A 143,105-nucleotide genomic window follows, 5' to 3' on the forward strand; every position below is an offset into this window, starting at 1 on the left:
CACCCGGAGGAAACCCACACAGTTTTGGGGAGAATGTGCAGACTCCGCACAGACAGTGACCCAAGCCGGGAATTGAACCCAGGTCCCTGGAGCTGTGAAGCAACAGTGCTAACCACTGTGCCTCCATGCCGCTGTGTCAGTTATGGGGAACAAGGAAATGGCAGAGGAGTTAAACAGATATTTTGAATATCCCATTAATACTAAAAGAATACGGAAGGAGCAATTAAATACCATCACTGGAGAAGTTGTATTGGACAAACTAATGGGGATAAGATAAGTCCCCTGGATGGCTACATCCTAGGATCCTAAAAGAAATGGCTACAGAGATAGTGGATGCATTGATTGTAATTTTCCAAAAATTCTTGGATTCTGGAGAAGTACCAGAGGATTGGAAAACTGCCAATGTGACAACCCCCGATTCAAAATGGGAGGGAGGCAAAAAATGAGACACTATAGGACAATTAGACTAACATTTATTGTTGAAAAAAATGTTGGAATCAATTATTAGGAAGTAATAGGAGCACATTGAGAAAATCATAATCTAAACAAGCAGAGTCAGCATGGCTTTGTGAAAGGGAAACCGTGTCTGACTAATTTATCAGAGTGTTTCGAGGAAGTTTCAACCAGAGTGGATAGAGGGGGACCAGTAGATGTGTTGTATTTAAACTTCCAGAAGACCTTTGACAAGGTACCTCACAAAATGTTAAGGCATGAGATAAGAACCCATGGAGTTGGAGGTAGTATATTGACATGGATAGAGAATTGGCTAATGAGCAGGAAACAGCGAGTGGGGATAAGGGGTTCTTTTTCAGATTGGTGGCCTGTAACCAGTGGGGTTCCACGGGGCAGTGTTGGGACCACAACTGTGTACAATTTGTATTAATGACTTGGAGGAAGGAAGCGAACGTACTGCGCCCAAATTTGCAGACAACACAAAAATAGGTGGAAAGGCAAGTTGCGAGGGGGATACAAACGGTTTGCAAAGAGATATTGAGAGGTTAAGCAAGTGGACAAAAAGTTGCCACATGGAGCATAATGTGGGAAAATGTGAAGTTCATTTTAGAAGGGAGAACAAAAGAACAGTATTATTTAACTGGAGAAAAACTGCAGAAAGTTGCAACACAAAGGGACTTGGGGAACTTGTGCATGAAACACAGAAAGCTAGCAGACAGGTGCAGCAGGTAATCAGGAAGGCTAATGGAATGTTGGCCCTGATTCCAAGGGGGTTGGAGTATAAGAGTCGGGAAGTCTTGCTGCAGCTGTACAAGGTGCTGGTGAGACCACATCTGGAGAACTGAGAGCAGTTTTGATCCCCTTATTTAAGGAAATATATTATTTCATTGGAGGCTCTTAAGAAAAGGTTCACGAGGATGATCCCAGTTATGGAGGGATTGTCTTCGGGGCAAAGGTTAAACAGGTTGGGACTCATTGGAATTTAGAAGAATGAGAGGTGATCTCATTGAAACATACAGGATTCTGAAGGAGCTTCACAGGGTAAATGCTGAGAGGATGGTCTACACCTGGACCAGAGGGGTACCAATATCCTAGGGGGGTAACTTTGCTAATGCTCTTTGGGAGGGTTTAAACTAGTTCAGCAGGGGCTTGGGAACCTGAATTGTAGCTCCAGTATACAGGAGGTTGGGAGTAGTGAGGTCATGAGTAAAGTTTCAAAGTTGCAGGAGTGTACCAGCAGGTAGGAAGGTGGTTTAACGTGTGTCTTCTTCAATGCCAGGAGCATCCGGAATAAGGTGGGTAAACTTGCGGCATGGGTTGGTACCTGGGACTTCGATGTTGTGGCCATTTTGGAGACATGGATAGAGCAGGGCCAGGAATGGTTGTTGCAGGTGCCGGGGTTTAGATATTTCAGTAAGCTCAGGGAAGGTGGTAAAAGAGGGGGGGGGGGGGGGGGGGGGCTGTCTTTGTTAGTCAAGGACAGTATTACCGTGGCAGAAAGGACGTTTGATGAGGACTCGTCTACTGAGGTAATATGGGCTGAGGGGAGAAACCGGAAAGGAGAGGTCACCCTGTTAGGGGTTTTCTATAGGCCTCCGAAAAGTTCCAGAGATGTGGAGGAAAGGATTGCAAAGATGATTCTGGATAGGAGCGAAAGCAACAGGGTAGTTGTTATGGGGGATTTTAACTTTCCAAATATTGACTGGAAACGCTATAGTTCAAGTACTTTAGAGGGGTTTGTTTTTGTCCAATGTGTGCAGGAGGGTTTCCTGACACAGTATATACTGTAGCCACTTAAAATGGCTAACTCCCGATTAGAATGGCCAAACCCCGATTTAAAATGGCGAACGGAAGAGACTGATAGGAAAATCAGCCAACAGGACTCAAACAGACAGCTGCAGGTAAAACAGTGTATTCGCCTCTGGGGAAGCCAGGCCGAATCGATACCTGCAGCCATCAACATCACAACACCCCAGCCATCTGCATATTAATCAGCCATCCCCGGGAACAATTGCTACAAATTAGCAACACAAAGCTGACCCAGACCTTTCGGCGCCAGCAGGATCTGACACAAAGAGAGGTAAACGACCACCCCTCGATCAAGGAATCGCTCCAGTATTGGAGACATTGAACCAAGTGATTGGGACCAAGTCCAATCACTTGGAACCAGGTACAAGATCCGCCCCGAGAGGTGGGAAGCCCCTGGGGACTATAAGAATAGGGGCCAAGTTCAACTTGACCCTTCTCCTCCTGTCAGCACCCTTCGAAACCCTTCTGCAAGATAACGTAAGTTTTACTCCAGCGATCGCTACCAGATAGACACTCCTGACTATCGACCTGTACCAGCTTTTGAATCCCGCAGGCTCAGAACCCATTCGAACGACCATTCGTTTCCCCGACCTGGTGGGCCATTTCCAAAGTTACGTATTGGCCTGTTAGTTGTAGGAAGTAGTTTAGCAGTAGATTTAATGTATAAGTATTAATTGCTGTATATAATAAATGAGCATTGATTTAACTCTTACTAAGCGGTGTGTTGGATTATTAATCATTACTCTGACTTGAACCACGTGGCGGTATCAGAAAGATACCTGGCGACTCATGAGCAAAGGTGACAGAATAAGAATAAGTAAACTAAGGCTAAAATTAGCAACATTTTTGGCGACATCCTGATGGGACCGATCTAGAAGTGGAAAACCACTCCGGGAGAACCCAAGAAATTTGAATTAGAAACCAATTGGAAACAGAAAACCACAAGTGTTCAAGCGGTTCTGATTAATAGTCATAATTCGGAAGTGTGTGTATGCATGCGTAACTAACAGGGCTATAAGGTAAAACTGATCGATTTTTGTTGCGTCAAAACTGTTGGAAGTCTGTATTTTCGGAAATTAGCGAAAGCCGTACCCGCATCCACAACACCGCCTTAGCCCCCTGTTCCAAATTTAAACGAAGCAGTCGGATAGGAAAGATGACCATGCAGGCAATGCAGCGCCTCATGAACCCTGAGGAATTTGCGACCAGCAGCAGTAGAGTGGGACAGTGTCCCATTTGGGAGGAGGAAATCCGGAAATATCTCAAAGGCAAAGGATGGCCCCTGTGGAATGATTTCTGCGATAATGAGGAATCAGGTCCCGGACGTATAGGGCATACTTGGTGGGAGAACCTGAGCGAGGTACACAAAAAGACCTTGGGAAAAGGTCGCAAGCCGATGGCAATCGTGTCTTGTTTTGCACGATTGCGAGGCATATAGGAGGTTGTCAAGACGCTCCGCAAAGAAGTTGAGGGCATACATCGGATGAGTAAAGTCGATGTATGCGAAGTTGAAAAAGAGAATTTAGAATTAAGGAGGGAATTGGCAGCAAAGGATGAAGAGGTGGCTGAAGCCAAATGGGGTCACCAGTCTTGTCTGGCGCATTTAAGCAGTTTCCAGTCACAATATGAAAAGGCCTATCAGGACACGCAATGCGCAGTCCTGGTAAGAGAAGAGACAGAAAAACAGGTAGAGATGCTACAGAAACAGTGTAGTGATCTCACGGCAGCATTAAGAGCACTCCACGCTGCCACCACAGAACAAAGACAGAGCACCGTAGATCACGCAAAATGCCGGAAGCAGATTGCAGAGCTGCAATCACTGCTTTCTGTGCAAAAAGGTTTTCAGGACACCTTTGATGGAAAAGTTAGACCAGGAAGACGGCCCTGATTGGGAAGAGTTACATGAAACAGCGCAGAGATATGTTCAGGGAACATGTGCGCAGGGAAAGCCCCAGAGGAGAAAAGCACCCCGACAATCCACACAGAAGATAGTTCCGGCTCCAATGAACCCTGTAACCACCCACCGCACAGCCACATCGGACGATGCGGAATATTTATATTCCACCCCACTTAACAGTGACCCAATTACGGGACGCGTGAGAGAAAATCACACCGTTCCTCCCCAGCTCAGACTCCCACCATTTCTTTGCCACAGTTAGACGCCAGGCCCACATGTACGTCCTGGATGAGAGAGAGCATGTAAAGCTCATGGTTCTAAGTTTAGATCCGTCGGTAGCAGCAACAGCCCTTCCCGACCCACAGAATGTAGGAGGAGGCACCCTTGCAGAAATTCATACCACGATCCTGGATGCGATCGGCTATAACCGGGGTGACCCTGTAGATGGCCTCAATAAATGCAGGCAGAAGAAATCTGAGCACCCCACAGCGTTCGCTGGACGCCTGTGGATTCACTTCGCAGCCGTTTTTGGAGACTTAGATCGTGCCCATTTGTCCCCAGACAACATGGCCAAATGGACCCGCACCCTTATCTCCCATGCCACAGATGCAGGACAGAAATCCTGTACTAGTTATGATCCCTCGGAGGAGGCCCATAATGAGAAATGGGTGGTGAAAAAATTGTTCCGTGTTTGGGAGCAATCTGTTCAGAGCAAACCCACCATTAAAAACACCGAGGAAAAGCAAGCCGCCGCAGAGATACAGGCAGTGAAAATAACACACCAGAACCCCGCATGGGTAAATGAGGGAAAGAACAGCCCCCCACCCAAGTCACAAGAGTGTTACAATTGCGGACAGTTGGGACATTTCGTGAAAGAGTGCAATGCCCCTAAAAAGCCAGAGAGCCCAACAGACAGGCACTCTGATTAAGAAAAAGACAGAGCCCATCCATAGCGTTAGCACCCGTTCGGATCAGAAGGACTTGACCGGAACGGACTGACGGTGTACGGGCTCCCTCAGTTGGGTCTGCGACACCCTTTGGGATAGGTCAGGACGACCCGTAGTTGCAACAAAGATTCGGGGACAGCCTATTGAATTTCTTTGGGACACAGGAGGGTCCCGCACCACCATAAATTCCTCCACCCTATTTCAAAAAGACACATGGCCCACTACAGCCACTATCGCCCTCAGCGGCTTTACAGGCCGGGTACAGGGACACATCACAGCCCCTGTACCCATTCAAATCGGAACCATCACCACCAAACACCCCGTGGTTTTAGTTGACCTGCCCCACACAGCAGAACACATTCTGGGAATTGATTTAATCAATTCCCACAACTTATCATTCGATCCAGTCAACCAGTGTGTCTGGAAGATGGAGAAATCCGCAAGAGCCCCCGCAACGCTCAACATAGGAGAGTATATGAACAAAATTAGTGCCTTCGGCAAATTTTGGTTCAACCCGACCACGCTTAGCACGGACAAGCAGGTTAGGGCAGTTCTGCAAAAGAACAGGGCAGCATTCGCGACCCACAAGCATGACTGTGGACGGATGACTGGCTCCGTACAAGTAACAGGACCTGACCCTCGACCCCAGAAACAGTACGGATTTCCCCAAGAGGCAGAGGGAGAAATCTCAAAAGTAATAGAGAGCTTATTAGAGCAGGGCGTACTTAGATCAGTAGCCTCCACTAATAATGCCCCGATTTGGCCAGTGAGAAAGCCCGATGGATCATGGCGACTGACCATCGATTATCGGGAACTCAACAAAGTCGCCCCACCGTAGCAACAAGTCCTGAGACCATGCTTAAGCAGGGACTCAATTCCTGATAGTTTACGGTTTTGGACGTCAGTGATGGATTCTGGTCCATTCCATTGGCAAAGGCGTGCCAGTACAAATTTGCCTTCACCTTTAAAGCACAGCAGTACACGTGGACATGCCTGCCACAAGGATTCCACAACTCCCCCTCCATTTTCCACCGACAGCTGGCAAATGGTTTAGCCAAATTCTCTCGCCCCGAATGTCTGGTACAGTATGTAGACGACCTACTACTGCAGACAGACACCAAGGAAGAGCACATTGAGCTTCTGTCCGAACTGCTGGAACTATGACATTCAATTGGTTGTAAAGTCAACCCCAAAAAGGCCCAGATTTTGGAAGAAAAAGTGATATATTTGGGAACAATTATCACGCACGGTAAATGCGAGATCGAGCATAAAAGGATTGACTCGATTGCTAAATTGCCCCTTCCCCATATCGTTTCAGCCCTCCAGCCGTTTTCAGGACTGGTTGGCTACTGCCGAAACCACATTGACGGTGTCGCCAGAAAGGCAACACCCCTCTCAGACCTAAAGAAAGGAGACCCCTGGGAATGGCTTCCACAGCATACAGATGCTGTGGACTCTTTAAAACAGGCACTCATAGCAGCCCCCGCACTACAAGTTCCAGACCCACTTTTCCCTTACGCTATAGAGGTAGCGACCACAGACCGCACCCTTTCGGCCGTGCTCCTCCAGGAACGGCACGACCAGTTAAGGCCCGTAGCTTACGCCTCACGACTTTTAGATGCTGTGGAGCAGGGATTTTCAGCCTGTGAGAGGCACCTGCTCGCAGTTTTCTGGGCAGTCCAGTATTTTTCATACATTACCGGACTGAACCCCATCACAATTCTCACCGAACACACCCCCACCCAACTTTTACTGGACGGACAACTCAAGGACGGTACCGTCAGTCAAATAAGAGCAGCTAGATGGACCCTTCTCTTGCAGGGATGGGACATCACTGTGAAAAGGACAAAGACACACACCTATTTAGCCGACAATTTACAATACCCCGGAACCTCCCATGACTGTGAGATTATCTCTCGACACCACAACACAGGCCCCTTTATCGCTAAAACACCCCCCAGAAAGATAGATAATTCAACTCCGAGCCCCCCGCACACGGACACGTGTGAGCCCTTAAAGATTTATGTGGATGGATCTTCCAAGGTCTTGGATGGGAAACGCATAACAGGTTGCGGTATCTATGTCGAGGACGTGCAGGAACGCGCCCTCGAGGAAATATCGTTAAAACTACCTGGACACTTAGGCGCGCAGGCAGCAGAGCTCACGGCCATCGTATATATATAGTTGAACACCCAGATTCCTTCCCCAGCCCAGCAGACATATACTCGGACAGCCTCTATGTCTGTAACAGCCTTACGGAATTTCTGCCCCTGTGGGAAGCAAGAGGATTTGTTTCCGCAGACGGAAAACCCCTCCCCTCAGCCCCATTGCTCCGTCATATTTCAGAAAAAGCCCAGAACAGGACTTTTAGAATCATCAAAGTCCGCAGCCACCATCGTTCCTCCCCCCCGGAAATGTAAAAGCCGACGCACTGGCTAACGCAGGTTCCAGACATGGGTATTTTTGGAAACCCCCTGAAAGCGCGCAGTGAGTGCAGCTCAGGTCTCACAGACAAAGATCGAGGATCTAGTGGAGGCCCAGAAGCAGGACACCAATCTCAAGGAGATTGTAAAGGGTAACTATCCAGCTCCCTATGAGAGATTTAGAAATACACTGACCACACATGACGGTGTGGTGTGAAAGGACACCCTTTATGTGGTTCCTGAACAGGACAGGAACCAATTGATTTGCTTGTTCCATGACGGTCATGGACATCAGGGAATCGATCCCACTACAGCCCATCTCAAGCAGCTTTGTTGGTGGCCGAATATGAAGGAAGATGTAAACCATTACAGAGAAAATTGTCTTATCTGCGCCCAGAATAATCCGGACAGATATGCCAAAAAGGCCCAACTCAGCCACACCCGACCCGTTAATGGTCCCTGGACTAACCTCCATATTGATTTTATAGGACCATTGCCCCCTTGCAGGAATGGTTATAAATATGTACATGTGGTCATAGACACATTTACAAAATGGGTGGAAGCATTCCCAGCCCGCACAAACACTGCAGAAACCACAGCCAAGATTTTGACCCACCACATGTTTACAAGATGGGGACTCACCCGCACATTGAATCAGACCAAGGTTCCCATTTTAACAAAGAACAAATAACAAAGAAATGTACAGCACAGGAACAGGCCCTTCGGCCCTCCAAGCCCGTGCCGACCATGCTGCCCGACTAAACTACAATCTTCTACACTTCCTGGGTCCGTATCCTTCTATTCCCATCCTATTCATATATTTGTCAAGATGCCCCTTAAATGTCCCTATCGTCCCTGCTTCCACTACCTCCTCCGGTAGCGAGTTCCAGGCACCCACTACCCTCTGCGTAAAAAACTTGCCTCGTACATCTACTCTAAACCTTGCCCCTCTCACCTTAAACCTATGCCCCCTAGTAATTGACCCCTCTACCCTGGGGAAAAGCCTCTGACTATCCACTCTGTCTATGCCCCTCATAATTTTGTATACCTCTATCAGGTCTCCCTTCAACCTCCTTCGTTCCAGTGAGAACAAACTGAGTTTATTCAATCGCTCCTCATAGCTAATGCCCTCCATACCAGGCAACATTCTGGTAAATCTCTTCTGCACCCTCTCTAAAGCCTCCACATCCTTCTGGTAGTGTGGCGACCAGAATTGAACACTATACTCCAAGTGTGGCCTAACTAAGGTTCTATACAGCTGCAACATGACTTGCCAATTCTTATACTCAATGCCCCGGCCAATGAAGGCAAGCATGCCGTATGCCTTCTTGACTACCTTCTCCACCTGTGTTGCCCCTTTCAATGACCTGTGGACCTGTACTCCTAGATCTCTTTGACTTTCAATACTCTTGAGGGTTCTACCATTCACTGTATATTCCCTACCTGCATTAGACCTTCCAAAATGCATTACCTCACATTTGTCCGGATTAAACTCCATCTGCCATCTCTCCGCCCAAGTCTCCAGACAATCTAAATCCTGCTGTATCCTCAGACAGTCCTCATCGCTATCCGCAATTCCACCAACCTTTGTGTCATCTGCAAACTTACTAATCAGCCCAGTTACATTTTCCTCCAAATCATTTATATATACTACAAAGAGCAAAGGTCCCAGCACTGATCCCTGTGGAACACCACTGGTCACAGCCCTCCAATTAGAAAAGCATCCCTCCATTGCTACCCTCTGCCTTCTATGGCCTAGCCAGTTCTGTATCCACCTTACGGGACGTGTCATGCAGAACGTCCTCACGATATTTGGCATCACCCAAAAATTCCACATAGCATACCACCCACAGTCGAGTGGTATCGTGGAGTGCATGAATCGGACCCTAAAAACCACCCTCAGAAAAATGGTCCAGCAGAACAACACCACTTGGGACTCAGTCCTCCCTTTTGCGCCGATGTTTTGCGTAACACTATTTCTACCTCCACAGGTTACACACCACACACCCTCATGACCGGACGCCCCATGCAAGGCACAGAATATTTGTTAGGTTTGGACCTGACCAGCCCCGAAGTGACGGCCCTCACACACGAGAAAGCCGTGGAGCAATTGTTGCAAATGTTAAAACGGCTCAGCTAGCAGCCGCAGTAAAATTGGGCACCAAGAAGAAACAGAGCAATGCTTATTTTGACAAGACAGTGCATGCGACTGAGTACAGTATCGGACAGCAAGTGATGCTTTCTGTATATTACCCCAGCACGTTCCTGTCACCAAAATACTCGGGTCCGTATTCCATTGCGGATAAAGTAAGCCCTTCCGTTTACAAAATAAAGTACCCCAATGGTAAGACTGCGTGGTTTCATATAAACCAGCTGAAGGCTTATGGAACACAGTCGAACCACGCACACCACGTCATGCTTGACGCAGCACACCACACCCCGCCCACAGCCAACATAACCCTACCAACCCCCACCACATCCAGCCCAGCCACGGACTCGACCTCGACTCCATCCCCGAAATATACACTCCGCCCCGGAACGCCCACAGACTGCAGCAGCAGAGACAGCGACTGTGACTCGGACGATAGCCACAGCACGCCTCCCTACTATCCTCATACACCAGGACCCACACCTAGCGACTCCTACTTCGATCCAAGTGATCCCTTCCTGATCACTTTCCTGAACAAGCCCCACCACCAACCACCGAACCACACTGACGACCCCGATTTTGTCCCCAAACAACTAGACACCAATTACTGGCACCGAGACAACTCGTACCGACTCGTCCGCAACGACGAGAGTGACCCCCACCTCACACCATGCAGCCCTTTCAGCCCTAATCCACGCCAGAGTTTGGCACCCGGGAGAAGGTGACGACCTCGGGTCTGACTCCCAAACCGCCAACCCCTTTGCGACCCTGTTCGCAACCGAGAACTGAGGTGTCCTGATGATGTTTTAAAGGAACCGCTTGGGAGAAGTGTTGTCCTTTCTGATGGCACCTGCAGAATTTTTTATGGTGTTTGCAAGTTTGTTAAATGTTGTATGTCCGACAGGAGAATTTTTCTCACACGCCTAATCGGCCGAAACTTCTGAGAACTTGCCTTCAGAGACTAACCACTGCCAGACGCCAATTCACCTGAAACCTCTGAGGACTTGCCCACAGAGACCCACTGTTGCCAGACACTTGTTCAGAGGAACTAGCTTGTCTGCAGACACTTGTTCGGGTACCAGACGCCCGATCGTAACTGCCCTTCTGGTTCGAAGGATAGAACCACTACGGCAGCCCCACCACGATGACTACATTTTTGCCCGTACTTGTCGGTTGCTCAGGCAGTGGAGAAACAGTTTGAGACCCGCCCTGCCTGGAAACCCCCCACTGGTCAACTACGCTCGGGTAGTAGAGCCACGGCATTGGTAGCCGTCCTACCCGGGGACTCCATCCAAATCGTACCCGTCGCGGCCCATACGCACCTCATTTTGGCATTTTTCAGTTCAAAAGGTTTTGTTTGTTTAGGTAGCCTTTAGGTTGCCAGCCATCTGCTATTTACATCCTGGAACATTTGGATGCTAAATCAGCACTGGTTCATCATTGGGAAGTGTGTCTTCTCCTAAAATTTGTTTTTTTTTTAAATGAGGGAGTCACACATAGTGACCAACTATAAAGGGAATAATTGGCACAAAAGGACAGACACACTAGCATACCAGATATTAAACAAAGATAGTTACAGACACTATGCTTGTTTCTACAGAACTCCAGAAGCTCCAGGATCGGAGAAAACAAAGAAAGAAAAGGAAAGAGAACAGCCATGAGGACTTCCTTCATATGGATCAACATAATGTTATTGGACATTTGGTTGCGCGTGACCGCGAACCCCATGACTTCAACCCCCCCCCCCAGCCGTTAATGTTTCATTGCCCCGCAGTACCCAGAGCCCAGTCACCAGCGACACTACATCTTCTTGGTGTGCCAGGTTCATAACCTGGTACTCCCTGTCCTATGTGATCGAAACACTATTAGCGTTGGTGATACTCTGCTGTGTAGTGCAGACTATGCGTCTACGAAAATAAAGCAGGATAACCTACCGCGCTCGAACCCCGGTATATAGGATCAGATCCCTTATGTTCGGTTATGACCAGACCCCCGACCCCCGCGATCTATTATAAAATAATAAAGTGCATTCACTTGCGTTTATTGTTGTTGTAAATAAAGAGATGTGAAAAACTTTTTCATGAGCAAAAATTGTATGATCCTGAGCTTGACTGCCAAGCCAGGAAAGACTGTCTGAAATGCTATGATTTTGTTGTATGATTGAGGAAGGTAGGATAATGGAATGTTTAAGCGAGTGTAATATATTAAGGATAAGTTAGAGGTTCCAAGTTTGTTGTTTTGTAATGCATGTCCCTGTCTGACATAGCGCCCTTAGAATTGTTAGTTAAAAAATTTTGTGCATAGATATGGTCAGTGCAGAGGCCATGAAGGAAGTGCCCCCCCCCCCCCCCCCCCCGGGTCAGGGAATGGAAAGTAACATAATGATGTGATCCTTCAATCTTCGCGTTAGGATCACAAGGAGGAAATGTAGCCAGTTAAAATGGCTAACTCCCGATTAGAATGGCCAAACCCCGATTTAAAATGGCAAACGGAAGAGGCTGATGGGAAAATCAGCCAACAGGACTAAAACAAACAGCTGCAGGTAAAACTGTGTATTCGCCTCTGGGTAGGCCAGACAGAATCGATACCTGCAGCCATCAGCAGAACAACACACCGGCCATCTGAATATTAATTAGCAATCCCCGGGAACAATGTGCAACAAATTAGACACAAAGCCAACCCAGACTTTTCGGTGCCAGCAGGAGCCTACACAAAGAGAGGTGAACGACCACCCCAAAACCGCCCACTGATCAAGGAATCGCTCCAGCATTGGAGAATATCGAACCAAGTGATTGGGACAAAGTCCAATCACTTGGAACCAGGTACAAGGTCCGCCCCGAAAGGCGGGAAGCCTCTGGGGACTATAAGAATAGAGTCCAAGTTCAAATCGATCTCTCTGCACCCTTCTTCTCCTCTCTCCATCCCTCGAGACCCTTCTGCTGACCTTCTGCAACAGCTGCTAAAATGGTAAGTCTTACTTCAACACTCGCTACGAGATAGGCGCTCCTGGCTATCGACCTGTACCAGCTTTGAATCCCGCAGGCTCAGAACCCATACGAAAGGCCATTCGTTTCCCTGACCTGGTGGGCCATTCCCAAAGTTAAGTATTGGCCTGTTAGTTGTAGGAAGTAGCTTAGAAGTAGAATTAACGTATAAGTATTTACTGTATATAATAAATGTGCGTTGATTTAACTCTTACTAAGCGGTGTGTTGGATTATTGATCATTACTCAGACTTGAACCACGTGGCGGTATGAGAAAAATACCTGGTGACTCAAGAGCAAAGGTGATAGAACAAGAGCAATTAAACTAAGGCTAAAACGAGCAACATTTGTCCTCTGCTCGCTTTTAAAGGCTTCCCAATCCTCTGGCTTCCCACTAATCCTCGCCACTTTGTAAACGTTTTCTTTAGTTTTTATGCTGTCCTTGACATCCTTCATCAGCCATGGATGCCTTGTCCTCCCCTTAGCATATATTCTGCTCCTTGGGATGAATTTCTGTTGTGCCTGCCTAATAACCCCCCAAAGCCCCTGCCATTGCTGTTCCACTATCTTCCCTGCTAGGTTCCTTTTCCAATCAACTCCGGCTAGCTCCTCTCTCATGTCTTTGTAGTTACCTTTATTTCATTGTAATAAAATACGGTGAATGGCCTCCTGCACTGGAGGGATGTGAGAATCCCAAAATTATTGCACAGTACTTGGAAAACAGTGGCAGGATTGGGCAGAGTCAGCATGGATTTATGAAAGGGAAAATCATGCTTGACAAATCGACTGGAATTCAGCAAAATGAGGGAGATGTTGACGCGGATCTGGGTTCGATTCCCGGGCAGAGCATGATGCTTTATTGTTGTCCAGCAAACCGTTCAACGAAGCTGAATCGCAGTTTCACAGAAAAGAGCTGTGCCAGAATCAGTTAAGTGAGATTTGTTGTTTCACATCAGAGCTTAAAAAGTCCAAGTGCAGCAGGTCGAGAACAAGTACAGATGCTGGAAGAGACGGAGAGATGCTGACGTCAACCAAAATTTGGGTGGTAATGGGCCAGATGTTATTGCTCACCAGATTCAAGTATCTCCCAGATCTGGGTGCAAATCTCGGGCGTGGCATCAGGAAAATTTCTCACTCAAATTATTGACTAAGTTTTAATGCAGTCCCCGCGTTCTGCTGGCACAGATTTCTGTGAAACTGTGATTCAGCTTAATTGAACATTTCGCTGGACAACAATAATTCATCATTCCCTGACCGGGAATCAAACCCGGGCCGCGGCGGTGAAAGCGCCGAATCCTGACCACTAGACCACCAGGGAAACTAACAACAAAAGTTGTAACCCGGGTTGACAGTATATCACTCACCTTTTATTTTGATTTCCGAGTTTTCATTAGAAGTATACAAAATTACATGTTTAAAATGAACACAAGTGATATCTTCAGCCAATCACAACACCGATTGTTGTTCGCTGTAACATGAAATCGACAGTGAGGTGAAATAGTCCCAAAAGCTGCTCATGTGTAACTTCCAATTTCCTAAACCCACCAACCTTATCACTGTGGCTTCTGTGAAACTGACAACACGTCATCCGGCGTACATTCATTCGTCATTTCAAATAACTCATTTTAATTTTTGAAAACATCCTTTTCGCAATTAAGTTTTGAACAAAATTAGAATAGTTTCCAATTTTTGTTGATCTTTTTCTGAACTGAAACTATCACACGTTTGCGGAACAAACACAAACTCTCCTGTTTCAGACTGGGCAGGAATATTAAAAAGTACTCATCTGTAACTATGAGGCAAAGCTTCCTGGTTCCGATTTGTTGTTAAACATTAACACAACACGTCATCCCACAGCCTTGTGACATTTACACTTTCACAAGTTTGGAATGTGTTTCTTTGTTCCCCGGCTCCACAGTGGGTGAGAGAGGGACAAGCAGCAGGATTTTACCCTAATTCTCCATTCACACGCTGCCAGCAGAACGCGGGGACTGCAGCTTCAATCAGCGGCTAACTGCCCATCCCGGGGACACTGTAACCAGGAGCAAAGCTCCCAATACACTGAGCACAGGCTCAGAAACATGCAGGTAGATTATACCCCGCTCACTTAACCTCCGAGCAGCATTTACACAATCCCTCAGTGAGTATAATTTCCTTTGAGCTTCTTCTGTTGTATTCAGCTCCTGTGACCTCAATGGACTGAATAATTTGAGTTCGAAGTTTTCTTGTCATCATGCCAGAGATTCGGACCCTGACCGGGAGAGAGGGGGGAGGGGCGGGGCGATTATTGTGTCTGTGTGAGCATCAAAATCTGGCCCAATACCACTCAAATTTTCGCTTGTTTCATAATCTCTCTCACTTTGCAGCCAATCACTGACCGTTTCTTCCTGCCTCTGTACTTGTTCTCCACCTGCTGCACTTGTGACTTTTTCAGCTCTGATGTGAAACAACAAATGTCACTGAACTGATTCTGGCACAGCTCTTTTCTGTGAAACTGCGATTCAGCTTCGTTGAACATTTCGCTGGACAACAATAATTCATCATTCCCTGACCGGGAATCAAACCCGGTCCGCGGCGGTGAAAGCGCCGAATCCTAACCACTAGACCACCAGGGAAACCGACAAACAAAAAACTTCAAATTTTGATCAAAACTTAATTGCGACAAAAACTGTTTTTAACAATTGAAATGAGTTATTTCTATTTACTGATGAATGTCCGCCGGATGTTGCGTTGTAAGTTTCACAGGAGCCACAGTGATCAAGTTGGTGGGTTTTGGAAATTGGAAGTTACACATGAGCAGCTTGTTGGGCTATTTCACCTCACTGTCGATTTCATGTTTCAGCGACAGCAATTGGTGTTGTGATTAGCTTAAGATGTCACTTCTGTTCATTCTAAACATGTAATTTTGTATATTTCTAATTAAAACTGGGAAATAAGAATGAAAGGCGAATGCTATACTGTCAGACGGGTTAAAACCCTGTTTATCAGTTTCCCTGGTGGTCTAGTGGTTAGGATTCGGCGCTCTCACCCGGGTTCAATTCCCAGTCAGGGAATGATGATTTATTGTTGTCCACCAAACCGTTCAACGAAGCTGAATCGCAGTTTCACAGAAAAGAGTCAGAATCAGTTCAGTGATATTTGTCGTTTCACATCAGCGCTGAAAAAGTCACAAGTGCATCAGGTCGAGAACAAACACAGAAGCAGGAAGAAACGGTCAGTGATTGGCAATGCAAGTGAGAGAGATGTTGACGCAAGCGCAAATCTGCGTGGTATTGGGCCAGATGTTATTGCTCTCACAGACAGAACTATCTCCCCGATCTCGGTGCAAATCTCCAACGTGATGACAAGAAACCTTTTAACTGAAATTATTCAGTCCATTGAGGTCACAGGATCTGAATACACCTAAAGAAGCTCAAAGGATGTTCCACTGACTGAGGGATTGTGTAAATGCTGCTCGGGGGTTCAGTGAGAGGGGTATAATCTACCTGCATGTTTCTGAGCCTGTGCTCGGTGTATTGGGAGCTTTGCTCCTGGTTGGAGTGTCCCCGGGATGGGCAGTAACCCGCTGATTGAAGCTGCAGTCCCCGAGTTCGGGTAAAATCCTGCTGCTTGTCCCTCTCTCACCCACTGTGGAGCCAGGCAAGAAATAATCTCATTCAAAACTTGTGCAAGTGTAAATGGCACAAGGCTGTGAGATGACGTGTTGTGTTAATGTTTAACAACATATCGGAACCAGGAAGCTTTCCTCATAATTACAGATGAGTAAGTTTTAATATTCCTGCCCAGTGTGAAACAGGAGAGTTTGTGTTTGTTCCGCAAACATGTGATAGTTTCAGTTCAGAATAAGAACATCAAAAATTGGAAGTTGTATTGTTTATGCCCAGTCTGAAACAGGGGAGTTTGTTTATGTTCAGCAAACGTGATAGTTTCACTTCAGAAAAAGATCAACATAAACTGGAAACTTCAAATTTTGATCAAAACTTAATTGCGACAAAAAATGTTTTTAACAATTGAAATGAGTTATTTCTATTTACTGATGAATGTCTGCGGGATGTTGTGTTGTAAGTTTCACAGGAGCCACAGTGATCAAGTTGGTGGGATTTGGAAATTGGAAGTTACACATGAGCAACTTGTTGTGCTATTTCACCTCACTGTCGATTTCATGTTACAGCGAACAACAATCGGTGTTGTGATTGGCTGAAGATGTCACTTGTGTTCATTTTAAACATGTAATTTTGTATACTTCTAATGAAAACTCGGAAATCAAAATAAAAGGTGAGTGATATACTGTCAACCCGGGTTACAACTTTTATCGTTAGTTTCCCTGGTGGTCTAGTGGTTAGGATTCGGCGCTTTCACCGCCGCGGCCCGGGTTCGATTCCCGGTCAGGGAATGATGAATTATTGTTGCCCAGCAAAACTCTCGCAGTTTCACAGAAAAGAGCTGTGCCAGAATCAGTTCAGTGACATTTGTTGTTTCACATCAGAGCTGAAAAAGTCACAAGTGCAGCAGGTGGAGAACAAAGACAGGGGCAGGAAGAAACGGACAGTGATTGGCTGCAAAGTGAGAGAGATTATGAAGCAAGCGAAAATTTGAGTGGTATTGGGCCAGATTTTGATACAGACACAGTAATCGCCCCCCCCCCCCCTTCCCCAACCCCAATCAGGGTCCGATTCTCGGGCGTGATGACAAGAAAACTTCGAACTCAAATTATTCAGTCCATTGAGGTCACAGGAGCTGAATACAACAGAAGAAGCTCAAAGGAAATGATACTCACTGAGGGATTGTGTAAATGCTGCTCGGAGGTTAAGTGAGCGGGATATAATCTACCTGCATGTTTCTGAGCCTGTGCTCGGTGTATTGGGAGCTTTGCTCCTGGTTGGAGTGTCCCCGGGATGGGCAGTAACCCGCTGATTGAAGCTGCAGTCCCCGCGTTCGGGTAAAATCCTGCTGCTTGTCCCTCTCTCACCCACTGTGGAGCCAGGCAAGAAATAATCTCATTCAAAACATGTGGAAGTGTAAATGTCACATGGCTGTGAGATGACGTGTTGTGTTAATGTTTAACAACATATCGGAACCAGGAAACTTTCCTCATAGTTACAGATGAGTACTTTTTAATATTCCTGCCCAGTGTGAAACAGGAGAGTTTGTGTTTGTTCCGCAAACGTGTGATAGTTTCAGTTCAGAATAAGAACATCAAAAATTGGAAACTATTCTAATTTTGATCAAAACTTAATTGCGAAAAGGATTAACTATGTTTTCAAAAAGTAAAATGAGTTATTTGAAATGACGAATGAATGTCCGCCGGATGACGTGTTGTCAGTTTCACAGGAGCCACAGTGATAAGGTTGGTGGGTTTAGGAAATTGGAAGTTACACATGAGCAGCGTTTGGGACTATTTCACCTCACTGTCGATTTCATGTTACAGCGAACAACAATTAGTGTTGTGATTGCCTGAAGATGTCACTTGTGTTCATTTTAAACATGTAATTTTGTATACTTCTAATGAAAACTCAGAAATCAAAATAAAAGGTGAGTGATATACTGTCAACCCGGGTTACAACTTTTATCGTTAGTTTCCCTGGTGGTCTAGTGGTTAGGATTCGGCGCTTTCACCGCCGCGGCCCAGGTTCGATTCCCGGTCAGGGAATGATGAATTATTGTTGCCCAGTAAAACTCTCGCAGTTTCACAGAAAAGAGCTGTGCCAGAATCAGTTCAGTGACATTTGTTGTTTCACATCAGAGCTGAAAAAGTCACAAGTGCAGCAGGTCGAGAACAAAGACAGGGGCAGGAAGAAACGGACAGTGATTGGCTGCAAAATGAGAGAGATTATGAAGCAAGCAAAAATTTGAGTGGTATTGGGCCAGATTTTGATGCTCACACAGACACAGTAATCGATCCCCCCCCCCCCCCCCCACGCCCGATCAGGGTCCGAATCTCGGGCGTGATGACAAGAGAACTTCGAACTCAAATTATTCAGTCCATTGAAGTCACAGGAGCTGAATACAACAGAAGAAGCTCAAAGGAAATGATACTCACTGAGGGATTGTGTAAATGCTGCTCGGAGGTTAAGTGAGCGGGGTATAATCTGCCTGCATGTTTCTGAGCCTGTGCTCGGTGTATTGGGAGCTTTGCTCCTGGTTGGAGTGTCCCCGGGATGGGCAGTTAGCCGCTGATTGAAGCTGCAGTCCCCGCGTTCTGCTGGCTGCGGGTGAATGGAGAATTAGGATAAAATCCTGCTGCTTGTCCCTCTCTCACCCACTGTGGAGCCGGGGAAGAGAGAAACACATTCCAAACTTGTGAAAGTGTAAATGTCACAAGACTGTGAGATGTTGTGTTAATGTTTAACAGCAGATCGGAACGAGGAAGCTTTGCCTCATAATTACAGATGAGTAAGTTGTATTGTTTATGCCCAGTCTGAAACAGAGGAGTTAGTTTATGTTCAGCAAACGTGATAGTTTCACTTCAGAAAAAGATCAACATAAGCTGGAAACTTCAAATTTTGATCAAAACTTAATTGCGACAAAAAATGTTTTTAACAATTGAAATGAGTTATTTCTATTTACTGATGAATGTCTGCCGGATGTTGTGTTGTAAGTTTCACAGGAGCCAGAGTGATCAAGTTGGTGGGTTTAGGAAATTGGAAGTTACACATGAGCAGCTTGTTGGGCTATTTCACCTCACTGTCGATTTCATGTTCCAGCGAACAACAATCGGTGTTGTGATTAGCTTAAGATGTCACTTCTGTTCATTCTAAACATGTAATTTTCTAATTAAAACTGGGAAATAAGAATAAAAGGCGAATGATATACTGTCAGACGGGTTAAAACCCTGTTTGTCAGTTTCCCTGGTGGTCTAGTGGTTAGGATTCGGTGCTCTCACCGCCGCGACCCGGGTTCAATTCCCGGTCAGGGAATGATGCTTTATTGTTGTCCACCAAACCGTTCAACGAAGCTGAATCGCAGTTTCACAGAAAAGAGCTGTGCCAGGATCAGTTCAGTGACATTTGTCGTTTCACATCAGAGCTGAAAAAGTCACAAGTGCATCAGGTCGAGAACAAATACAGAGGCAGGAAGAAACGGTCAGTGATTGGCTGCAATGCAAGTGAGAGAGACGTTGACGCAAGCGCAAATCTGCGTGGTATTGGGCCAGATGTTATTGCTCTCACAGACAGAAATATCTCCCCGATCTCGGTGCAAATCTCCAACGTGATGACAAGAAAACTTCTAACTGAAATTATCCAGTCCATTGAGGTCACAGGATCTGAATACACCAAAAGAAGCTCAAAGGATGTTCCACTGACTGAGGAATTGTGTAACTGCTGCTCGGAGGTTCAGTGAGCGGGGTATAATCTACCTGCATGCTTCTGAGCCTGTGCTCGGTGTATTGGGAGCTTTGCTCCTGGTTGGAGTGTCCCCGGGATGGGCAGTAACCCGCTGATTGAAGCTGCAGTCCCTGCGTTCGGGTAAAATCCTGCTGCTTGTCCCTCTCTCACCCACTGTGGAGCCAGGCAAGAAGTAATCTCATTCAAAACTTGTGGAAGTGTAAATGTCACATGGCTGTGAGATGACGTGTTGTGTTAATGTTTAACAACATATCGGAACCAGGAAACTTTCCTCATAGTTACAGATGAGTACTTTTTAATATTCCTGCCCAGTGTGAAACAGGAGAGTTTGTGTTTGTTCCGCAAACGTGTGATAGTTTCAGTTCAGAATAAGAACATCAAAAATTGGAAACTATTCTAATTTTGATCAAAACTTAATTGCGAAAAGGATTAACTATGTTTTCAAAAAGTAAAATGAGTTATTTGAAATGACGAATGAATGTCCGCCGGATGACGTGTTGTCAGTTTCACAGGAGCCACAGTGATAAGGTTGGTGGGTTTAGGAAATTGGAAGTTACACATGAGCAGCTTTTGGGACTATTTCACCTCACTGTCGATTTCATGTTACAGCGAACAACAATCGGTGTTGTGATTGGCTGAAGATGTCACTTGTGTTCATTTTAAACATGTAATTTTGTATACTTCTAATGAAAACTCAGAAATCAAAATAAAAGGTGAGTGATATACTGTCAACCCGGGTTACAACTTTTATCGTTCGTTTCCCTGGTGGTCTAGTGGTTAGGATTCGGCGCTTTCACCGTCGCGGCCCAGGTTCGATTCCCGGTCAGGGAATTATGAATTCTTGTTGCCCAGCTGAATCGCAGTTTCACAGAAAAGAGCTGTGCCAGGATCAGTTAAGTGATATTTGTCGTTTCACATCAGAGCTGAAAAAGTCACAAGTGCATCAGGTCGAGAACAAATACAGAGGCAGGAAGAAACGGTCAGTGATTGGCTGCAATGCAAGTGAGAGAGACGTTGACGCAAGCGCAAATCTGCGTGGTATTGGGCCAGATGTTATTGCTCTCACAGACAGAAATATCTCCCCGATCTCGGTGCAAATCTCCAACGTGATGACAAGAAAACATCTAACTGAAATTATTCAGTCCATTGAGGTCACAGGATCTGAATACACTTAAAGAAGCTCAAAGGAAATGGGGGGAGCAGATACGTGGAGATTTAGCCGGCCAGCAGCGAGGGAGTTCTCGTACTCCTCCCACGTCCACAAGGTGTACTCACGAATTGACTACTTGTCAACTACTCGACAGACTTGTGAGTCTGGACCTGCTGGCCGGAATGGTGGGGGCAGAATATTCGGCAATTGCCAGATCGGACCATGCTCCGCACTGGGTAGACCAGCAGTTTTGTAAGGACAGCTTTCAGCACCCACCATGGAGGCTGGAAGTTGGACTATTTGCGGACGAGGCGGTGTATGAGAAGCATACACCGCCTATATGTGGAACATAGAGTCTTGTTATATGCAGATGATCTGCTGTTATATGTATCCGACCCAATGGTGGGAATAGACGGTATTATGGCAACTCTGAGAGAATTTAGCCGGTTCTTCGAATACAAATTGAACATGGCTAAGAGCGAGTTGTTTGTAATTCAGGCGAGGGGGCAGGAGAGTAGGCTGAAGGGGTTGCCGTTCAGGCTGGTGGGGGAGAGTTTCCAATATTTGGGGATTCAGATGGCACGGGACTGGGGCAAGTTGCACAAGCTCAACCTGTCCCAACTGATGGAACGAGTGAGGGAGGAGGTCCGGAGGTGGGATGCGCTCCCACTGTCATTGGCGGGGAGGGTGCAGACTGTTAAGATGACGATTCTCCCGCGGTTCTTGGCTGATCTTTTGTGGACTCAGCTCCACTTTCCGGCCCGAACACCATAACCCTTAATCCCTTTATTCTTCAAAAAACTATCTATCTTTATCTTAAAAACATTTACTGAAGGAGCCTCTACTGCTTCACTGGGCAAGGAATTCCATAGATTTACAACCCTTTGGGTGAAGAAGTTCCTCCTAAACCCAGTCCTAAATCTACTTCCCCTTATTTTGAGGCTATGCCCCCTAGTTCTGCTTTCACCCGCCAGTGGAAACAACCTGCCTGCATCTATCCTATCTATTCCCTTCATAATTTTATATGTTTCTATAAGATTCCCCCCTCATCCTTCTAAATTCCAACGAGTACAGTCCCAATCTACTCAACCTCTCCTCGTAATCCAACCCCTTCAGCTCTGAGATTAATCGAGTGAATCTCCTCTGCACACCCTCCAGTGCCAGTACGTCCTTTCTCAAGTAAGGAGACCAAAACTGAACACAGGATACTACCGACCATGCGTAGAGGTAGGTACTAGAAAGGGTTAATGAGCTACAATTCTCTGGAGCTCGGTGCACAACACAACATGAAGAAAGAGGATAGACTTCAGTCAACAGAACAAGAGACAGCTCCACAGTCACCTGGAAGCTGAGAGCTGGTGATCCAGAGTGAACGGACTGATCCACTGCCTGTTAATTATTGTGATTTTGTACTTATTACAATTAACTTAATAAATTCTACGACAACATTCTTGTACCCGGAATGGTCTGTAACTAGTCAGGAGCTGCAGGTAACTTTCACAACACATTCTAACGTGTGATTGATTTGAATATTACAATTCAGATTGAAGCCAAACCCGGATCTTACAATAGGGTCAAATTTCACATTCTGTTTGGGTATCCTGCACCAACAGTGATGGCTTTTGTAAACTCCTTTTACAGGTTATTAGAAGGGGAGGAGTTACAGAATGAAATTTCACTCCAAACACCACATCAAGATGTGACAGAGTCACTCGATTCATGGGAGCTGAATATCACGACCTTTGAATTTAGAATGAGAAATGTTCGTCTGTTCTTCTGCTGAAAGAGATTTTTAAACATCACTCAGTGTACAGACACTGAGCCAGGCTCATCCGAGTGAGGCATCACTAAAAAAATCCATTTTATATCTTGCAGCTCACCCAAAGATGGAAATTTCAGCGCACATTTCTCCATCTTGTATTTTTTAATGTTTTGTTTGCCCGTTAAATATCCTCGACCTCTGGATGTTTCATTACAGAACTCAGCTCGAAGACATCAAGACTTGTATCCGGCCTTGTCTGTGTGCCCCATTCGTCAATTCAACTTTGCAGCAGCTCAGTCCCAGCTTTGGAAACATCTTCATCTTTCTGTGAGGCCCCGGCCCCATTGACTGTGACAGGGGGATCCCACTGTCTCCGTGAGATTGTTGATGTAAAGTCACGTCAGACCCACACTGCCCGATTTCCAATCCAATTTATTTAAAGGTCCCAGAAGTCTGACTCCAACCTTAAATGTTGTTCTGATCCTGTCAGTAACATTGTTTTGGAACTCACTAGTACCACCACATAGGCAGTCATCAACATGCATCATAAAGATGCCCGAGAGTTTCCTGCCATGATACCAATAAAGCACGGCAGCTTCTGCCTTCAGGTAGAGACAACCAGACTTGAACAAAACTGATCTAACTGAGAAGTGCCATACACTCTGAAACATTGAACAAAACATCGTTCAAAACATAAGACAAACTTATTGAACTTCCAAAGTCTTCCATCTACATCTGGCACCGTAGGAGGTTGTAGAAACACTGCCCTCTGGAGGTGATCCCCCAGCGCAAATGCAGCTTTTATGTTTCTTGACTGAAAGTTCCGGGAAAATGTCACGAAAAGGGCCAAAGAAATTTCAGAATGACCTTTCCCACTGTGGGTGAGTCCACTCTGACCTCTTTATCTCCCAAAGCTTCTTCAAATCCCTGAGCCATTAACCGCACCTTGGGCCTTATAAACGCCATCCGGTTGGACCTTTTCTGTGCAGATCCATTGATGTGATGATGCTGGCTGACCCCGATCTGGGACCTCTGAACACACGCCAAATCTTGCTGTTTAGCCTCCCGTACGCCTTTATCCCCTCATTTTTCGGCAGCTACAAAACCCTCTCGGTCACGGGGACTTCAGTATCGCCCCCAAACACATCCTTGGTGTAAAACCGACAATTCCCTGCCTGAAATGTTCCAGTTATTGAAATTACATTGAATGGATGTCAAAGAAACAGACCAGAAACAGCTCCCTGAGGTTCTGAGGTGTCCCCAGTGGTCAGTCTGACTGAACTAAACACGGGTGGTATAAAACAAACAATACTCACCCCGGTCTGCTGTCCACGGGGACTTTCCTTTAATCAGAGCCGTCAGTGGATCCTGTTCCTGACACCAGGTTGTTTTGGGACAAATGTCACTCGGAGTCTAGAGTTGGGTAAAGTTTAGGAATCTTTATTACAAACATGCAGGGAATGCTTCCGCGAACCGAAGCATCTCAAGGAGTAGTTACAATAACACACGTTTATACACAGTACAGGTGCTGCTGTTTTGTCTGTAAGTTAGTGGGAAAGTACAGGACGTAAAAGAAACAACTCGAAAACAGCTCACGTATTGGCTATAGTGACTTCATCTCTCACAAAACACATCTTGGAAAACAATAGCCAGACGAGTAATCCAGAGACCCAGGATAATGCAATAGGGATCCAGGTTGCACAGATAGTGGAATTTAAATTAATTAAAAATCTGGAATTAAAAGTCATTGATGACCATGAAAGCATTGTCGATAGTTGTAAATACCCAGTTGGTTTCTTTTACATCCACCTGTAGCGGGGGAATAACACTATTTACTCTCCAGGATAAAATAAATGTACTTCAGTCTTTGTGGATCATTCCAGTGGAAACGTGCTCTCTCAGGCTCAAAGAGCATCAGCCCACTAGAAGCAAAGTTGTGAGACCGGCCAAGCCAGCAGAAAGAAACCCTCCGACCCTCCCACTTCACCAAGTGTCAGAATGAAGAAAGTTTGATCTGATTAAATTTATTCATGTGCACCGAGGTACAGTGAAACGTATTGTTCTGCGTACAATATAGACAGATAATTTTATACATGAAAAAACATAGGACATATGATAAATACACAATATAAACACATAGACATCGGGTGAAGCATACGGAGTGTAGTGCTACTCAGTAGAGAAAAGGTTTGGAGCGTTCAGTTTAGTCCAAAAAAAGGGTCATTCAGGAGTCTGGTAACAGTGGGGAAGAAGCTGTTTAGAATCTGTTATTGCGAGATCTCAGACTTTGTAACCCCTGCCCAATGGAAGAGATTGGAAAAGAGAATAACCTTGGTGGGGGGGTCTTTGATTATGCTGCCCACTTTCCCAAAGCAGCGGGAGGTGTAGACAGAGTCAATGGATGGGAGGCGGGTTTGTGTGAGGGACTGGGCTGTGTTCACAACTCTCTGTAGTTTCTTAGTCTTGGGCTGGGCAGTTGCCATACCAAGTTTCATGGGAGTGTCCCTTTAAGAAATGTTTTTGTCTTATCACATGGCTTCAGTGATGTCATTGTGTGGGTGGAGCTGGGCTGTGGCTCTGGGAGTTGGATTTACTTTCACTTTGGTTTGGGGCTGTTTTGTGGCTCTGAGATTTTTGCTTTCGCTTTCACATTTTTGGCTGCTGTACGCAGAAACAGGAGTATTTTGGCCTGTCTCGCGATCTTCATTTTAAAAGCTGTTTCCAGACTTGATAACTTGAAAAGAAATAATTGCTTTCTGGAAGGAATTCCAACCTGCTGTTTTGGAAAGGAAACAAGAGTGAGTGCTGTGTGCTGGGACATACCTTTGAAAAGGAGGAACTGGTTTATGGGATCTTGTTATTAAATTGGAACAGTTAAAGGGGGGAATTTATTAAGGGTTATGCATAGATTACTGTAGCTGTGTGGGGTATTTATGTTTGTAAGTTATAAAAATGCTTACTGTGTGTGTTTATAAAAATGTTAACTAAATTCGTAGAATAAAGCTTGTTTTGATTAAAAGTGCTTAAGGCCTCTGTTGAATAACAGCTGAAAGGCAGGCCCTGTGCTCATCGGAACCAAAATCAATAAACAATTGTAGGTCAGGTGAACTCTATGATACACTTTGGAGTTTTCTGAACCCTGGCCCATAACACAAGCTGTGATGCAGCCAGATAAGATGTTTTCTATGGTGCACCTGTAAAAGTTGGTGCACCTGTAATAATTGGTAAAAGTCAATGATAATCTTCATAATTGTCACAAGTAGGTTTACATTAACGCTGCAATGAAGTTACTGTGAAAATCCCCTAGTCGTCACACTCTCGCGCCTGTTTGGGTTCGCTGAGGGAGAATTCAGAATGTCCAATTCACCAAACAAGCACGTCCTTCGGGACTTGTGGGAGGAAACCGGAGCACCCGGAGGAAACCCACGCAGACACGGGGAGAACATGCATACTCTGCACAGACAATGACCCAAGCGGGAATCAAACCTGGGACGCTGGCGCTGTGAAGCAACAATGCTAACCACAGTGTTACCGTGCCGCCCATGTGGCAATCGGTGTGGACATGCTGAATTTCCTTAGTTTCCTAAGTATATGTTTCTTGGTCATAGCGTCGATGTGGGTGGACCAGGACAGAATGCTGGTGATGTGCACACCTCGGAATTTGAAGCTGCTAACCATCTCCACCTCAGCCCCATTAATGCAGACAGGGGTGTGTACGATACTTCGCTTCCTGAAGTCAATGACCAGCTCCTTAGTTTTGCTGACATTGAGGAAGAGATTGTTGTCATTACACCATGCCACTAGGTTCTCTATCTCCCTCCTGGACTCTGTCTCATCGTTGTTTGATATCCGACCCATGACGTCGTGCCATCAGCAAACTTGTAGATGGAGCGGGAGCAGATTTTGCCACACAGTCGTGTGTATAACGAGTGTAGTAGGGGGCCAAGTACGCAGCCTTGTGGGGCCCCGGTATAGAGGACTATCGTGGAGATGTTCGTGATCCGAACCACTACAGTCGTGTCATCAGCAAACATGTGGATGGATTTGGAGCCAAACTTTGCCATGCAGTCGTGTGTGTGTATAGGCAGTGCAGCCTTGCGGGGCTCCTGAATTGAGAACCGTTGTGGAGGAGGTGTTGTTTATCTTTACTGATTGTGGTCTATGGGTCAGAAAGTCGAGGATCCAGTTGCAGAGGGAGGAGCCTAGTCCGAAGTTTTGGAGTTCTTATATGAGCTTGGCTGGGATTATGGTTTTTCATAGAATTTACAGTGCAGAAGGAGGCGATTCGGCCCATCGAGTCTGCACCGGCTCTTGGAATGAGCACCCTACCCAAGGTCAACACCGCCACCCCATTCCCATAACCCAGTAACCACACCCAACACCAAGGGCAATTTTGGACACTAAGGGCAATTTATCATGGCCAATCCACCTAACCTGCACATCTTTGGACTGTGGGAGGAAACCGGAGCACCCGGAGGAAACCCACGCACACACGGGGAGGATGTGCAGACTCCGCACAGACAGTGACCCAATCCGGGAATCGAACCTGGGACCCTGGAGCTGTGAAGCAATTGTGCTATCCACAATGCTACCATGTTGCCCAACTTAATTAATGTATAGAAATGAAGGCTATTGTTTGTCTTTATAAAAAGCAATTGTGCTATCCACAAGGCTACCGTGCTGCCCCTGTTGAAGGCAGAGCTGTAGTCAATGAATAGGAGTCTGACGTAGGAGTCTGACGTAGGAGTCCTTGTTGTCGAGATGCTTCGGGGGTGAGTATAGGGCCAGGGAGATGGCATCTGCTGTGGACCGGTTGTGGCGGTATGCGAATTGCAGTGGATCAAGGAATGCTGCGAGTATGGAGTTGATGTGTCCAACATCTCGAAGCAATTCATAATGATCAATGTCAAGGCCACCGGATGATAGCCATTGAGGCACGTTGCCTGGTTCTTCTTCGGAACTGGTATGATGGCGGTCTTCTTGAAGCAGATGGGAACCTTGGAAAGGAGGAGGGAGAGATTGAGGATGTTCGTAAACACACCTGCCAGTGGGTCAGCGCAGGATCTGGGTGCACGACCTGGGACAACCAATGAGAGTCCCAGTCGTTAGTCTGCGACTCTAGATTAGTTTGGTATTGTCACTTGGGAGTCCCTGTTGGCTTTGCGGAGGTCATATATAGATTTCTTGAATAGGTCAGGGTTGCCTGCCTTGAACACCTTCAGTCGGGAGTGAATCTCCCAATTAAACCATGGATTCTGGTTGGGTAATGTACAGACTACCTTCTTTTGCACGCAATCTTCTACACATTTACTGATGAAGTCTGTGACGGTGCTGGCATACTCGTCTAGGTTGGCTGCGGAGTTAACATAGAACATACAGTGCAGAAGGAGGCCATTCGGCCCATCGAGTCTACATCGACCCACTTGAGCCCTCACTTCCACCCTATCCCTGTCACCCAATAACCCCTCCTAACCTTTTTTGGTCACAAAGGCAATTTATCATGGCCAATCCACCCAACCTGCAAGTCTTTAGACTGTGCGAGGAAACCGAAGCACCCGAGGAAACCCACGCAGAAACAGGGAGAACGTGCAGACTCTGCACAGACAGCGACCCAGCAGGGAACCAAACCTAGGACCCTGGCGCTGTGAAGTCATAGTGCTATCCACTTCTGCTACCGTGCTTCCCTTGTTCTTGAATATGGTCCAGTTCACTGACTCCAAGCAGTCGCGTAGGAGCTCTTCCGTTGCACCAACCTTCTTAAAAGGATTCTCCCGCTTAAATTTCTGCTTGTATGCCGGGAGAAGGAGCACCGTATTGTGGTCCGATTTTCCGAAGTGCAGTCAGGGGATGGATCATCAGACGCCCTCGATGTTTGTGTAGCAGTGGTCAAGGATGTTGGGGTCCCTGTCAGGACAGGAGGTGTGTTGGTGGAATTTTGGCAGTACACTTGAGGTTGACCTGCTTAAAGTACCGTCCACGATGAACATGGCCGCCAGGTATTCTGCTTTATTGTTATTTATAGCGGTTACAATTCATCAAGCGCCTTCTTCACTTCTGCCTGGGGTGGGATGTAGACCGCCGTGATGATGGCCGAAGTGAACTCCGTGGAAGGTAGTATGGACGGTACTTCACAGTCGGGTATTCCAGGTCCGGGCAGCAGTAGTTCACCAGGGTCGCCACATCCGAGCACCAGGAGGAGTTGACGAGGAGGCAAATCCCTACACCCATTCCAGGTTCAGTCCTGGATGTGATTAACAGCAGGAATAACAGCAGAATCTAACCTGTTATCATTTGTGAACCCTTTGGTGTCTCAGCCTGTTGAACGACTGAGTGAATCCCTCCTCACAGTGAGAGCAGGTGAATGGCTTCTTTCCAGTGTGAACTTGCTGGTGTCTCCGCAATGTGGATGATGTTTGAAATCTCTTTGTGCAGTGAGAGCAGCTGAACGGTCCCTCCTCAGTGTGAATGCGCTGGTGTTCCATCAGTACCTGAGAGCTTTTAAACCCACTCCCACAGTCGGAGCATTTAAAGGGTCTTTCATTGGTGTGAGTGACATTGTGGCTCAGCAAGTGATGACTGAGTGAAGCTTTTCCCAGTCGGAGAGGTGAACGGGCTCTCCCCAGTGTGACCTCGCTCGTGTTTCATCAGGTTGGATGAGGTTCTAAACCTCTTTGAGCAGTGAGAGCAGCTGAACGGTCTCTCCTCAGAGTGAACGCGCTGGTGGGACATCAGCAGCTGAGAGCTCTTGAAACCCCTCCTGCAGTCAGAGCATTTAAAGGGCCTGCTCTTGGTGTGAGTGACATTGTGTTTCCGCAGGGTGGATAATTGAGTGAATCCCATATCACACACAGAGCAGATGAACGGCTTCTCCCCTGTGTGAATTCGCTGGTGGTTCTGCAGGTGGGGTAACCGAGTGAATCCCATATCACACACAGTGCAGATGAATGGCCTCTCCCCGGTGTGAACTCTCTGGTGTCTCTGCAGGCTGGGTAACTGAGTGAATCCCTTCTCACACACAGTGCAGGTGAACGGCCTCTCCCTGGTGTGAACTCGATGGTGTGTCTCCAGGTGGGATAACCGAATGAATCCCTTTCCACAGTCAGAGCAGGTGAATGGCCTCTCCCCAGTGTGAACTCGTTCGTGTTTCCGCAGGTTGCCAATGTCAGTGAATCCCTTTTCACACTGAGTGCAGGTGAATGGTCTCTCCCCAGTGTGAACTCGTTTGTGTCTCCGCAGGTTGCCAATGTCAGTGAATCCCTTTTCACACTGAGTGCAGGTGAATGGTCTCTCCCCAGTGTGAACTCGTTTGTGTCTCCGCAGGTTGCCAATGTCAGTGAATCCCTTTTCACACTGAGAGCAGGTGAACGGTCTCTCTCCAGTGTGACCTCGCTCGTGTTTCATCAGGTTGGATGAGGTTCTAAACCTCTTTGAGCAGTGAGAGCAGCTGAACGGTCTCTTCTCAGAGTGAACGCGCTGGTGGGACATCAGTAGCTGAGAGCTCTTGAAACCCCTCCTGCAGTCAGAGCATTTAAAGGGCCTGCTCTTGGTGTGAGTGACATTGTGTTTCCGCAGGGTGGATAATTGAGTGAATCCCATATCACACACAGAGCAGATGAACGGCTTCTCCCCTGTGTGAATTCGCTGGTGGTTCTGCAGGTGGGGTAACCGAGTGAATCCCTTATCACACACAGTGCAGATGAATGGCCTCTCCCCGGTGTGAACTCTCTGGTGTCTCTGCAGGCTGGGTAACTGAGTGAATCCCTTCTCACACACAGTGCAGGTGAATGGCCTCTCCCTGGTGTGAACTCGATGGTGTGTCTCCAGGTGGGATAACCGAATGAATCCCTTTCCACAGTCAGAGCAGGTGAAAGGCCTCTCCCCAGTGTGAACTCGTTCGTGTTTCCGCAGGTTGCCAATGTCAGTGAATCCCTTTTCACACTGAGTGCAGGTGAATGGTCTCTCCCCAGTGTGAACTCGTTTGTGTCTCCGCAGGTTGCCAATGTCAGTGAATCCCTTTTCACACTGAGAGCAGGTGAACGGTCTCTCTCCAGTGTGAACTCGTTCGTGTTTCCGCAGGTTGCTAATGTCAGTGAATCCCTTTTCACATTGAGAGCAGGTGAATGGTCTCTGCCCAGTGTGAACTCGTTCGTGTTTCCACAGGCTGCCAATGTCAGTGAATCCCTTTTCACACCGAGAGCAGGTGAACGGCCACTCTCCAGTGTGACTGCGTTGATGCCTTTCCAGCCCGTATGGGCCTTTGAATCCCTTCCCACAATCCTCACATTTCCATGGTTTCTCCATGGTCCGGGTGATCTTGCGCCTCACCGCGTTGGATGATCAGTTGAAGCCTCATCCACACACAGAACACCGATACAGTCTCTCCCTGTTGTGAATGGTGTATTATTTTTTCAGGCTGGGTCACTGGTTAAAGCTCTTTCCACAGTCAGTGCTCTGTAACAGTCTCACACGGGTGTGTGTCTCAGTGCTTTTCCAGACACACTGATGATTAAAATCTCTTGAAGCAGACAGAATAGACAAACATTTCTCCTTCTAGAGTCAGAGGCTGATGATCCCACGAATTGAGTGACTCAGTCAGTTCTTGACGTGATATTTCGTTTGGGATATTGCCCTCGAACTCCTCTTGTTCGAACTTCCTGTAAACAGATTTTACAATAGTAATCATTGTCAGTACAGGATAGAAATTCAGAACAGACAATTCTAGTTTCTAGCGAACATTCTTTCCTCTCTCTTTCCCTGAAATGCTCTAATTCTCCATCCCACACACTCTCCCTCCATTCTCACTCTGCTGTATCTAATATTGCCCCTCCCAATTCTCCTGAAGGTGATCAACAACTCTAAACTCACTAAAACCTGTACAAGAGTAGAGAATCTCCATATAAGTACATTTACTGATTAGAGATAGGGAAATTCTGAGGAAGAATTGTATTTAGTCATGGAGTGGTCATGACAGGGAACTCACTGCCCACAAGAGTTGTGGAAGTCCAGATGATCAATAATTTAAAATAAAATAGGATAGTCACTTGAAGAAAATAAACTTGCAGGGGAACAGGGATATCGAGGGGGAATGGGACTCACTGGATTGCTGTACAGAGAGTCAGCATTGACTTGAGTTACCAAATGGATTCTGTCAGTGCTGCAATGACTGTATGACTGGAAATATATAATGTAGGTACAGTACTATATTACAAAACTAGAACTAATAATACATGTATTTTATTACAGCACCATCAATAATATCTATAATACATACTATATAACAACACTGGACATATCTCTGTCCGATATTAAATATTTTAAAATTAATTTATGGGATGTGGACAATGCTGGTCAGGCCAGCATTTATTGCCTATCCCCAGTTGCTCTTCCGAAGTAGTGGTGAGTTGCCTTCTTGAACTGCTGCAGTCCTTGAGGTGTAGGTACATCCCCTGTGCTGTTTAAAAAAAAAAAATGTTTTTTATAAATTTAAAGGACCCAATTCATTTTTTTCCAATTAAGGGGCAATTTAGCATGGCCAATCCACCTACCATGCACATCTTTGGGTTGTGGGGGTGAAACCCACGCAAACACAGCGAGAGTGTGCAAACTACACATGGACAGTGACCCAGAGCCGGGATTGAGCCTGGGACCTCGGCGCCGTGAGGCAGCAGCGCTAACCACTGCTCCACCATGCTGTCCTACATCCCCTGTGCTGTTAGGGAGGAAATTCCAGGATGTTGGGCCCCAGGGACAGTGAAGGAATGGCAATATATTGCCAAGTCAGGGTGGTGTGCAACTTGGAAGCGAACCTCCAGGTGGTGGGGTTCCCAGGTATCTGCTGCTCTTGTCCTTCTAGATGGTAGTGGTTGTAGGTTTGGAAGGTGCTGTCTGAGGAACCTTTATGAGTTACTCCAGTTTAGCTAGGGCTCCTTGATGCCATACTCAGTCAAATGCTGCCTTGATGTCAAGGGCAGTCACTCTCACCTCACTTCTGGCATTCAGCTATTTCGTCCAAGTTTCAACTAAGGCTGTAATGAGGTCAGGAGCTGAGTGACCCTGGCGGAACCCAAACTGAGCATCCAGGAGCATGTTATTGCAGAATAAGTGCCACTTAATAGGATCTTTGATGACTCCTTCCATCACTTTGCTGATGATGGAGAGTATTCCGACAGGGAAGTAATTGGCTGAGTTGGATTTGGCCTGTTTACTGACCCCTTAAATGTCAGCCATCTCCTGGAGAAACCAGTCCTTTAATTATGAAAATTAGGAAAGAGACCATCCTTTTAGCCAAATAAATGTGTCAAGCTGAGGGAACAAAGGATGTCAATGTCTTTAAGAGAGAGAGAGAGAGACCTGGGCCAAGCTTTGCAGAGTCTGCACCCTCCCTGTATTTACTTCCTTTCCCTCCAGTTGCTGCAAGTGACCAATTAAAGATCAGAATGAGATAAGAAATGGAAAGGGGAAGAAAAGAAAGTGTTTTACTCACAGATGTTGCAGACAGGAGGAAGGTACAGTCTGTGTGAAGCTCAAGCTCACTCAGGGTTGGAGGAACAACAGCTTTGCTCGGCAGAAACTTCCATGTCCAACTTCCGGATTGAGACAATGGGGGAGCTCTGATTGGCGGAGGGGCAGAGTCTTTCCGGTCCTCCAAGTCTTACCATTGGTCAACTCCTGAGAGGTAAGGACAGCGGAAGTTAGCTCACTACGCATGCGTAGCTTCCCCTCTCCCTGAGAAATGCGCAGTCCCGGGTCTGGGGGTGGGGAGATCACCGACGGCCGGAACTGTCAGCCGGTTGCCTGGAAACCGTCTCGAGGAAGTGTTGGGGGAGAGGAAACAGAGGGTGGGGGCGAATGTGCTCTAAAGCAGTGACGTCACCGCGGAGCGGATGGATTCCTATTGGCTGATTTAGAGGATGAGTTCCTTTGTGATGTCACAATGTGGAGGTTGAACAATGGGTTTCAGACGAAAACTTTCTCCTCTGGGCAACATCTGGGGGCAAATCAATGTCTCCCCCTTTCAGAAGTTAATGAGATATAGGAGCAGAATTAGGCCATTTGGCCCATCGAGTTTGCTCTGCCATTCCATCATGGCTGATCTCATCCTGGCCTTATCTCCACCGTCCTGAAAATTCTTCAGAACCCTTCAACCCGATTAAAAATCTGTCTAACTCCTCCCTAAATTTACTCACTGTCCCAGCTCCACCACACTCTGGGGTAGTGAATTCCACATATTCACAGCCCTTGGGAGAAGCAGTTTTTCCTCAACTCTGTTTTGAATAGGGCAGCATTGTGGCCCAGTGGTTAGCACTGCTGTCTACGGCACTGAGAACCTGGGTTCGATTCTGGCCCGGGTCACTGTGTGGAATTTGCACTTTCTCCCCGTGTCTGCGTAGGTTTCACCCCCACAACCCAAAGATGTACAGAGCAGGTGGATTGGTCACACTAAATTGCCCCTTAATTGGAATTTAAAAAAATTGTTTTAAATTGCAACTGTTTTGAATTTGCTACCGCTTTTCGTAAGACGATTGCCTCTCGTTCTGGAATGCCCCACAAGAGGCAGCAGCCGCTCCAAGCCTACTTTATCTTTACATTTCTTTTCTCATTCTGAGGGGTCATTGGTAACTTGCAGCAACTGAAGAGAAAGGAAGTGAATCTGGTCAGTATGTTCCACACATTTTGAGTTCAGTAATATAGACATATTTATATCTGGCAGTCTGCATGGAGAATTTCAGGCCTCTCCAAGATGGGAAGCAGTGAGCAGGGATCTGTCAGTCAGCCTGAATCAGCACCTTCAGAGAATTAAGACCATAAGACATAGAAGCGGAAGTAAGGCCATTCGGCCCATCGAGTCCACTCCACCATTCAATCATGGCTGATTTCAACTCCATTTACCCGCTCTCTCTCCATAGCCCTTAATTCCTCGAGAAATCAAGAATTTATCATCTTCTGTCTTAAAGACACTCAACGTCCCGGCCTCCACCGCCCTCTGTGGCAATGAATTCCACAGACCCACCACTCTCTGGCTGAAGAAATTTCTCCTCATCTCTGTTCTAAAGTGACTCCCTTTTATTCTAAGGCTGTGCCCCCGGGTCCTAGTCTCCCCTGCTAATGGAAACAACTTCCCTACATCCACCCTATCTAAGCCATTCATTATCTTGTAAGTTTCTATTAGATCTCCCCTCAACCTCCTAAACTCCAATGAATATAATCCCAGGATCCTCAGACGTTCATCGTATGTTAGGCCTACCATTCCTGGGATCATCCGTGTGAATCTCCGCTGGACCCGCTCCAGTGCCAGTATGTCCTTCCTGAGGTGTGGGGCCCAAAATTGCTCACAGTATTCTAAATGGGGCCTAACTAATGCTTTATAAAGCTTCAGAAGTACATCCCTGCTATTATATTCCAAGCCTCTTGAGATGAATGACAACATTGCATTTGCTTTCTTAATTACGGACTCAACCTGCAAGTTTACCTTTAGAGAATCCTGGACTAGGACTCCCAAGTCCCTTTGCACTTCAGCATTATGAATTTTGTCACCGTTTAGAAAATAGTCCATGCCTCTATTCTTTTTTCCAAAGTGCAAGACCTCGCACTTGCCCACGTTGAATTTCATCAGCCATTTCTTGGACCACTCTCCTAAACTGTCTAAATCTTTCTGCAGCCTCCCCACCTCCTCCATACTACCTGCCCCCCCACCTATCTTTGTATCATCGGCAAACTTAGCCAGAATGCCCCCAGTCCCGTCATCTAGATCGTTAATATATAAAGAGAACAGCTGTGGCCCCAACACTGAACCCTGCGGGACACCACTCGTCACCGGTTGCCACTCCGAAAAAGAACCTTTTATCCCAACTCTCTGCCTTCTGCCTGACAGCCAATCGTCAATCCATGTTAGTACCTTGCCTCGAATACCATGGGCCCTTATTTTACTCAGCAGTCTCCCGTGAGGCACCTTATCAAAGGCCTTTTGGAAGTCAAGATAGATAACATCCATTGGCTCGCCTTGGTCTAACCTGTTTGTTATCTCTTCAAAGAACTCGAACAGGTTTGTCAGGCACGACCTCCCCTTACTAAATCCATGCTGACTTGTCCTAATCTGACCCTGCACTTCCAAGAATTTAGAAATCTCATCCTTAACAATGGATTCTAGAATCTTGCCAACAACCGAGGTTAGGCTAATTGGCCTATAATTTTCCATCTTTTTCCTTGTTCCCTTCTTGAACAAGGGGGTTACAACAGCGATTTTCCAATCCTCTGGGACTTTCCCTGACTCCAGTGACTTTTGAAAGATCATAACTAACGCCTCCACTATTTCTTCAGCTATCTCCTTTAGAACTCTAGGATGTAGTCCATCTGGGCTCGGAGATTTATCAATTTTTAGACCTCTTAGTTTCTCTAGCACTTTCTACCATATGGCTACCATATTCAACTCTACCCCCTGACTCTCCGGAATTGTTGGGATATTACTCATGTCTTCTACTGTGAAGACTGACGCAAAGTACTTATTTAGTTCCTCAGCTATTTCCTTGTCTCCCATCACAAAATTACCAGCGTCATTTTGGAGCGGCCCAATGTCAACTTTTGCCTCCCGTTTGTTTTTAACGTATTTAAAGAAACTTTTACTATCATTCCTAATGTTACTGGCTAGCCTACCTTCATATTTGATCCTCTCTTTCCTTATTTCTCTCTTTGTTATCCTCTGTTTGTTTTTGTAGCCTTCCCAATCTTCTGACTTCCCACTACTCTTTGCCACATTATAGGCTTTCTCTTTTGCTTTGATGCATTGCCTAACTTCATTTGTCAGCCATGGCTGCCTAATCCTCCCTCTGATAACCTTTCTTTTCTTTGGGATGAACCTCTGTACTGTGTCATCAATTACTCCCAGAAACTCCTGCCATTGCTGTTCTACTGTCTTTCCCACTAGGCTCTGCTCCCAGTCGATTTTCGTCAGTTCCTCCCTCATGCCCTGTAGTTACCTTTATTTAACTGTAACACCTTTACATCTGATTCTACCTTCTTTCTTTTAAATTGGAGATTGAATTCTACCATATTATGATCACTGCCTCCTAAGTGCTCCCTTACTTTAAGATCTTTAATCAAGTCTGGCTCATTACATAACACTAAGTCCAGAATGGCCTGTTCCCTCGTGGGCTCCATCACAAGCTGTTCCAAAAAGCCCTCCTGTAAACATTCAATGAATTCCCTTTCCTTGGGTCCACTGGCAGCATTATTTACCCAGTCCACCTGCATATTGAAGTCCCCCATGATCACTGTGACCTTGCCTTTCTGACATGCACTTTCTATTTCGTGATGCATTTTGTGCCCCCGGTCCTGGCCACTGTTAGGAGGCCTGTACATAACTCCCATTATGTTTTTTTTGCCTTTGTGGTTCCTCAAATCTACCCACACAGACTCCACATCATCTGACCCTATGTCGTTTAGTGCTATTGATTAATTTCATTCCTAATTAACAAGGCAACCCCGCCCCCTCTGCCCACCTCCCTGTCTTTTCGATAGGTTGTGAATCCCTGGATGTTTAAATGCCAGTCCTGAACCCCCTGCAACCACGTCTCTGTGATGCCTACCACATCATACCTGCCAGTCACAATCTGGGCCACAAGCTCATCTACCTTGTTCCGTACACTGCGCGCATTTAAATATAGCACCTTTAATTCTCTATTGACCGTCCCTTTTTGTTTTCTTAGTGTGGTGGACCTTGGTTTACTGAGCCTTTCCATACACTGTGTCATATTTTGTGGGATGGGGACTATCGTAACCTCTCCTGAGTTTTGTCTTTTTGTGCTTTTTTGTATTCCTAAGCAGCTACGCTTCCCACTGATTACTTCACCTCTTGGTTCCCTGACTTTCCCTTTCCCCCCCAATCTTTAGTTTAAAGTCCTATTAAGAGGATGAATATTACAGAGTGAGAATGGAGGGAGAGTGTGTTGGATGGAAACTAGAATTGCCTGTTCTCAATTTCCATTTGTAAATTCCTTTTACAGGATATTAGATGAAGACTTGCAGAAAAAAACCGAACGACACTTCAGGATTTGGAAGAGTCACTTGGCTTATCGGGACCTGAATATCATCAGGAGAACCATCACTGCAAAAGACACTTCTGGGGTGAAGGTTTGCCTGTCAGGCAAAGGAACAGAATGGAAGTAAACACAGGAACGAAGAATCACATTGGGCTGGTTCCAGGAGAATTGAGTGACAACTTCAGCGATGTAACCATGGAGTGTGATTTTTGATTGTGTTAAAAGTAAAAGGGCATCATTCTGTTTATAGTTTAAGGGATACGTTCCCTATAAAAATAGTGTTTAGGCATTGTTGTTTCTAGTTTGTTGCAGTAAAAGTCATAAAACCTGAAGTTTTTGTCTTATGACTCATTAATTTGTTCACTGGGGTTAGAATTTATCTTTTAAAATTCCTGATCTTTTCAGAGATCTTACACAATTGGTTTTGAGTCACAAGTTTCAACTTCCCATTTAAGCCTCAGACAACTTGCTGTCTCTCTGTTGCTCATGTCAATGACAGCCTAGTAACAGAGCTGAGGGCTGGAGATGCTGTGACCCCTTGTCGGAACTGGAATCAGTAGAAAGAAGAACCGTCGTTTCTGGTTGAGCTTTGTGTTAACTGTCTGACCATGATGACCATATATAAATAGCTAACCAGGTAATCTATTGTGATGAGGGTTTAGAAACAGACCCTGGGTCGACGAGTTCACTGAAGCTGTGGGTTGTCAGCTGTACAGTGAAACCAGGCATCCAACAGCCACAGAGACCTCTAATATTGGACACTGGGTTTAACCCTGTTCTGTATTAAACAGGCCTATCTGATACTGGGGTGATATAGTTAATCTGACCCTTAATTCATTCAATTCCAAAAGTGAATAACATTGATTCAAGTACAGTGACTACCTTGGCAATCTGTCAATAAAGTGGTGTCAGTACATGCAGATCCGTGTCTGAACTCAATTCCATTACTTATTTTTGTTACTTACTGGACTATTTCTCTCTTTTCTCTCCTCTCGCTCCAGCCTCTCTCTGCCTCTGGTGTTCCTCTCTCTCTCTGGTGCCTCTCATTCCCTCTGCTACCTCCTCTCCCTCTGTCACTCTCACCTGCCTCTCACTCTCTGTTATTAGTGCTTAGGAAGGCAGGTGGGACAGTTTCCTTTGATAGCCGAGGGCCAAGAATATAAGAACAGGGAGAGTGTGCTGGAACTGCATTAAACACCAGTTAGACCACAGCCGGAGCACTGCAGACAGTTCTGGTCACCACATTACAGGAAGGATGCGATTACACTAGAGGCACAGTAAAGGAGATTTATTTATTTATTTTTATTAATTTGGAGTGCCCAATTAATTTTTTCCAATTAAGGTTTTTTTTTAATAAACATTTTATTGAGATATTTCTTTGTCATTGTAACAGCAACAAAATCAACAATGTACATAACAAGGAAAATATTAACATAGTACAAATACTGCCTCCCACACCCACAGGTCCTACAATTACTTACCTCCCTAATCTACGCAAGCCTAACTCCCCTTCTGCTGACGATTAATTCTCTGCGAGGAAGTCGACGAATGGTTGCCACCTCCGGGCGAACCCTAACAGAGACCCTCTCATGGCGACCTTAATTTTCTCCAGGCAGAGAAAGCCAGCCATGTCCGAAAGCCAGGTCTCCAATTTTGGGGGCTTTGAGTCCCTTCATGCTAGTAATAGGCACCTCCGGGCTACCAGGGAAGCAAAGACCAGAACGTCCGCCTCTTTCTCCTCCTGGATTCCCGGATTCTGCGACACCCCAAGAATCGCCACCTCTGGACTCATTGCCACCCTCGTATTTAATACCGTGGATATGGCATCGGCAAACCCCTGCCAAAACCCCCTCAGTTTTGGGTATGCCCAGAACATATGGATATGGTTCGCTGCCCCCCACCCCCGCGCACTTCGCACACCTGTCGCTCCCCCCAGCTCCTCCTCCCACTTTTGCTTCGACTCCTCAGTCTGGTTCTCCTCCAATCCCATAAGCTCTTTATATATGTCTGAGACGCTCCCCTCCCCTATCCATCCTCTAGAAACCACCCTATCCTGAATTCCCCTTAACGGCAGGAGTGGGAAGGTTGGTACCTGCTTCCGCAAAAAGTCCCGTACCTGTAAATATCGAAATTCATTTCCCCCAGCCAATGCAAACTTCTCCAGCGCCCTCATACTCGGGAAGCTTCCTTCAATACACAAGTCCTCCATCCTCTCAATCCCTGCTCTCCGCCAAATTCGGAACCCCCCGTCCATCCTCCCTGGGGCAAACCGATGGTTATCGCAGATTGGGGACCATACCGATGCCCCCTCTGCTTCCACATGTCTCCTCCACTCCCCCCAGACTCTCAGGCCGCCACCACCACTGGACTGGTGGAGTACCACGCCGGCGGGAACGGCAGAGGCGCTGTTACCAATGCCCACCCCTGACTTGTTCCCTTACAAGAAGCCGCCTCCAGGCGCACCCACGCCGGCTCCCCCCCCCCCCCCCCCCCACCACCACCAGCCACCTCCTAACCATGGCAATGTTAGCCGCCCTGCAGTAATTGCTGAAATTTGGCACCACCAGCCCTCCATCCCCCCCCCCGACTCCGCTCGAGCATTGCCCTCTTCACCCGTGGGGGCTTGCCCCCCCACACAAAGCCCACAATAATCTTATTGATCCGCTTAAAAAAGGACCGTGGGATGAATATGGGGAGGCATTGGAAAACAAATAGGAATCTCGTGAGGACCATCATTTTTACCAACTGCACCCTACCCGCCGGAGACAACGGGAGCGCATCCCATCTCCGGAAATCCTCCTTCATCTGTTCCACCAACCGGGCCTTGTTCAATTTATGAAGCCTGCCTCAATCCCTCACCACCTGAATACCCAAGTACCTAAAACTGCCCCCTACCACTCTAAACGGCAGTTCCCCCAGTCGCCTCACTTGACCCCTCGCCTGGACCACAAACATCTCGCTCTTCCCCATATTAAGCTTGTACCCCGAAAACCGGCCGAATTCCCCTAAAATTCCCATAATTTCTTCCATCCCCTCCTCTGGGTCTGAGACATACAACAGTCGAGCGTGGTGGCTACCACATAGGTCGTCCGCATACAGCGAGACTCGGTCCCCAACCCCTCCGGATCAACCTCTTCCAGCCCCTTGAGGCCCTCCGAGCAATTGCCTGCCGCTCTATCCCCAGCACAAACAGCAGTGGGGAGAGGAGACATCCCTGTCTCGTCCCCCGGTGCAGTGTGAAATAGTCCTAAGTCGTCCTGTTTGTCCGTACACTTGCAACCAGAGCCCGGTACACCATCCTAACCCAGTCAACAAAGCCCCTTCCAACCCTGAACCACTCCAGCACCTCCCATAAGTAATCCCACTCGACTCGGTCAAAGGCTTTTTCCATCGCGACCACCACTTCAACTTCCCTACCTTCCGGGGGCACCATGATCACGTTTAGCAGCCTTCTTACATTGGCCCCTAGCTGCCTGCCCTTAACGAACCCAGTCTGATCCTCCACTATAACGTCCGGTACACAGACCTCAATCCTGGAGGACAAAATTCTGGCCAGAAGTTTGGCATCTACGTTCAGCAAGGAAATCGGCTTGTAAGACCCACATAGCCCCGGGTCCTTGTCCCTTTTCAGAATGAGCGAGATCATGGCCTGTGACATTGTCCAGGGCAGAGCCCTTCTTTCCTTGGCCTCGTTAAAGACCTTCATCAGCACCGGCCCCAATATTCCAGACAATTTTTTATAGAACTCGGCTTGGTGCCCGTCTGGTCCCGAGGCCTTGCCCGACTGCATGGCCTTCAAACCCTCCAGCCCGAGTGGGGCCCCCAGCCCTTCTACCAGCTCCCCATAATTAAGGGGCAATTTATTGTGGCCAATCTACCTACCCTGAACATCTTTGTGTTGTGGGGGGGCGAAACCCACGCAAACACGGGGCAAATGCGCAAACTCCACACGGACAGTGACCCAGAGCCGGGATCGAACCTGGGACCTCGGCGCCATGAGGCAATGTAACCACTGTGCCATGGTGCTGCCCGCTGCAGAGGAGATTTATGATGATGCTACCAGGGATGGAGAATTTTAACTATGAGGAAAGATTGGATCTCCCCAGTGTGAATTCGCTGGTGTACAGTGAGTTGCTCCGATCGCTTGAATCTAGTCCCATAGTGAGAGCACCTGAACGGTCTCTCATCAGTGTGAACAAGCTGATGGGACATCAGTTCACTGGACGTTTTATAGCATTTCCCACAGTTTAGACATTTGAAAGGTCTGTCTTTCATAATAATAATCTCTTGTCACAAGTAAGCTCACATTAACATTACAATGAAGTGAAAAGCCCCAAGTCGCCACATTCTGCTGCCTGATCGGGACACGGAGGGAGTGCGGTTGATGAGGTGAGACAGTAGCGCGCAGGTGCAATGCTATTGTTCGTCTGGAGGAGAGTCCTTTGTCCCGCGGAAGCAAAGTTAGCATCAGGCGGTGGGAGGGAGGATCCGTAAACCCTTCACAATCATTGTCAGCTCCCTGATTTGCAGCTGCGGGGCTTCTCCCTCCTAGGAACAGGCCCAGGTTAAAGGTCACCATCCTGCTTCAGCGACTGGAGGATGGTTCACATCAGAGGATGGGGAGGGGGACAATAAATAAGAGCTGACACTTTGCACTCAAATCAATGAGGACTCTGATCTCTGGAAAGGAAGGGAGCCCTGGGAGGTGGGTGGGGAGGATTCACAAACACCCGCTGGAGGCCCCAAACCGCCAAGAAGAGCCCACAGATCCTGATTTTGCAGCTCCCGGGGCTTGTTTGCTTCAGCTGCGGCCATCTTGGTGAAACAACAGAGTGGGCGGGGCATCAGGATTCCAGTGACCAGGAGAGAAAATTACCGATTTATTCTCACTCTACACAGAGGGACTTGAGAACTGAACCCAGCCAGAGTGGAAGGAGCGGGTAAACTGTAAGGAAAGGAATTTTGAAGGTGGTTTGAAAGGTTTGGCAGACTGACAAACTCTCATGGTGAAAATTAAAGGTAAGCCTACACGGGTCTGCGTGAAGAGGTGGGCGGTGTTGGGTGGGCTGCTGACAGAAATGTGAGGCCAGGGAGGGGGTGGTTGGCTGCCAGAACGGTTGGAACAGAGTTCTACATAGGTCCAGTTGATGAGTCAGACACCCAAGCAGCAAATCTCAGTGGATTCAAATATGGCCCATAAAATGTGGGCTGGTTTGTCACCCTGGGGTTTGGATTCCAGCATAGGGAGGAGGGAGAACGTATGTGATGAGGATTTACTGTTTCGCAGAAACAAGTGCAGAAAACCTGTTCCATACAAACTAGAATTGTCTCGCCTTCATTTTTATTCGGTATTGACAGTGATGCTGTTTATAAACTCTTTTTATGGGAAATTTGAAATCTACAGGTGGGAAATCGTCCAACCTGGAGAGACACAAGGACATCCACACCATAGACAAACCATGGAAATGCGGGGCCTGTGGGAAGGCATTCATATCTCCATCCCAACTGGAAACTCATCTGCGTAGTCACTCAGGGGAGAGACCTTTCACCTGCTCCATGTGTGGGAAACAATTTCATCGATTGTTCAACCTTCGCACACACCAGCGAATTCACACTGGAGAGCGGCCATTCATCTGCTCTGTGTGTATGAAGGGATTCAGCAGTTCATCACAAACGTGGTCACACTGGGGAAAGTCCGTTCATCTGCTTCAAGTGTGGGAAGAGATTTACTAATTCACCTGACCTTCTAACCCACCAGCGAGTTCACACCGGGGAGAGGCCTTTCAACTGCTCCATGTGTGGGAAGAGATTCACGCTGTCACAAAACCTAATGAGACACAGGCGAGTTCACAAATAACTTTTGGAAGTAGATTCAGCTGAACGGATGATCTCAGTGTCAGTGACAAAGAAATCAATGAGCTCCTTGCACTTGTTCGAAGTCAGGAGAGAGATTTAAGAAGATGATCATGAAGAACAGAATCTGGGTTGTCCTTGCTTCCAGGAACAATCCAGAACCAGGGGCTGGTTCAACACACTGGGCTAAATCGCTGGCTTTTAAAGCAGACCAAGGCAGGCCAGCAGCACGGTTCAATTCCCATATCAGCCTCCCCGAACAGGTGCCGGAATGTGGCGACTAGGGGCTTTTCACAGTAACTTCATTGAAGCCTATTCGTGACAATAAGCGATTTTCATTTTCAAATAGTGATCAGTTTAGGCAGAGGAGAGCAGGGCCAGGTAGAGCTGGATGTGTTGCTGCTGCCTCTGGTAATCAACAGTTCAACCAGTTGATAAGACTACGCCAAGTGAAAAGGGAATTGGCAAGAATGAGAAAATGGGCAGCAAATGATCTCAAGTTTACAGATGATAAAAGTTGGGATGCTGGTCAGGAGTGTGTTGGAATCATCAAGTTTAAAGATAACAGTTGGTTTCAGAGCAGACACACTGAGGTGAGGGCTCGGTCAGGTAATATTATTGAGCTGGATATAAACAGTCTTAGTGATGGTGCAAATATGTAGTCAAAAGCTCATCTTCAGGTCAAATATGACATTGAAATCTGCATTAGTCGCACACAGTGCGCGTATCACCTACAAGATGCACTGCAGCAACTCATCAAGGCTCTTTAGACAGTACTTTTCAACCCGTGACCACCTCATACGACAAGAACAGCAGACACATGAGAACATCATCACCTGCAAGTTCCCCTCCAAGCCACACAACATCCTGACTTGGAACTATGTCACTGTTCCTTCACTGTTGTTGGGTGAAAATCCTGGAACTTCCACCCTGGCTACGCTGTGGCTCAACCTACACATCATGTATTACAGCGGTTTGAGAAGACAACTCACCACCATCTTCTCGAGGGCAATTAGGAGTGGGCAATGATTTCTCCCAGCAGTATCCACTCCCTGTGAAAGGATAAAATAAACACAGTTGCCAGGGAGGCGGATGGTGACTAGAGAATGGAGTTTGTAGCAGGGCCATAAGACAATGGCTTCACTATTTCTTTTTTAAAATAAATTTAGAGTACCCAATTATTATTTTCCAATTTAGCGTGGCCAATCCACCCACGCTGCACATCTTTGGGTTGTGGGGATGAAACCCACCAAGACACTCGGAGCCATGAGGTCATGTTGCAGCTGTACAAAACTCTGGTGCGGCCGCATTTGGAGTATTGCGTGCAATTCTGGTCGCCGCATTATAGGAAGGATGTGGAAGCATTGGAAAGGGTGCAGAGGAGATTTACCAGAATGTTGCCTTGTATGGAGGGAAGATCTTATGAGGGAAGGCTGAGGGACTTGAGGCTGTTTTCGTTAGAGAGAAGGTTAAGAGGTGACTTAATTGAGGCATACAAGATGATCAGAGGATTAGATAGAGTGGACAGTGAGAGCCGTTTTCCTCAGATGGTGATGTCTAGCACGAGGGGACATAGCTTTAAATTGAGGGGAGATAGATATAGGACAGATGTCAGAGGTAGTAAGGGCGTGGAATGCCCTGCCTGCAACAGTAGTGGACTCGCCAACATTAAGGGCATACAAATGGTCATTGGATAGACATATAGACGATAAGGGAATAGTGTAGATGGGCTTTCGAGTGGTTTCACAGGTCGGTGCAACATCGAGGGCCAAAGGGCCTGTGCTGCGCTGTAATGTTCTATGACACTGGGAGAATGTGCAAACTCAATGACTTCACTATTTCCAATGTTTAATTGGAGGAAATGTCTGTTCACCCAATTCTGGATGTCAGACAAGTCAGGACGATGTGTGAATTGGAGGTGGTGGTTTTCATATACACCTCTTACTTTGGGGAAGTTGGGGGTTTGAGATTCTGTCAAAGTTATTGTTCAAGTTGTAGTTGTATAACATTTTTCTCCTTCACCTCCTGTCTCTCCACTTCTATTTGTCCCCTTCTGCTTCCAAAGTGTCCAGAGTCTAGTGTCGGCCCACTGACCCAGGGTGACCAGCTGCCATCTTGGTAGAAACAAAGTAGAAACTTGGTAGAAGCGGTGCATGTGCGGCCATTTTGGTGAGGGAACAGGAAGTGGAGGCTTCAGGGTCCCAGTGACCAGGAGAAAAATCATTCTGAACCCTGGACCAGCTCTACCCTCCCATCCAATAATTTTAATATTCAAACATATTTTTCTGTTGATATTTTTGAAATACTCTCATACTGCCCACTGCAAAACCTTCATTGAACTACCTGTGTCACAATGGCAGTTGAGCAAAACTCAGTGAGTTCCAGGATTTGCCTGAAAAGGCAGCGATACGATTCACTAATTAATTTTAAAAGAGAAGTGGATAGTTACCTAAGGATGAGAAGGTGCATGGCTAGGGACACAAAACGGGAATGAGAGACTGAACAAGTCCGTTCTTTCTAAAAGTCAGCACAGGAAAGATGGGCTGAACAACCCCCATCGCCCCCTCTTGTGCAATGCATCTCTACGATTCTCGGAACCTGAATGGAACCAAAATAAAATCCGAAATCGTTATTGGTCATTTTACTAAATGTAAAGAGGACACGGTCCATCAAGAGCCACTTAAGAGCAGAATAAACAGGAGCAGTTGGAGGACATAGAGCCTGCTCCACTTTTTCTCCTTGTCGCCATTTTCCTTCTTTCCCTCTGTAACCAATAATCTGTTGAATTCAGTCTTGAATATACTCAGCGACTGAGCATCCACAGCCTTCAAGGGTGTAGAATTCCAATTTACAAACTTGAATGAAGAAACACCTCATCTAATTCACATATCGCCATTAACATCTCAAGATGTTTTACCGGAGGATAGGCAGACAGGGATTCCTACAAATAGTTGTTTGTGGTTCATTGCAGTTCCTTGACAAGGTATCGGCTGTATTGTGAGTGTTGTGAAGGCTGAGCTGACTTTGCTGGTACGCCTGCTTTGCAGAGATGATCAGACAAGAGTAATGCTGCTGGGCTCAATGCTTTTTCATCAACAATGATTCAGCCTCTGCAGGAAATTGAGAAAAGAGGCAGCATTGCTCTGCGGCCACACAGGATAGTACTGGTTAGATTCAATGTCTTTATCCAGAGGGTGTGGAACTTGCTGCCACAGGGACTGGTTGAGGAAAACAGCATGAATGCACTTAGCAAGTTGCAGACACAAGAGAGAAAGGAATAGAAATACCTGCTGACAGAGAGAAGTGATAGGCTCATGGGGAATATATACACTGACACTGGGTACAATGACCTGTTTTTGTGCCGTCTATTGAGTTTCATTCTACTTCAATTCTTTTTACAGGGTATGGAATGGAAAGACTTACAGACAGCAAACTCAAGGTTTTTGAGAGACTTTTGATTTGTCAGGATATGAAAATCATCGACCCCTGAATGTGGAAGGAGAAATGTTTGTTTTCTATCTGTGGGAAGGTCAGTGTGACTGGAAAAAGCAACGAGACACATACATATGCAAGTGAATGTGTTCCAGTGAGCTGACTGTGAAAAGAGCCTTAACCAGTTACACAGCCTGAAAAAACATCACATAATTCACAGCAGAGAGAAACTGTACACGATGTTCTGTGTGTGAATGAGGCTCCAATCTGGAGAGACACAAGGTCATCGGCACCATGGAGAAACGGTGGAAATGTCACTGAAGGTAAGCATGCAGGTACAGCAGGTGGTGAAGAAGAAAAATGGTACGTTGGCCTTATTAGCAGGATTTGAGTACAGGAGCAGGGATGTCTTGTTGCAATTATACAGGGCCTTGGTGAGGCCACACCTGGGATATTGTCTGCAGCTTTGGTCTCCTTATCTGAGGAAGGATGTTCTTGCTATAGAGGGAGTGCAGCGAAGGTTTACCAGACTGATTCCTGGGATGGTGGGACTGACATAGGAGGAGAGATTCAGCCAGTTAGGATTATGTTCGCTGGTGATCAGAAGAATGAGAGGGATCTTATGGAAACCTATAAAATTCTAACAGGACTAGACAGAGTAAATGCGGGAAGTCCAGCACCATGCATCATAGTTTAAGGGTATGGGGTAGACTACTTAGGACAGAGATGAGGAGAAATTTCTTCACCCAGAGAGTGGTCAGCCTGTGGAATTCGCTACCACAGAAAGAGTTGAGGACAAAACATTGTCTGCTTTCAAGAAGCAGTTAGATACATCTCTTCGGGCAAAAGGGATCAAAGGATGTGGAGGGAAAGCGGGGAACAGGTTACTGAGTTGGATGATCAGCCATGATCATAATGAATGATGGAGCAAGCTCAAAGGGCCGAATGGCCTCCTCCTGCTTCTATTTTCTATGTTTCTATGTAAGGCTGAAGTTTGTCTTGAGGGAATCAAACATTTTGGTGCCTTTTCCAATTGTACAATTAAATTGTGATTCACACTGAAAGGTTCACTTTCACTCAGTAATGATAACGTTTCACTTTTCTCAGCATAGACATTTTAGATTAAATACCAATTGTTCACTTCTCTTGTAGCTGGTGTGTGGAGAAGATCATGTTCACTGCAGACCTGTCAGCAGAGAAACCGCACTGTGCTTCTGGATACATTCAATCTGCAAGTAGATGGATCTTTTAGACATGACCCGAGTGAAGGTCCTCCCAGTGATGTTAAGGAGTGAGGTGTCCCTATAGTTGTTGGAATCTCCTCTGTCACTGCTGATTTTATATATTGTGATGATTTTGCATCACACGTATGGAATGGTTCCTGTCACTCATCAGAGACGTCGGAGGTCATGAAGGTGCGACAGCCGATGGGACTTTCCGTGTGTAAGCAGATCAGCTGGAATCCCATCCTTGCCGGGTGCCTTTCTGAATGACATTTTCAAGTTCAAGTGGTGAGGGTTCCTTGTCCAACTCAACCATGACAGGAGCTGCAATAGAGGCAATCAGAGTCTGGGAGACGTCCAGCTCACAGCCATGATCAACCCAGCAGAACATCTGTTTACTTCTGTTGGTAAGAACTTCACCAGCTGCCAATTTCAGCCGGGCAACTTTGGTGATGGTCGGATAAAGATCCCTCTTGATCCCATCAGACATAGATTTCCATTGTCACAGGCAGCTTGGAATTATTGAGAGAGGCTGGTCCAATGTTTATTTGCACAGGATCTCCCTGATATTTACACAACTGTCTTGGCTACGTTCAAGTAATGCAGTGTTCTAGCTGTTGGGTTTATGTTGCACATCAGGTCGACTTTGCTTTTTGCTTCAATGACAGATGTCATCTCAGCCGAGTGAGTCTGAACCAGTCTTTGTTGTGGGTTCCACCTTTACCAAATGTTGCTGTTGCTGTGTCAGAAATGATTCAACTCAGCGACTTACAAACTTCATCAGTATTAATGTTGATGTTCAGGTTTTTAAGCGTTTTTTAAAGTACATGTATAATATTTCACAGTTTGTTTCGCTTCCTTCACAATTTAATATCATAATGGACATAACACTGAAGAAGTCAGTAAGAATTGTCAGCAAGGATTAATCTGCACTTTCTAATTGGAGATGTTAAACAGTGGAACCTTTTAGACACTGATTTGCATCAAAGATCAAGTTAGGATTGAAGTGCAAGTTCAGAATTTTACTGTACATGTGTTCATGTTGAGAGTTCTTGAATTAAGGAAAAAAAATCACAAATGGGGCTTTTAAAAAGGGACACAGTAGTCCCAAAAATCATTGATATCTTCAGGATATTAAACTGCAGCCAGTTGTAGGGATTGTTAACATCAGCAGAATCAAACCAGATATTGTCAGACTATCAATCCTGGATGCGATTAGCAGCAGCAAAACAGCAGATTCCAATCCCTGGTCATTTGTGAACTCGCTGGTGTCTCAGCAGGTGTTGTGCCTGAGTGAATCCCACTCCACACAAGGAGCAGGAGAACCGTCTCCCCCCGGTGTGATCCCACTGATGTGTCAGCAGTTGGGATGCCCAAGGAAATCCCATCCCACACACGGAGCAGGTGAACGGCTTCTCCCCAGTGTGAGTGTGTTGGTGCTCACTGAGGTCAGTTGACTGGCTGAAACTCTCTCCACAGGTGATGCACCTGAATGGTTCCTCATTTGTGTGCATTTGGTGGTGTGTCTGGAGGGTGAATACCTGAGTGAATCCCTTCCCACACACAAAGCAAATGAATGGTTTCTGACTCGTGTGAATTCGCTGGTGTTCAGTGAGGATGGATAAAGACTTGAATTTCTCTTCACAGGTTGTGCAGCTGAATGGTTTCTTCTCAGCGTGAACTCGCTGGTGTAAGCGAAGGGCAGATGACTGAGTGAACCTCCTCTCACACACAGAACAGTTGAACGGCCTTTCCCCAGTGTGAACGCGTCGATGGATTTCCAGCCGGGGTGAAGAATTGAATCCTTCACCACAGTCCTCACATTTCCACGGTTTCTCCATGGTGCCAGTTTCCTCATATCTCTCCAGTTTGGACAGTCCGTTGAAGCTTTGTCCACACACACAGAACACCTGTACGGTTTCTCCCTGCTGCGAATCGTGTGATTTTTTTTACAGGATGTTTCACTGGTTGAAGCTCTTTGTACAGTCAATTAACCGGAACACTCTCATTCCATTGTGTGTCCTGATGCTTTTCCAGTCACAATGATGTTTGAAATGGTGTCACACAGGCAGAACACACAAACATTTCTCCTTCCAAATTCAATGACTAATGATATTCTGGCCGTGGCGACTCGGTGACTCTGTCAGGTCATGCTGTGATGTTCAGTTTGAGCTTCCTGTCTGTAAATCCACCCATTCTAGTGCCCTGGAAAAGAAGTTTACAAAACGTTATACAGAGAGAAATCCTGAACATACAACATATTTTCCTCATTTGTACCTGCAAAACAGTAAACCCATACACTCTCTTGCACCCCACGCTGAATGCAAATCCCAGGGTGACTAATAGTCCCATATTTTACAGAAATGTATTTGAGTCCACTGCCCCAGTCTGCATGCTGCCTGGATGCTGGCTGTACTATAAATTGGATCTTTGTCACTGCACAGAACCATGTTCCTTACCGCTTCTATGTTCCAACAGCTCCGGCAAACACCACCCTTAATTTTTACCATGAGAGTTGGTCAGCCCGTCAAACCCAGCACAGCACCTTCACAATTATTTTCCTTACAGTTTACCTCCTGCCTCCACTCTGGCTGGGTTCAGTTCTCAAGCCTCTTTGCAAAGTGAGAATAAAATCAATTAATCAATCATTTTCTGTCCTGGTCACTGGGACCCTGATGCCCGCTCACTGGGACACACAAGAAGTAAACAAGCCCCGGGAGCTGCAAACTCGGGACCTGCAGGTTCCTATTGGGGGTTTGGGGCCTCCAGCGGGTGTTTGTGAATCCTCCCCGCCCACCTCCCAGGGTTTCCTTCCTTTCCAGAGATCAGAATCCTCATTGATTTGAGTCCAAAGTGTCAGCTCTTATTTACTGTCCCCCTCCTCTGGTGTGAACCATCCTCCAGTCGCTGAAGTAGGAGGGTTAACCTGGGCCTGTTCCCGGCAGCTGCAAACCAGGGAGCTGACAATGATTCTGAAGGGTTTGCGGATCCTCCCACCCACCGCCTGACGCTGACTCCGCTTCTCCGGGACAAAGGAGTCCCTTCCCGAGGCCAACACTGGAATTGCGCATGCTCCAAACTCCGTTCCCGCGCCTGGTGCCCAACTATAGCAGCCGCATTGCGCATGCCCTGCATCACAATGCCAGGTTGATTGACAGCAGCTCTAGACCAATACGAAGAGGGGACGGACCTGGCTGCCTGAACGGGAGCGGCTGATCCACCAACCAATCAGAGTGAATGAGGGGCGGGCCTGAGCTCGGATCTTCCTCATTGGTTGAAACTCTGCAGCATTTTGAAAGCTAATTTGTCTCAAACTCCAGGAGAAAACTGCACCTTTCTGTTTGTGGCTTTAAACAGATGAGACCCTGTGGGTGTGGAGCAAATATTTCAACGTTTATTCTTCAAATGTGGAAATCTGAAACTATGTCCACACAATTCAGGGGCTGACTTCAAAATAGAACTGGGCAGACAGGGAATGTCTACAGTAACAGAATATGCTGGACAATCTCAGCAGGTCTGACAGCATCTGTGGAGAGTAAAGGGAGCAAATGTTTTGTGTCTGGATGACTCTTTGTCAAAGCCATCCATACTCAAAACATTAGCTCCCTTTCTCTCCCCAGATGCTGTCAGACCTGCTGAAATACTTGAGTTTTTACTGCTTTTGTTTCAGATTCCAGCATCTGTCGTAATTTGCTTTTATCTGAATGTCGACAGTACCTTGTTTTGGGGTCACTGCGTATCATTTTTCCCCCACTTACCATTACCTGTTTAAATGTGAAGAAAGAGCTTTTCAAGAATGAGACACAGTAACTGACACCCTGTTCAAAATGAAACTAAAGTCACTGTCTGTCTTTACCAAGGATATAGAGGCTACCCAGGCCATGGAGGCAGATTAAGAAACTTTGTCGCCAGAGCGGCACGGTAGCACAGTGATTAGCACTGTTACTCCATAGCGCCAGGGTCCCGGGTTTGATTCCCGGCTTGGGTCCCTGCCTGTGCAGAGTCTGCATGTTCTCCCTGTGTCTCCGTGGGTTTCCTCCAGGTACTCCGGTTTCCTTCCACAAGTCCCGGAGGACATGCTTGCTAGGTTAATTGGACAGTCTGAATTCTCCCTCCGTGTACCTGAACAGGCGCCGACGTGTGGCGACGAGGGGATTTTCACAGTAACTTCAATGCAATGTTAATATAAGCCTACTTGTGACAATAATAAAAATTATTATTTTTAGTTGATAAGGAGGAAGTGTTAAAGTGAGAATGTAAATTACAGTGGAGCTGGCAATAATTTCCCAGTCTTTGCTGGAGGTGCCAGAGGACTGGAGAATTACAGATCTTATGCATTTGTTCAATAAGGATAGCCCCAGCAATTGCAGATCAGTTAGTTTAACATCATTGGTGGGCAAGCTTATAGAATCAATTATTCCAAATAGAATTTTAAAACATGGAAAATTATGGACTGATTTGCAAGAACCAGTATCAATCCACCTACCCTGCACATCTTTGGGTTCTGGGGGTGAGACGCACATAGACATGGGGAGAATGTGCAAACTCCGCATGGACAGTGACCCATGGCCAGGATCAAATCCGTGTCCTTGGCGCTGTGAGGCAGCAGTGCAAACTACTGCGCCGCCGTGCCGCCCAACTGACAGATTTCTGAATGTCAATAACACAAAGGGATATGGAGATAGTGTGGGGGGAAAGGCATTGAAGTGGATGATCAGCCATGATCATATTGAATGGTGGAGCAGGCTCAATGGGCTGAATGGCCAACTCCTGCTCCTGTGTTACAATGATACAAAGATAGGTAGGAAATTAAATTGTGAAGAGGACATAAGGAGGTTACAAAAATATATGTTAAATGAGTGGTATAAAATTTCCCAAATGGAGTGCAATGTAGGAAAAGTTATTACTTGAAGATTTGTATTCATTGCAGAGCTCGGAGATTCGGAGGGATCTGGGTGTCCAAGAGCATGAATCACAAAAGGTGAGTATAAAGGTACAGCAAGTAATTAGGAAAGCTAATAGAATGTCATTGTTTATTGTGAGGGGAATGGAATACAAAAGTAGGGAGGTTATCTTATGAGGAATGAATGGACAGGCTGGGCTTGTGTCCGATGGAGTTTAGGTGACTTGATTGAACCTTGATGTTGGATGTGGAAAGGATGTTTCCTCTTGTGAGAGAATCTAGAAATTGAAGTCTTCTTAAAGTAACAACAGTGGTTAGCACTGTTGCCTCACGGCATTGAGGACCCGGGTTTGATCCCGGCCCCAAGTCACTGTCTGTGTAAAGTTTGCACATTCTCCCCGTGTCTGCGTGGGTCTCATTCCCCCAACCCATAGATTAGCAGGGTAGGTGGATTAGCCAGGCTAAATTGCCCCTTAATTGGAATTTTTAAAAAGTAGCAACTTGCCCCTTTAAGGCAGAGAAGAACTTTTTTTCTCGCAATGGGTGCTGAGTCTTTGGAACTCTCTTCCTAAGGGCAGTGGAAGCAGAGTCTTTGAATATTTAGAAGGCAGAGCTGGATAGATTCGTGTTCAGCAAGGGGGTGAAAGGTTATCGGGACAATAGGTGGGGCGAAGACCATCATATGACGATATGAAATAGGAAGAAGAGGAGGCTGTTCAGCCTTTAAATAGGATCATGGCTGACTCAACATTTCTCTCGTCCACTTTCCTGCCCTTTCCCTGGAATCCTTGATTCCCTCACTGATCAAGAATCTATCTCAGCTTTAAATATACACAGGGACTCTGTCCCCACAGCTTTCAGTTCCAAAGATTCACAACCCTCAGAGAAGAAATTCCTCTTCATCTCAGTCTCAAATTGACATCTCTTTATTTTGGGCCTAGACTCTCCCACGAGGGGAAACATCCTCTCAGCATTTACCCTGTGAAGCCCCTGAAGAATCCTGTATGTTTCAATGAGATCACCTCTCAATCTTCTAAATTCCAATGAGTAGAGTCCAAACCGGTTTAACCTTTGCTCCTAAAACAATCCCTTCATACCGGGGATCATCATAGTGAATCTTCTCTAACCCTCCTCCAATAAAATAATATCTCTCCTTAAATAAGGGGGCCAAAACTGCTGACACTATCTCTGTAGGCATTTCTTTAGGATCCTAAGGTGTAAGTCATCAGGGATAGGGTACTTATCTGTCTTTAGCCGCATTAGTTTGTTGAATACTGCGTCTCTAGTATTGGTATTTAATTCCTCCTCCATATTCTTTAGTATTAATGGAACCATAAAGACTAATGCTAAATATCTGTTTAACTCCTCTGCCATTTCCTTATTCCCCATAACTATCTCCGCAGATTTAATTTCTAAGGGGCCTGTGTGGAGTTGAGGTTACAATCAGATCAGCCAGGATGTAATGAATGGTGGAGCAGGCTCGAGGGGCCGAGTGGCCTACATCTGCTCCTAATTCATATGTTATCACATCCTTTATAATAGATTGTAGCATTTTTCCTCCAATGATGTCAGGTTAATGGGTCTGTGGTTCCCTGTTTTCTCTCTCTCTCCTTAAATAGTGGGGTTACATTTACCACCTTCCAATCTGCAGGAACCATTCCAGAATCTACAGAATTGTGAAAGATGATCACCAATGTATCCACCATCTCGACAGCCACCTCTTTCAACACTCTGGGATGTAGAGCAGCAGCTTTTGGGGATTTATTAACTTTCAATCACATTAATTTCTCCAGTACTACTTTTTCACTAATTCTAATCTCTTTCAGTTCCTCGTGCTCACGAGTCCCTTGGTTCTCTGGTGTTTTTAGGACAATTTCTCTATCTTGCTCCGTGAAGACAGACACACATTGTTTAGTTTCCCTGCCATTTCCTTATTCCCCATTATAAACTCTCCTGTCTCTGTCTGGAATGGACCACATTGGTCTTTGCTAATCTTTTCCTTTTCACATTCCTATAGGAGCTGTTCCAGTCCTTTTTTTAATGTTTCTCGCCAGTTTGTTCTCATATTCTATTTTCTTTTTATCAGTTTCTTGATCCTCCTTTGCTGAATTCTAAAACAAGTTCCCAGTCCTCAGGCTTATTACCTATTTTGGCCATTTTATGAGCCCCTTCTTTTCATGTAATGGAATCTTTAATGTTTCCTGTTATAATAATAATCTTTATTATTGTCAAAAGAAACTACTGTGAAAATCCCCTCGGCACCATTGCATCACTATTACTGTTGGATATTTATTCCTTAAATTAATTTATATTTGTCATACATATGTGAAAGTCGCCAAAGTCCCAGAGGACCACAAGCTTCTCTCTCCTGAGAAAGAGAGAGCGAGAGAGCTGCTTGGTGGTGATTTGACCCGAGGATCACCACACCTCAGGCGAGGGGCAATGTTGAGAAGACGGGGCCTTCATGGATAACCTCAGCTGGTACAGGAGTTGGACCCACACTGTTGGTGTCGCTCAGTATCACAAACCAGCCATCCAGCCAACTGAACTAACCAATCCCCTTGTAAATATGTAATAATTCCTTAAATAATAGCTATCTCCCATCATACCTTTTAATGTATTTTCCCAGCCCACCTCAGACACCTTATTCCCTCATACCCTGAGCCCCGCATACTCAGTTTTCCACAGTGAGAAACACCCAAATAAACTAAACAAAAGAACCATGTAACCACCATAGTCCCTCTTCGTGGCAACGTGGCATGGTTCTGGGGCTTCCAAACAGAAATGGAAACAAATAGTCTTAAACTTCAAAACTCCCTTTCACTCTTCTGATTCTTGTGAAACTTCAAACCAGGTATTTGCAAGAAGGTTCAGAGTGCATCAGCCCATTGGAGGCAAAGTCAGGATACCGGACAGTCCAGCAGAAAGAAACCCTCTGACCCTCCCCATCGACCAACTGTCAGAATGAACACAATGCAGTCCTCTGTGTAATTGAAGCAGAAACAATAACAACAGAATCCTACCCCTGTAATCAATTGTGAACTTGTTGGTGTCTCAGCAAGTTCGAGGAAACACAGAATCCCTTCCCACACTGAGAGCAGGTGAACGGTCTCTCCCCAGTGTGAATTCGCTGATGTGACTTGAGGTTGGATGACTGAGTGAATTCCTTCCCACACTGAGGGCAGGTGAATGGCCTCTCCCCAGTGTGAACTCGCTGATGTGAGTTCAGGCTGGATAACTGAGGGAATCCCTTCTCACACTGAGAGCAGGTGTACGGCCTCTCCCCAGTGTGTGCTCGCTGGTGTGTCTGCAGGGTGGATGAGTGACTGAATGTCTTCTCACAGTCGGAGCAGGTGAACGGCTTCTCCCTGGTGTGAACTCGCTGGTGTGACTTCAGATGGGATAACTGAGTGACTCCCTTCCCACACACAGAGCAGGTGAAGGGCCTCTCCCCAGTGTGAATGGGTCGATGAGCTTCCAGCGCAGATGGAACCCTGAATCCCTTCCCACAGTCCCCATATTTCTACCGTTTCCCCATGTTTTGGGTCTCCTCGTGTCTCTCCAGTCGGACAATCAGTTGAAGTCTCGTCCACACACAGAACACGTGTACGGTCTCTCCCCGCTGTGAATGGTGTGATGTGTTTTCAGGCTGTGTAACTGGTTAAAGCTCTTTCCACAGTCAGTTCTCTGGAACACTCTCACTCGGGTGGGTGTGTCTCGGTGCTTTTCCAGTCACACCGATGTTCAAAATCTTGTGAAGCCAACAGGTCGGGCGAACATTCCTCCTTCCCGATTTAATGGCCAATGAACCGAGTGACTCTGTCAGATCTAAACATGATGTTTGCAATTTCTGTCTGTAAATCCTCTCCTTTTAACATCCTGTAAAAGGAGTTTACAAAATACATCACAGTCAGTACAGGATAGAAATTCCTTTTAACATCCTGTAAAAGGAGTTTACAAAATACATCATAGTCAGTACAGGATAGAAATTCAGAACAGATTATTTTAATTTCTATGAAACATTCTTTCCTCTTTCATTCCCCACAAGCTGTAAATCTCCATCCCACTCACTCTCCCTCCATTCTCACCCTGCTGTATCTAATATTCACCCTCCCAATTCTCCTGAAGGTGCTGATTCAGGCTGATTGACAGATCCATGCTCACTGCTTCCTGTCCTAGGCACAGAGACCATAACAAACAGGAGGTACAGTCGAAGCAACAGTGCTAACCACTATGGTACCGTGCCGCCCAGCACCAGTGGATTGGCCATGCTAAATTTCCCCTCAATTGGAAAAAACAATTGGGTATTTAAAAAGATAAATCAATTCATTGACGGGGATTTGGGGGTCGCTGGTTAGGCCAGTATTTTTTGTCATCCCTAGTTGCCCTTCAGAAAGTGGTGGTGAGCTGCCTTCTTGAACTTCTGCAGTCCCTGAGGTGTAGGTACGCCCACTGTGCTGGTAGGGAGGAGTTCCAGGATTTTGCCCCAGCGACAGTGAAGGAACGGCGATATATTTCCAAGTCGGTCTGGTGAGTGACTTGGAGGGGAACCTCCAGGGGGTGAGGTTCCCAGGTATCTGCTGCTCTTGTCCTTCTAGATATTAGTGGTCGTGGGTTTGGAAGGTGCTGTCTGAGGAACCTTGGTGACTTACTGCAGTGTATCTTGTAAATGGTACACACGGCTGCCCCTGTTCGTCAGTGGTGGAGGGTTTGAATGTTTGTGGACGGAGGAGCAATCAACCTGGCTGCTTTGTCCTGGGTGGTGTCGAGCTGCTCGAGTGTTGTTGGAGCAGCACTCATCCAGGCAAGTGGAGAGTATTCCATTATACTCCTGACTTGTGCCTTGTAGATGTTTGGACAAGCTCTGGGAGGTCAGGTTGTGAGTTACTCGCTGTAGGATTCCCAGCCTTTATTTCGCTAAGAGGGAGATACAGAGCTTTCCGGGAATGGAGAAGGGGGTGGTGTTGGCAATTTATGGGGCGATTTGAGGAGAACAGAAGGCCCACTGGAGGGGATTAAGGCAAAGTGGGAGGAAGAGCTGGGAGAGAGCATGGAGGAGGGATTGTGGTGCAAGGTGCTCTGGAGGATAAACGCCTCAACTTTGTGCGCGAGGTTGAGGCTGATAGAGCTGTATGTGGTGTATCGGGCGCACCTCACAAAGGTGATGATGAGCCGACTCTTTGAGGAGGTAGAGGATGTTTGTGAACGTTGGGGGGGGGGGACCCGCAAACCACGTTCATATGTTTTGGTCCTGTCCAAAGCTGGAGGGGTATTGGCGGGAGGTGTTCAAGGTAATTTTGAAGGTGGTACATGTGAGGCATGAGCCGGGTCCTCTGGAGGCCATATTCGGGGTATTGGATCGGCCAGGGTTGGAAGCGGATGCGGAGGCAGATGTTTTAGCCTTCGCCTCGCTCAGGCGGATCCTGTTGGGGTGGAGGTCAGTTTCTCTACCCTGTGTCCTGGTGTGGCGGGGGGGATCTGTTGGAGTTTTTAAACACTCAAGAAAGTGAAGTCTGAGTTGAGGGGAAGGGTTGTACAATTCATGGGCTTTGTTTATTATGCACTTTCAAAAATTGGATGACATTGAACAAAAGGGGGGAGTGGGGGGTTGGACTGTGTATGTTGTTGGTGACTGTATGGGGTTGGATGGTGGATTCCTGAATTATTTTCTTTGATGTTTGTATTTAAAATGTTGAGGGTTGTTTGGGGGTTGGTGGGAGGAAGGAATTGTTGGCCAGGGGATTGACATTATACTTGTTACTGTTGATTGTTTGTCGGTGGGTGTAAATTTGAATGAAAATGTGAAGAATAAAAATATTTATTAAGAAAAAGAATTCCCAGCCTTTGACCTGCCCTAGTAGCCACAGTATTAATATGGCTAGTCCACTTCAGATTCTGATCAATAGTAACCCTAGGATGTTGTTTGTGGGGGATTCAGCGATGGTAATGCCACTGAATGTCAAGGGGCAGTGGTTAGATCCTCGCCAAGGGTAGCACAGTGGTTAGCACTGTTGCTTCACGGCTCTAGGGTCCAAGTTTGATTCCAGGCTTGGGTCACTGTCTGTGTGGAGTCTGCACGTTCTCCGTGTCTGCGTGGGTTTCCTCAGGGTGCTCCCACAAATCCCGAAAGACGTGTTCTTAGGTAATTTGGACATTCTGAATTCTCCCTCCGTGTACCCGACCAGGCGCCGGAATGTGGCGACTCGGGGCTTTTCACAGTAACTTCATGGCAGTGTTAATGTGATCCTACTTGTGACAATAAAGATTATTATTCTCATCCTGCAAGAGATGGTCATTGCCTTGCACTTGTGTTACATCCTCGAGTGAGGAAATCCCTCATCTCAGCTTTCTCTCCATTTTCCTGCCGGTTTCCCATGACCCTCGACTCCCTCGCCAATCAGAAATCTGTCTGGGGGGGGACCACGTGAAGCGGCTTTTCCGCAGGTTCTGGTGCCACTCGCCTATAATCCGTCATTTATCCTGATTTCCCGGCATTCATCTAACTAATGCCAGAATTAATATTTGTTCTCATGTCTCTGGAAGACTTCAGGATTAGTTTTGGTGAGATTATGCCGAAATATGTCAAGAAATCTATTGATTGGGCGGCATGTGGCGCAGTGGTTAGCACTGGGACTGCAGCGCTGAGAACCCGGGTCCGAATCCCGACCCTGGGTCACTGTCCGATTGGAGTTTGCACATTCTCCCCATGTCTGTGTGAGTTTCACCCCCAAAACCCAAAGATGTGTAGGGTAGGTGGATTGGCCATGCAAAATTGCCCCTTAATTGGAATAAAATAAATAATTGGGTACTCTTAAATTTTTTTTTTTTTTTAGAAAAGAAATCTATCGATAAAAGAGTGCAGGCGGATTCAGTGGGGGTGGAGCCGCCTTTTGAACATGGCGGCCTGACCCTCAGGAGGTCTCGCGACCCCGCGCTCTCCGGGACTCTCTCAGAGGCAGTGAAAATGATGACTGCCGACATTCTCCGTGTTATTGACCAGAGGCTGAGTGAGCTGACTCAATATCTGTGAGCTCATGAGGCCGAGCTGCAAACACCATGAAGAGGCTCGATGATCCGGAGGAGAGAATCCTGAACGTTGAGCAAGATGCCTCCTCGGCAGAGGCAAGAATTCAATCCTTGGAAAACCGGCTGAGTGGTGTGGTGGACTCCTGGAGGACTTGGAGAACCAAGGGTGAGAGAAAGAACATCCGAGTCGTTGGCCTGCCAGAAGGTGTGGAGGATAAGGTTCCTGTTAGGTTCTCCGAGGACCGGCTGCCACATTTTCTCAAGCTAGGCGTGAAGCCTGGGTGTTTCAAATTAGAAAGGGCCCCGGATCCTGTCTTTGAGGCCGAGGGATAGTTTTCATCCCAGGCCTGTAATCATTCACTTCCACAACTTAGGGCAGCACGGTAGCATAGTGGTTAGCATAATTGCTTCACAGCACCAGGGTCCCAGGTTCGATTCCCAGCTTGGGTCACTGTCTGTGCGGAGTCTGCATGTTCTCCCCATGTGTGCGTGGGTTTCCTCCGGGTGCTGCGGTGTCCTCCCACAGTCCAAAGATGTGCAGGTTAGGTGGATTGGTCGTGCTAAATTGCCCTTAGTGTTGGGTGGGGTTACTGGGTTATGGGGATAGGGTGGAGGTGTAGGCTTGGGTAGGGTGCTCTTTCAAAAGAGTCGGTGCAGACTCGATGGGACGAATGGCCTCCTCCTGCACTGTAAATTCTAAATTAAAGCCTGCCTGCCAGGGAGAGTGGCAATACGTCCCAACTCTTAAAGTCCTCCTCCATCTGGACCACTAACTGCGCCAAGTTGAGCTTATGCAGGACCCCCCAACTCTTGGCCACCTGGATACCCAAATACTGGAAACTCCTCTCCACCCTCTTGAGCGGCAGCTCCTCCAACCTCTTCTCCTGACCACTCGCATGTACCACAAAGAGCTCGTTCTTCCCAACATTGAGCTTGTATCCTGAGAATTCGCCAAACTCCCTAAGGGTCTGCATGACCTCTGCAATCCCCTCCACTGGATCTGCGATATACAAAAGCAGGTAATCTGCATATAATGAGATCCGATGCTCCTCCCCTCCCCGGACCAACCCCCTCCAGTTTCTGGACTCGCTCAGCGCCATGGCCAGCGGCTCAATTGCCAGGACAAACAGCAGGGGGGCACCCCTGTCTCGTCCCACAGTACAGTCTGAAGTACTCTGACCTCAGCCGATTTGTCGATACGCTCACCACCGGGGCCTGGTACAACAATTTGACCCACCCTATGAACCCCTCCCCGAACCCAAACCTGCCCAGCACTTCCCACGGGTACTCCCACTCCACTCGATCAAAGGCCTTCTCCGCTTCCATTGCTGCCACCACTTCCGCCTCCCCCCCCCCCCCCACCCCCGAGGGCATCATGATCACATTCAGGAGCCTCCGCACATTTGCATTCAATTGCCTGCCCTTCACAAACCCCGTCTGGTCCTCGTGTATCACTCCCGGGACAGAATCCTCAATCTTAGTCGCCAGGACCTTCGCCAACAACTTGGCATCCACATTGATGAGCGAAATCAGCCTATACGAGCCACATTGCAGCAGGTCCTTGTCCTGCTTGAGGATAAGCGAGATCAGAGCCCGCGACATCGTCGGGGAGAAGAATCCCTTCTTCCTTCGCCTCGTTGAAGGTTCTCACCAGCAACGGGCCCAGCAGTTCCACAAACTTCCTGTAGAACTCAACCTGGAACCCATCTGCCCCGGGGCCTTGCCCGCCTGCATACTCCCCAACCCCTTAACCAGCTCCTCCATCCCGATCGGGGCCCCCAAACCTTCTACCTGCCCCTCCTCCACCATTGGAAACTTCAATTGGTCCAGGAACCGCCGCACCCCCCCCCCCCCCCTCCCCCTCCCCCTCCGGCGGATCTGACTTGTACAGGTTCCCGTAGAAATCTCTAAAGACCTCTTTTATTTTGGCCGGACTCCTCACCGTGTTCCCCCCTCTGTCCCTGATTCCTCCAATTTCCCTAGCCGCCTCCTTCCTACGTAGCTGATGCGCCAGCATCCGACTCGCCTTCTCCCCATAGTCGTACGCTGCACCCTGTGCCCTCCTCCACTGGGCTTCAGCTTTCCCCATAGTCAGCAAATCAAACTCCGTTTGGAGGCTCCGGCGCTCCTTCAGCAGCCCCTCTTCAGGGGATTCAGCGTATCTCCTATCCACCCTCAGTAACTCCCCCACCAATCTCTCCCTCTTTTCCCTGTGAGCCCTGATTGAGATTAGCTCTCCCCTGACCACCGCCTCCAAGACCACACTCACCAATACCTCCCCATTATTATTGGCCTCCGTGTACCTTTGAATGCACCCTCGGCCCCGCCCACAGACCCATCTGCCAGCAGTCCCACATTCATGCGCCACAGCGGGCGCTGGCCCCTCTCCTCCCCCAACTCCAGCTCCACCCAGTGCGGGCATAGTTCAAAATCGCTATTGCCGAGTACTCCGTCCCCTCCACTCTTGGGATCAACTCCCTACTCACCACGAAGAAGTCTATCCATGAATAGGACTTGTGCACATGGGAAAAGGAGAACTCTCAAGCCGCTGGCCTGGCAAACCTCCACAGGTCCATTCCCCATATGATCCATAAACCCCCTCAGAACCTTGGCTGCAGCTGGCCTCTTGCCCGACCTTGACCTGGATCGATCCAGTGCCGGGTCCAGTACCGGATTAAAGTACCCCCCCCCTTCCCCGCCTCCAGATCCGGCTCAGCATTCGCTTCATGGACCCTCTATCGTCCCAATTCGGGGCATATACATTCACCAGCACCACCCGGGCCCCCTGCAGCCTACCACTCACCATCACATATCGGCCCCCTTTATCCGCCACAATACTCATCGCCTCAAAAATCACCCGCTTGCTCACCCTTCTCTCACTAAAAGCAGGTTAACGGCTTCTCCCCGGTGTGAACTCGCTGGTGTCTCTGCAGGTGGGATGACTGAGTGAATCCCTTATCACACTGAGAGCAGGTGAACGGCCTCTCCCCGGTGTGAACTCGCTGGTGTTTCAGCAGGCTCGATGAAGTAGTGAATCCCTTCTCACACCGAGAGCAGGTGAACGGCCTCTCCCCAGTGTGAACTCGCTGGTGTTTCCGCAGGACGGATGATTGAGTGAATCCCTCCTCACACTGAGAACAGGTGAACGGCCTCTCCCCAGTGTGAATTCGCTTGTGTTTCCGCAGGCTGGATAAGTGAGTGAATCCCTTCTCACACACAGAGCAGGTGAATGGCCTCTCCCCAGTGTGAACTCGCTGGTGTGTCTGCAGGGTGGATAAGTGAGTGAATCCCTTCTCACATTGAGAGCAGGTGAATGGCCTCTCCCCAGTGTGAACTCGCTGGTGTTGCCGCAGGTTGGATAACCGAATGAATCCCTTCCCACATTGAGAGCAGGTGAACGGCCTCTCCCCAGTGTGAACTCGCTGGTGTTTCTGCAGGGTGGATAACTCAGTGAATCCCTTCCCACACACAGAGCAGGTGAACGGCCTCTCCCCAGTGTGGCTGCGTCGATGAACTTCCAGCTGAGATGGGACCCTGAATCCCTTCCCACAGTCCCCACATTTCCACGTTTTCCTTATGTTTTGGGTGTCCTCGTGTTTCTCCAGGTTTGACTATCAGTTGAAGCCTCATCCACACACAACACGTGTACGGTCTCTCCCCACTGTGAATGGTATGATGTTTTTTCAGGCTGTGTAACAGGTTAAAGCTCTTTCCACAGTCAGTGCTCTGGAACACTCTCACTCGGGTGTGTGTGTCTCGGTGCTTTTCCAGTCACACTGATGGTTAAAATCTTTTGAGGCTGACAGAAAAGACAAACATTTCTCCTTCTAGATACAAAGTCCGGTGATATTCAGTTCCAAGGAATTGAGAGACTCAGTCAGATTGAGACGTGAAGTTTGAGATTTCAGTCTGTAAATCCTCCTCTTCTAATATCCTGTAAAAACAATTTACAAAAGACATCATTGTCAGTACAGGAAAGAAATTCAGAACAGACAATTCTCGTTCCTAGAGAACATTCTTTCCTCGCTCATTCCCCAAAAGCTGTAAATCTCCATCCCACACACTCTCCCTCCATTCTCACTCTGCTGTATCTAATATTCACCCTCCCAATTCTCCTGAAGGTGCTGATTCAGGCTGATTGACAGATGCACGCTCACTGCTTCCTGTCCTGAGCACAGAGATCATAACAAATACGAGCTGCAGTTGGCCATTTGGCCCATCGAGCCTGCTCGTCTATTCTGTGGGATCATTGGCCGATCTATGTCAGCGACATTCTGCGTGTTACTGACCAGAGGCTGAGTGTGCTGACTCAATATCTGTGAGCTCATGAGGCCGAGCTGTAAAACACCATTAAGAGGCTCGATGATCCGGAGGAGAGAATCCTGAACGTTGAGCAAGATGCGTCCTCGGCGGAGGCAAAAATTTAATCCTTGGAAAACGGCCGGAGTGGTGTGGTGGACTCCTGGAGAACTTGGAGAACCGAAGGTCAGAGAAAGAACATCTGAGTCGTCGGCCTGCCAGAAGGTGTGGAGGGTGAGGCTCGCGTTAGGTTCTTCGAGGACCGGCTGCCACGTTTTCTCAAGCTGGATGTGAAGCCTGGGTATTAGAATTAGAAATTAGAAAGGGCATCGGATCCTGTCTTTGAGGCCAAGGGATAGTTTTCATCCCAGGCCTGTAATCATTCCCTTCCACAACTTGAAAGATCACCAGAGGGTCCTGGAGACGGGCAAGGTGAGGTGAGACCTGGCTCCCACCTCACCTTACAGTGAATTATGTTGCGTCATCCTGTGACCCTGAAAATTGTATCCGACAACTCCTTCAAGTCTTTCAATAATCTGACTACTGCCTTGGTCTTCGCTAAATCCTCGAAGGGCTAGGATTGGAGCGATGATTTACAGCTCAGACTAACTGAGGCTCTAATGTAAACTCTTTCCTTATCATGGTGTTGTTGTCTGAATTTGTTATCGTTTATCCTGTTGAAGGGAGTTGTTATTCTGTGAGCACCGATTAAATGTCTTCTTCTTCTCCTCGAGTGTTCCAGGGACTCGGATTATCTTATCTCAGTTATGGTAGATGTGCCGTGTGCTTATTATCCGTCGTCTTTCTTCTATTATCCGAGTGTTAATCATGGCAGAACCGAGTGGTGCCATTGCCGAAGGGTGGGTGGTGGTGGATGCAGGTCTTCACGAGTGGGTCCAAAATGTGGGAGGGACCTTCGATCCCCATTCCCTTGTTGGCCCTTCTTTTCTTCTCCTCATTTTGGAGAAGATATCCTGAGGGTAACGACAGTCTGGCCGTGAGGTTAATCCTCCAGGTCCTCAGTCTTATTGAGGAATGTCCCCTTGGATCTATTGTGGTTGTGATTCTTTTGTATTTTTGTTCTTTTGGGAGGGTTTATGTGTTGTTGACTTTATCCTACTCTGGTACAGACAGGGCTTTTATCCTTGAAAGGAGCAGTTTGGGGAAACTTTGGTGCCTCTGGTGTAAAGTGAGTTGGAGGAGGGGGTAATGGCGCACGCCCGATTGTGGTGTGAAAATCTGTTCCTGTTCTCTCTGTCGCCTAACTAATGGCGGCAGTTAATCTGCAAATTTTCTCAGGGAATGTACGGGGCATCCATCACCCTATCAGAAGGAAAAAGATCCTCTCCTTTCCTCAGGAGAAAGTCGACATCGCTTTATTACTGGAAGCCCATCTGGATGATGAGGAACACTTTAAATTGAGGCGGGATTGGGTGGGGCAGGTTTTTTCACCTCCTTTTCCTCAAATAGGAGGGGTGTGGCAATCCTTATGAATAAAAATATCCCTTTTAAGGTTGAAACCTGCACCAAGGACAAAGGAGGTAGATATGTGATCATTAGAGGTTTGGTGAATGGAGATGTTGTTTCAATAATGAATCTTTATGGATCCCCGAATTACTCCCGGAGTTCATTACGAAGGTTGTTGTGAATTTTGTACAGTTAGCTTCGACTAACTCTTTGTGGTTGGTGACTTCAATGGCCACTTAAATTCTCTGGTAGATAAGCTCCCGGTTACCAGGAACCCCTCACGCTGCAAGCTAGGGTGTTGGCCTCGGCTTGTGAGGAGATGGGTTATGTGGATGTTTAGAGAACTTTGTACCCGAGGAACAGAGATTTTACCTTCTTTCCAGCCCCACATCAATGTCATACTAGAATCAGCAATTTGTTTGTGCCGAGGATGATCCTACACCTGGTGTCCACTTGCACCACAGGGAGCATCGTAATCGCAGACCATCCCCCGTTTGTCTGGAGTTTCTGCTCGAGGGCTCACCCCCAGGTCAAGAACGTGGAAGTTTGATGCCTCCCTGATAAGAGACACTTCATTTACGGCACACTTTACGGAATAGTTTGAGTTCTTCCTTTCGGTTAACTCGACTCCTGGTATTTCCCCCTCCATTTTGTGGGAGACGTGTAAAGTTTATGCTCGGGGCTGATCATGTCTTACACTGCTAATAAAAGGTGCAGGATGTTGAAGAACCAGCGGCATCTGGAGGTTTGTTTGGTGAAGGTGGAGGAGAATCATCTGGAGGGCCCGAGTCGGCTTCTGTTGAAGGAGGATAACACGGCAACAGTGGCTTTGGGTTAACACGGCAAGAGTGCCTTCTCCAGTTACGAGATCAATTTTACTGAGTCCAAGGCCATGCCGGTGGGGAGGGGTTGAGGTGTAAGCCCCCTCCTCTTGCTAACTTCCCCTTCAGATGCCCCACGCCCACCATGCCATTTAAAAACCGGTGAATGTCAATGGCCCCTCTTTCAGGCAGCTGTATGGGGCCAACTTTTCACAGCTGATGGTGACCGTCTGACATTGTGACTGGAAAACCCTTATAAACCCAGTCTGGTTACCCACCCCCACCACCCCCCCCCCCACCCCCACCACCCCCACCCCCCCCCCCCACCCCCACCCCACCACACCCACCCCCCGCCACCCCACCACCACCACCACACCCACCCCCCCCACCACCACCCCCCCACCACCACCACCACCCCCCCACCACCACCACCCCCCCCACCACCACCCCCCCCCCACCCACCACCCCCCCCACCCCCCCACCCACCACCACCCCCACCACCCCCCCCACCCCCACCCCACCACCCCCACCCCCCCCACCACACCCACCCCCCCCCACCACCACCCCCACCACCACACCCACCCCCCCCCACCACCACCCACCCCCACCACCACCACCCCCCCCCACCACCACCACCCCCCCCCACCACCACCACCCCCCCCACCACCACAACCCCCCCCACCACCACCACCCCCCCCACCACCACCACCCCCCCCACCACCACCACCCCCCCCACCACCACCACCACCCCCACCACCACCCCCCCCACCACCACCCCCCCACCCCCCCACACCACCCACCCCCCCCCCACCACCCCACCCCCCCCCCACCACCCCCCCCACCCACCCACCACCCCCCCCCCCACCCACCCACCACCCCCCCCCCCACCCACCCACCACCCCCCCCCACCCACCCCCCCTCCCCACCCACCAGGGAAGTGGGTTTGGAAATTTTCGGAGATGAGATTGGAAAGGAATTTGGACACTAAAAGATTTATTTCTTGGGGGTCGTTTTGCGGGATTGAAGGAGCTGGGAGTGAAGTATGGGCTGGAGCAATGGAAAATATTTAGATACTTGCAGGTTCGAGAGTTTGCCAGAAAGGTGATACAGAGTTTCCCAGTAGAGCCAGCTTCCACATTGCTGGAGGAGGTGCTGACGACAGGGGGACTGGGGAAGGGGTAGTATTGGTGGTTTACGGGGCTATTTTGGAGGAGGAGAAGGCGCTGTGTGTATTGATGTTTGCCCTATGTATTGTTCTCATGTATGGAATGATCTATCTGAACTGTACACAGAACAATACTTTTCACTGTATCTCGATACACGTGACAATTAACAAATCCAATCCTCACCATTGAGGTGATGGTATTTCTAATCAGTAAGGCTACTCCACCCCCTCTGCCATATTCTCTGTCCCTCCTGTAAACTTTATGACCGGTGTATTTTCCCAGTCCAGACCATCCTGCTACTTGTTTTTGGAACAGTATTGAGTTCCCCTGAGGCCTTCCCCTCCCCCTCCATTTATTAGTTTAAAGTCCTTCTGACCTCCCTATTTATCCTTTCCACAAGGACACTGGTCCCAGATCGGTTCAGGTGGAGACCGTCCCAACGGTACAGATTCCTCCTATCCCAATACTGATGCCAGTGCCCCGTGAAATGGAACCCCTCTTTCTCGCACCACTCCTTTAGCCACGTGTTTACTTCTGTAATTTTCTCATCCCTGTGTCAAATTTGCACGTGGCTCGTGTAATAATCCAGAGATTATATCCTTTGAGGACCTGTTCTTTAATTTTGTTCCTCGTTCCTGATTTTCCCCAAACAGGTCCTCTTTCCGAGTCTTGCAGATGTTGTTTGCCCCAAGGTGGATCACAACAACTGGATCCTCCCCCTCCCTCTCCAATATCCTTTCAAGCCGGTTAGAGATGCCCCTCACCCTGGCACCGGGCAGGCAACATACCATGTGGGACTCTCGGTCCTGCTTCCAAAGGATGTTATCAGTTCCCTTAATTATAGAATCCCCGACAACTACCACTTCCTCCCCCCCGCTTGAATGGCCTCCTGTACCAGGGTGCAGTGGTCAGCGAGCTCATCCTTCCTACAGTCACTGCTCCGATACCCTGCCCCTCCGAGTCCGCTCCCCGGAGACTCGGCTGCGAATCCCCGAGATAAGGTTTCTGTACTCACAGCTCCGACACTCCGTCCCTCCGAGTCCGCTCCCTGGAGACTAGGTATGGGGAATAGGTATTGGAGACGAGGTATTGGGGAATGAGAGGAAGGAATGTTCCATAGAAACTAGAATTCTCTGATCTGAATTTCTATCCTGTACTGAGTGTTCACTTTTGTAAACTCCTTTTACAGATATTACAAGAGGAGGAATTGCAGACAGAAATCTCAATTGTCACGTCTCGGTCTTACAGAGTCACTTGATACCTTGGGATCTGAGTATCATCGGCCTTTGAATCTAGAAGGAGAAATGTTTGCCCGATCTGTCGGCATCAAAAGATTTTAACTATCAGTGTGACTGGAAAAGCACCGAGACACACACACCCGAGTGAGAGTGTTCCAGAGCACTGACTGTGGAAAGAGTTTGAACCAGTACACAGACCGAAAAAAAATCACACCATTCACAGTCTGGAAAGACCTTACACGTGTTGTGTGTGTGGACGAGGCTTCAACTGATTGTCAAATCTGGAGAGACACGAGGACACCCCACCCTGGAGAAACGGTGGAAATGTGGGGACGTGGGAAGGGATTCAGGGTTCCATCTGCACTGGAAGCTCATCGGCGCAGTCACACTGGGGAGAGGCCGTTCACCTGCTGTGTGTGGGAAGGGATTCATTCAGTTATCCGCCCTGCAGAAACACCAGCGAGTTCACACTGGGGAGAGGCCGTTCATCTGCTCTGAGTGCGAGAAGGGATTCACTCAATAATCCCACCTAAGGACACACCAGCGAGTTCACACCGGGAAGAGGCCGTTCATCTGCTGTGTGTGTGGGAAGGGATTCACTCGATCATCCGACCTGCGGAAACACCAGCGGGTTCACACTGGGGAGAGGCCGTTCATCTGCTCTGAGTGTTAGAAGGGATTCGCTCAGTTATCCGCCCTGCAGTCACACCAGCGAGTTCACACTGGGAAGAGGCCGTTCACCTGCTCTCAGTGTGAAAAGGGATTCACTACTTCATCGAGCCTGCGGAGACACCAGCTTGTTCACACTGGGGAGAAGCCGTTCACCTGCTCTCAGTGTGAGAAGAGATTCACTCAGTCATCCGAACTGCGGATACACCAGCGAGTTCACACTGGGGAGAGGCCATTCATCTGCTCTCAGTGTGAGAAGGGATTCACTCGGTTATCCCACCTGCAGAGACATCAGAGAATCCATACAGGGGAGAAGGCATTAACCTGCATTTAGTGAGAGAAGGGATTCAGATATCGATACTCCCTGCAGGAACCCTCGCGAGTTCACACCTGGAAGAAGCCAGTCACCTGCTCTGAGCAGGGGAGACATTCAATGATCCGGACACACCAGCGGGTTATTTCTGGGGCGAGACCATTCATCTGCTCTCACTGCGGGGAGGGGGGGATTGTGATTCATCACACCTGTTGTGACTCGGACAAGTTCACAATAAGTTACAATTGTTGTTATTGTTTCTGCTCTCACTGACATCCAGGACTGCATTTTGTTAATTCTGACATCTGGTGAATGGTGATGATTGGAGGGTTTCTTTCTGCTGGACTGGCCGGTCTAACACCTCTGCCTCCGGTGGGCTGACCATTTTTGAGGTTAGTTGCGATTACCTGGTTCCAAGTTTGACGAGGAGCACAGAATGAAAAGGTGTTTGCACGTTGGAAGATATTCAGTTCCCAAAGCAGCCACGTTGCCATGAAGATGGGCTATGGTGGTTACAGGGTTCTTTTGTCTAATTTATCTGGGTGTTTCTCACATCTTCGTATCATTGGAACATAGGAGCAGGAGTTGGCCGTTCAGCCCGTCGAGCCTGCTCCACCATTCAATACGATCATGGCTGATCATCCACTTCAATGTCTTTTCCCCACACTATCCCCATATCCCTTTGTGTTATTGGTGTTTAGAAATCTGTCAGTCTCTGTTTTAAACACACTCAATGACTGAGCTCCCACAGCCCTCTGGGGGTAGAGAATTCCAAAGATTCACAACTTGTAGATCTCTGTAGATCAAATGATTGCCCTGTTCTATCCCCGTATCCATGTCGATTTATTTCCCTCAAAAGCCCATCCCATTTTCTTTTGGAAACATTTCATCATCTCCGCTTCTACCCCCCTCCTCGGAAGTGGGTTTCAGGTATTTCCCAAATACTGCCAATCTCTGGTTCAAGTCTAAGATTTTCTTCAAATGTAAACGAGAATCAAAGGGCAAAGCAGGAAGCCATTAAGCTCACCATTCCCATGCTAGTTCTTTGAATGAACAATCTGATTGGTCCCATCACCCTGCAAGTTTATTTTCCTGCAGAATCTGTCCAGTTCCCTTTTGAAAGTTACAGCAGAATTCACTTCCTGCACCATTGTCAGGCAGTGAATCCCAAATCACAAGAAGTCATTCTGTTTTAAATCTAATACCTTCATGAGATACTGTGTTTGGATTTTCACAGGGTATTTGAAATGCAGTGAAAGACATGGTTGTTACATAAAATCAAGTCTCAGTCTTTATGAGTGATCTTCGTGAGTGGACCGAGTGTGATATATCCAAGTTTGGGAACTAGTTCTAAAAATAAATTACATTTATTTGAGCATCACAATGGCATAGTAGTTAGCACTGTTGCCTCACAGGACCAGGGACCCATGTTCAATTCTGGCCTTGGTCACGGTCTGTGTGTGGTTTGTATATTCTCCCCATGTCTGTGTGGGTTTCCTCCGAGTGCTCTGGTTGCCTCCCACAGTCCTAAGATGTATGGGTTAGGGGGATTGGCCCTGATAAATTGCCCCTCAGTGTCCAGGGGTGTGCAGGTTAGGTTATGGGGTTACTGGTGAGTGGATATGGGTGGAGTGCTCTATGGAAGAGTCGGTGCCGACTCAATGGGCTGAATGGCCTCCTTTTGCACTCAAGGGATTCTATATCTATTTCTATAACAACTTTCATGACCACACAATCTCCTAAAGCTTTTTACAGCCTTTGAAGTACTTTCGAAGTGTAGTCACTGTTGTAATGTCCTCCCCTAATAGGCGCCGGAATGTGGCGACTAGGGGCTTTTCACAGTAACTTCATTGAAGCCTATTGTGACAATAAGCGATTATATTATTATTATAATGTCGGAAATTCTGGGTATGCCTCATTGATAATATTTTGTTTTTAAAATCAATCACTCGTCAATCTTCACTGTTATGAGTAACAAGGTTAAGGAAACCATGTTAAACTCTGAAACGTGACTGGACCTTTATTTTAAAAATTCATTCTGTTCCAAAGCTGAGTGAGGCAAAATTGTTTCAAGTAACAAATTGTTCCAGAATTTTGTAAAGCTACAGAAGATCATATATTGCCAATGTCTGGCTCAAGTCGAAGACTCAATGTTCAATCCAATCTAGGTTAGTAAGAAAGAAAGGTATTGTCTTTCACAAAACTGTCTTTTTCAACTAGTGGATATTGTATTAACCAAATGTATTAATTAAAGATTACTGTATTAATTAGCTACCAGTCAGTAACTGATTAAGTAATGAGCCTTAATTGAGTTACAATTAAATACTCAATAATGAATCAGTAGTTATAGTAAGAGACTCAGTTTTATTTGCTGTAAAAATGTAACAGCTTAATTGCTGTGCTTGTAAAGCATGTGCAATGAAGATAAATGTACTGGCAAGAGAGACCTTCAAACTTTGATTCGCCTCAACATTTGAAACTGTTTGAATAAGCGATTGTATAGAATCAGATAAAGGGATAGTATGAAACAGTTCTATTGTATTCCTGTCTAAGATAATGAGAGACGGTGGTGTCAGTAATTGGGGATCCAATTAAATTGACCCAGTGACCAAATTGACCAATGGTCATGTTACAACAGGCCCAACTCTGATGTGAAGTAATGGTCACTTTGGGGATAAAAGCAGAGGTTCTGAAGGTCTTCCTTGCTGGCCAAGTACTGAAGATTCCAGAGGCCGAGTTCCAAGGAAATTACTGTCAAAGGAGCCAGAGAGGGTTACGCTTCTACAGACTGATCACCCGCATGAAGTTGTAAAAGTCAATGTCTTAAAGTTTCTTTGAATAAACGTTTTAAATTTAACTTCAAGAGAATTCTGCCTTTGCCTTAATTGCCTTGTCTGAACCAAAGTGAATTTATTAAATGGTAAGTTGGGTGTGGCTGAAATCAATTAAGTTCCAAATAACAAGTTCAGAAAACATAAATCTTTAATTTAAAAACTTGCATTTCTATAGCACCTTTCACAACCACAGGACGTCCCAAAGTGCTTTACAGCCAATAAAGTACTTTTGAAGTGTAGTCACTGTTGCAATGTAGGAAAAGCAGCAGCCAATTTACACACAAGATCCCACACAGCAATGTGATAATGAGCAGATGATCTGTTTTTAGTGATGTTGATTGAGGGGTAAATATTGACCAGGACACTGGGGTAACTCCCCTGCTCTTCTTCAAAATAGTGGCTGTGGGAACTTTTACACCCACCCGAGAGGGGCAGACAGGGCCTCAGTTTAACATCTTATTTGAAAGAAGGCTGTTCTGACAGTGCAGCACTCCCTCAGTGCTGGGACGAGGAATGTTGGATGTCATTTTTGTCCTCAAGTCCCTGGACTGGGATTTGAATTCTCAACCTTCTCACTCAGAGGTGAGAGAGCTGCCCACTGAGCCTATAGGCTGATACTATAAACAATACAAAGTTAGAAATGGAAAGTTACCCTTTAAAATCCCCACCCTTTGCCTCCAGTGCCTAACTCTAATAATAAACACCCCAGTATAAATAACATGGATTTCACTGACAAATGTTGAAGTGTTGGTTTAGAGCCACAAGTTCTGACTTCCCATTTGAGCCTCGGGCACCTTTCTGTCTCTATTGCTCGTGTCAATGACAGCCAGGCAACAGAGCTGAGACTGAATTTACCTAAGAATAAAGGGGCCTGTTCCCAGTTGGGAAACTACCATGGACGTCGCACTAATAGAGAGACAGGAAAGTGCTGGAGGACTGACCGGGAAATGGGCCTCCAACCAATTGTTATATCGGTCACTCACAGCTAAAGAGAAACCCGTCTCTTTAAATACATATACAGGGAAGAGGCTGCAATGAAATCTGTCCCTTTTAACCTGCACAAAAGCAGGAGGCTCAGATTCACAGGGTGCAGGAGGAGACCATTCAGCCCACCAGGTCCCCGCTATATCTTTGAGAGGACTCTCCCATTCCTCCAAATGCTCTGCTCTTTCCCCAGAACCCTGAAGATTCTTCCCTTACAAGTATTTACCATTTGGAAAGATACAATTGAATCTGCTTTCAGACAGGTCAGAACAACTCGCTGTGTCAATAAATAAAATAAAATCTCATCCCCCCCCTCTGGCTCCTTTGCCAATTACCTCAGAGGGACTCACTTTCTGTTAAAGAGCCTGTCAACCCCTCTCACCCACTTTCCCTGAACGACATCAATCTAATCATGAAAAATCAAATATTGTTATGATAAATGTTTATTAATGAAGCATAACATGGTTAAAAAAACAGAAAATGACTTGAGGATCAAAGACAACCAGAGTAAAAGGATATTCACAATATTCTGGACACAAATGGTTTCTCTTTAATTCATCTGTAGCCTGTTCCCTGCCCTCTTTGTGGAACACCTCCGCTCAGTCCACAAGCATGACCCTGACCTTCCGCTTGCTGCCATTAGAATTCACCACCTTGCTCTCAGGCTCACATTTCAGTCCTCGGCCTGCTGCAATGTTCCAGAGAAGCCCAACACAAGCAGGACGAACAGCCCCTCATCTTCCCATGAGGCACTTTACAGCCTTCTGGACTCAACATTGAGTTCAACAACTTCACACCCTGAACTCTCTCCTCCATTTTGATTTGTTTTTTTACCAAGTGCCAGTCTGCAATTTGTTTTCATGTTTTTTGCTTCCAGACAGAGCTGTCCTTTATTCTGCCATTAACACTTACTGTGGACCAATGCTTTGTTTCTTTTTTAAAATTTCTTTAGAGTCTTCAATTATTTTTTTCCAATTAAGGGGCAATTTAGCGTGGCCAATCCATCTACCTGCATATCTTTAGGTTGTGGAGCTGAAACCCACATAGACATGGGGCGAATGTGCAAACTCCACACGGACAGTAACCCGGGGCCAGGATCAAACCTGGGACCTCAGCGCCGTGGGCAGCTGAACTAACCACTGTGTCACCGTTCCACCCCAATGCTTTGTTTCTTTACTGCAACCAGTACCTCTCCCTTTGCCTTTTGTAACAGGACATTTTTGTCTTTTAATCTCACCCACCCTCTAACCAATCCCTGACATTCCCTTTTGTTCTACCTGACCCTTTCTCACCAGCATCAAACCCAGCACATTTCTCCCTCTCTTTAGTTCTGAAGTAAGTTACATTGGACGTGAAACGTCAACTGTTTCTCTCCCCACAGATGCTGCCAGACCTGCTGCGTTTTTCCAGTTCTTTCTGAATTTATTTTCGATCTGTCTGTAGTTGGGGAAAAACACTATTTAGTGTCCAGGAGGATACAGGGTAAACCACTGAGGATTGAGATTAGGAGAAAGTTCTTCACCCAGAGAGCGGTGAGTCTGTGGAATTTGCTACCACAGGAAGCAGTTATGGCCAAAGCATTGTATGTTTTCAAAGAGGAGTCAGATAGAGATCTTGGGGTTAAAAGGATCAAAGGACACAGGGGGAAAGTGGGAACAGGTTACTGAGTTGGATGATCAGCCATGATCAGAATGAATGGTAGAGAATGCTTGAAGGGCCGAATGGCCTCCTCCTGCTCCTATTTCCATTTCAGTAGAAATTTTCACTCCTGTCCCGATCCCAGTTGACGTTATAACGGAACAGGAAGATCCCATAATGGAACCCTAGCTCAAAAGACTTTAACTTTTTTAAATGAAACAGAGTCACGGGGCTACTGATTAGTTTATCAATAAGAAAAAAAATTAAACATAAAAATGGATTATAATACAATCCTCCTTTACACCTCCTTCCGCTTCACCAATACACACAAGTTTTAAGACTCACATGGATGACAAAATACATTTGAAGCCCCAATGGTCTCATTGGCACAAAGTTAGTGTTTCCGGATTTCTCCTTAGAATCCCCCCAGATGATTATCATATGAGAGTTTCCAAACTCCATTCCCAAAATACTTTAAAAAATATTCCCTTGTAAGAATACCTTTACTTAGTGATCCACATTCCAAAATCCAGTCCAACTTTTCCAAAGGACCCTTTTGACTCCAATTTTTAGCAGGAAATCTGTGCCAGGATTTTGGATCAACCCATTTATGATTTCACTGTTACACAAATTCTGATATCCAACTAATACTTTACAAGTTGTTCATAGACGATATTAACACATTTTAACAGTGAGGATTTTTTTAGGAAACGTTTGTCTTGTATTTTCACTAACCAATTCCTTCTCAGCTTTGTCTGGGGTCCCTGAACAGAATCCTGTTCTCTTTCCAGGTCTTCAGACCCAGCTATCCCCGAGTTTCCTCTGAATCTTCTTTCCTGCACATTACTCCAATGTACAGCTTTTCTTATAGCAAAGCTGAGAGAGAGAGTTGGTTTCTCTCTCCAGCTTCGAGCAGAGTTGGGAGCTGTTCCCTGCTCCGTGACCTGACTCCAACTGCCTGCAACTGCTGCTAGCTTTCAGCTATAAACTAAAGAGCAAAAGAAAGCTGTTCGCCATCTTTCAGGGCCTCTAGTTGCTCAGCAACTATCTTTTCTTTATGCGGAGCTATCTAAACACAATCATATCCTAGGATTGAAGCTAATCCCCACGTAGACAGCCTTTAACGTCTAACTACAGCTCCCTTCGAGGCACAAAACACCGACTGGAAACTATAACTTTATTCTAATGTTTATCCATACAAATATAAATACCTTAAAACTACCTTTGGTTTCCAAATGCTCCCAGTTTCAAAGAGCATCAGCCCACTGGAAGCAAAGTCATGAGAACAGCCAGTCCAGCAGAAATAAATCCTCCGACCCTCCCACTTCACCAAGTGTCAAAATGAACATGGTTCAGTCCTGGATGTGATTAACAGCAGCAATAACAGCAGAATCCAACCCATGTCATCACTTGTGAACTTGTTGGTGTTTCAACAGATAGGATGACCGAGAGAATCCTTCCCACAAACAGAGCAGATGAATGGTCTCTCCCCGGTGTGAGTGCGTTGATGTTCCATCAGTACCGAAGAGGTTTTGAAGCTGCTCCCACAGTCCGAGCATTTAAAGGGTCTCTCATTGGTGTGGGTGACATTGTGTCTCAACAGGTTGGGTAAATGAGCGAATCCCCTCCCACATCCAGTGCAGATGAACGGCCTCTCCCTGGTGTGAACTCGCTGGTGTCTCATCAGTTGGGTTGCAGAACTGAATCCCTTCCCACACTCAGAGCAGGTAAATGGTTTCTCCCCTGTGTGAACTCGCTGGTGTATCAGCAGATCGGGTGACTTAGTGAATCCCTTCCCACACTCAGAGCAGGTAAACGGTCTTTCCCCGGTGTGAATGTGCTGGTGTGTCCGTAGTGTGGATGACTTTCGAAACCTCTTTGTGCAGTAAGAGCAGCTGAACGGTCTCTCCTCAGTGTGAATGCCCTGGTGGGTCATCAGCTCCCGAGAGCTTTTGAAGCCACTCCCGCAGTCAGAGCATTTAAAGGGCCTTTCATTGGTGTGAGTGACATTGTGTCTCGGCAGGCTGGAGAACTGAGTGAATCCCTTTCCACACACTGAGCAGATGAATGGCCTCTCACCGGTGTGAACTCGCCTGTGTACCTGCAAGGTGGATAAATGAGTGAATCGGTGCCCACACATGGAGCAGGAGAAAGGCCTTTCCCTGGTGTGAACTCGCTGGTGTGTCTGCAGGGTGGATGACTGACTGAATCCCTTCCCACACACAGAGCAGGTGAATTGCCTCTCCCCAGTGTGAATGCGTCGGTGAGTTTCCAGCACAGATGGGGATCTGAATCTCTTCCCACAGTCCCCACATTTCCATGGCTTCTCCATGCTGCTGGTGTCCTCGTGTCTCTTAAAGTCTCGTCCCCACACAGAGCACGGATACGGTCTCTCCCCACTGTGAATGATGCAATGTTTTTTCAGGCTGTGTAACTGGTTAAAAGTCAGTGCTTTGGAACATTCTTATTGAGTGTGTGTATCTCGGTGCATTTTCAGCCACACTGATGTTTAAAATCTGAATCTGACGGAACAGAAAAACATTTCTCCTTATAGATTCAAAGGCCGATGATATTCAGGTCCTGATGAATTGAGTGACTGTCAGATCTTGATGTGATGTTTGGTTTGATGTGATATTTGGTTTGAGATTTCTGTGTGTAAATCCTCATCTTCTAATATCCTGTTAAATGTGTTTACAAAGATCATCTCAGTGTCGGTACAGGACAGAAATTCAGAACAGACAATTCCAGTTTCTATGGAACATTCTTTCCTCTCTCATTCCCTCAAAGCTGTAAATCTCCACCCCACACACTCTGACTCCATTCTCACTCTGCTGTAACTAATATCCATACTCCCAATTCTCCTGAAGATGCTGAATCAGCTGATCAACAGATCCATGCACTTTGCAACCTGTCCTGGAAAAGGGAATCTCAAAATCTTTTGGCAACTGCCAGAGATATTTGTCCATTTGACTGGACTACAGAATTTGGGTAATGTTTCTTGCAGTGCACAAGGAGACTATTCGGTCCATTGGGTCTGCACCGGCCCTTAGAAAAAGCACTCTACCTAGGCTCACTCCCTGCCATATCCCCGTAACCCTGTGCATTGATCATGGTCAATTTACCTAACCTGGACATCTTTAGACACTACGGGACAATTTAGCATGGCCAATCCATCTAACTGCACACCATTGGACTGTAGGAGGAAATTAGAGCACCCAGAAATTGGAGCCGGAATTGAACCCATGTCTCTGGTGCTGTGAGTAGCTGTGCAACTGTGCCGCTGAACTGTATTGCTTGATTAGAAATGGGGGGTGCGGGAAGAACTTTATTCAGAGGCAATTTTTCAGAACTTCTAATTTACTGCCTATGAGGTTGGTGGAAGCTGCGATGATTATTAATTTCAAAATGGAATAGCATTGGCCCATTTAGGAACTAAACTTGCAGGGGAACATGGATATAGACGGGTAATTGTACTGACTAGTTTGCTCAACAGATTCGGTATGGTTTCGAATTAATGAATGGACGCCTTCTGTGCTACAATCACTCTGTGACTGGAAAAATATAACATAGATACACAACTATATTACAAAACTAGAAATAATAACAAATATATTTTATTACTGAACCATCAATAATATATCTAATCTGTACCATATAACAACAGTAGACATTTCTCTATCCGATATTAATTTACTGCCCCCTCAAATATCAGCCATCTCCTGGGGAAAGCAGCCCTTTAATTGTGAACATTAGGAAAGAGACCATCCTTTTAGTCAGACAAATAAATGTGTCAAGCTGAGAGAGCAAAGAATGTCAATGTCTTTAAGAGATAGAGAGAGGATGTGGGCTTCAATTTGTGGGAACCAACGGTTTGTGCCGGGGAGGTTGGATGGGGGGGTTTCAGAGGTGGCAGAGAGCACAGATTGAGAGGCGGGGGGACCTGTTTATTGGTGGGAGCTTTTCTTGTTTGGAGGAGGAGTTTGAACTCCCAGGAGGGAATGGGTTTCATTATTTACAGGTGAAGGACATCGTACCGGAGGCAGGTTCCTTTCCGCTTCTACCGACCCAGTGGATACAGGATAAGGCAGTTTCAAAAACGAGGATGGGGGAGGGGATGGTCTCAGAAATGTATAAAGAACTTATGGCGTGGGAGGGACGCCAGACAGGGGAAGTAAAGCGCAAGCGAGAAGAAGAGCTGGATAAGGAACTACAGGCGGGTCTTTGGGAGGATGCTCTGAGTAGAGTCAAAACGTCCTCATCATGTGCCAGGCTCAGCCTGATATAATTTAAGGTGGTCCACCGGGCACACACGACTGTTGCCTGGATGAGCAAGGTTTTGAAGGCGTGGTGGACTGGTGTGGGCAGTGTGCGGGAGGGCCCGCAAACCATGTCCACATGTTTTGGGCATGTCCGAAGCTTAGGGGATATTGGCGAGGATTTGCTGATGTCATGTCCATGGTTTTAAAGACAAGGATGGCACCGGGTGCAGAGGTGGCGATTTTTGGAGTGTCAGAAGACCCGGGAGTCAAGGGGACGAGAGAGGCTGACATTTTGGCCGTTGTCTCCTTGGTAGCCCAGAGACGGATCTTACTGGCACGGAGGGACTTGGAGTCCCCAAAATCGGGGGTATGGGTTAGTGACATGGCCGGGTTTCTTAGGCTTGAGAAAGTCAAGTTTGCCCAAAGAGGATCAACGTTGGGGTTCATCCAGAGGTAGCAGCCGTTTATCGACTTCTTTGAGGAAAATTAAACTGTTCGCAGATATAATAAGGGGGGGGGGGGGGGAAGGGGGTAGAGGGAGGTAGTTTAGTTTCGGCAAGATCAGTGAGTGAAGGAGGAGGGTGAGCTGGGGAACTGTGTCTGTTGGCTGGGTACAGTTGTGGGGTGGGGGGGGGGGGGGGGTATTTACTGAGTTATGTTTACATTTGTAATTACTGTTATATAATCATAAATGCCTTCAGAAAATGTTTTTTAAAAAAAAGAGAGAGAGAGACCTGGGCCAAGCTTTCCAGAGTCTGCACCCTCCCTGGATTCACTTCCTTTCCCTTCAGTTGCTCCAAGTGACCAATTGAAGGTGAGAATGAGAAAAGAAATGGAAAGAAGGAGAGAAGAAAGTGTTACTCACAGAGGCCTCCTTCTGCACTGTAGGTTCTATGTTATGTTCTAGGTTGGAGACAGGAGGACGTTTCTGTCTTTGTTCTCACTCTTCATTCACACAAAACCCGCATTCTGATTGGCTAGAGGTGCAGAGTCCTTCCGGTGTAACCTCCTCGCATTGGTCCAAATCTGAGTATGACGGTCAGGAGGTGGGCACTCCAATGTACATGCGCAGTTTCTCCTCTCCCTTGGACATGCGCAGTCCTGGGCCGCCTGCCCGCGCGGCGGATAAAGCGATTTCCCCAGCGCGGGGGGTTGTGGGTGCTGCGGTCGCCATTCTTCCTCCAGAGCCCAGCCTCCAAACTCCTGGAACTGGGATGAAAAGGGGGCAGGGCGCGGTGACCCAACTGACACAAGTACGTGCGGATAGTCACTGGATTGGTTTGTGCCGTTCCTTGACAAAACAGTTTGTTAGCTTCAGGTGGAAAGATTTAGACACCTGGGTGACATTAGGTGAGGGTGAACCTTAACCCGGGAGTCAGCATCTTCAGGGGAGGAGAACTGGGCGTTGGAGGGGATAGGGTGGAATGGAATAAGGGTGGGGGTGAGGAACTGGGAGAGTATCTGCGTTTCCTTTGTTGTTTTGGAAATAAACCTGTTCAAGGTACAACTCAGCTTTAGACCGATTCTTCCTCTGCAGACACTATTTTGAATGATGTGGAGATGCCGCTGTTGGACTGGGGTGAGCACAGTAAGAAGTCTTGCAACACCAGGTTAAAGTCCAACAGGTTTGTTTCAAGTCACTAGCTTTCGGAGCGCAGCTCCTTCATCAGGCGAGACACCTGATGAAATGATTCGAAACAAACCTGCTGGACTTTAAATTGGTGTTGTAAGACTTCTTACTATTTTGAATAACGTGGTAGCAGAGGATCAACACTAAACTTTGGTGCTTTGTTCGTGTGTAAGAAGTTTTATTCTCTCTCTCTGAGAAGAAGCACATTGCTGCTGACATTTTAGTTACAGAATGGCAGAAGGACAGGCTTTAATTATCCACGAATTTTCTCGGAGGGAGAACAACATCAGGAATGGAACAGTGAATCTGAGATGTGGACACGCGTCACTTCCATCCCCTGAAAGAGGCTGGATAGGGCTTTGGCTTCATCATTAACAGCAAAATACAAGGTTATGAGGAAAGTTTTTTCGGAATTCGTTGAGGATGATTTAGATGCTGAAAACTGATTGGATATTCCATTACCGTTTTGGATAAGTCGTATAAAAAAGATGAGTTGTTGGAAGCATATGAAGCATTGTTAACCTTTGATAGATTTCAGGAAATAGGTGGTCATCCATGGAGAAATATATTACGGACTTTGATAAGTCATATAAGAGATGAAAGGGTTTCATCATGAAATCCCAGGGTCTGTTTTCTCAGTTAAGTTGCTCGATTGTGGAGGCATTTTTCATGCCGATTGCATTTTGTTGAAACAAAATATGGGTCTTGGATGGTAACCAGAGGTGTTTGAACCCGGGAAATGCACTGGGGATGATTAATCAGTGTTTTCATCATTGATTCTCAGTATCATTATGTAATGAATTGTCTTCAGCGAAAGAATCGTGTTTTTCAGTAACTCATGAAACAGAAACTTCTGAGTCTGAGAATGATGATGGTGACTGTTGTGGGACAACCCAGTCCCCACCAGGAGATACTCAGAATCAGGTTTAAAGCTTTATTCCGATGTATGAAGGAAGAGACCAATTTTATATAATCTAAGACTGACTTTCACCATCCACATTAAAGACACCTCTTTTAGTCGCCTTCACATTCTATGAAGCTATTACTTACAATCATGTGTGAATCATCTGTCTCAAATGTCATTATTGTTTCTTATAAGTAAATGCATCAGACGTTGTTCATATAAGTTACTATGAAGGGTGCTGATATTGCCACATTAAGAGATCAGAATGTGCTGATGGAAGAACAAAGGCACATTCTGATCTCTTAATGTGCCACTGTCAACACCCTTCTTGATGTGGAGGTGCTGGCGTTGGACCCTTCTTAGTCATTATCACCACCTTTGTCTTTTTGTCCACTACGTCTTTGCCAATCCCCACCTGTCACTGGCCCTCTAACCAGCCCCACTGCTCCACGCCACCACCCCTCACAACAGGAGAAATCTCATCTTATTTCCAGTTCCCTCCAGCTTTGACAAAGAGACACCCAGGTTCGGAACGGCAGCTCCATTCTCTCTCCACCGATGCTGGCAGACCGGTGAGGATGTCCAGCATTTTCTGTTTTGTTTCTGATTGAGCATCTGCAGTAATTTGCTTTTATCATAGGTGCATTTAAGGGTTCCCTGTGTGTGAAGAGATTCACCCAGTTTTCCAATCTGTTGATGCCCCGGTGAGTTCACTCCAGGGAGAGGCTGTTTAAATGTTGTGTGCATGATGCCATGCGAGTGTCCCTTGAAGAAAGGTTTTTGTCTTATCACATGGCTTCAGTGACGTCATTTTGTGTATGGAGCTGGGCTGTCGCTGTCAGGTGTTTGGTCTCAGTTTCATTTTGGAGTGCAGAGGAGGAAATAAGTGTTTTTTTGTCTATCTCTCTCTATTTTCATTTTAAATATCTGTTCCAGTAAAAAAAACATTGGTTGTGGGTACCTGCTTTGGTAACTTAAAATATATAGTATGATTTCCAGAAGGAGTTTAAATCTGCTAATTGAAACTGGCTCAAAATTTCAGGAAAAAGACCAGTCCCATTCAAGTGAGAATGCAGTGTGCTGTGCTACGCCCTTGAGTAGGGCTTTTTGGTTTATTGGATTTTGTTATTGAATTCGAACAGTTAAAGGCGGAATTCATTAAGTGTTATACATAGATTACTGTAGCTGTATGGTGTCTTTATGTTTGATAATTCTTGCTGTGTGTTTATATATATATATATATATATATATATATATATATATATATATATAAAGTGTGCGTGTGTTAACTGTATTCGAAAATAAACCTTGTTTTGATTAAGGTGTCTAGGGAATCTGTTGAATCACACCTGAGGCGAAGGCTTTTGTGCTCATCCTAGCCAAATTCAACATAAAGGTTGTAGATCAGGTGCACTCCATAATACACTTGGGAGTTTCTAAGCCCTGACCCATAACAGTGGGAAGGGAGTCACTCACTCCCTGACAATGTCCTGACACACCAGTGAGTTTCTGTTTGAATGTAGGGGTTGGATTCTGCTGCTATTGCTGCTGTTAATCACATCCAGGACTGAACCATGTTCACTCTGACAGTTGAGGTATTTTCTATTGTTGTTAATAATCCCTGTAACTGGGCTGGGAATTTAATATTCTGGATGAATTTCAAATAAATTATCCTCCGTGAATTTTTCAAGTCCTTAATGTCAACGAAAGGAAAAGGTAGATTTTAAGCAGAGTGGTGAAAGAGGAGAGAGAAGTGGAGGGGTGAAGGGAGGGAATTCCAGAGTTTAGAACCCTGGCATCTGAAGACTGAAAGAGAGTCAGCCCTGGATTATGGGGGAGTCGAGTCTCTGGAGAGGGGACCTGCACCCACGACCTTCAGAGGCGAGACTGTGAGACTGACTGAGCCATGGTGTTCGGGAAAGTGATGTAAAGTTTCAGTCTCCTCCTTGCCCTGTCCTTTACCCCATTCCAGGATCAGCAAATCGAGCTGAGAAACTGGGCAGTAACTAAAAGGGAAAAGACAAAGGTTACAAAAATAATCCTCTTTCCCAGCGAACAGTGTAATTGTGGAACTCACTATCACAGGTAGTGGATGAGGTGGATAATATTGATGTATATCAGGGGAGACTGGATGAACAGATGAAGGAGAAGAGAAGAACAAGAGTGGTGAGAATGTGGAGCTCGCTGCCAAACAGAGTAGTTGGGATGAACAGTACAGATGTCTGTCAGGGGAAGCTGGATAAACACATGAGGAAGAAAGCTGGAGCTTGATGAAGTAAAGTGGGAGGAGTCTCGGGTACAGTATAAATGACAGGGACTGAATGGCCTGGTTCGGGTGCTGTACATTGTGAGTGAAGAACTTGCATCACACAAGATTCCCACCTCTTCAGCCAATTAAATACGTATTAAAAAAACATTTTGGCATTTGTTGTGTTAAAAACTTTGTTTGAGATGCGATGTTTTAACATGGAAAACATGCTCAAGTTTAGGGTGGGGATCTTAATGTTGAAACAGCACCACACTTATAAATGTAAAAATAGCGAGGATCAGAGGATAGGGGCTAAAGATCAGGAAATAGCCAAGTTAAAACCTGCCCAGAATGCAGCAGAATGGGTTGAGCAAGCTGATACTGAGCTGAAAGGGACCAGGGTCTGGACAGACTCTGAACTAAAGAGGCTTGTGTACACACAGATATTGATCTGAAACGCTTTTTGTGTTCTATTTGTCTAGGTGTCTTCAGACCCTGAAGCAGATAATTCCAAGTCGCCCTGAGGGAATTTCAGGTGGTGCTGTTCCCATGTGTTTGCTGCCCTTGTCCTTCATGACAGTCAAGGTTATGGGTTGGGAAGGTGATGTCGGAGGAGCCCTGGTGAGCTCATAGATCATAGAATTTACAGTGCAGAAGGAGGCCATTCAGTCCATCTAGTCTGTACCGGCCCTTGGAAAGAACACCCGACTTAAGCCCATGCCTCCACTCTATCCCCGTAACCCAGTAACCCCACCTATTCTTTTTGGACACTAAGGACAATTAACTTTGGCCAATCCACCTAACCTGCACATCTTTGGACTCTGGGAGGAAACCAGAGCACCCAGAGGAAACCCACGCAGACACGGGGAGAACGTGCAGACTCCGCACAAACAATGACCCAAGCCTGGAATCGAACCTGGGACCCTGGAGTTGTGAAGCAACTGTGCCAACCACTGTGCTACCGTACTGCCCCTATTACTGTGCTAACGTCCTGCCCTATCACTGTGCTACCGTGAAATATCTTGTAGATGGTACACACACTGCTACCATTGTGCTCTTGAGGTCAAGAGAGGTCACTGTTTCAGGTGGTGAATGGGGTACTGAACAAGCTGATGCATTGTCCTGTATAAAACATGATGTGGAGATGCCGGCATTGGACAGGGGTGGGCATAGTGAGAAGTCTCACAACACCAGGGGAAAGTCCAACAGCTTTATTTAAAATCACAAGCTTTCGGAGCACTGCTCCGTCATCAGGTCTCACTTCACCTGATGATGAAGCAGTGCTTTGAAAACTTGATTTCAAATAAACCTATTGGACTTTAACCTGGTGTTGTGAGACCTCTTACTGTATAAAACAGACTCCATAATTTAAATAAGACTGGCTGATAAATAATAATTGTTGTTGGACAGGACTGTGACCGAGGAAATATAACCAATTCAGTCCACTTGAAAAAAGATCTGGTCTTCAAAGATATATCAGAAGAAATCACATTTGATATTTGTAGTTCAATTTATTGCCTCAGCAACTCACTCAGACACCAGACTGACAAAGGCATTGATTGGACAATAGCTGGAAACAATGATCTGAAATGTTCTGTGAGTGAAACGTCGCTCTTTAACCCGGAATGGACTATGTCAGAGTTAAAGGCAATACCAGGCTAAATTACATTGAATATACAGCACAGAAACAGGCCTTTCTGCCCAACCAATCTCTGCCAGTATTTCTACTTCACCTCATCCTCCTCCCATGCTTTCCCATCTGACTCTATCAGTGTGTCCGTCTGTTTATTTCACCCTCATGTGTTCATCCAGCTCCCTCTTCAATGTATCGATGTTATTCACCTCCACCACTCACTGTGGTAGTGAGTTCCACATTATCACTACTCTCTGGAAAGAAGTTTCTCCTGAATTCAGTTTTGCTCTTAACCCTACAAGTGGGAAACGCCCTCTGTGTTTATCAAAAGCTTTGATAGTTTTAATGACCTCAATTAGCCCCTCAGCCTTGTATTTTGAAGAGAGAAAAGTGACCAAGCCTAGTCATTGTGAACACTGGGATGGGTGGGCTAGGCTGGTCTGTATGAATTAGATAGTTAATCAGACTGTTCATTGGTGTTCGGGAGTAGTCGGGGAGTTCAAGCGGCTATCTTCAATAAAACGTTAATTTTCATTTGGACAGCACATTTAAAAAAAATAGAGTACCCAATTATTTTCTTTCCAATTAAGGAGCAATTTAATGTGGCCAATCCACCTAACCCGCACATCTTTGGATTGTGGGGTGAAACCCATGCAGACACAGGTAGAATATGCAAACTCCACACAGACAGTGACCCGGGGCCAGGATTGAACCCAGGTCCTCAGCATCGTAGGCAGCAGTGCTAACCTCTGCACCACCGTGCCGCCCTCTTTGATAGCACATTTGACTTAATAAAATACGCCATGGATTTTCCAGGAACATTGTAAAAGAAAGTTTCATGAAGGTTGTCCAAGATCGTGATGTCTCACAAATTCTACATCTCATTCCCCAGATAGTCTCTCCTTCCTATTGATTTCAACATCAATTCATCCCATTATCTACTCCTGCTTTCCCCAAAAATCTCCTCCCCTGAAGGCGCTGACTGTCGAGTTAAGTTTCACACTAATCTATGGCCCTCCCAATATTTCACCCAGGTGTCTAACCTTTACACATTAAGTTAACAAACTGTTTTGTTAAGGGAGCGCCACAATCAAATCCACTCACTACCCATATGTACTTTGTGTCAGGGTGGGGTCATTCGCCCCCCCCCTCACCCCCACATTTCATCCCATACCAAAGCGTTTGGAGACTGGACTCAGGATGAGTAATGGCGGCCATAGCTCCCATAATCGCCCGCGGTGGCGAAACCGCTCCATTCGCCGGGTGGGCGGCCCGGACTGCGCATGTCTTGGGAGCGATGGAAAGCTGCGCATGTGCATCGAGAACCCACCCCTGACCTTTCGGCTGAGCTGTTGACCAATGGGAACAGTGGAAGGGTCGGAAGTACACTGGTTCTGAAGAAAAAGGAAGTGAATCCAGGGAGGGTGCAGACTCTGGAAAGGGTGGCCCAGGTCTCTCGGTAAGTTCACGGATTGTGCGAAAATTGGTGGGGTGGTAAATAATGAGGAGGATAGCCTTTGGTTACAGGAGGATAATAATAATCTTTATTATTGACAAAAGTAACCCTGCAGCGTCCATCCAATTCAGTTAGAAATTATTGATCACCTCTGCTTGAGGACCTTCATTGGCAGAAAGTTCCAGATCATGATCAATCGCAACCCCGTGTATTTTAACCAACTGATACAATCCTTTACATTAAACACAATTTTAGTCCTGTTACATATTTCCGTTAGGCTGGCAGTCTGCATGAAGATTTCCAGGTCTCTGTCCACGATTGTAAGCAGTGAGCATGGATCTGTCAATCAGCCTGAATCAGCACCTTCAGGAGAATTGGGAGGGTGAATATTAGATACAGCAGAGTGAGAATGGAGGGTGTGTGTGTGGGACGGAGATTTACAGATTTGGGGAAATGAGAGAGGACAGAATGTTCCATAGAAACTAGAAATGTCTGTTCTGAATTCCGATCCTGTACTGACAATGATGTCTTTTGTAAACTCCTTTTACAGGATATCAGAAGAGGAAGAATTACAGACAGAAATCTCAAACCAAACCTCACGTCTCGATTTGACAGATTCACTCAATTCACCGGCCTTTGAATCGAGAAGCAAAAAGGTTTGTCTGATCTGCCTGCTTCAGATGGTTTTAACCATCAGTGTGACTGGAAAAACACCAAGACACACCTGAGTGAGAGTGTCCCAGAGCACTGACTGGAAAGAGCTTTAATCAGTTACACAGCCTAAAAAAAACATCACACCATCCACAGCGGGGAGAGACCGTACACAAATTCTGTGTTAGTCTTCAACTGATCGTCCAACCTGGGGAGACACAAGGACACCAGCACCGTGGAGAAACCATGGAAATGCCCAGATTGTGGGATGGGATTCAGATTCCCATCTGTACTGGAAGCTCATCGGCGCATTCACACTGGGGAGAGGCCGTTCACCTGCTCTCAGCGTGAGAAGGGATTCGTTCAGTTATCCCACCTGAAGAAGCACCAGCCAGTCCACGTCGGGGAGAGGCCATTCACCTGCTCCATGTGTGGGAAGGGGTTCAGTACTTCTTCCGAACTGCTGACGCACCACCAAGTTCACACTCGGGAGAGACCGTTCAGCTGCTCTCACTGCACAAAGATGTTTCGAATCTCATCCCATCTGCTGGCACACCAGCACATTCACACCGGAGAGAGGCCGTTCACCTGCTCTCAGTGTGGAAAGGGATTCACTCAAATAAGCCACCTACATAGACACCAGCGAATTCACACTGGCGAGAGGCCATTCACTTGCTCTGACTGTGGGAAGGGATTCACTCGGTTATCCAGCCTGCAGACACACCAGCGAGTTCACACTGGGGAGAGGCCTTTCACCTGCTCTGACTGTGGGACAGGATTCACTCGGTTATCCCACCTACAGACACACCAGCGAATTCACACTGGGGAGAGGCCGTTCACCTGTCCTGACTGTGGGAAGGGATTCACTCATTTAACCAATCTGCAGGCACACCAGCGAATTCACACGGGGGAGAGGCCGTTCACTTGCTTTGAATGTGGGAAGGGATTCACTCTCTTAGCCACGATGCAGGCACACCAGCGACTTCATACAGGAGAGAGGCCATTCACATGCACAGTGTGTGGGAAGGGATTTACTCGGTCAACACATCTGCTGAGACACCAGCGAGTTCACGAGTGATGACGGGTTGGATTCTGCTGTTATTGCTGCTGTTAGTCACATCCAGGACTGAACCATGTTCATTCTGACACTTGGTGAAATGGCAGGGTTAATGGACGGTTTCTTTCTGCTGGACTGGCCGGTCTCACAACTTTGCTTCCAGTGGGCTGATGCTCTTTGAGCCTGGGAGAGCACATTTCCACTGAAATGATCCACAAAAGCTGATGAAGGACATTTGTTTTATCCTGAATGATAAATAGTGTTTCTCTCCCCACTACATCTAAATTAAATACAGAAAGTACTGGAAAAACGCAGCAGGTCAGGCAGCATCTGTGAGAGAGAAACAGAGTTAACGTTTCACGTCCAATGTAACTTTACTTCAGAACTAAAGAGAGAGAGAAATATGATGGGTTTGATGCTGGTGAGAAAGGGGGAGTTTCGGGTAGAACAAAAGAGAAAACCAGGGATGGGTGAGATTAAATGACAAAAATGTCCTGTTGACGTTTAGCTGCTGTGTATAAAGAGTCAAAGGTTCTGCTCCTTTTCACCAACACCTTTATTTCACTTTCACAGACTGCACAAAACGCTATCATCGCACCACCTGACACAAAGGCTCCGGTTTCCTCCCACGAGTCCCGAAAGAGGTGAACATAGAACAATACAAGAGCAGCACGGTGGCGCAGTGGTAGCACTGCAGTCTCACAGCACCGAGGTCCCAGGTTCAATCCCAGCTCTGGGTCACTGTCCGTGTGGAGTTTGCACATTCTCCCCATGTTTGCGTGGGTGTCACCCCCACAACCCAAAAGATGTGCAGGGTAGGTGGATTGAACATGCTAAATTGCCCCTTAATTGGAAAAGATGAATTGGGAACTCTACATTTTAAAAAAAACAGAACACTACAGCACAGGAACATGCCCTTCGGCCCTCCAAGCCTGGGTCGATAATGGTACCTGCCTAAACTAAAACCGTCTGCACTTATGGAGTCCATATCCTTCCATTCCCACCCTATTCATATATTTATCTAATTGTCCCTTAAATGCCGCTACCGTACCTGCTCCCACCACCTCCCCAGGCAGCACGTTCCATATATTTCCCACCCTGTGTAAAAACCCTGCTTCGCACATCTGTTCTGAACTTTTCCCCGCGCACTTTAAACCTATGTCCCCCTCGTACTTGACTCTCCTACCCTAGGAAAGAGCATCTGACTATCCACTCTGTCCATACCACTCATAATCTTGTAGACCTCTATCAGCTCGCCTCTCAACCTCCGTTGTTCCAGTGAGAACTGACCGAGTTTATCTAACGTGCTGTTGGGTAATTTGGACATTCTGAATTCTACCCTCCGTGTACCCGAACAGACGGCAAAATGTGGCGACTCGGGGCTTTTCACTTCATTGCAATGTTAATGTGAGCTTACTTGTGACAATAGAGATTATTATTATTAAAGACAGACCTTTCAAATGTTTAAACTGCGGGAAATTCTATAAAACGTCCGGTGAACTGATGTCCCATCATCTTGTTCACACTGACGAGACCGTTCAGGTACTCTCACTGTGGGACCAGATTCAGCAACTCACTGTATACCGGCGAATTCACACTGGGGAGATCTAAACTTTCCTCATAGTTAAAATTCTCCATCCCTGGTAACATCATCATAAATCTTCTCTGCAACGGGCAGCATGAGGTCCCAGGTTCGATCCCGACTCTGGGTCACTGTCCATGGGGAGTTTGCACATTCTCCCCGTGTTTGCGTGGGTTTCGCCCCCACAACACAAAGTTGTGCAGGGTAGGTCGATTGGCCACAATAAATTGCCCCTTAATTGGAAAAAATTAATTGGGCACACTAAATTTAAATAAATAAATCTCCTCTGCAGTCTCTCTCGGATGATCACATCCTTCCTGTAATATGGCTGTGGTCTAACTGGTGTTTGATGCAGCTCCAGCACAATCTCCCTGTTCTCATAATCTCAGCCCTCGGCTACCAAAGGAAACTATCCCACCTGCCTTCCTAAGCACTGAAGAGAGAGAGTGAGAGGCAGCTGAGAGAGACAGAGAGGAAGCAGAGGGAGTGAGAGGCACCAGAGAGAGAGAGGAACATCAGAGACTGAGAGAGGCAGGAGAGAGAGAGAGAAGATAAGAGAGAGACAGTCTAGTCAGTAACAAAAATAAGTAATGGAATTGAGTTCAGATATGGATCTGCATGAACTGACACCACCTTATTGACAGATTGACAAGGTAGTCACTGTACTTGAATCAATATTATTCACTTTTGGAATTGAATGAACAAAGGGTCAGATTAACTATATCACAATCACCAAGTATCAACTAGGTCTGTTTAATACAGAACAGGATTAAACCCAGTGTCCAATATTACAGGTGTCTGTGGCTGTTTGATGCCTGGTTTCATTGTACAGCTGACAAGCCCACAGCTTCAGTGAACTCGTCTATCCAGGGTCTGTTTCTAAACCCTCATCACAACATAATGCCTGGTTAGCTATTTATATATGGTCAGCCTGGTTGGACAGCTCACACAAAGCTCAACCAGAAACTATGGTTCTTCTTTCAACTGATTCCAGCTCCGACAAGGGGTCACAGCATCTCCAGCCTTCAGCTCTGTTACTGGGCTGTCATTGACATGAGCAAGAGAGAGACAGCAAGTTGCCTGAGGCTTAAATGGGAAGTTGAAACTTGTGACTCAAAACCAACTGTGTAAGATCTCTGAAAAGATCAGGAATTTTAAAAGATAAATTCTAAACCCAGTGAACAAATTACTGAGTCATAAGACAAAAACTTCAGGTTTTATGACTTTATTGCAACAAACTAGAAGCAACAATGCCTAAACACTATTTTTATAGGGAACGTATCCCTTAAACTACAAATAGAATGTAGCCCTTTTACTTTTAAGACAATCAAAAATCACACTCCATGGTTACGTCGCAGAAGTTGTCACTCAATTCTCCTGGAACCAGCCCAATGTGATTCTTCGTTCCTGTGTTTACTTCCATTCTGTTCCTTTGCCTGACTGACAATCCTTAACCCCAGAAGTGTCTTTTGCAGTGATGGTTCTCCTGATGATATTCAGGTCCTGATAAACCAAGTGACTTCCAAATCCTGAAGTGGCGTTAGGTTTTTTTCTGCAAATCTTCATCTAATATCCTGTAAAAGGAATTTACAAATGGAAATTGAGAACAGGCAATTCTAGTTTCCATCCAACACTCTCCCTCCATTTTCACTCTGCTGTAATATTCATCCTCCTAATTCTCGAAAGGTGCTGATTCAGGCTGACTGACAGATCCCTGCTCCCCGTCTTGGAGAGGCCTGTAAATCTCCATGCAGACTGCCAGACAGAAATATGTCTATGTTACTGAACTCAAAATGTGTGGAACATACAGACTGGATTCACTTCCTTTCTCTTCAGCTGCTGCAAGTCACCAATGTCCCCTCAGAATGAGAAAAGAAATGGAAAGATAAAGTAGACTTGGAGCGGCTGCTGCCTCTTGTGGGGCATTCCAGAACGAGAGGTAATAGTCTTACGAAAAGCGGTAGCAAATTCAAAACAGTTTTAATTTAAAAAAAATAAAATTTAGAGTACCCAATTATTTTTTTTTCCAATTAAGGGGCAATTTAGTGTGACCAATCCACCTACTCTGCACATCTTTGGGTTGTGGGGGTGAAACCTACGCAGACACGGGGAGAAAGTGCAAATTCCACACAGACAGTTACCCGGGGCCTGGATCGAACCCAGATCCTCAGCGCCGTAGGCAGCAGTGCTAACCATTGGGCCACAGTGCTGCCCTATTCAAAAGAGTTGAGGAGAAGCTGCTTCTCCCAAGGATTGTGAATCTGTGGAATTCACTACCCCAGAGTGCGGAGGAGCTGAGACAATGAGTAAATTTAGGGAGAAGTAGACAGATTTTTAATTGGGTTGAAGGGTTCTGAAGAACTCTCAGGACGGTGGAGATAAGGCCAGGATGAGATCAGCGATGATCGAATGGCGGAGCAGACTCGATGGGCCAAATGGCCTAATTTTAGTTCTTATATCGTATGAACTTCTGAAAGGGGCAGACATTGATTTGCTCCCAGATGTTGCCCAGAGGAGGAAGTTTTAGTCTGAAACCCATTGTTCAACCTCCACATTGTGACATCACAAAGGAGCTCATCGTCTAAATCAGCCAATAGGAATCCACTCGCTCCGTGGTGACGTCACTGCATTAGTGCAAACACGCCGGCGCGGGACACGCGAGCGCCGCCCCCACCCTCAGCTCCGTCTCCCCCAACACATCCTAGAGACCGTTTCCAGCAACCGGCTGACAGTTCCGGCCGTCGGTGTTCTCCCCCTTCCCTGATCCGGGACTGCGCATGTCTCAGGGAGAGGGACTGCTGCGCATGCGTAGGGGAGCTCACTTCCGCTGACCTTACCTCTCAGGTGTTGACCAATGGGAAGAGTTGGAGGACCGGAAAGACTCTGCCCCTCCGCCAATCAAAGCTCCCCCATTGTCTCGATGCGAAAGCTGCACATGGAGGTTTCTGCCGAGCAAAGCTGTTCCCCCAACCCTGAATAAGTTTGAGCTGCACACAGACTCCTGTCTCCAACATCTGTGAGTAAAACACTTTATTTCCTCCCCCTTTCCATTTCTTTTCTCATTCTCACCTTCAATTGGTCACTTGCAGCAACTGAAGTGAAAGGAGGTGAATCCAGGGAGGGTGCAGACTCTGGAAAGCTTGGCCCAGGTCTCTCTCTCTCTCAAAGACATTGACATCCTTTGCTTCCTCAGCTTGACACATTTATTTGTCTGGCTAAAAGGATGGTCTCTTTCCCAATGTTCACAATTAAAGGGCTAGTTTCCCCAGGAAATGGCTGACATTTAAGGGGTCAGTAAACAGGCTAAATCCAACTCAGCCAATTACTTCCCTGTCGGAACACTCTCCATCATCAGCAAAGTAATGGAAGGAGTCATCAAAGGTCCTATTAAGTGGCACTTATTCTGCAATAACCTGATATGGAGATGCCGGCTTTGGTCTGGGGTGAGCACAGTAAGAAGTGTTACAACACCAGGTTAAAGTCCAACAGGTTTGTTTCGATGTCACTAGCTTTCGGAGCGCTGCTCCTTCCTCAGGTGAATGAAGAGGTATGTTCCAGAAACACATATATATAGACAAATTCAAAGATGCCAGACAATGCTTGGAATGCGAGCATTAGCAGGTGATTAAATCTTTACAGATCCAGAGATGGGATAACCTCAGGTTAAAGAGGTGTGAATTGTATCAAGCCAGGACAGTTGGTAGGATTTTGCAGGCCAGATGGTGGGGGATGAATGTAATGCGACATGAATCCCAGGTCCCGGGACACCCCCACTACTTGCCTTCAAACAACCGCGCAACCTCAAACAAACCATTGTTTGCAGCAAACTACCCAGCCTTCAGAACAGTGACCACGACACCACACAACCCTGCCATGGCAATCTCTGCAAGACGTGCCAGATCATCGACATGGATACCACCATTACACGTGAGAACACCACCCACCAGGTATGCGGTACATACTCGTGCGACTCGACCAACGTTGTCTACCTCATACGCTGCAGGAAAGGATGTCCCGAAGCGTGGTACATTGGCGAGACCATGCAGACGCTGCGACAACGAATGAACGGACATCGCGCGTCAATCACCAGGCAGGAATGTTCCCTTCCAGTCGGGGAACACTTCAGCAATCAAGGGCATTCAGCCTCTGATCTCCGGGTAAGCGTTCTCCAAGGCGGCCTTCAGGACGCGCGACAACGCAGAATCGCCGAGCAGAAACGTATAGCCATATTCCGCGCACATGAGTGCGGCCTCAACCGGGACCTGGGATTCATGTCGCATTACGTTCCTCCCCCACCATCTGGCCTGCGACATCCTACCAACTGTCCTGGCTTGATACAATTCACACCTCTTTAACCTGAGGTTTCCCCATCTCTGGATCTGTAAAGATTTAATCACCTGCAAATGCTCGCATTCCAAGCATTGTCTGGCATCTTTGAATTTGTCTATATATGTGTTTCTGGAACATACCTCTTCATTCACCTGAGGAAGGAGCAGCGCTCCGAAAGCTAGTGACATCAAAACAAACCTGTTGGACTTTAACCTGGTGTTGTAAAACTTCTTACTGTGCAATAACCTGCTCCAGGAAGGCCAGTTTGGGTTCCGCCAGGGTCACTCAGCTCCTGACCTCATTACAGCCTTGGTTCAAACTTGGACGAAAGAGCTGAATGCCAGAAATGAGGTGAGAGTGACTCCTTTTGACATCAAGGCAGCATTTGACTGAGTATGGCATCAAGGAGCCCCAGCTAAACTGGAGTCAATGGGAATCGGGGGATAATTCTTCACTGGTTGGATTTATATCTGGCACAAAGGAAGATGGTTGTGGTGATTGGAGGTCAGTCATCTCAGCTCCAGGACATCACTGCAGGAGTTCCTCAGGGCAGTATCCTAAGCCCAACCATCTTCAGCTGCTTCATCAATGATCTCCCTTCCATCATAAGGTGAGAAATGGTGATGTTTGCAGATCCGCAAACATATTCAGCTCCATTCTCAACTCCTCAGATAATGAAGCAGTCCATGTCCAAATTCAGTAAGACCTGGACAATATCCAGACTCGGGCTGATAAATGGCAAGTTACATTTGCGCTACACATGTGCCAGGCAATGATCATCTCTGACGAGAGGATCTAACCACCACCCCTTGACATTCAGTGACATTCCCATCGGTGAATCCCCCACAACCAACATCCTGGGGGTTACCATTGATCAGAAACTGAACTGGACTAGCCATATTAATACTGTAGCTACCAGGGCAGATCAAGGGCTGGGAATCCTACGATGAGTAACACGCTTCCTGATGCCTCAAAGCCTGTCCACCAGACATCTACAAGCACAAGTCAGGAGTGTAATGGAAAACACTCCACTTTGCTGGATGAGTGCAGCTCCAACAACACACAAGAAGCTCGACTCTATCCAGACAAAGCAACCTGATTGATTGCATCGCCTTCCACAAACATTCAAACCTTCCACCACCGACAAACAGTAGCAGCCGTGTATACCATTTACAAGATACACTGCAGTAACTCATAAAGGTTCCTCAGACCGCACCTTCCAAACCCACAACCACTACCATCTAGAAGGACAAGAGCAGCAGAAACCTGGGAAGCCCACCACCTGGAGGTTCTCCTCCAAGTTACTCACCACCTTGACTTGGAAATATATTGCCATTCCTTCACTGTCCCTGGGGCAACTTCCTGGAATTCCCTCCCTAACAGCACAGGGGATGTAGGGCAGCATGGTGCAGCAGTGGTTAGCGCTGCTGCCTCACGGCTCCGAGGTCTGAGGCTCCATCCCGGCTCTGGGTCACTGTCCGTGTGGAGTTTGCACATTCTCCCCGTGTTTGCGTGGGTTTCACCCCCACAAACCAGAGATGTGCAGGGTAGCTGGATTGGCCACGCTAAATTGCCCCTTAATTGTAAAAAATGAATTAGGAACTCTAAATTTATAAAAAACAAATGGAAAAAAAAACAGCACAGGGGATGTACCAACACCTCAAGGACTGCAGCAGTTCAAGAAGGCAGCTCACCACTACTTCGGAAGGGCAACTGGGGATGGGCAATAAATGCTGGCCTGACCAGCATTGTCCACATCCCGTAAATTAATTTTTAAAAATTTAATATCGGACAGAATTATGTCTTGTGTTATATGGTATGTATTATATATATTATTGATGGTTCTGTAATAAAATACATGTATTATTATTTCTAGTTTTGTAATATAGTACTGTACCTACATTATATATTTCCAGTCATACAGTCATTGCAGCACTGACAGAATCCATTTGGGAACTCAAGTCAATGCTGACTCTCTGTACAGCAATCCAGTCAGTCCCATTCCCCCTCGATATCCCTGTTCCCCTGCAAGTTTATTTTCTTCAAGTGACCATCCTATTTTATTTTAAATGATTGATCATCTGGACTTCCACAACCCTTGTGTGCAGTGAGTTCCCTGTCATGACCACTCCATGACTAAATAAAATTCTTCCTCAGAATTTCCCTATCTCTAATCAGTACTTATATGGAGATTCTCTACTCTTGTGCAGGTTTTAGTGAGTTTAGATTTGTTGATCAGCACCTTCAGGAAAATTGGGAGGGAAAGTAAGTGAATACAGTCTGTTTATTACACACATTTTTCATCCAGTAATATAGATATATATCTGTCTGGCAGCCTGCATGAAGATTTTCAGGTCTCTGTGTCCAGGACAGGAAACAGTGAGCTTGGATCTGTCAATCAGCCTGAATCAGCACCTTCAGGAGAATTGGGAGGGTGAATATTAGATACAGCAGAGTGAGAATGGAGGGAGAGTGTGTGGGATTGAGATTTAAAGCATTCCAGGGAAAGAGAGAGGAAAGAATGTTCGATAGAAACTAGAATTGTCTGTTCTCAATTTCTATCCTGTACTGCCAATGATTACTATTGTAAAATCTGTTTGCAGGAAGTTCGAACGAGAGGAGTTTGAGGCCGATATCTCAAACTAAATATCAGGTCAAGAACTGACTGAGTCACTCAATTCTTGGGATCATCGGCCTTAGAATCTAGAAGGAGAAATGTTTGTCTATTCTGTCTGCTTCACGAGATTTTAAACAACAGTGTGTCTGGAAAAGCACTGAGACACACACACACACCCGTGTGAGACTGTTACAGAGCACTGAGTGTGGAAAGAGCTTTAACCAGTGACACAGCCTGAAAACATACTACACCATTCACAGCAGGGAGAGACTGTGCAGGTGTTCTGTGTGGACAAGGTTTCAACTGATCGTCAAGCGTGGTGAGACGTAAGATCACCCGGATCATGGAGAAACCATGGAAATGTGAGGATTGTGGGAAGGGATTTAGAGCCCCACACGAGCTGGCAACGCATCAACGCAGTCACACTGGCGAGAGGCCTTTCACCTGCTTTCAGCGTGAAAAGGGATTCGCTCGCATTGACAACCTGCAGAGACACAAACTAATTCACACTGCGGAGAGACCGTTCACCTGCTCTGACTGTGGGAAGGGATTCCCTCGGTTATCCCAGCTGCAGACACACCAGCGAGTTCACACTGGAAAGAGTCCTTTCACCTGCTCTAAGTGTGAAAAGGGATTCGCTCAGATTGGCAAGCTGCAGAGACACGAACGAGTTCACACTGGAGAGAGGCCTTTCACCTGCTCTCAGTGTGAAAAGGGATTCACTCAAATTGGCAATCTGCAGAGACACGAACGAGTTCACACTGGAGAGAGACCTTTCACCTGCTCTCAGTGTGAAAAGGGATTCACTGACATTGGCAACCTGCGGACACACGAACGAGTTCACACTGGGGAGAGGCCATTCATCTGCACTGTGTGTGATAAGGGATTCACTCAGCCACACCACCTGCAGAACCACCAGCGAGTTCACACTGGAGAGAGGCCTTTCACCTGCTCTCAGTGTGAAAGGGGATTCACTGAAATCGGCAGCCTGCGGAAACACGAACGAATTCACACTGGCGAGAGACCGTTCACTTGCTCTCAGTGTGAAAAGGGATTCACTGACATTAGCAACCTGCGGAGACACGAACGCGTTCACACCGGGGAGAGGCCGTTCACCTGCTCTGACTGTGGGAAGGGATACACTCGGTTATCCCACCTGCAGAGACACCAGCGAGTTCACACTGGAGAGAGGCCTTTCACCTGCATTCAGTGTGAAAAGGGATTCGCTGACAATGGCAGCCTGCGGAAACACGAACGAGTTCACACTGGGGATTATCCATTCAACTGCGCTGTGTGTGATAAGGGATTCACTAACATTGGTGACCTGAGGAAACACCAGCGAGTTCACACCGGGGAGAGGCCATTCATCTGCACTGTGTGTGATAAGGGATTTGCTCGATTATCCACCCTGCTGAACCACAATGTCACTCACACCAAGAGCAGGCCCTTTAAATGCTCTGACTGCAGGAGGGGTTTCAAAAGCTCTCAGCTACTGATGTCCCACCAGCGCATCCACACTGAGGAGAGATCGTTCAGCTGCTCTCACTGCACAAAGTGTTTTAGAACCTCATCCAACCTGATGAAACACGAGCGAGGTCACACCGGGGAGAGCCCGTTCACCTCTCCAACTGGGAAAAGATTCACTCGGTCATCACTTGCTGAGCCACAATGTCACTCACAGCAATGAGAGACCCTTTAAATGCTCCGACTGTGGGAGTGGGTTTAAAAGCTCACAGCGACTGATGTCCCACCAGCGCATTCACACTGAGGAGAGACCGTTCAACTGCTCTCACTGCACAAAGAGATTTCAAACATTATCCACATTGCGGAGACACCAGCGAGTTCACACTGAAAGGAAGCCAATCCCCTACACTCACTGTGGGGAGGGATTCACTCAGTCGTCCAGCATGCTGAGACACCAAAGGGTTCACAAGTGATGATGGGTTAGATTCTGCTGTTAATTACATCCAGGACTGAACCTGGAGTGGGTGGAGGGGTTTGTCTCCTCGTCAACTCCTGGTGCTCGGATGTGGCGACCCTGGCGAACTACTGCTCCCCGGATCTGGGATACCTGACTGTGAAGTGCCGCCGATACTACCTTCCACGGAGTTCACCTCTGCCATCAACACGGCGGTCTACATCCCACCCCAGGTGGAAGTGAAGAAGGCGCTTGATGAATTGTAACCGCTATAAATAACAATGAAGCAGAATACCCGGAGGCCTTGTTCATCGTGGCTGGGGACTTTAACCAGGCCAACCTCGAGTGTACTGCCAAAATTCCACCAACACATGTCCTGTCCCGACAGGGACGCCAACATCCTTGACCACTGCTACACAAACATCAAGGGCGCCTGATGATCTATCCCGCCTGCACTTCGGAAAATCGGACCACAAGACGGCGCTCCTTCTCCCGGCATACAAGCAGAAACTTAAGCGGGAGAATCCGGTTAAGAAGGTTGTGCAAATGCTGGTCCGAGGCAACTGAAGAGCTCCCACGTGACTGGTCCATATTTAAGAACTCAGCAGCCAACCTAAATGAGTATGCCAGCACCGTCACAGACTTCATCAGCAAGTGTGTAGAAGATTGTGTGTCAAAGAAGGTAGTACGTACGTTACCCAGCCAGAAACCATGGTTTAATCGGGAGATTCACTCCTGACTGAAGGCCACGTCTGAGGCGTTCAAGTCAGGCAACCCTGACCTATACAAAAAAATCTAGGTACGGCCTCATCAAAGCCAACAGGGATGCCAAGAGACAACAGAAGAGTTGTCCAGACTAAGCGAGAATCATGGACTCTCATCGATTGTGGCAAGGCTTAAACTACATAATGCGCTAAAAAGCAAAGCTGAGTAGAATCTTTAGCAACAGCGCACCCCTTCCTGACATACTCAATGCATTCTATGCTTATTTCGAGCAGGAAACCAACAAACCTTTGTCATCTGCCCCAGCAGCCTTGGGCACACCCATGCCCACCGTCACAGCGTCCAAAGTCAGATTGGCCTTCTTGAAAGTGAACCCTTGGAAAGCGACAGGTCCTGACGGGAGTCCCTGCCATGCACTCAGATCCTGCGCGGACCAACTGGCGGGTGTGTTCGCGGACATCCTCAACCTCTTCCTACTCTGTTCTGAGATTCCCACCTGCTTCAAGAAGACCACCATCATACCGGTGCCAAAGAAGAACCAGGCAATGTGCCTCAGTGAATACCATCCAGTGGCCTTGACATTGATCATTATGAAATGCTTAGACCACAGCTGGAGTAATGTGTGCAGTTTTACTCCCCTTACCTTAGGAAATGTATTGCCACAGAGGAACAGCAACAAAGTTTCACCAGACTTGTTCTGGATTTGGCAGGACTGTCCCAGGAAGAGAGATTGGGGAAACTAGGCCTCTTTTCTCTAGAGTTTCAAGGAATGAGAGGGGATTTCATTGCAACTTACAAAATCCATAAAGGAATAGACAGGGTGGGTGCAAGTGAGAGGTTTCCCCTGATTGGAGAGTCTGGAACCAGGGGACACAATTTCAAACTAAGGGGGAAGTCACTTAGGACGGGTCTCAGAGGAGACATTTCTTTACTCAGGGGGTTGTGAATCTTTGGAATTCTCTACCCCAGAGGGCTGTGGAAGCTCAGTCACGGAGTGTGTTTAAAGCAGAAACTGACAGATTTCTGTTTCTTTGTTTAATAAATTAGTTTATTCTTATTAAGGGGCAGTGTGGCGAGGTCAATTCACCAATGCTGCACAACAAGTTCGGATCTGAGACCCACAAGGCACTAGGAGAATGTGCAAACTCCACATAGACAGTGACCCGGGGCCAGGATCGAACTCAGGTTCTTGGTGCCGTGAGGCAACAGTGCTAACCACTGGGCAACCGTGCCACCCAACTGACAGATTTCTAAATATCAATAACACAAATGGATATGGAGATAGTGTGGGGAAAAAGACATTGAATCATAGAATCATAGAATTTACAGTGCAGAAGGAGGCCATTCGGCCCATTGAGTCTGCACCGGCCCTTGGAAACAGCACCCAACCTAAGTCCACAACCCCACCCTATCCCAGTAACCCCACCCAACCTTTTTGGACACTGAGGGCATTTTAGCATGGCCAATTCACCTAACCTGCACATCTTTGGACTGTGGGAGGAAACCGGAGCACCCGGAGGAAACCCCACGCAGACACGGAGAAAGTGCAAACTCCGCACAGACAGTGACCCAAGCCGGGAATCGAACCTGGGACCCTGGAGCTGTGAAGCAACTGTGCTACGGTGAAGTGGATGATCAGCCATGATCGTATTGAATGGTGGTGCAGGCTCGATGGGCTGAATGGCCAACTGCTGCTCCGATGGTATAAAGATAGGTAGGAAAGTAAACTGAAGAGGACATAAGGAGACAACAATGGATAGAGACAGGTTACGGGAGTGGGAAAAGATCTGCCAAATGGAGAATAATGTGAGAAAATGTGAAATTGTCCATGTTGCCAGAAGAATAAAAAAGTTTCTGATCTGAATAGTGAGAGATTGTAGAGCTCTGAGACTCCGAGGGATCTGGGTGTCCAAGAGCATGACTCACAAAAAGGGAATTGAATACAAAAGTAGGGATGTTAGGCTTCAGTTATACAAGACATTGACGAGTCCACATCTGGAGCACTGTGTACAGTATTGCTCTCATTTAAGGAATGATGTAAATGTGTTGGAAGCAGTTCAGAGAATGTTTACTGGACTCCTACCTGGAATTGGAGGCTGGTCTTGTGAGGAATGATTGGACAGGCTGGGCTTGTGTCCGATGGAGTTTAGGTGACATGATTGAACCGTATCAGATCCTGAGGGGCCTTGACAGGGTGGATGTGGCAAGGATGTTTCCTCTTGTGGGAGAATCTAGAAATTGGAGTCACATTAAAAGTAATACTTGCCCATTTATGGCAGAGGGGAACTTTTTTCTGTCAGAGTTGGGAGTCTTTGGAACTCTCTTCCTCAAAGGGCAGTGGAAGCAGAGTCTTTGAATATTTTGAAGATGGAGTTGAATAGATTCTTTATAAGCAAACTTATCGGGGGGTGGTGGGAGTTGCGGTTGCAATCAGATCAGCCGGGAACTTATTGAATTGTGGAGCAGGCTCGAGGGGCCGAGTGGCCTACTCCTCCTAAATCGTATGTTATCACATCCTTTATAATAGATTGTAGCATTTTCCCTCCTACTGATGTCAGGCTAATGGGTCTGTGGTTCCCCGTTTTCTCTCTCCCTCCTTAAATATTGGGGTTACATTTACCACCTTCCAATCTGCAGGAACCATTCCAGAATCTATAGAATTGTGAAAGATGATCACCAATGTATCCACTATCTCTACAGCCACCTCTTTCAACACTCTGGGATGGCGAGCAGCGGTTTTGGGGATTTATTAACTTTCAACCACATTAATTTCTCCAATACTACTTTTTCACGAATACTAATCTCTTTCAGTTCCTCGTGCTCACTGGTCCCTTGGTTCTCTGTTTTTGGGACGATTTCTGGATCCTCTTCCATGAAGACAGACACTCATTGTTTAGTTTCTTTGTCATTTCCTTATTCTCCATTATAAACTCTCCTGTCTCTGCCTGCAATGAACCCACATTGGTCTTTGCGAATCTTTTCCTTTTCACATTTTGCAGGAACTTTTCCAGTCGTTTTTTTATGTTTCTCGCCAGTTTGCTCTCATATTCTATTTTCTCTTTATGAGTTTCTTGATCCTCCTTTGCTGAATTCTAGAACAAGTTTCCAATCCTCGGGCTTACACTTATTTTGGCAGCTATATGAGTGATAAGATCTTTTATTTTATCTTCAAAAATGAGCCCAAGATCTGGTTGATTGGAGGTGTCCAAAAATGCAACTTTATTGCTAATTATCCACCTTGATTCTCTTGCATAGAAATAAATCAAAATTCAGATCAAATAATCCATCAAAACATAATAAAGAGCGTTAAACAAAAACATAAGAAAATATTAGGAAATGAATAGATGGTTCAGAATTTCTTAAAGCATGAATACAGAATAAACTTTAGTCATGAAACTTTAGTCTTAAATAAATTCTTATCAATGGTCTAACCCCTTATTGGTTTCAAATTCTCAGCTGAGGCTTCCTGATTTATTCAAAAAACTCTTGTCACTTGGAGCATGATTTGTTATCCAGGCATTGGTCATTACTTAAAATTCATTAATGTCTATCAAATTAATTAAATGTCTACATGCTCCCGCCACGTGTACCAATCCTCTGAAGATAAGGTGTTCTGCATTAACCTTGCTTGTTGCTGAGGTTTTGCTACATTTTGTAAATGTTTCTGTTGCTAAGGCTGCAATACTTTTTCATTACCACATGTATTTGTAGAACAATGGTTTATTCATTTCGAGAGCTTTTATGCAACTTTTCTAGAAACCGTGTTAGATTCTGACACACATTAAGTTGCTGTACAGCAATTCTCATATTTTTATCTGAAACAATGACTTTGCCTTGTGGATATTCCTTTTTCTGTCTGTATGTATACTGAATTTAAGAATTATACTGCATTGATTCTTCAAGGTACCAATAAATCAGTGAAGCAATAAATCTGTAATCGATTAATGAGCCTCTTCCTTTGACCTGATGGAATCTTTAATTTTTCTTGTTAGTCACGGTTGCGTCACTTTTCCTGTTGGATTTTGTTTCTTAAAGGAATCTATATTTTATGTAAATATGTGATAATTCCTTAAATGCGACTGCCTGTGTCTCATTACACATTTTATTGTAAGTTCCCAATCAACTTGGCCCTCCTAGCTTGACAGTTTCCTTCTGAGACAGAACCATGTAACCACCATAGCCTATCTTCATCTGAACTGCATGCTTTGGGGTTCCAAACAGAAACAGGAACTATCTGTCATCTACCTTCCAAACACCCTTTCACTCTGTGATCCTGGTGAAATTTGAAGCCAAGTATTTGCCACAAGGCTCAAGAGCATCAGCCCACTGGAGGCAAAGTCGTGAGACCGGCCAGTCCAGCAGAACGAAACCCTCCGACCCTCCCCATTGACCAACTGACAGAATGAACACAATGCTGTTCTGGGTGTAATTGAGAGTAGCAACAATAACAGCAGAATCCAACCCCTGTAATCACTTGTGACCTTGTTGGTGTCTCAGCAGGTACAAGGAAACACAGAATCCCTTCCCACATTGAGTGCAGGTGAATGTTCACTCCCCGGGGTGAACTGGCTGATGTCTCCGCAGGGTGGATAAATGTCTGAATCCCTTCCCACACCGAGAGCAGGTGAACGGCTTCTCCTCCGTGCGAACTCGCCGGTGGGACGTCAGGCTGGCTGATTGAATCTCTTCCCACACTGAGAGCAGTTCAATGGCCTCTCCCCAGTGTGAACCCTCTGGTGTGTTTGCAGGGTGAATGACTGACTGAATCCTTTCCCACACTGAGAGCAGCTGAATGGCCTCTCCCAGTGTGAATGTGCCGATGAGCTTCCAGTGCAGGTGGAGCTTTGAATCCTTCCCACAGTCCCGGCATTTCCACTGTTTCTCCATGTTTTGGGTCTCCTTGTGTCTCTCCAGGTTAGACAATTGAAGCCTTACTCATACAGAGAACACGTGTACAGTCCCTCCCCGCTGTGAAGCTCTAACTGGTTGAAGCTCTTTTCACAGTCAGTGCTCTGGAACACTCTCACTCGGGTGTGTGTGACCCAAAGAATCAAGTGACTCTGTCCGATCAAGATGTAATGTTTGGGATTTCTGTCTGTAATTCCTCCTTTTCTAATATCCTGGAAAAACAATTTACAAAATACATCACTTGTCAGTACAGGATAGAAACTCAGAACAGACAGTTCTAGTTTCTCTGGAACATTCTTTCCTCTCTCATTCCCCAAAAGCTGTAAATCTCCATCCCACACACTCTCCCTCCATTCACTCTATCTAATATTCACCCTCCCAATTCTCCTGAAGGTGCTGATTCAGGCTGATTGACAGGTCCCTGCTCACTGCTTCCTGTCCTGGACACAGAGATCAAAACAAATAGGAGCTGCAGTCGGCCATTTGGCCCATTAAACTTGCTCAACCCTTTATTTGTCGTATGAGGAACGGTTGAGGACTCTGGGTCTGTACTCGTTGGAGTTTAGAAGGATGAGGGGGGGGATCTTATTGAAACTTACAGGATACTGCGAGGCCTGGATAGAGTGGACATGGAGAGGATGTTTCCACTTGTAGGAAAAATGAGAACCAGAGGAGACAATCTCAGACTAAAGGGACGATCCTTTAAAACAAATGTGAGGAGGAATTTCTTCAGCCAGAGGGTGGTGAATCTGTGGAATTCTTTGCCGCATTTGAGTTTTCCTCATTTGGGAAGGCCCATGTGCCTCGGACACCAACGACATGGCCGGTAGGGACAAGCCCCGCCATCAAGGTAGCGGATTTAGTTGGACATTATCGATCAAGGCCAAATCACTGAGTGTCTTTAAGACAGAGATAGATAGGTTGTTGATTATTAAGGGGATCAGGGATTATGGGGAGAAGGCAGGAGAATGGGGATGAGAAAATATCAGCCATGATTGAATGGCGGAGCAGACTCGATGGGCCGAGTGGCCTAATTCGGCTCTTATGTCTTATTAGTTGTCATGATATTCAAACACACACATCATGATAGACACACCAACAGACAAATCAGAACACACAACACCACAACCAATGACAGAAAGATATAAAAGCACAGACACGACCCCCGGTGGTCAGTATTAGCTGCAGAGGAGGACCAGGACAGATCTACTACACGACACACTCAGGGAGACAGCACGTGCAGAGTATCCAGAACGAACTGTATTATAAGAGTTAAAATAAAATAGAGTTGTACCACATACAACTGTGTTGGCTCATCTGTGCACCAGAGCACCCAACACCACATGGTACAGGAGTGGATCGATACCTGCCGGCATACCTCAGTGTACACAGACAACCAGCAGTGCCCAGGCAAAATGATAGAGCTCCCGGTTCCGCAGCCGCTCCAGTGCCACGGCGACCTCCGCGAAAACTGGCGGCGATTCCGGCAAGTGTTTGAATTGTTCCTGGTGGCAGCTGAACTCCAAGACCTGGATGACAGCGAAAAAATTGAATTTCTCCTCACCATCGCCGGTGCAAGGGCAAGAGAAATATTCTCAAGGTTCAGGTTCTTCAGGAGGCAGCAAAGGTACGATTACCAGGCAGTCCTGGACAAATTCTCCAAGTACTGTGAAGAAAACGCAATCCAATCGGCAAGTAAAGGTAAGAAAAGCTGCAGTGCTCACCTCGTGGCTGGGATCCCGGAGCCCGAATTCCCAGAGGCCGAAATCCCGGGCCTGAGAGAGGGCTGGGTCGAGGTCGGTGGCCATCTTGCTAAAGGTATCACGCTAGCACAGTTGCGCGAGCAGTGCGCAGAACCGGAAGTTTCGTGTGCGCATGCGCGAGATGCTGCGCAGGCGCAGTCAAGAAAACCGCCATCGGTAAAGGAACAGCGATCTGAGCATGCGCAGTCGCTTCCTACGTGCTACATACCGAGCGTCAGGATGTCAGAGGCCCCAGACTGCACCAATTTAAAGGGGAAACGTCCCAAATCCAATTTAAAAGGGAAACGTCCCAAATCAAAAAAACAAAAATCTGTTAAAGCTGTAAAACAACCTTCCCTCACCTGGAATGACAGCACATTGCCGCAAATTGACCCAGGAGATCAATTTGACCTCCGAAGAACCCTCCGACAAGCAGTTACCTACGCACAAGCCGATGATTCCGACCTCAAATACTTCGATGATGATCTTTACAGTGTTTCCGGACCTCGCGAGCCCAATGATAGCTCCGTGGTCCTATACGACTATGACTCGGACGAACCTTTTCTGTTGCACATTGGCGGCCCCCACATTGAATCCGACGCAGATGCGGATTCATTTTTCGGATTTGAGGATCTTCAATCCAGCAGATATGACGTTCCAACTTATCAGTACCGGATGATGCTGCAGCCTGACATTAACAGACAGGGAGCGCTGCAAGCACACGGAGAGCGCCCTGCTGCCACACAGAGCGTGGTCCACGTCCCGCTCAACGTTCCCGACTCTATGAAAGAAGACATGCAAGACTCCAGAGCGCAGTCCTCGCATGAACCAGAAGTGACTCCAGTGTCACAAGCCTCCACAGCAAGCTCGTGGACAGACTCCACAATTGCAGAAACGCAAGACTCCAGAGCGCAGTCCTTGCACGAACAAGAAGTGACTCCAGTGTCACAAGCCTCCACAGAGAGCTCGTGGACAGCCTCCACAATAGAAGCAACGCAAGACTCCAGAGCGCAGTCCTTGCATGAACAAGAAGTGACTCCAGAGTCACAAGCCTCCACAGGGAGCTCGTGGACAGCCTCCACGATAGAAGCAACGCAAGACTCCAATGTGCAGTCCTTGCAGGAACAAGACCATGAGGGTCTAGCAACCTCTCCTGACCAACCAGCGGCAGATGATGCAAGTCTGCCATGCTCACGTGAACAGCAAGAAGGCTATAACAGCCTACCATGCTCCACTACACAGCAGCATGACCATGACGGTCTCTCATGCTACAATGAAGGGCACAGCGCTGAAGACTGTTCAAGCCCAACTGAAGACAAGCCAAAGGAATCGCCTCGTCCAAGCCCGAAGAAAAAAGGTTTATGCGCTGACCTTCAGGATCATTATAGCCGAACAGAGATTAATAATGCTGCACGGCCACAGAAGGATGCTGAGGATTTGCTAAAGAAATTAATTGAATGTTTAACTTGCAAGGAGCAGACTGAGAATTGCCAGTGTTTTAGTATGGATCGAGAAAATGGACAAGACATTGATCCTCAGGTAATGGAAATAACACAACCTGAATCATATCTACAGCAGGGACAAATGTCTCCCTTCAACACAACGCCGCATATTCCCAACTTCGGAGACCAGCAGTTAGTCAGTAATGACTCTTCAAACCTTGAGGGGAACATTAATTGCATTGAACCTATACACACTCCACTGATAAATGAGCAGAACATTGGAGCAAGAATCCTGAGGACACCGACATCGAGTAGCCAGATAACGAATTTAAAACCCACAGCAGTTTCACGTGAACCATGTGTGCTTTCCACTAATGGTGAAGATGCAGATAAGGTCGACCCGATTATCCATTGTACCACACTAACCCCAGTGATTAAGCAGTTATGTATGGGGAGTATAATGTGGGCAATTGAGAACAGTAAAAGAGAGACTGTGACCATGCCAGTCCCAGCAAAATCAGACCCAGAGACCATGAAGGCATGTACATTAGACAAAGATACATATGAGGTACCTGAGAAGAAAAGTGAAACGGAATGTTCTTTGGAAAATAGTACAATGTCGATAGAAACATTGGATCCTATATTAGAGACCATACATATGGGAGAATTTGGGGGTAAGAAACAAGGTTCTGCAATGTCTGGGGGAAGATTTAAAATTCCAAAGAAGAAAAGCCCAAATGAAGGACAACGGCAAGACAATGACAGTCCACCAACATGGTGTGCACCACCAGATGAAAACTCTGACAATTTACCCAACCCTAGTGAACAGCAAGCTGCTAATGAGGATCTATCCACGGGATGTGAGACGAGTGACGACAGCATCCCACTTCCCATGCAAAAGGTGCAAGGTGACAGACCTCGCCTAGTGCGTACCGAGGCACTCGACGATCACGGTGGGACCACTGACGACTGCGGTGGTGGCGCACCGCTTCCACCCTCGATGGCTCGAGCCTCTCCACTGGTTGGTGCATTCCTGCATGTTCCGACTCCAGAAGTGCAGCTTCAGGGAATCTCGGCTGCCTCCAGTGAACCTGTTGGGACTCCGGACGGGGGGCATCGACGGAAGGCAGACCGGACTCCAGATGGGGAGCAGCCAAGCGCCGACTCTGATTCGCGCACGCCAGACCTTGCTCCGGACGGGCGGTGTCGCGGCCTCGGTGATGGCACGCTCAGGGTGACGGCGGATGCCACGGCGACAGGGAATGGATCGCGTGGCAGTCCCACTGGGTCGGCAGTGGCAACCAGCACAGGCGGTCCAAGATGGACACACCAATTCGCGCCATCGCCAGACATTGATGCGAGCAACAATTCTCTCTCCAAGGCGACATGCTTCGACGTTTCTCTGCGGAGTCGCCCTTCCGGCACAGCAGGTGGCCGGAACCAGCGTGCACGGTCTCGGCCAACTTCCACATCTGGCACCGTCATCGCCTTGCATGATATTAGTGATGGTGCTACTTCGATGGCAACGACCCATCGGCTACAAGATGCCGTCCACCACAAACATAAAAAGAAAACAGACTCCACCTTGTTCCTGGCATGCAGGGCGGATGGATTGGTGCGTAGGCGCAATCAGCGAGCTTTGCGCCACCTTCCACGCTCGCAACTGAACCGTACGCACACGCCGGATCCTCCACTGGTTCCCAAGGATGACTTCGTGGAGATGCCACGGATCATGCCCCTTCCATCGCCACCAGAACCAAACCACAGCCAAGGCAACAATAACAAAGATGTTGAATGTTATATTTGCACGAATGAAAAACCAAGCACTGCACGAAGTACAACAAATGGTAAAGTAGAGACTTTGGCAACAGCATCACCTCCAACAGTCCAAGGTGAACCAGTGTGACCACAAATCTCCACAGCTGAACCGGCTTGAGGACCAGCCCATTCTTGAGGCGGTCACCCATTAGACTGGACTTATAATGCTGTTCATACGTTCAAAAAGTCAAACACTTCTGTATTATAACCTGTTGTTGTTTATTGTTCCAGATATCGTCTGACCGGACCACTGTTCAAGTTTTTTTTCTCTCGCATCCATGTTTTGTTATGGTACAACCTTGTTAGTGTGACGCACCCGACATCGCCCCATGTAAATAGTTACGTCATATACACACGCTGTACACAACGCGCACACACACTCTTAGATGCACTCACGACACAATTATATTTATAACCACGTAGGCACATATCTTTGTAAAAAGGGGGGATGTCATGATATTCAAACACACACATCATGATAGACACACCAACAGACAAATCAGAACACACAACACCACAACCAATGACAGAAAGATATAAAAGCACAGACACGACCCCCGGTGGTCAGTATTAGCTGCAGAGGAGGACCAGGACAGATCTACTACACGACACACTCAGGGAGACAGCACGTGCAGAGTATCCAGAACGAACTGTATTATAAGAGTTAAAATAAAATAGAGTTGTACCACATACAACTGTGTTGGCTCATCTGTGCACCAGAGCACCCAACACCACATTAGTGTCACAAGTAGGCAGACATTAACGCTGCAATGAAGTTACTGTGACAATTAAGGCTGAACCTATCCAACCTTGGCTCCCTTACACAATTGAAATCCGGACCACCTCCTCCCATAATCAGCTGGTGAGAATCCAAATCCTAGATTTGACTATTTTGAAGGCAGTGCTGGATAGATTCTTGATAAGCAAGGGAGTGAAAGGTTATCAGGGGGTCGGTGGGAATGTGGAGTTGAGGTTACAATCAGATCAGCTGTGAACTTATTGAGGGGAGCCTGCTCCACAGTTTGGTTGTGGGATGCAGAATGTATTTATCCCAGAACCCGACTCATTCCACTTCCCTTTCTCCTTCCTCTTTTTGGAGGTCATGTTTGGCTGATCCCACATGCTATTTACACTTATGAACCTTTTGGTGTTTGCTGCTACACGAAATCGGGCTGCCCTAAAATTCAGCCCCTTCAGTGAACGTCTGAGCATCCGGGACAAAACTGAATAGAACTGACCCCCCTAAAATTCGGCCGGTTAAGAAAGCCTCAATCACTGTATGGTTGTGTTAAAAATGGCAGTGTTCAAAGACAGTTTCCGACCACTCCAAGCCTCAGCCATTATAAGGCTGTTTGTGTTCTTTGAAATAAGAACAAAAAGAAAGGGGGGTTTACACATAGTGACACTATAAAATGCAGAGATTCAGCATCAGATAATAACAAAAATGATGCTTGATCTCCCCAGGGCACCAACGGACGACAACACAGGATGAAACCTGGTATTCTCATCATTCTCATCACCAGACTCAAAACGCAGGACATTGTGAACCTTTTATACCCCGGCTATTTGTGGTTTTCTCCACCTGACGCAGGGGAATGTGAGGACGGTGGGCAATGGTACACCCGAATAAGAGTATTATGTTCGAGTGTTTAGCACACTGGGCTAAATCACTGGCTTTTAAAGCAGGCCAGCTGCACGGTTCAATTCCCGTACCAGCCTCCCCGAACAGGCGCCGGAATGTGGCAACTAGGGGCTTTTCACAGTAACTTCAATGAAGCTTACTTGTGACAATAAGCGATTTTCATTTCATTTTCATTTCAATAATCAGAGGCTTATTTCCCAAAAGCCAAAGAGGACCTCGGATGAATGCTGTCCGAGTGTCACCACAAAAGGGGATTGGTGGGGATTTTCAAATAATGGGTGTCCTGAAATTGGATGTCTTGCTTATAGCCTCGAAAAAGGATTAGAACTTGGACAAAAGTGCCCCCGGACACTCCTCGAGGGTCATTTCGCCCTAGGTGAGATCAGGACAGGACTAAAGTCAGCACGAGACAATAAATTAAACCCCCGACCTGAGGAAGTGCACTAGATTCGGTTAAAATTGGCTTTTACGCACAAAAACGTCACTAACCCAGGAGGTAACAAGGCAGATTAAGACAAGTGGAGCCACCATGTGGTGGGATGAGGTTTTGGACTCAGATGTACAGTTACACTCGACCATTCACCTCATTTTACCCCTGGCTGCAATCCTGATCCTGTTCACACTAATGTACCTCATCATCCTCAGTCCAATTCCGTAGGTGGGAAGCCAAAATAACCACACATCGGGACTTGGGACCCATGTTTGTGACACGGGGCCCCCCCAATAGCACCAAATTAGAGGACCCTCTGGTACTCCTACTTGTTAGCACCAGTAACTGGAATTACTGTATTTACTAGAATGTGTATTGGTGTATTTGTTTTTTCGTTTTCCCTCTGTTTGTATTTTGTACGGGCATTTTTCATGTTTCTATAACTTGTTTTGTATGTCATTTCATTATCATTTTACCTGTATATAGAACATACAGTGCAGAAGGTGGCCATTCAGCCCATCGAGTCTGCACCGACCCACTTAAGCCCTCACTTCCACCCTATCCCCGTAACCCAGTAACCCCTCCTAAACTTTTTGGTCACTAAGGGCAGTTTATCATGGCCAATCCATCCAACCTGTACGTCTTTGGACTGTGGGAGGAAACCAGAACACCCGGAGGAACACCACGCGCATGGGGAGATTGTGCAGACGACGCACATTCAGCGACCCAACAGGGAATCGAACCTGGGACAGTGCTCAACACAGTTTCAAAAACAAGTAGCAGGATGGTCTGGACTGGGTACCAAATGTACTGGTTATCAAGTTTACAGGAGGGACAGAGAATATGGCAGAGGGGGTGGAGTAGCCTTACTGATTAGAAATACTATCACTTCAATGGTGAGGATTGGATTTGTTTATTGTCACGTGTACCGAGATACAGTGAAAAGTATTGATCTGCGTACAGTTCAGACAGATCATTCCATACATGAGAATACACAGGGCAAACATCAATACACAATGAAAATACATAGACACAGGCATCCGGTGAAGCATACAGGAGTGTAGCACTATTCAGTGGAGGAGATGTGTGAAGAGATCAGGTCAGTCCATAAGAGGATCGATTAGGAGTCTGGTAACAGCGAAGAAGAAGATGTTTTTGAATCTGTTAGAACATAGAACATACAGTGCAGAATGAGGCCATTCGGCCCATCGAGTCTGCACCAAACCACTTGAGCCCTCACTTCCACACCATCCCCGTAACCAATAACTCCTCCTAACCATTTTGGTCACTTAAGAGCAATTTGCCATGGCCAATCCACCTAACCTGCACGTCTTTGGACATGTTAGTGCGTGTTCTCAGACTTTTGTATCTCCTGCCCGATGGAAGAAGTTGGAAGTGTAAATAAGCTGGGTGGGAGGGATCTTTGATTATGCTGTCGCTATCCCAAAGCAGCGGGAGGTGTAGACAGAGTCAATGGATGGGAGGTGGGTTCGTGTGATGGACTGGGCAGTGTTCACAATACTCTGTAGTTTCTTACGGTCTTGGACCGAGCAGTTGCCAGGCCAGGCTGTGATGCAGCCAGATAGGATGCTTTCTATGGTGCATCTGTAAAAGTTGGTAAGAGTTAATGTGGACATGCTGAATTTCCTTAGTTTCCTGAGAAAGTATAGGCACTGTTGTGCTTTCTTGGTCGTAGCGTCGACGTTGGTGGACCAGGACAGATTGTTGGTGACGAGCACACCTAGGAATTTGAAGCTGTGGTCTCTCTCTCCCACATTTTCCATGATGCCTCCGATGCTGCCCACCGAGTCTGAAATATATAACGGGTCGAAGGGGAATGGCAATGGAGAGCGGGGACACCCCTGCCTCGTCCCATCACCCCCGGTACACAGTCCTCAATTTGTGAGGCCAACATCTTCGTCACTACCTTGGCATCTACATTCAAAAATGATATCGGGCGGTATGACCCACACTACTCCGGCTCCTTGTCCCTCTTTAAAATCAGAGAGCTGGAAGCCTGCGACAATGTCAGGGGAATTCCCCCACGCTTCATTATACACCATCACCAGGAACCCATCCAGCCCCGGGGACTTCCCTGCCTGCATCGCCCCCATACGATCCAATATCTCCTTCAGCCTTGCCTGCATCACCCCCATACCATCCATCGCCTCCCTCAGCCCTGCCTGCACCACCCCCATACCATCCATCACCTCCCTCAGCCCTGCCTGCATCACCCCCATACCATCCATCACCTCCCTCAGTCCTGCCTGCATCGCCCCCACACCATCCATCACCTCCCTGAGCCCTGCCTGCATCACCCCCACACCATCCATCACCTCCCTCAGCCCTGCCTGCATCGCCCCCATACCATCCATCACCTCCCTCAGCCCTGCCTGCATCGCCCCCACACCATCCATCACCTCCCTCAGCCCTGCCTGCATCACCCCCATTCCATCCATCACCTCCCTCAGCCCTGCCTGCATCACCCCCATTCCATCCATCACCTCCCTCAGCCCTGCCTGCATCACCCCCATACCATCCATCATCTCCTTCAGCCCTGCCTGCATCGCCCCCATACCATCCATCACCTCCTTCAGCCCTGCCTGCATCGCCCCCATACCATCCATCACCACCCTCAGCCCTGCCTGCATCGCCCCCGTACCATCCATCACCTCCCTCAGCCCTGCCTGCATCACCCCCATACCATCCATCACCTCCCTCAGCCCTGCCTGCATCGCCCCCGTACCATCCATCACCTCCCTCAGCCCTGCCTGCATCACCCCCATACTATCCATCACCTCCCTCAGCCCAATTGCGGCCCCCATCCCTGAACCAGCCCCTCCTAAACTTTGGGAAACTCGAACCCATCCAGGAACCGCTGCATCCCATCCTCTCCGGTCGGGGGCTCCGACTCATAAAGCCTACTCTCAAACATCCCATTCACCCTCTCCCGGGTCCATCACCACCTGATCCTTATCATCCCTCACTCTACCAATCTCCCTCGCCGCCTACCGCTTTCTCAGCTAATGGGCCAACATCCTGCTCTCCTTTTCCCTGTACTCATACACTGCCCCTCTGGCTCTCTGCAATGGTCCCACTGCCTTCCCCGTGGAAACTAGCCCAAACTCCATCTGCAGCCTCTGCCTCTCCTTCAACAGACCTGCCTCCGGCACCTCCGAATATCTCCTGTCCACCCGCAAAATCTCATCCACCAGCCTTGCCCTCTCCTCCCGCTCCATGTTCTCCATGTGCGCCTGAATTGATATAAACTTCCTCCTGACTACGGCCTTAAGTGCCCCCCACAGCATGGTGGCTGTGACCTTCCCCGTCTCTTTCAGCTCCACGTAGCCCCAAATAGCAGCCCTCACCCCAGTCAATCCGGAGTATACCCAGTGCACATGGGAGAAGTATGAAAACTCCTTCGCCCTCGGCCTCCAAAACCTCCAGCGATTTTTTTTTCCCCCCCCCCCCCCCCCCCCCCCTCCCATAAACCCCCTCAGCTCCTTGGCCACTGTCGACACCCTCAATGACTTAGGATTAGACAGGTCCAAGCTCGGATCTATGACCACAATTTAAATCACCCCCATAATCAACCGACGCGAGTCCGGAATCTTCCCCAATACCTGCCTCATAAAAGCCACGACATCCCAATTCGGGGCATAAACGTTACCAGAACCACTGGCATCCCCGCCAACTTCCCACTAATCCTCACATATCTCTCCCCCCCCCCCCCCCCCCCCCCCCCCGGATCGTCGACAATACTCCCCACCTCAAACACAAACCTCTTATTAACCAATACTGCCACCCCTCTCGGCTTCATATCCAGACCCGAATGGAACATCTGCCCCACCCACTCCTTCCTCAGTCTTGTCTGGTCCAAAGTTTCAGGTGCGTCTCCTGCAAAAAAGCCATGTCCGCCTTCAGACTCCTCAAATGTATGGACACACGCGACCGTTTAACCGGCTCATTCAACCTCCTCGTGTTCCACATGACCAGGAAGGTTGGGGGGCTCTCCTCCCCCTTCCCCTGCCGATCAGCCATATTCCTTTTTGGGCCAGTCCCCAGCCCATATCACGTGGCCCTCCAGGCCCGCCGTCGGTTGTCCACCGGCATCGATTCCTTCCCAACTGCGGCACACCAACCACACCCATGTCAGCAACGCTCCCCCCCAAACAAAACAAAAAAACCATCCCCCCTCCCACGCCAACCCCCTACTTCACTCCTATTAACTAGCCTTCTCACTCCCACCTCCGCCAACAATGAGGCCAACTGCTCCTCGTGCTTCCCCCACTGCCTCCTCCACTTTCTGGTTCGCCTGGCCCTGGGACTTCAGCCCTTTGCTTAATTTGCTCGATCCCAGATCTCAGCGGTTCCATCACCTTGGCCAGGTCTTCCAGGGCCTCTTTCCTCTGTTGTAGGAACTTATTATTCAGAAACTCTACCAACTGCTCCGTTGACCGCAGGGCAGGCAATGCGCCCCCCTTGTCCTCAGCCATCTTTTCCTGTGGCACACCACATAGACTCTCCTGCTCCCACTGCTCTTTATTTTTTGCACCACTCCTTGTCCACAGATCCATCCACCAACCACACCAGAGGAGTATTACCTTCCCCAGGCCTCCTGTACCTATTGCCTTCAAATAACAAGCCCTTCGGGCATGAAAAGACGAAAAAAATATTAATTGAGTGGGAGCCACCAAATGTGTGAGCACTCACTCCATGGCCGCCACCGGAAGCCCCTAGTTGGAAATTCTAAACCTAAGGGCCATCGTCTTAAAAATTAGGGCAAGACCGCTCAAGAGAGATGTTAGGAAGCACTTCTTCACTCAGAGTTGTAGAAATTTGGAACTCTCTCCCGCAAACTGCAGTTGAAGATAGATCAGTTGTTAATTTTAAATGAGACAGATAGATTTTTGTAAATCAAAGATATTAAGGGATATGGGCCAAAGGCAAGTATATGGAGTTAGGTCACAGATAAGCCATGATCTCATTGAATAGCGGGACAGGGTCCAGGGACTGAATGGCCCACTTCTGTTCCTCTGTTCCTAAAAGTTGTAAATCTCCATCCCACACACTCTCCCTCCATTCTCACTCTGCTGTTTTTAATATTCACCCTCCCAATTTTCCTGAAGGTGCTGATTCAGGCTGTTTGACAGATCCATGTTCCCTGCTTTATAATAAGAATAATCTTTATTGTCACAAGTAGGCTTACATTAACATTGCAATGAAATAACTGTGAAAAGCCCCGAGTCACCACATTATGGCGCCTGTTTGGGTAAACAGAGGGAGAATTACGAATGTCCAAATTACTGAGGGGCTGGATTAGCACAGTGGGCTAAAGAGCTGGCTTATGAAGCAGAATAAGGCCAGCAGCGCGGGTTCAATTCCAATACCAGCCTCTCCGAACAGGCGCTGGAATGTGGCGATTGGGGCTTTCCACAGTAACCTCATTTGAAGCCTACTTGTGACAATAAGCTATTTTGATTTCAACCTGGGACCCTGGAGCTGTGAAGCAACAGTGCTAACCACTGTGCTATCAAGCGCTACAAGACAGAACAAATAGGAGCTGCATTTGGCCCATCAAGCCTGTTCAACCATTCGATGAGGTGATTGGCCCCTCTACATCAGCACAATTTCCCCAGGTTATAACTTTACAGGAGGCCAAGGAATCTGCAACCTCACATTCCCTCAGGTCTGACCCGAGTACAATCTACCTGGATGAGGGAGGCAGAGCTACCCCCTTAACCCAGGGGCCTTTGTGACATAAACACCTCGGCCCAAGGGTGGGTCGGGGACAGGAGACAGGTGATCGCCGGGACAAGCACATTGGAACCACCTAGGGATTCGGCCCAAAAACCTGGTCCCAACATCTGTGCGGCGTCTGCACGTTCTCCCCGTGTCAAGCTGAGGGAGCAAAGGATGTCAATGTCTTTAAGAGAGAGAGAGAGAGATCATGACCAATCTTTCCAGAGTCTGCACCCTCCCTGGATTCACTTCCATTCCCTTCAGTTGCTGCAAGTGACCAATTGAAGGTGAGAATGAGAAAAGAAATGGAAAGGGGGAGAAAAGAAAGTGTTTTACTCCCAGATGTTGGAGACAGGAGGAGGTTTCAGTCTGTGTGAAGCTCAATCTTCATTTGCACAAAGCCCGCGATCTAATTGGCTGGAGGACCAAAGTCCTTCCGGTCCTCCAATTCTTTTCATTGGTCCATACGTCAGTAGGAAGGTCAGGGGTTAGGCCCTGCGCACATGCGCAGTCCCGGGCCGGGGGGGGGATGGGAAGGTCACTGACTGGGTTGTTCCCCCGTCAGACCAGCAGCACAGACCGGCGACACTGAGCAGTGAGTCCCGAGGCTCTTGGCAGCTTGACCAGGCTGCACGGAAAGAGCTGAAGCGGCTCCCTGTCGGAAGGGAAGCCGCGCACCTCCCGCCAGACACCCGCAAATGTTAATATTTTTATTACTTTTCTTTTCACCATTTTTCAAACAATGAAAGCAGCAGAAAAACTGGCGGGAAATGGGCCCAGAGAACAAGAGATATTGCCGCAGAAATACAACCAGACATTGAGAATTCATTCGGAACAGGATATCTGAGGGAGCACAGCCTCCAGATCAAATGTCAGCAATTCAACAACCAGTCAACATGTCCACATAGTGAGTGGGGAAAGAGGGTTAGATTCTATAAAAACAGGAGGATAACAATGCAGCTCACACACCCCAAAGTATTGGGGAACTGACTAACAACATAGTCAACTTGAAATGGATACATTGAATTCGTTCATGGAAAGCCCAGGAGGATCAAGCCAATAAATTTGATGTGGAGATGCCGGCGTTGGACTGGGGTGAGCACAGTAAGAAGCCTTACAACACCAGGTTAAAATCCAACAGGTTTGTTTCAAATCACTAGCTTTCGGAGCACTGCTCCTTTCTCGGGTGAATGCAGAGGTAGGTTCCAGAAACATATAACGAAAGAGAAAATGCTGAAAAATCTCAGTAGGTCTGGCACCATCTGTTGGGAGAGAAAAACTTTGACGAAGAGTCATTGGACTCAAAACGTTAGTTCTTTTCTCTCCCCACAAATGCTGCCAGTCATGCTGAGAATATCCAGCATTTTCTCTTTTGTTTCAGATTCCAGCATCCGCAGTTAGTTGCTTTTATCCAGAAACATATATATCGACAAAGTCAACGATGCAAGACGGCACTTTGAATGCGAGTCTTTGCAGGTAATTAAGTCTTCACAGGTCCAAACAGAGCAACTGGAGAGAGGGATAATCACAGGTTAAAGAGGTGTGAATTGTCTCAAGCCAGGACAGTTGATAGGATTTTGCAAGCTGATTCAAAACAATCCTTGTGTTGTAAGACTTCTTACAATAAAATTGAAACTTCTGAATTTGAGGTTGGGATCTCATACGTTACAGAATGGGGAGAGCAAATTTTAAAAAAATAAGACATTATCTGTACAAAGTTACCGGAGAGCAGCCACTTGTAGAAAAATCGACATCAGAGCAGTGGGATTCATTCAAATAGGAAATAGACAATGCACATGGTGGCACGGTAGCACAGTGGTTGGCACTGTTGTTTCACAGCTCCAGGGTCCCAGGTTATATTCCCGGCTTGGGTCACTGTCTGTGTGGAGTTTGCACGTTCTCCCTGTGTCTGCGTGGGTGTCCTCCAGGTGCTTGTGTTTCCTCTCACAGTCCAAAGATGTGCAGGTTAGGTGGATTGGCCATGCTAAATTGCCCTTAGTGTCCAAAAAGGTTAGGTGGGGTTTATGTGGACAGGGGGGAGGTGTGGGCCTCAGTGGGGTGCTCTTTCCAAGGGATGTTGCAGACTCGATGTGCCAAATGGCCTCCTGCAATGTAAATTCTATGTTCCCATGATAGGGAAGGGTGGGAGCAATAAGTCCAGGGAACCCTGGATGTAAGGGATATCCAGGGTTGGATAAAGAAATAAAGGTGAGTCTTATCACAGATACCGAGGGTTCAAAGCGGAAGTCTTAGAGGAACATGGAAAGTGCAAAGGATTACTTAAGAAAGAAATTAGGAGAGCAAAGAGGGAGCTTGGAAAAGCACTGTCGGGTAAAATAAAGGAAAATCCAACAATGTTTTCTAAGTATATTTGGGGCAGGAGGTTGACCAGGGTAAGAGTACGGACCAATGTGGCAATGTGTGCATGGAAGTGGAAGATACAGGTGAGGTTTTAAATGTATACTTCATATCTGTTTTCACTACGGAGAAGGATGATGTAGGTATAGAAATCACGGAGGCACATGGTGATTTGCTTGAACAACTTGACATTGAGAGGGAGAAGGTATGAACAGTTTCACCAGGTCTGAAAGTGGATAAATACCCAGAGCCACATGAGATGTATCCCAGGCTGCTGTGGAAGGCAAGGAAGGAGATTGCAGAGGCTCTTGACAAAAAATTTCAAATCTTCTCTGGCCACCGGAGAGGTGCCTGAGGACTGGAAGACAGCTAATGTGGTGCCATTATTCAAGAAGGCAAGTAGGGACAAACCAGGAAATTACAAGCCAGTGAGACTAACTTCACTGCCAGGGAAACTACTGGAAAACATTCTGAGGGACAGAATTAATCTCCACTTGGAGAGGCAAGGATTAAACAAGGGAGAGCATGTCTCACAAATGTGATTGAATTTTTTGAGAAAGTGACTAGGTGTGTAGATGTAGGTAGTGCGGTTCATGTAGTCTACATGGACTTTAGTAAGGCTTTAGACAAACTCACATGGGAGGCTGATGGAGAAGGTAAGAGTCCATGGGATTCAGGGCAATTTGGCAAACTGGATCCAAAACTGGCTCAGTTGTAGGAGGCAGAGGGTGATGTTTGAAGGTTGTTTTTGTGCCTGGAAGCCTGTGTCCAGCGGTGTTCTGCAGGGATCAGTGCTGGGTCACTTGTTTGTGGTACACATTAATGATCTGGATGTGAATGTAGGAGGTAGATTAGGAAGTTCACAGATAACACAAAAATTGGTGGTGTGGTAAATGGTGAGGAACAAGGCCTTAGATTACAGGACAATATGGATAGGCTGGCTAGATGGGCAGAAGAGGGGACAACAGGATGGTGCAATGGTTAGCACTGGCACATCCCGACGCTGAGGACCCAGGTTCAATCCCGGCCCGTGTCACTGTCCGTGTAGAGTTTTAACTTTCTCCCCGTGTCTGCGTGGGTCTCACCCTCACAACCCAAAAGATGTGCAAGGTAGGTGGATTGGCCACGCTAAATTGCCCCTTAATTGTAAAAAGAATAATTGGGTACTCTAAATTTATTTTTTAAAAGTTGTACAGAAGAGTGGCAAATGGAATTTAAGCAAGAAAAGTGTGACGTTGTGCATTTTGGTTGGACTAACGAGGCAAGGGAATATACAATGAATGGTCGGACCCTATGAAGTACAGAAGAGCAAAGTGACTTGGTGTGCATATCCACAGATCTCTGAAGGCAGCAGGACAGGTGGATAAGCTGGTTAAGGCCAATGGGAATATTGCCTTTATTAACCGAGGCATTGAATATAAGAGCAGGGAGGTTATGCTGGAGCTGTATAAAATGCTGGTTAAACCCCAGCTGGAGTACTGTGTAGTTCTGCTCGCCACACTATAGGAAGTAAGTGATTACACTGGTGAGGGTGCAGAGGCGATTCACTAGGACGTTGCCTGGGCTGGAGTGTTTCAGCTATGAAGAGAGACTGGGATTGTTTTCCCTGGAGCAGAGAAGGCTGACAGGGGACCTGATTGAGGTGTATAAAATTCTGAGAGACATAGATAGGGTGGCCAGGAAGGTACTTTTTCCCTTAGTGGAGGGATCAATAACTAGGGGCACAGATTTAAGGTAATGGGCAGGAGGTTCAGAGGAGATGTGAGGAAAAGCTTTTCCCCAGAGGTTTGTTGGAATCTGGAACTCAATGACTGAACGGGAGGGAGAATCCTCCCGGATTCCTCCCTAACTACAGCCTTAAGTGCATCCCACAGTGTGGTGGCTGGGACCTCCATATCGTTCAACTCGACATAGCAGTCATAACCCACTCACTCATCCGCCAGTAGCCCCACATCCAACCCCCCAACTGCAGCTGTTAGGCCCCTCACCCTTAAATCCACCCAATGGGGCGCGTGGTCGAAAAACACAATGGCCGAGTACTCCGAGTCGGCCACCTCCGACCCCCCCTTCCCCACTCTCACAACCAAACCAAGAACCAACCCAATATCTCCGGCAGCAGCACCTTGTCCATAACAAAACTGTTGATCCGCGAATACGCCCCGTGCATATGGGTGTATGGGTGAAGTACAAGACGTCCTTCGCCCTCGGCCTCCCAAACCTCCATGGGTATCCCCCCCCCCCCCCCTCCTGCAAACAATGCGCCCATGAACCCCTGAATTCTATTGCCACCACCAACACCCTCAACGACTTAGGACGCGTCAGATCCACACTCGGATCTAGGACTGTATTGAAATCACCCCCATAATCAGCCGATGCGTGTCCAGGTCCGGGATCCTCTCTAACATCCACGTTGTCCCAATTCGGGGCTTAAACATTCACCAGGACCATTGGCATCTCCTCCAGCTTCCCACTGACCATCACAGAGGTACCCCCCATCCCTCGGATCGGCCACAATGCTCCCCCACCTCAAAAGCCACTCTCTTATAAACCAACACTGCCACCCCTCGTCTTCATGTCTAACCCCGAGTGGAACCCCTGCCCCACCCATTCGTCTGATCCCCAAACTTCAGCTGCATCTGCTGCAAGAGCACAACGCCTGCCTTCAGGCTCCTCTAATGAGCAAAAACACGCGATCGTTTAACCGGCCCATTCAACCCTCGCACGTTCCACATGACCAGCTGGCCAGGGAGGGGGCCTCCCTCCCCTCCCCTGCCAAATAGCCAGATCCCCATTTAAGTAGCCCCCAGCATGCGCCCCTTCAGGCCCGCCCTCAGATGTTCACCGTCATCTCTCCCTTTGCCACACCAACCACACCCACGTCAGCAACCACCCCCCTTCCCTACTCTCACAAGCAACCAAAGAACCAACCCAACATCTCCACCCCCCCCCCCCCCCCCCCATGCCTTCCTCCTGGCAACCCCCCACTTCACTCCCATTAACTAGCCTGCCCAGCTCGCATGATGGTCCCTGCCCAAGGCCTCGGACTTCTTCTCACCCTTCCAGTCCGTCCCTTCCCCCAACCCTCCCGACCAGCAACAAACAAAGAGAAACAAAGGGCACACTTCCCATCACCGCTCTCCCGTCCAAACCTACCCCAATATACCCACCCAATATGGAAGTCCATGACATCCAGAGACATTCCCCTGTCCACGACCTTTGTCATCTCTTCAAAGAATTCAGTCAGATTATCAGGCATGATCTTCCCTTCACAAATCCCTGCTGGCTCTCCCTGATGGACTGAAATGTTTTAAGGTGTTCAGTTACCCCCATCCCTGATTCTAAACTCCAGCAATTTCCCCACCCCAGATGTTCGGCCAACTGGTCTGTAATTCCCGATTTCCCCCTTTCACCCTCATTGAAAAGTGACAAGTGCAGTTTTCCAATCCAGAGGGACTACTCCTGAATCTAGGGAACTCTGGGAGATTCTAGTTAGGGCATCTACAATGTGCTCCCTGAAGTAAACAACTCACCAGTATTCTTAGAATTCCCCCTGTACCAAAAAAGGGTCAAGATATTCTTAATGGTGAACAGGGATTCTCACTCCCTGACTCCTCTGCAGACTTAGGTGGGTGCTATTCGGGTCAAACTAGTGTTTCAAGTTATCCCCCAGCATAACCCATATCTTTAGAGAAGAATTTTATCGACTTACCACTTAGTAGCATCGATCTTGGTCCCGTGTTGCTAAGTAAGTAAAGTAGACTTTGTAATAACCACTGTTTCAGGTTAAAACTTTAAATTATTTTATTATTATTTTTTCTTTTACAAGATAAAATCACTGTCTTTACAGAAAAGCAAAAAGATCTTGCTTCTGGATTCTCCTGGTTGGCTGATCAGACCTTCCTGGCCCTCCTTGACAATCTCTCTTCTTTATCTGTTGGTTTTCTCCCGGTTATTTTGCGGTTCTGCTTGGCTTTCGTATTCTGTCAGTCCCATGTACCGAAATCACCCTGCAAGCTGAGAGTGAGTGCCTGGCTGAGAGCTATTCAGGATATATATCACCCTTCCAACAGCCTTGCTGATTACATGACATTATTTTAAAGTATTTTCTTCTGCTCCTTAACCCAATACCCTTTCTGTCCATATGATTCCACATCTAGTTTCCGTAATGTCTAACATGAGAGTGCCTTCATGTTAAGCTTGACCTTGGTTTATCAGCTCACTGGCAGGGAGGCTTCCTACTAATTATTCTGTGGCATTTCAGACTTTTAATCCCTTATCTTTTTTAAACATTGTATTTTCTTGTATTCCTAAATGTTTCAAGTTATAGTCTTCCCTTTTTACAATTTTACAAATAGGTGTTGACTGCTTTTTTGAAAAGAAGCAGTGAGCTGCGGTGAATTGTCCTGTATTAAAATCAACTCTTCTCTCCAGATTTCCACTTTTAACTGGTGTCATTCAGTTTCTATCATTCACAAATACATTTTATTTCAAGCAATTCAAACTTAAGATTCTGGCAATTCCAATCAATTACTTGCTAAACGAATTAACTTCTATTAAAGGGTATTAAACTCATTCCCTTTATGTAACTTAAAACTTAACTTTTATAAAAATTTCTCCGACTTGAACTAAAGATATCAGGTTACAGCATGAGCTGCTTGGTTATCTCAAGTCCTGTGATAATGGTCGTCTGCATCCCAAAGAACATTTGTCTGCAGTTGACCCTTCGAGGGCCTTCTGCTATGTCATTTTTTAGCATTTCATTACATTTACATTTATAGGATCTTTTCTGTTACTTTGCTTTTTCTCATGTTCCTTGGGTTTTATCATCAGACCTTCTCGTTTCAAATGACATCTTTCGCATTTTTCTTAACATCCCCAACTTCCTATAACACCCTCGGATGGAAACCGCCAGTTCCTGGGGATTTGTCAGTCTTTGGTTCCATTAATTTCCTTGATGTGGAGATGCCGGCGTTGGACTGGGGTGAGCACAGTACGAAGTCTTACAACACCAGGTTAAAGTCCAACAGGTGTGTTTCGATGTCACTAGCTTTCGGAGCGCTGCTCCTTCCTCAGGTGAATGAAGAGGTATGTTCCAGAAACACATATATAGACAAATTCAAAGATGCCAAATAATGCTTGGAATGCAACCATTAGCAGGTGATTAAATCTTTACAGATCCAGAGATGGGGTAACCCCAGGTTAAAGAGGTGTGAATTACATCAAGCCAGGACAGTTGGTAGGATTTCGCAGGCCAGATGGTGGGGGATGAATGTAATGTGACATGAATCCCAGGTCCCGGTTGAGGCCGCACTCGTGTGCGGAAATTGGCTATAAGTTTCTGCTCGGCGATTCTGCGTTGTCGCGCGTCCTGAAGGCCGCCTTGGAGAACGCTTACCCGGAGATCAGAGGCTGAATGCCCTTGACTACTGAAGTGTTCTCCGACTGGAAGGGAACATTCCTGCCTGGTGATTGTTGCGCGATGTCCGTTCATTTGTTGCCGCAGCGTCTGCATGGTCTCGCCAATGTACCACGCTTCGGGACATCCTTTCCTGCAGCGTATGAGGTAGACAACGTTGGCTGAGTCGCACGAGTACGTACTGCGTACCTGGTGGGTGGTGTAATAGTGGTATCCATGTCAATGATCTGGCACGTCTTGCAGAGATTGCCATGGCAGGGTTTTGTGGTGTCGTGGTCACTGTTCTGAAGACTGTGTAGTTTGCTACAAACAATGGTTCGTTTGAGGTTGCGCGGTTGTTTGAAGGCAAGTAGTGGGGGTGTGGGGATGACCTTGGCAAGATGTTCATCGTCATCACGTCATTGATGTTAGCATGCTTCACACTATGTCTATGTCTGGGAGGTAAGTCTGTCCTTTAAAAACACTTGTCTTTGCAGGGGCAGGCCAGTCGATTTCGGCGGGAGAACAGCTGGTGATTCAATTTCAGCGGGGGCAGTGCGGAAGTGATTGCTGGGAGGTAAGTCTGTCCTTTAAAAACACTTGTCTTTGCAGGGGCAGGCCAGTCGATTTCGGCGGGAGAACAGCTGGTGATTCAATTTCAGCGGGGGCAGTGCGGAAGTGATTGCTGGGAGGTAAGTCTGTCCTTTAAAAACACTTGTCTTTGCAGGGGCAGGCCAGTCGATTTCGGCGGGAGAACAGCTGGTGATTCAATTTCAGCGGGGGCAATGCAGAAGTGATTGCTGGGAGGTAAGTCTGTCCTTTAAAAACACTTACCTGGTCCCATTTTCGGTCCCTCTTTTCTGTTTTTTTTTATATTTTAGTATTTAAGGCGGGAACAGGAAGTTCGACCTGCGGACATCTGGGAAGACCCTCACCAATAAATTCTGGTGGAGAGGAAACCCGAGACACTACACGTGTAGTGTCTCCCACCCGCCCTCCTCCTCTAACCTAATAATAAAACCCATTGGTGTGAGGTAAGTACCATATTTTATTATTAACACTAAGAAGGTAGGTAAGTGATTTTTACTCATTTTTACTTTTGTACCTTTTTCAAATTGTGTGTGTGTCGGGGGGAAACTGAAGTGACATCACAGAAAAGCTGTGGCCTGAGTGCCTGGTTGGGATTCTACACTAAATTTAAAAAATTGAGCATTGGTAACTAATTAAACATAATTACTTAATTGTAATTTAGAGGGACATCTAAGCCAGAGATCGGAGAGTACTATATTTAGCTTTCGCATTTCTATTAGAAATCTAGTGCTAGGAAACAGATAGTTAACAGTAACTTTGAAATTTAAAAAAAAAAAATTCAAAAAAAAAAAGTTTTTAAATTTTAATTTTAATTAATTGATGCAATGTCAGTTAGAGGGGTGCTGTGCTCTGACTGTGAGATGTGGCAGGTCCGGGAGGCTTCCAGCGTCCCGGATGGCTTCATCTGCAGAAAGTGCACCCAACTGGAGCTCCTCACAGACCGCATGGTTCGGTTGGAGCAGCAATTGGATGCACTTAGGAGCATGCAGGTGGCGGAAAGCGTCATAGATCGCAGTTATGTAAATGTGGTCACACCCAAGGTGCAGGCATAGAAATGGGTGACCACCAGAAAGGGCAGGCAGTCAGTGCAGGAATCCCCTGTGGTTGTCCCCCTCGCGAACAGATATATCCCTTTGGATACTGTCGGGGGGGATAGCCTATCAGGGGAAAACAGCAGCAGCCAGAGCAGTGGCACCACGGCTGGCTCTGATGTTCAGAAGGGAGGGTCAAAGCGCAGAAGAGTAATAGTAATAGGGGACTCTATAGTCAGGGGCACAGATAGGCGCTTCTGTGGACGTGAAAGAGACTCCAGGGTGGTATGTTGCCTCCCTGGTGCCAGGGTCCAGGATGTCTCCGAACGGGTGGAGGGCATCCTGAAGGGGGAGGGCAAACAGGCAGAGGTCGTTGTACATATTGGTACTAACGACATAGGCAGGAAGGGGCATGAGGTCCTGCAGCAGGAGTTCAGGGAGCTAGGCAGAAAGTTAAAAGACAGGACCTCGAGGGTTGTAATCTCGGGATTACTCCCTGTGCCACGTGCCAGTGAGACTAGAAATAGGAAGATAGAGCAGCTAAACACGTGGCTAAACAGCTGGTGTAGGAGGGAGGGTTTCCATTATCTGGACCACTGGGAGCTCTTCCGGGGCAGGTATGACCTGTATAAGAAGGACGGGTTGCATCTAAACCGGAGAGGCATAAATATCCTGGCCGCGAGGTTTGCTAGTGTCACACGGGAGGGTTTAAACTAGTATGGCAGGGGGGTGGGCACGGGAGCAATAGGTCAGAAGGTGAGAGCATTGAGGGAGAACTAGGGAATAGGGACAGTGTGGCTCTGAGGCAGAGCAGACAGGGAGAAGTTGCTGAACACAGCGGGTCTGGTGGCCTGAAGTGCAAATGTTTTAATGCAAGAAGTATTACGGGTAAGGCAGATGAACTTAGAGCTTGGATTAGTACTTGGAACTATGATGTTGTTGCCATTACAGAGACCTGGTTGAGGGAAGGGCAGGATTGGCAGCTAAACGTTCCAGGATTTAGATGTTTCAGGCGGGATAGAGGGGGATGTAAAAGGGGAGGCGAAGTTGCGCTACTGGTTCGGGCGAACATCACAGCTGTACTGCGAGAGGACACCTCAGACGGCAGTGAGGCTACATGGGTAGAGATCAGGAATAAGAAGGGTGCAGTCACAATGTTGGGGGTTTACTACAGGCCTCCCAACAGCCAGCGGGAGATAGAGGAGCAGATAGGTAGACAGATTTTCGAAAAGAGTAAAAACAACAGGGTTGTGGTGATGGGAGACTTCAACTTCCCCAATATTGACTGGGACTCACTTAGTGCCAGGGGCTTAGACGGGGCGGAGTTTGTAAGGAGCATCCAGGAGGGCTTCTTAAAACAATATGTAGACAGTCCAACTAGGGAAGGGGCGGTACTGGACCTGGTATTGGGGAATGAGCCCGGCCAGGTGGTAGATGTTTCAGTAGGGGAGCATTTCGGTAACAGTGACCACAATTCAGTAAGTTTTAAAGTACTGGTGGACAAGGATAAGAGTGGTCCTAGGATGAATGTGCTAAATTGGGGGAAGGCTAATTATAACAATATTAGGCGGGAACTGAAGAACATAGATTGGGGGCGGATGTTTGAGGGCAAATCAACATCTGACATGTGGGAGGCTTTCAAGTGGCAGTTGAAAGGAATTCAGGACCGGCATGTTCCTATGAGGAAGAAGGATAAATACGGCAATTTTCGGGAACCATGGATGACGAAAGATATTGTAGGCCTCGTCAAAAAGAAAAAGGAGGCATTTGTCAGGGCTAAAAGGCTGGGAACAGACGAAGCCTGCGTGGAATATAAGGAAAGTAGGAAGGAACTTAAGCAAGGAGTCAGGAGGGCTAGAAGGGGTCACGAAAAGTCATTGGCAAATAGGGTTAAGGAAAATCCCAAGGCTTTTTACACGTACATAAAAAGCAAGAGGGTAGCCAGGGAAAGGGTTGGCCCACTGAAGGATAGGCAAGGGAATCTATGTGTGGAGCCAGAGGAAATGGGCGAGGTACTAAATTAATACTTTGCATCAGTATTCACCAAAGAGAAGAAATTGGTAGATGTTGAATCTGGAGAAGGGTGTGTAGATAGCCTGGGTCACATTGAGATCCAAAAAGACGAGTTGTTGGGTGTCTTAAAAAATATTAAGGTAGATAAGTCCCCAGGGCCTGATGGAATCTACCCCAGAATACTGAAGGAGGCTGGAGAGGAAATTGCTGAGGCCTTGACAGAAATCTTTGGATCCTCGCTGTCTTCGGGGGATGTCCCGGAGGACTGGAGAATAGCCAATGTTGTTCCTCTGTTTAAGAAGGGTAGCAAGGATAATCCCGGGAACTACAGGCCGGTGAGCCTTACTTCAGTGGTGGGGAAACTACTGGAGAGAATTCTTCGAGACAGGATCTACTCCCATTTGGAAGCAAATGGACGTATTAGTGAGAGGCAGCACGGTTTTGTGAAGGGGAGGTCGTGTCTCACTAACTTGATAGAGTTTTTCGAGGAGGTCACTAAGATGATTGAGGCAGGTAGGGCAGTGGATGTTGTCTATATGGACTTCAGTAAGGCCTTTGACAAGGTCCCTCATGGTAGACTAGTACAAAAGGTGAAGTCACACGGGATCAGGGGTGAGCTGGCAAGGTGGATACAGAACTGGCTAGGCCATAGAAGGCATAGTAGCAATGGAAGGATGCTTTTCTCATTGGAGGGCTGTGACCAGTGGTGTTCCACAGGGATCAGTGCTGGGACCTTTACTCTTTGTAGTATATATAAATGATTTGGAGGAAAATGTAACTGGTCTGATTAGTAAGTTTGCAGACGACACAAAGGTTGGTGGAATTGCGGATAGCGATGAGGACTGTCGGAGGATACAGCAGGATTTAGATTGTTTGGAGACTTGGGCAGAGAGATGGCAGATGGAGTTTAATCCGGACAAATGTGAGGTAATGCATTTTGGAAGGTCTAATACAGGCAGGGAATATACAGTGAATGGTAGAACCCTCAAGAGTATTGAAAGTCAAAGAGATCTAGGAGTACAGGTCCACAGGTCATTGAAAGGGGCAACACAGGTGGAGAAGGTAGTCAAGAAGGCATACGGCATGCTTGCCTTCATTGGCCGGGGCATTGAGTATAAGAATTGGCAAGTCATGTTGCAGCTGTATAGAACCTTAGTTAGGCCACACTTGGAGTATCGTGTTCAATTCTGGTCGCCACACTACCAGAAGGATGTGGAGGCTTTAGAGAGGGTGCAGAAGAGATTTACCGGAATGTTGCCTGGTATGGAGGGCATTAGCTATGAGGAGCGGTTGAATAAACTCGGTTTGTTCTCACTGGAACGAAGGAGGTTGAGGGGAGACCTGATAGAGGTATACAAAATTATGAGGGGCATAGACAGAGTGGATAGTCAGAGGCTTTTCCCCAGGGTAGAGGGGTCAATTACTAGGGGGCATAGGTTTAAGGTGAGAGGGGCAAGGTTTAGAGTAGATGTACGAGGCAAGTTTTTTACGCAGAGGGTAGTGGGTACCTGGAACTCGCTACCGGAGGAGGTGGTGGAAGCAGGGACGATAGTGACATTTAAGGGGCATCTTGACAAATACATGAATAGGATGGGAATAGAGGGATATGGACCCAGGAAGTGTAGAAGATTGTAGTTTAGTCGGGCAGAATGGTCGGCACGGGCTTGGAGGGCCGAAGGGCCTGTTCCTGTGCTGTACATTTCTTTTTTCTTTGTTTGTTTGTCTGTGTATTTACATTGTATTTACTATACGTCCTATGTTTTTTCATAAATGAAACGATCTGCCTGGACTGTACGCAGAACAATATTTTTCACTGTACCTTGGTACATGTGACAATAAATATAAATATAATCTATATTTACACAAATTATTTTAAGTCCCTGTCCTCTATCGACTATTAATTTTTTTGTGACTTCTGGAAAGTTATCCTCCTTTTCAACTGTAAATACTGAGGCAGAGTAATTGTTCAGCGTGTCTGCCATTCCCCCATTATCACTGACAATATCTCCATTTCCAGCTTTTACTGGGCCGACATTGCTCTTCACACCCGCTTTCCCTTTATATAACTAAACATTTCTTCTCATTGATATTGATGTCCCTTGCGAGTTTCCTTTCATAATCCCTTTTAGTCGCTCTAACAAGCTGCTTTGTGACCCTTTGCTGTTCCTTGTACCTATCCCATTCGTCCGGATCTGTACTATGTCTTGTATTTTTGTGCGCCCTTTCTTTTAGTTTTAAACTGTCCCTCACCTCTTATTTATCCATGGCTGCTTTTTTGTTTGTGAAGTGGAACCTTTTCCTCTCGGGGGTATACACTTGCTCTGTATCTCGTTAAATGTTTCTTTAAATATTCTCCACTGATCTTCAGTTGTTTGACCCATTAACAGATCTCCCCAGTTTACCGTGGACAGTCTCTGTCTCATCCCGTTTACGTCAGCCTTACCCAAGTCTAAAATTCTACTGTCTGTAACGTGCTTTTCACTTTCAAACACTACACTGAATTCAACATGTTATGATCACTATTTGATAAATGTTTGCGCACAGTTAGGCTACCAACTAAATTAGGGTTATTACTCATAATTAAATCTTTTTTCAAATAAATTTAGAGTAATCCAATTCTTTTTTTCCCCCCCAATTAAGGGACAATTTAGCGTGGCCAATTGACCTACCCCGCACATCTTTTTGGGTTGTGGGGGTGAGACCCACGCAGACACGGGGAGAATGTGCAAACTTCACACGGACAGTGACTCGGGTCCTCGGTTTCGTAAGGTAGCAGTGCTAACCACTGCACCACCGTGCTGGCCCTTGCTCATAGCTAAATCTAATATTGCCTATCCCTTTGTTACATCTGGAACATATTGCTGCAGGAAACTATCCCGGACACATTCCAGAAATTCACTCCCATTCTGACAGGTGCTTGTCTGCCTCTCCCAATCTGTGTGTCAGTTATAATCCCCCCATTAATACTACTCTGCCTTTGCTACACACTCGCCTAATTTCTGCCTTTATACAATCTAGCGCCTCAGAACTGCCACCAGGGGGTCGATACACAACACCCATTACAGTTTTAGATTTTTTTCTTCCTCAGTTCCACTCCTATGGTCTCCACTGGATGCTTTCCCCTCATTGTTTCCCCCCTCACCATTAGAACATAGAACGATACAGCGCAGTACAGGCCCTTCGGCCCACAATGTGGCACCGACATGGGAAGTCAAAAAACAAAAGCCATCTAACCTACACTATGCCATTATCATCCATATGCTTATCCAATAAACTTTTAAATGCCCTCAATGTTGGCGAGTTCACTACTGTTGCAGGTAGGGCATTCCACGGCCTCACCACTCTTTGCGTAAAGAACCTACCTCTGACCTCTGTCCTATATCTATTACCCCTCAGTTTAAAGCTATGTCCCCTCGTGCCAGCCATTTCCATCCGCGGGAGAAGGCTCTCACTGTCCACCCTATCTAACCCCCTGATCATTTTGTATGCCTCTATTAAGTCTCCTCTTAACCTTCTTCTCTCCAACGAAAACAACCTCAAGTCCATCAGCCTTTCCTCATAAGATTTTCCCTCCATACCAGGCAACATCCTGGTAAATCTCCTCTGCACCCGCTCCAAAGCCTCCACGTCCTTCCGATAATGCGGTGACCAGAACTGTACGCAATACTCCAAATGAGGCCGTACCAGAGTTTTGTACAGCTGCAACATGACCTCCTGACTCCGGAACTCAATCCCTCTACCAATAAAGGCCAACACTCCATAGGCCTTCTTCACAACCCTATCAGCCTGGGTGGCAACTTTCAGGGATCTATGTACATGGACACCTAGATCCCTCTGCTCATCCACACTTCCAAGAACTTTACCATGAGCCAAATATTCCGCATTCCTGTTATTCCTTCCAAAGTGAATCACCTCACACTTCTCTACATTAAACTCCATTTGCCACCTCTCAGCCCAGCTCTGCAGCTTATCTATGTCCCTCTGTAACCTGCTACTTCCTTCCACACTGTCGACAACACCACCGACTTTAGTGTCGTCTGCAAATTTACTCACCCAACCTCTAGGTCATTGATAAAAATGACAAACAGCAACGGCCCCAGAACAGATCCTTGTGGTACGCCACTTGTAACTGAACTCCATTCTGAACATTTCCCATCAACCACCACCCTCTGTCTTCTTTCAGCGAGCCAATTTCTGATCCACATCTCTAAATCACCCTCAATCCCCAGCCTCCGTATTTTCTGCAATAGCCTACCGTGGGGAACCTTATCAAACGCTTTGCTGAAATCCATATACACCACATCAACTGCTCTACCCTCGTCTACCTGTTCAGTCACCTTCTCAAAGAACTCGATAAGGGTTGTGAGGCATGACCTACCCTTCACAAAGCCATGCTGACTATCCCTGATCATATTATTCCTATCTAGATGATTATAAATCTTGTCTCTTATAATCCCCTCCAAGACTTTACCCACTACAGACGTGAGGCTCACCGGTCTATAGTTGCCGGGGTTGTCTCTACTCCCCTTTTTGAACAAAGGGACCACATTTGCTATCCTCCAGTCCTCTGGCACTATTCCTGTAGCCAATGATGACATAAAAATCAAAGCCAAAGGCTCAGCAATCTCTTCCCTGGCTACAGAGGCCCAGAAAGAGCCCCAGTTATCCAGAAATCTGAATCCCTCCCGCCTGCACCATCCCTGTAGCCACGTGTTTAATTGCTCTCTCTCCCTATTCCTCATCTCATTATCACGTGGCACGGGCAACAACCCAGAGATAACAACTCTGTTTGTTCTAGTTCTGAGCTTCCATCCTAGCTCCCTGAAAGCCTGCCTGACATCCTTGTCCCCTTTCCTACCTATGTCGTTAGTGCCAATGTGGACCACGACTTGGAGCTGCTCCCCCTCCCCCTTAAGGACCCGGAAAACACGATCCGAGACATTGAGGTGATAGTATTTCTGATCAGTAAGGCTGATCCATCCCCTCTGCCATATTCTCTGTCCCTCCTGTCAACTTTATAACCGGTATATTTAGTTCCCAGTCCTGACCATCCTGCAGCTAAGTCTCTGTAATAGCGACAACATCATAATCTTCAACTTGCATTGGCGCCTGCAGCTCGTCTAGTTTATTCCTTACACTACGTGCATTTGTCTATAGAACCTTAATCGGGCTGTTCCCCCTGACCGCTCCCTCAGCACTGCTTCTTTGTTATTTGCTTGTTTGTTATTTGCTTGTTTGTTATTTGCTTGTTTGTTATTTGCTTGTTTGTTATTTGCTTGTTTGTTATTTGCTTGTTTGTTATTTGCTTGTTTGTTATTTGCTTGTTTGTTATTTGCTTGTTTGTTACTTTTCACTTTTGCTTTAACCAGTATACTACTTGTAGTTTTGCCATTAGCTGTTAGGTTCCTCTGCCCTGCTACTTGTTTTTGCAACTGTATTGGGTTCCCCTGAAGCCTTCCCCTCCCCCACCATTTGTTAGTTTAAAGTCCTTCTGACCTCCCTATTTATCCTTTCCACGAGGACACTGGTCCCAGATCGGTTCAGGTGGAGACCGTCCCAACGGTACAGATCCCTCCTGTCCCAATACTGATGCCAGTGCCCCATGAAATGGAACCCCTCTTTCCCGCACCACTCCTTTAGCCACGTGTTTACTTCCCTAATTTTCTCATCCCTATGCCAGTTTACACATGGCTCGGTAATAATCCAGAGATTATAGCCCTTGAGAACCTGTTCTTTAATTTTGTTCCTAGTTCCTGATATTCCCGAAACAGGTCCTCTTTCCGAGTCTTGCCAATGTTGTTTGTCCCAATGTGGACCACGGCAACTGGATCCACCCCCTCCCTCTCCAATATCCTTTCAAGCCGGTTAGAGATGCCCCTCACCCTGGCACCAGGCAGGCAACATACCATGTGGGACTCTCGGTCCTGTTTCCAAAGGATGTTGGCAGCTCCCCTAATTATAGAATCCCTGACAACTACCACTTATCATTTTGCTCCCCCGCTTGAATGGACTCTTGTACCAGGGTGCAGTGGTCAGCCAGCTCACCCTTCCTACAGTCTCTGCTCTGAAACTCCGTCCCTCCGAGTCCACTCCCTGGAGACAAGGCTGCGAATCCCGTACCAGCCTCCCCGAACAGGCGCCGGAATGTGGCGACTAGGGGCTTTTCACAGTAACTTCATTGAAGCCTACTTGTGACAATAAGCAATTAAATTTTTTTTTTAAAGGTTTTTGTACTCGCAGCTCGAAAACTCCATCCCTCTGGGTCTGCTCTCTGGAGCCTAGGCCGCAAATTCCCCCGGTATGATTTTTATACTTACTGCTCCAATGCTCGGCCCTTCTGAGTCCACTCCCTGGAGACTAGGTATGGGGAACGAGAAAGGAAAGAATGTTCTATAGAAACTAGAATTTCTGTTCTGAATTTCTATCCTGTACTGACAGTGATGACTTTTGTAAACTCCTTTTACAGGAGATTAGAAGAGGAGGAATTACAGACAGGAATCTCAAAAGTCACATCTCGGTCTGACAGAGCCACTCGATCCATTGGGATCTGAATATCATCAGCCTTTCAAACCAAAAGAAGAAATGTTTGCCCGACCTGTCGGCAGCAAAAGATTTTAACCATCAATGTGACTGGAAAAACACCGAGACACACACACCCGAGTGAGAGTGTTCCAGGGGACTGACTGTGGGAAGAGCTTTAACCAGTTACACAGCCTAAACAAAATCACGCCATTTACAGCGGAGAGAGACCGTACACGTGTTCTGTGTGTGGACGAGGCTTCAACTGATTGTCCGACCTGGAGAGACAAGAGGAGACCCAAAACATGGAGAAACCGTGGAAATGTGGGGACTGTGGGAAGGGATTCAGATCCCCATCTGTGCTGGAAGTTCACCGACGCAGTCACACTGGGGAGAGGCCGTTCATCTGCTCTGTGTGTAGGAAGGGATTCACTCAGTTCTCCCACCTGCACACACACCAGCGAGTTCACACTGGAGAGAAGCCATTCACCTGCTCTCAGTGTGAGAAGGGATTCAGTCAGTTATCTGACCTGCGGGCACACCAGCGAGTTCACACTGGGGAGAGGCCATTCACCTGCTCTCGCTGTGGGAAGAGATTCACTCGGTTATCCGACCTGAATAAACACCACCGCGTTCACACTGGGGAGAAACAGTTCACCTGCTCTGTGTGTGGGAAGGGATTCCGTGAGTTATCCAGCCTGAGGTCACACCAGCGAGTTCACACTGGGGAGAAGCCGTTCACCTGTTCTCAGTGTGAGAAGGAATTCGCTCGGTTAGACAACCTACGGACACACCAGCGAATTCACACTGGGGAGAAGCCATTCACCTGCCCTCAGTGTGGGAAGGGATTCAGTGAGTTATCCAGCCTGCGGAGACACCAGCGAGTTCACACTGGGGAGAAGCCGTTCACCTGTTCTCAGTGTGGGAACGGATTCAATCGGTTATCCCAACTGAGGGTTCACGGACGAATTCACACTGGGGATAGGCCGTTTTCCTGCTCTCAGTGTGGGAAGGGATTCAGTGATCCATCCCACCTCCTGAAACACCAGCAAATTCACACTGGGGAGAGGCCATTCACCTGCCCACAATGTGGGAAAGCATTCACTCGGTTATTTACCCTGCAGTCACACCAGCGAGTTCACACTGGGGAGAGGCCGTTCACCTGCTCTCAGTGTGGGAAGGGATTCACTCAGTTATCCAGCCTGAACTCTCATCAGAGAATTCATACTGGGGAGAGGCCGTTCACTTGCTCTCAATGTGGGAAGGGATTTTGTGATTCATCGCACCTGCTAAGACACCAACAAGTTCACAAGTGATTATAGGGGTTGGATTCTGCTGTTATTGTTTCTGCTCTCAATTATGCCCAGGACTGCATTTTGTTCATTCTGACAGTTGGTCAATGGGGATGATCGGAGGGTTTTTTCTGCTGGACTGGCTGGTCTCGGGACTTAGCCTGCAGCGGCTAAAGCTCTTTGAGCCTTGTTGCGAATACCTGGTTCTAAATTTCACAAGGATCACAGAGTGAAAGAGTGCCTGGAGGTTTGAAGATATTTAGTTCCCATTTCTGTTTGGAACCCCCAAAGCATGCCACGTTGCCATGAAGATGGGCTGTGGTGGTTACAGGTTTTTAAACAAAAATTATCTGCGTATTTCCTCACCTCAGGGTATGAGGGGCAAGTTGTCTGAGGTGGTCTGGGAAACTGATGGGAGCCAGGGAATAGCTAATATTTCAGGAATTATGTGCATATTTACCAGGGGGTCAGTTAGCTCAGTTGGCTGGACGGCTGGTTCATGATGCAGGGCGACTCCAGCAAGAGACCGGCTTAAGTTATCCATAAAGGCCCCGCTTTCTCAACATTGCCCCTCATTTGAGGTGTGGTGACCCTCAGATTAAATCACCACCAGTCAGCTCTCTCTCTCTCAAAGGTGAGACCAGCCAATGGGTCACTGGGACTCTGGTGACTTTCATTTCACATTTATACAAGATATATAGATTCCTTTAAGGATCAGTAATCCAACAGGAAAAGTGATCCAATTGTGGGTAACAAGAAAAGTTAAAGATTCCATTAGATCAAAGGAGAGGCTCATAAAGTGGCCAAAATAGTAGTGAGCCTGAGGATTGGGAACTTGTTTTAGAATTCAGCAAAGGAGGACCAAGAAACTGATAAAGAGAAAATAGAATATGAGAGCAAACTGGCGAGAAACGTAAAAAACAACTGGAGAAGCTCCAATAGGAATGTGAAAAGGAAAAGATTAACAAAGACCAATGTGGGTCCATTCCAGGCAGAGACAGGAGAGTTTATAATGGGGAATGAGGAAATGGCAGAGAAACTGAACAATGTGTGTCTGTCTTCACGGTGGAAGATAAAGAAATCGTCCCCAAAACATGAGAGAACCAAGGGACCAGTGAGCACGAGGAACTGAAAGAGATTAGTATTAGTGAGAAAGTAGTACTGGAGAAATTAATGTGGTTGAAAGTTAATAAATCCCCAAAAGCTGCTGCTCTACATCCCAGAGTGTTGAAAGAGGCGGCTGTGTAGATCCCCAAATTTCTTTCTCTGTCAGTCTGGCCTCAATAAAAGTTGAGATGGATTCGCACGTAAAAAGAAGTTATTTATTTAGCTTGCAAGCTTGATTCATTTCATAGAAATATAAGAGACATCCAGTTTCCTATATCCCAGAAAGCGAATGAACAAAGAAACAAAGGGATCTCTGCAAATCAATTCAAATGGTATCACCGGACATAGGTCAGCCTATGTCCCTCCTGACCTGTTCGATCTATTCTGATTGGCTCACTTCCAATCCCTTTCTCTGGCCCCTATCAATGCAGCATCACTCTCATAGACACACCTCTTCCTGCTTTTTCCATGTGGTCTCAAACCCCTTTGTCCCTAACTGCCAGAATCAAAGTGGCTTATTTCTACATTACATTAACTAGTATCTCTAAAGTAACTATTTTATATCACATTCGTCATTCCCTCCTTTTATCATTCCATGATAACCGAACTATCCAATCCATAGCTACGGTTCCTCATCTAAAAAGATCCGTCGCTGCATTTCCAATTCCTGTCTTAGCCCCCCTTCATCTGCCTCACCCTCCGGTGATTGGGGCGGTGATCTGATCTAGTGCACCCCGCATTCTACCCATCACACATTTAAGGATGGCCAGGCCCACAAAGATGCAGCCGATAGCTACCACTAGATACATGGCCATATTTATCAACCAGTCCTTCCATCCTCCAAATCCCCAGTTACCCCAAGAGTCAGGATCCTGCATCCCGTCCAAGTGATCCCGTATGCGATCCATAAATTTAGTAATGTTAGCGGTCAAGTCCTGAACACCCATGATACACTTGCCCTGTACTATGGCGCATACCCCACCCTCACGGGCCAGAAGATAGTCAAGAGCATACCGGTTCTGCATTGCAAACAACCGTAGCTGAGACAACTCCTTAGTTAACCTCGACGGCGTTCACGACGGCGTGGGCACTTCGGCGCGGGAGTGGAGAATCCCGCCCATTGTCTTCCTCAAATTGTCTTTTTGAATACTGTTTTGTCTTTCCCAAATGTATTAAAGATTCCTTTATTAATTAGCTACCAATCAGTAACATATGATTGAATAAGTAGTGAGCCTTAAGTGATTTACAATGAACAAATCTGTAGTTATGGTAAAATACTGAGTTTTATTTTCTGTAAAAATGTAAAAGCTTAATTGTTGTGTATGTAAAAAATGTGCAATGAAGATAAATGTACTGGCAAGAGAGACCTTCAAACTCTGATTAGCCTCAACATTTGAAACTGTGTGAATAAGGGATTGTATAGAATCAGATAAAGGGATAGTATGAAACAGTTCTTTTGTATTCCTGTCTGAGATAGTGAGAGGTGGTGTCAGTAATTGGGGATCCAATTACATTAATCTAGTGACCAAATTGACCAATTGTCCTGTTACAACAGGCCCAACTTTGACGTGAGGTAAAGGTCACTTTGGGGATAAAAGTAGAGTTTCCAGAGGTTTTCCTTGTTGGCCAAATACTCCCGAGGCCGAGTTCCAAGGAAATTACTGTCAAAGAACGAGCCAGAGAGGGTTACACTTCTACAGTCCAATCACTTGTGGAAAGGTGTAAAAGTCAATGTCTTAAAGTTTATTAAATCTTTTTCATCGAATAAACTTCTTTTTAAAATGTGCTCTCTTGAGAATCTGCCTTTGCCTTAATTGGTTAAAGTCTAGACAGAACCTAAGTGAATTTATAAATGGTAAGTTGTGGGTAGCTGAAATCAATTAAATTACAAATAACATGATCAGGAAAAATGAAAATGTTGTCCTCCGGTCTCTGGACTGGGACATGAACCCACAACCTTCTGACTGAGAGGTGAGAGAGCTGCCCACTGAGCCACAGCTGACACTATAGACAATAGAAAGTTAGAAAGGGAAAGTTTCCCTTTAAAACCCCCATCACTTTCCTCTCAATGATGTCCTCCCTCAGTCTCCTCTGCTCCAAGCTAAACAATCCCAGTCTATCCAATCTCTCTTCATAGCTAAAACTCTCCAGCCCAGGAAACATCCTGGTAAATCTCTTCTGCACCCTTTCCAGTGCGATCACATCCCTCCTATAATGTGGTTTCCAGAACTGCACACAATACTCTAGCTGTGGCCTAACCAACATTTTATATATTTCCATCATAACCTCCCTGCTATTAAACTCTATGCCTTGGCTAATAAAGGCAAGTATACCATATGCCTTAACCACTGTATCCACTTGCCCTGCTACCTTAAGGGACTAGTGTACATGCACACCAAGGTCTCTCTGATCTTGGTACTTCCCAGGGTGCTGACATTTATCATGTATTCCCTTGGCTTATTTGTCCTGCACGTCTGTACCTTCCTGCAATCTAAGTCTATCCTCCTCACTATTTACCACCCCACCAATTTTCGTATCATCTGCGAACTTACTGATCAACCCCCCCTACATTCATGTCTAAATCATTTATATAAACCACAAACAGCAAGGGCCCTAACAATGATCCCTGTGGGACCCCACTGGAAAGGCTTCCAGTCAGAAAACACTCCTCGACCATCACCCTCTGCTTCCTACCACTCTGCCAATTCTGGATCCAATTTGCTAAGTTTCCTTGGATCCCATTGGTTCTCACCCTCGCTATCAATCTCTCATGTGGGACCTTATCAAAAGCTTTGGTGAAGTCCAAATCAACGATGTCACATGCATTTCCCTCATCCACAGACCTGGTCACTTCTTCGAAAAATTAAATCAACTTGGTCAGACATGACCTGCCCTGAACAAAACCGTGCTGACTGTTGTCGATTAATCCCTGCCCCTACAAATGCAGATTAATTTTGTCCCTCAGAATTTCTTCCAATAGTTTCCCCACCACTGAGGTTAGACGTCGCCTGTAGTTTCCTGGTGTATCCCTTCCTCCTTTCTTGAATAATGGTACCACATTGGCTATTCTCCAGTCCTCCTGCACCTCTCTTGTGGCCAGGGAGGAATTGAATATTATTGTCAGTGCCCCTGCTATTTCCTCCCTTGCCTCGCTCAACAGCCTGGGATACATTTCATCTGACCGTGGAGATTTGTCTACTTTTAAGCCTGTCAGACCACTCAGAACCTCCTCTCAGTCTATGTTAATCTCTTTAATTTAGTTATAGTCCTTATCCCTGATTTCTATACCCATATTGTCCCTCTCACGAGTGAACATCAACACAAAGTATTCATTTAGAAATCTACCCATTTCCTGTGGCTCCACACACAAATTACCATTGTGGTTCTTAATGGGGCCTACACTTTCCCTAGTTATTCTTGTACTTGTAAAACAACGTAAGATTATCCTTTACTTTACCTACCAGTATCCTTTCATGACCCCTTTTTGCTCTCCTAATTTCCTTTTTAAGTTCCCTCTGGTTCCTTTGCCAATTACCTGAGAGGGACTCACTTTCTGTTGAAGAGCCTGTCAACCCCTCTCACCCACTTTTCCTTAAGTGCATCAATCTAATCATGAAAAGTCCAGCAAAATCAAATATTTTTATTATGTAGAACCCAGTTGATGAATACGGGAGTTTCCCAAAACCCATGATGGTAGCTTGTAATACCGGGTCTTTGGTGTATATTTTCAATTTGGTAAACTGTGAGAAAAATATGTGAACCAGGGAGGAATAGCCCAGTCGTTGTGAGAACAATTCATAAAGAATATTTATTAACTTAAAAGAAAAAATACACATGACAAGGACTATTACACATAACACTTAATGTCACTGATGACAATACACACACAGTATGACATGATACCATCCCTTGGTTCCGAACTACCTACATTTGCTAAATTCTGAGATGCCCCTTTGTTCCTAACCAACATCCAATATTATATAACTGTCAGCTAAATCTGGCAGATAGTTACCATGCGCAGGTTATTTGCCAAGTTTGGGAAAATCATTTTCAGTTTCAGCAAAGGAGAAATCTGCTCCTTCTTTTCAGGAGATTGTTTCTGTAGCTAGGTGTGGCTGTGATGGTAGTTGTGTCTGTCCCATTCTTCAGTCATTGTGCTATGGATATATAATTCTTTCCTTTGACGTTATCCACCTTGTGGAGTCAGCTTTCAGCATATTCGTGTCAATTTCCTGACCTCTCCACTTT

At 46.9% G+C, this 143,105-nt stretch overlaps 5 protein-coding genes, 2 long non-coding RNA genes and 6 other non-coding genes across 24 annotated transcripts; 8 read left to right on the plus strand and 5 right to left on the minus strand.

Moving 5' to 3' along the window:
* Positions 1-13,907: 13,907 nt before the first annotated feature.
* On the minus strand, positions 13,908-13,979 carry trnae-uuc (transfer RNA glutamic acid (anticodon UUC)). Its single transcript has one exon. It is a non-coding gene; the product is annotated as a tRNA-Glu (tRNA).
* A 1,225-nt stretch (positions 13,980-15,204) lies between these two features.
* Positions 15,205-15,276, minus strand: trnae-uuc (transfer RNA glutamic acid (anticodon UUC)). The gene has a single exon. It is a non-coding gene; the product is annotated as a tRNA-Glu (tRNA).
* Positions 15,277-16,982: 1,706 nt separating this feature from the next.
* On the plus strand, positions 16,983-17,054 carry trnae-uuc (transfer RNA glutamic acid (anticodon UUC)). Its single transcript has one exon. It is a non-coding gene; the product is annotated as a tRNA-Glu (tRNA).
* Positions 17,055-18,239: 1,185 nt separating this feature from the next.
* On the plus strand, positions 18,240-18,311 carry trnae-uuc (transfer RNA glutamic acid (anticodon UUC)). Its single transcript has one exon. It is a non-coding gene; the product is annotated as a tRNA-Glu (tRNA).
* Positions 18,312-19,506: 1,195 nt separating this feature from the next.
* On the plus strand, positions 19,507-19,578 carry trnae-cuc (transfer RNA glutamic acid (anticodon CUC)). The gene has a single exon. It is a non-coding gene; the product is annotated as a tRNA-Glu (tRNA).
* A 1,188-nt stretch (positions 19,579-20,766) lies between these two features.
* Positions 20,767-20,838, plus strand: trnae-uuc (transfer RNA glutamic acid (anticodon UUC)). The gene has a single exon. It is a non-coding gene; the product is annotated as a tRNA-Glu (tRNA).
* A 4,053-nt stretch (positions 20,839-24,891) lies between these two features.
* LOC140420258 (uncharacterized) lies at positions 24,892-33,601 on the minus strand. The gene is made up of 2 exons (XM_072504289.1): positions 33,403-33,601; positions 24,892-31,573 (listed from the first exon to the last, which is right to left on the minus strand). Exon 2 carries the CDS (start codon positions 31,218-31,220, stop codon positions 29,457-29,459), a length of 1,764 nt encoding a protein of 587 aa, XP_072360390.1. The 5' UTR covers positions 31,221-31,573; positions 33,403-33,601; the 3' UTR covers positions 24,892-29,456.
* Positions 33,602-33,866: 265 nt separating this feature from the next.
* On the plus strand, positions 33,867-38,286 carry LOC140420259 (uncharacterized). Its single transcript, XR_011946249.1, has 2 exons — positions 33,867-34,572; positions 37,919-38,286. It is a non-coding gene; the product is annotated as an uncharacterized lncRNA (long non-coding RNA).
* A 2,254-nt stretch (positions 38,287-40,540) lies between these two features.
* Positions 40,541-81,046, minus strand: LOC140420262 (uncharacterized). Of its 4 annotated transcripts, none has more exons than XR_011946251.1 (4): positions 80,945-81,046; positions 63,261-64,325; positions 56,389-57,244; positions 40,541-50,667 (listed from the first exon to the last, which is right to left on the minus strand). XR_011946251.1 is itself a non-coding variant. In XM_072504299.1 (2 exons), exon 2 carries the CDS (start codon positions 78,150-78,152, stop codon positions 77,250-77,252), a length of 903 nt encoding a protein of 300 aa, XP_072360400.1. In that variant the 5' UTR covers positions 78,153-78,498; positions 80,945-81,035; the 3' UTR covers positions 74,610-77,249. The 4 variants fall into 4 exon arrangements, 1 of the variants encoding a protein (XP_072360400.1); XR_011946252.1 differs by having other exon boundaries at positions 63,195-64,325; XR_011946253.1 differs by lacking the exons at positions 56,389-57,244; positions 63,261-64,325; positions 80,945-81,046 and adding an exon at positions 51,036-51,457.
* Positions 81,047-87,850: 6,804 nt separating this feature from the next.
* On the plus strand, positions 87,851-89,950 carry LOC140420263 (uncharacterized). Of its 2 annotated transcripts, none has more exons than XM_072504300.1 (2): positions 87,851-87,953; positions 88,501-89,950. In XM_072504300.1, the coding sequence occupies exon 2, from the start codon at positions 88,870-88,872 to the stop codon at positions 89,677-89,679; it is 810 nt and encodes a 269-aa protein (XP_072360401.1). In that variant the 5' UTR covers positions 87,851-87,953; positions 88,501-88,869; the 3' UTR covers positions 89,680-89,950. The 2 variants fall into 2 exon arrangements, with proteins under 2 accessions (XP_072360401.1, XP_072360402.1); XM_072504301.1 differs by having other exon boundaries at positions 87,898-87,945.
* A 2,499-nt stretch (positions 89,951-92,449) lies between these two features.
* Positions 92,450-94,056, minus strand: LOC140420264 (uncharacterized). Its single transcript, XR_011946254.1, has 2 exons — positions 93,915-94,056; positions 92,450-92,814 (listed from the first exon to the last, which is right to left on the minus strand). It is a non-coding gene; the product is annotated as an uncharacterized lncRNA (long non-coding RNA).
* LOC140420260 (uncharacterized) lies at positions 94,024-112,273 on the plus strand. Of its 2 annotated transcripts, none has more exons than XR_011946250.1 (2): positions 94,024-94,256; positions 112,202-112,273. XR_011946250.1 is itself a non-coding variant. In XM_072504290.1 (2 exons), the coding sequence occupies exon 2, from the start codon at positions 98,530-98,532 to the stop codon at positions 99,871-99,873; it is 1,344 nt and encodes a 447-aa protein (XP_072360391.1). In that variant the 5' UTR covers positions 94,024-94,256; positions 98,173-98,529; the 3' UTR covers positions 99,874-104,772. The 2 variants fall into 2 exon arrangements, 1 of the variants encoding a protein (XP_072360391.1); XM_072504290.1 differs by lacking the exon at positions 112,202-112,273 and adding an exon at positions 98,173-104,772.
* A 6,805-nt stretch (positions 112,274-119,078) lies between these two features.
* On the plus strand, positions 119,079-139,050 carry LOC140420261 (uncharacterized). 7 transcript variants are annotated; one of them, XM_072504292.1, is made up of 3 exons: positions 119,079-119,692; positions 127,186-127,338; positions 136,406-139,050. In XM_072504292.1, exon 3 carries the CDS (start codon positions 136,764-136,766, stop codon positions 137,772-137,774), a length of 1,011 nt encoding a protein of 336 aa, XP_072360393.1. In that variant the 5' UTR covers positions 119,079-119,692; positions 127,186-127,338; positions 136,406-136,763; the 3' UTR covers positions 137,775-139,050. The 7 variants fall into 7 exon arrangements, with proteins under 7 accessions (XP_072360393.1, XP_072360392.1, XP_072360394.1 ...); XM_072504291.1 differs by lacking the exon at positions 127,186-127,338; XM_072504293.1 differs by lacking the exon at positions 127,186-127,338 and having other exon boundaries at positions 119,079-119,646.
* The last annotated feature ends 4,055 nt before the right edge of the window (positions 139,051-143,105 follow it).

The sequence above is a fragment of the Scyliorhinus torazame genome, chromosome 5, assembly GCF_047496885.1.
Source record: "Scyliorhinus torazame isolate Kashiwa2021f chromosome 5, sScyTor2.1, whole genome shotgun sequence".
Lineage (NCBI taxonomy): Eukaryota > Metazoa > Chordata > Chondrichthyes > Carcharhiniformes > Scyliorhinidae > Scyliorhinus > Scyliorhinus torazame.

Excerpts from the sequence above, each read along its gene's own strand:
- LOC140420258 (XM_072504289.1), bottom strand. The coding sequence starts at position 31,220 with ATGGAGAAACCATGGAAATGTGAGGATTGTGGGAAGGGATTCAAAGGC.
- LOC140420263 (XM_072504300.1), top strand. The coding sequence starts at position 88,870 with ATGGGATTCAGATTCCCATCTGTACTGGAAGCTCATCGGCGCATTCAC.
- LOC140420261 (XM_072504292.1), top strand. The coding sequence starts at position 136,764 with ATGGAGAAACCGTGGAAATGTGGGGACTGTGGGAAGGGATTCAGATCC.
- LOC140420262 (XM_072504299.1), bottom strand. The coding sequence starts at position 78,152 with ATGGAGAAGCCATGGAAATGTGGGGACTGTGGGAAGAGATTCAGATCC.
- LOC140420260 (XM_072504290.1), top strand. The coding sequence starts at position 98,530 with ATGGAGAAACCATGGAAATGTGAGGATTGTGGGAAGGGATTTAGAGCC.